This window comes from Pithys albifrons, chromosome 4, assembly GCF_047495875.1.
Source record: "Pithys albifrons albifrons isolate INPA30051 chromosome 4, PitAlb_v1, whole genome shotgun sequence".
Taxonomy (NCBI): Eukaryota; Metazoa; Chordata; class Aves; order Passeriformes; family Thamnophilidae; genus Pithys; species Pithys albifrons.
This window is the reverse complement of record NC_092461.1, coordinates 42,914,569-43,058,747: the sequence shown is the minus strand read 5'-3', so window position 1 is coordinate 43,058,747 and position 144,179 is coordinate 42,914,569. Positions and strand designations below refer to the sequence as shown.

Here is a 144,179-nt window from a genome sequence, read left to right as displayed (position 1 = left end):
CAAAATGGGAATTATATAACAGTTCATGGGGAATAGGACACTTGTTCTGTCCCATAACTTCATTCTCATGGAAATTTCTCTGTAGGTATTTCTCCCTAGCCCTGTCACCCCTGCTGACAATGTCCTTACCATTATTCAGCCTTACTGTGGTGCCCCTTACTAGGAGTCTGAAGAGATGTTCTTCTCTCCAAAGCCTTTAGGATTCATTGCTCCCCTCTTTGAAAGCCACTCCAGGGAAGGCTGGGACAGATTGTGTGGCAGGCATGTAATTTTTTTTCCCTTAGTTTCCCATTCTGGCCTTTCCAGAGACAGCTGAAAAACCATAAATAGACCAAACTCTTGGAAGGAAGGAAAAAATAAAGAAGAAAGGCAGGCAAGTAAGATGATGATGTGAAGTTATGCAGCAAGACCAGGAAGATGACAAAGAGGTGAATTATCTGGCCTTTTGCAGGGATGGCTAATGGTGGTATGTATACAGTGCATTTGGTTTTGAAATGACTAACAAGCAGGAGACCTGTCGTCTGCAACTAGCTGGGCTGAGCGTCCTGGATGCCAGGGAACACTGGCACCACCTTGCCCACTAACAGGCCAACCTGGAGTTTCCTCTTCTTGTGGCCACAGGTATGCTTCACCACCGTCTGGCTGGCTGCTGCTATTTATTCTGTGATTTTCTAAAAATGTGCTTGACCTAGATGCCCAGACTGTTGCCAACCTCTTTCTTTAATAAAAGTAACAACAGCAAGGTTTTGAAAATCATGAGGCATTTAGAAATATACAGACTCCTTTATGGGTGAAATAATCTAATAGACAAGCTGTTGTTAATTTACAGCCTCAATTTTCAGACACACTTCTTGAGTCAAAAGTACTTCCTGCTCCATAATTCCTGCAGGGACACAGGTGGCCCAAATTGCAGTATACATCTACTGTACATTAAAATGTATTTCGGACTTAGCTTAAACATTCTTGAAATCTCAAGTTTATGTCTAGACTATTTTAATCAGCTAAATGTCATAATAAGCCATATGTTGAGCTTGATAGGTTACATATACCAGCCCCACTCATAAAGTATCAAAAGGTGTTTTTAAAAAGGAGTCTGTGTTTGTTTTACCAGGAAAATGGTGCTTTTAGTCAGTCATATCAAACCTACTGGCAAAGTGCACAGGCTCTGACGTAACTACTGGGAAAGAGGGAGGCCGGGAAAGAGGGAGGCCGGGGTGGCCAGGGTGCGGGGAAACAGAGATGGCTCAGTCCACCCCACCAACCCACACCAGCTCAGCTGGCAGGGAGCCGTTTCCCTCCTGCTGCCTGCTTGGGGCAGACGGCTTCACTCTTGCTGTGAATAGCTGCTGGTACAGCCACCCCTGCACTCCACAACCTGTTTCTAATTGTGGAGCATACCTGGCCTGAAGCAGATGGATGTTTTCTGCCAGACCCCTCCATGCAACCGTTGAGAGACACTGGCCAGATCCTGAGCACCCCTTTGCATCAGGTCTTACCTGGGTAGGAGACGGCTTGCTAGAGAAGAGCAGGGCAGCAGGTTCTTTGGGTTACACCAGAGAAAGCGCACTTTCACCAATAAAGCTCTGCCATTACCAAAGTAAATTCATTAAGCATAGCAGCACAAAATCAACCATTCTTTCTCCAGAGTTTGTGCTTGTATAAACCAGCAAAAATCAAAGTCTTTTTCTGAGCATTGTTAAGCCAAAACACCTAGCTTCGGAAATGACCCATGACCCAGGGATACCTCATGCCAGGAGAATGGTTCCCCACCACATAGACTGAAAGGGATCCTCTGTTTGCTCTGAGCCACAGAGGGCCTATGGCATACAGACACGTAGCTTGGACTGCCTCCAGCAGCAGAGGATATACATGCACACAAATTCATCACACTGTCATATGAGATTATTTCCTTACGCAAAGCTGGCCCCCTTCTGCATGCAGAAATTCCCCTTCCACTTCCAGCCACTGCCACAGGGAGCTCTTGCAGCCCCAGCTCAGGCACCCTGACCACCAGAAAGACTTGGTGGCTATGGTCCATCCCATGTCCAGTGTCCCTGCAGGGCAGTATGTCCATCTCCCTCATCCCATTCTCCTGACAGCCTTGGCTCAGATGACTTTTACTGGAAAAACCTCATATGGCCCTGGGAGAAATACTTGTGAGTGTCCCAGTGGAGGAAATCCGTGGAGTTCTGTCTGGGCACTTGCCTCTGAAGGCTCCTCAGGGATTGAAGGTACATACAGGAGACCTTAAAGCGTATTTTAATTATAGTCTTTCCTTGGGAACACCAGTCCATTCAGTGCACAGGGATCCCTAGGGGCAACAACTGAATTGTAACTAAAAGTAGAGTAACCCTCTGGTTACCCCATGAAAACTCAATGGGATGAGCAATTTGAGACAATAGCTAGAGTAACCCACAAACTGTACTTCAATCCCCCTGACACTCTCCCAGCACTTTGGCTCCTGGGTAATTTAGCTAGTCACTTTCCAGATTCACTTATTCTTCCTCCTTTTAACAAGCCTCCAGGGTAAAGGATGAGAGAGAAGTTGTCACGCTCTCATTTTGCAAAGAAAAATGGCACACTTTGCCTCTGCAGAGTGTGAAACACAGTCCAGTGGGGTGAGACCACAAGTAAGGAGAGCCTGCCCATGGTATCAGGTAAGAATACTGTCTTTTTTAAAAATATATTTTACTGTCAGTGTCTCCACCACAAAGCATAAATCCTTACGTGATCCCTTTTTTCTGGGTCCTCCTGTTTGCCAGTAGTAAACATCTGAGAGCTGTTTTTATTCCCACAACAGTTTATTGCTGTGCAAATACCATAATTTTCAGTCTCTACAAACAGAGAGAGATCCTCATCCACCCAGTTTGTTACTATACTTGCTGGGCAGAAGGATGTAGTAAAAGTCATGATTCCCCTTGATGTCCAAACTGGAATTCCAGTTTTTAACTCTTTCCCTGCCTATAGAGGCTTAGGGTTATTCCTTCTAATGCCAACCAGTCAATTTGAACTCTGGTGTGAAATTCCACCCCACCTTTTCCCTCTTGTGTTGGCCATGCAGAGAGGAAGAAATAGCCACACAGTTACTAAGCTCCAGTAGGAATTAACCAGTCCATGGAAATTGGTATGACTGCATTGAACGTGCCACGCTGAAGATAGGCAATATCAGGGCTTATGGCCTTAGTTCCAAAAGAAGAATTTGTCCGTGGCCATGAACCACAGTTGGTCATTTCCCTTTCTTATCTCCCAAGTTTGGTTGCATAAATCCAATACTCTGTATTGCTGCTGTGAAGGTCAGCCCAGAATCTTCCAGTCTGTCTGTCTATGCCTGGAAGAGTGAGCTTGGTTGCCCCAACAAGCATCTTTGTCATGTACCACTGCAGGAAGGGGCAAGCCCAGGTGATTTTAGTTGGCCTCTCAGGTTGTTGTTAGTGTATATAGATAAGCTCCTTTAACAGAGGACACACAGGCAAATGTAATTCTGCAACTCTAGCTGACTGACTCCTAACCTGGTGAATAGGAATCAAGAAAAGAAAGCAGCAGGAAGCAACAAGGAATGAAATGGAAAGAGTAGACAGATTCAAATGGGTCATTTTTCTGAGACACATGGTTCAGCTGCGCTGGGGTCATCTAGTTTTCCATAGAAGCAAATGGTGATATAAGAACAGGGATAAGGAATGGGGTAGGTATTCATCAATAAATAGAGGGTAAATTGTCTTGTTAAATCAGCATATACACTGAGTTGCACCATCACAGTCACTAGGATTATGCATGAGTTTTCAGTCCCTGCTACCTGATAAAGCTCTTATTTTCTTTAACAGTTCAGTATCACTGAGGCAATGATTGGTCCAGCTAGGATCAAATACACCTGATTAAGACTCCTCTAATGCTTAATGCAATGGTTCTCTTAATTCCTTATATATTCATCACGGAAATGAAGCCCCCTCAGAGACTTCCAGAATGTCAGTCCTGGCTGTATCCATAACAGGGGCCTGGGAAGATCTTCCAGATCCTAGGTCCAGACATGTAACTAGCCACAGCCTTTTCTTTCTGTAGGAAGGAAATACAGGTGTGTAGGTTAGAAGGGGGCTAGTAGTGTCCTCTCTCATCTAGCTGAAGGAAAAACTGGGGCTGTGAGGCACCTGCTCTTTCTGTCTAAATTCAGCTCTGTGGGGAAATCAGACACTTATGTAAGGAGGCCCAGATCCCATTAGCAAATACATCCGTCTTTCCTGTCAATTTGATGTACCACTTTGTTCCCAGATGAAGGAAGCTGAACACAGATGTTACCTTGAAGGTCAAACTCTGAGTTCAGTCTTGCACCTGAACAGGCAAAGGACACTTCTCGATGCAATCCTGAAATTATACTGAGGTATCTTCATCTCAACATTTCAATGCACTTTCTTGACATAAAAACATAAAACATTTTTGTAAGCACGTACATTCCTTTTATCATTGAAATGCTCTACATGAGTTGTTTGGGGTGGGTTTTTTAATCAAATCCTTGTATAAGGTGTTGCTGTTTCTAGTCTCTTTCTCATTAAAAGTTGAGGGTTTCCCCTAAAAGTAGCTTTGCTTTCATTTTTTGAGGGTCTGTTGAGATTTCCTTTTTTTAAACTTCCAATGTGGATTATATTTTTAACAAGCAGTAATTATAAAACACAATACCTGATAGCTTTCCAGACAGACAGATCACAAGAGAGTGTAACTGGAGGTGGGTAGGAAATTACACCCTTGCTATTCACAGATGCCTCTATTCCTTAGACAGAGACACTTCTTCTGATCCTTGAGAGCTCTTTAATCTAACAAGGCACAGAGAAGAAAATATCCTTTTATTTCTGCATTGAATGTTGTTGACTACATCTCTGTCAATCAGCACAACACATTTCAACTAGGTTTTAGACAGTGGATTGTGACAAATCACTGCCTGTAAGACCAAAGTTGCTATTGGAACAAATTGCTAAATGGTGTGATACATTTTCCGTTATTTATCCAGTCCTGACTCAAAGCCTCTAAAATATGCACTGCAGTTTCACCATAAATTGTTATGCTGGGGACAGCTTTCATAGTACAAAATCTATGGCTTGTGCAGTACTAGTCAAAACAGAAGTAAATTCAAAAGCAACTTGGGACCACAAACAGCAACCATTTTTTGATGAGTTTAATGTTCTTAATTATCGAAGGACACTAGGCTGCTAAGTCACTTAGGTATTTCTGAACATGCCTAGGACTGGGGTAATCTCTAGTGTTTCTGATCAATTTTTGATTCCAGAAATGACCTGTTCAGTTCTATGTTGGGGCTAACCCTCACCCACACAGAAGAGAGCTGTCTCAGAACAGCATCAGTCGCAGGGGTTGGGGATGACCCAGCATTATGAGTCCACCAGGGCAGCTCTCAGGTACTGCACAAATTGGATGCCCCCACCCTAAGGGACTGAGCTTATTATGGAGATGCAAGGCAAGAACGTGATGGAAATGTGTAAGATTTTTTAAGATGTTCAGGAGATGAACCAAAGGCTGGGAAAGGGATGGACTGATGGAGAGGAACAGATGTGGGAAAATAGAGAGAAATGGGCATCAAAGGAGCCAGCTGCACATAAAAACATGTCTGGTCAGTATGTTTGCCTGCCAATGCAGCAGTCTGACCTATCTTCTTAAACAACTCTATTCCTAACTCTTTTATGGATATGAGGGACTCTCTTCTACATGCATATGTGCACCAAGGGGGCTGAGTGCAGCAGCTGGAGAGGGGATGTGGCCTTGGGACCTCACCTGTCCAGCTGCCAGCAACTGAGGAGACTGGGATCCAGTCTCAGCCCAGCTGCCAGAAGGATTCACCTTATATATATGTACATCTATGTAGTCCTACTAATGGACCTCAATCCTGCTGAGCCACACAAGAGGATGGGATTAGTTCATTTGTGCTGGGTTTGTGTATTTCTGTCTGCTTTACAGGTGTTACTTTCAAGCTGTGCACATAAAAAGGTGTGTGCACTCATGCGCCTACTGGGAACACATGCTTAGTGTCACTGCTGGCTGGGCTGGAGGCTGTGGAGCTGCAGCAGCCTCCCCTGCATGGGGCTACTGCTTTTGGCAACTACAAACATAAGTCTTGTAGATATTTTCAGGCAAAGTTTGAAATGAAGCATCCATAATTCTTAAGTGAATTGTCAAATGTCACACTGAAATAAAACAGGAACTGCAATGGCCATTAATAGAAGAACCACAGGAAAGTAAATAACAATACCAGATCCTGTTAATAAAGCCACAGTATCTTCATTGCCAGCTCTGTCTTGAGCTCTTCTAGCAGTGAAAAAGATAAACATGGTATGCAAAATGATGGAGTGGAAGCCATAAGGCAGGGAAGGGGACATCCTGGGAGGTCTGCAGGCTGTCAGCTCTGTCAGGGCCCAGGACAATTAGATCTACATAAGGCACATTTGTAAAAGTGTCCTGACCAAGCAGATCAGCCTTACAAGGACCTGATGCCCTCCCAAGCTGCTGAACCCGCTGACCCAGAACAGAGGCAATCAGGGAGGCACGCGGCACAGACAGCAAGCTAAAAACATGCATACAAAAACACAGCCAAGCCCAGAGAAGATCAGATGATGGCATTTCTCCTGGCCTCTCCATACACCAACACCAAATACATCCAAGGAAAAGCAGTTGTAAAAATATTCACAAAATTAGAAGACAAGAGGGAGGAGGAGGGACAAAGGGAGTTGTTGACATCAGTACAGTGCACACCACTGTCAGCCCCCTTCAGAAAATGGGCCAGATGATCTTTATTTGTTGGGTTGGTTAGGTGGCTGGTTTGTTTGTTTGTCTTGATAATAATACCCTGTGGGTTTCTTCTTGTTCACCTTTTGGGTTTTGAGCCTTGAAGTTTTTCTCTCAAGCTTTTCTTCAACAAACTTCAAGCATTACTTATAAAATTACCTTCTTCTAACATAAAATGAAACCATAGATTCTTCTACACTCTCAGGAAATAACATTTGAAGAAAATAATCAGCATCAAGAGCCACAAAAGAAAATTGCTGCATCATCATTTTTCCAATTGACTACAGGAGAGTACACATTCCTACAGGGCAAGTGAGGTTCCCCCTCCCATTTGCTCCTTTGGCCAAAAATATCCCAATTGCTCAGCTATGAGGGAAGATTTAGTTTTTCTTAGCTACAGGATAGGCAGGGTATGAGAAGAGCACAGAGGTCCAATGCTACTGCCACTAACTCTGCTGCAAATCGTGTACTTGGCAGGGCAGAAAAGTTTGCTCTTTGTGTAGATTTGCCGTTGTTGTAACCAGGAATGGGCCACAAAGTGCCTGAGGCAAAACAGCAGGATCCCTCTATTTTAAGGAATGTGTGTGTACACTGAGTGTATAAACCAGATCTGACATCCAAAGCGGCAGACAAAATTAAAAGAAAATGAAAAGAATGCTATTTATGACTGAAAAAAATCACTTTAAGATTAGGAACAAGCAAAAGAGAGCCGGGGAACTATATAATCCTGTTGCCTTGTCTCTTCAAGTGTTTTGAAATTGCAACAAAAACAACTGTGACATCAATGTTTAAAATGCAGCACATGCCCCAAATGTTTTCACAGTGGCTGTTCACTAGCGGGGTTAAGCTCTACTGTAACAAAGCCAGGTTTATCACTCAGCCAGTTACCCACCCAATGAGATGTATGTACTGCAGAGATCAAGTACTGCAGCCTGTCAGCCACTCCTGAGAAAACTGGCCTGAGCAAACAGATCCAAAGCCCAGCTGCTAACCAGTAACCTGCTCACTAGTTACCCTTTTCACACTTAATGATTGGTTAACTTTTCATTACCATTATCAGATCATTACCCACCTTTCATGGGTGGGTACCTTCCTCTCTATTGCCCCAAGAACTGCCTCGTGTAGGTGGGAACCTGTCACTGGTGCAGGACCACCAGTCCTTCAGGCACCACCTGAAGTCATGAGCTGTGCATTAAATATTGGCACACAACGCCTTTTTGAGGAAAGAGCAGCTTCTTCTTAGCATTTACCCAAGGCCTTGGTCATAGGAATTAATAGAGGTTAATGAAGGGATGTCAGTGAGTCACTTCTGTGCTTTGCCCCAGCCAGGCATCTGTCAGTGTGTCTGCCAGCAGCTCCTCAGGGCAAGCTGGGATTTTCAGTTTAAGCTGGTGACTACCAAGTAACTACTGACCTCAGTGTCCATGGGCTGTAATTGACTTGATGCAACAGAAACAAACATCCCTAGAAGGACCCCACTAATGGGGTGCAGGGCAGCAGCAGCACTCAGCTCTCTACAGGGCAAAGTCGTGCTGACCAGTCTCCTGACAGTTCCATCAATCCCCAGGAAGGAGCTCGAGTTCCCTGTGAAATAGCAAGCTCAGCAAACCAAGACCACACTGAGTTGGCCTTGAAGTCCTGTGAAACTTTATGTTCAGATGGGTTAAAAAGAGAGGATCCAACTTCCATTTTCCTGTCTGCAGCCACTTTGAAGCTGGCCCATACTATTAAAGTTATTTTTTTAATGTTAAATTAAAAAATTCTTACATTTAATGCAGAAAAATTATTACAGATGCTGAAAAGTTTCTAATGTTTCACCTGAAATGCACACTTTGGATTAAACCCTTAGATGAAATGTCTGAATGAATGTAGGTTGTTGCAAAGAAATGATTGCTAAATTTAAGTCTATATGAGAAAACACGTGAATGTGGATAATTGCAAAACAAGGCATGTAGGACTAGATAAAAACACAAATTCTACCTCAGCCACTTATCAATATCAAAGTGTTTGAGACAGAGGTGATTATCAGGGAGTATGTGTAACAGCACATAAATCCTTCATCTATAATGCCTCTGGTGCAGCCAAGTTCTTAATAGTCATCCATCTCAGCATTGCTGTGGGGCCCATGGGTAATCCACAATCCATAGGGCACCAGAAGGTGGTCCGTGAAATGATTGCAGAAAAATAATTAAGAAACTAAACCAAAACACACACACACACACCATCCCACGCAGTTGGCAGGCGCTTATGTCAGTGTCTGCCCACAGGCACCGCTTGCTTCCTGGCTGTTGCTGCTCAGATCAAAAAAGCTCATAGGTCCTTTGATTTTAAAAGATTGAGAAATGCTCATTTAGCTTTTGTGAAATAGGGCAGAGCTCTGACTTGAGCTCTCAAAGCCTGTTCCTTCTCTCACTGAATCAGGAACATGCCACCTCCTCCCCGCTGTTCCTTCATCACAGACAAACTATCAGAATTTTCTCTGGCTGGTAACAGGAGTAAGTCCGAACTACAAAATCTGCATCTTGTGTCAAATTTACTCCAAACTCTTTCCTACCTTGCTCCCAAACTCCTGGTCAGTGGCACTAGCAGGGGCAGGAGTGGACCCCACTGTGCCAAGATACTCAACGGGCAGTGTTACCATTCCAGCAGCGATGCTGTTCATCTGCCCTCTGCGGAATCAACCCACCCACAATCCCCTGCCAGGGAGCATGACAAGAAATGCCTGATTTTGAAGGGTCTACAGGGCAACAGAGCTAAACCATAGCTACAACTAGAGGGATGTAACTCATACAGTATTAAATAAAAGGTTAATGGACCTCATTATTTATAAATTTGGCATCCTGACATCACCAAATGAAAACAAAGATTGAAAAATAATAACATATAGAAAGATTTTTCAGGTACAACAGACCCCACAGTTTTCTAGTGAGCAGTTCACATGACCCTTTAGGAGTTACTGGGTGTGCATATTTAGGTGTCTGATAGATTTTATTAGTAAAGCAAGTTTCCCTGTTTCAAAATCTGTTCCAGTCTCCAGCTAGGGGTACAAGAACATTGATTGTCCCCAGTAAAGAGACCAGCATCTTGTAATTATTCAGATAGAAGAATGTAGTTCAGAGATTTTTAATTACTCTATATTTAAAGAAAATATGTGGGGTTTTTCCCCAACATTTGTGTGCAGAAGCAGGATCAGCAAGCACCTTGTTTCTCCTTGTTTGGAGCTAACATCAAAAAATGGCCTGACAATTTTTCTAAGAGCCAAGAAAGTCAGGTAGTAATCATGTGGAGTTGTGTGGCCAAAGGTACATAAACTGGCTTCACATGGGACCAGCAGTAGATCAGATTGCATTGGGTGGAATGAAATAAAAAGTCCCAAAAGTCTAGTTTCTTTGGAAACGTACCAAAACTGTCTCACCATACCAACCTGGCACATCATATGTAAAAAAGTGACTATTTCCTAGTACAGTATATGGGGTGTTTTATAGAAGTCAAAAAATCAGAATGGCCTTAGTTTGATATCATAAACACAATATACTGTAATGTCATTGAGAGACTACTTGTTACCTACTTGTCCCAAAATTATTGCTGAAATTGAGCACACAGATCTACCTACAGTTCCCTCTGAGCACAGACATGCCTGAAAAATCTCTTTGACATACAATTTGGAAATAGGTACAGTAACTATGTAACAGTAGAAATCACTTCTGTTTAATTCACTGATATTATTTACATGAGCCCAGAGAGTCTATGGCTCTGGGAAGCGACACTAAGGGAATGATACCGTCTTGTGCAGCAAATCTTCTGCCTATCTGCAACTACAGCTACCCTCCTATTTGCTCACAGAGCAAGGTTATATTTGGAGCTACAGGTTTTTCTTTCGCCCAGGTCATTCCCCATATAGGGCAGTGCAGAGCGGATAGAACCTCTCAGCCACTGGAGTAGGGTAAACAGGTCTGCAGTGAGGCACCTCTTCAGCTTGAGCTGGCATACCTGGTGCCATCCAAGATGTTATTTTCCACCCCAAATTCAAGACTAGGCCTGCAAGGGCAAGTTGCTATGTAAATGAGTTCCAGATTATTAACAGGTGTCTATGCAGCTGATAAGGTTTACCTTTTGGTGATAATAAACAGATTCAATCTGCTGTGCTTTGGGTGCAGATGTAGGTTTGACAACAGGGAGAGAGCTGTTATTGAAGGCCATGAGCCCAGAGACACAAACTGCAATTGTTAAAGTTACTACATCCTTAATCTATTCATATATTTAGCAAGATTAGATTATCTCTTTTAACAGGCTGCACTGTGTACTAGAGTCAGTGCATCATTCTTGCTGAATTACATATATTGTCTCCAATGTAACTTACAGATCATCTACAGCCTGGAGGCAGGGATCATTTAGCTTTCAAGAATAAGAAACAATGATAATTAAAAGATGTTACAGAAAAAATCTAATATAATTTTATGCAAAACAAGGTTTCTTTAAATGCAAATCTGTATTTGTTTAGATTATTTTCTCATAGATTAGTTTATGAATTTAAAAAGAAAAACACTATGGCTTCACCTCTCATGTGAGATGCCAAGCCTGGTAGAGCTATAAAATATAAAATGAAACAACAGCAGTTAGATCTGATGACACTTGCTGTAACTGCAGACACTAATCCCCAGGTGTCCATAGGAATGCAAAAACGTAACAAAAAGAAGTGATAAAGCACTAGAAAATGAATATGACCCACTGACTTCCTAAACAGCACCGGACATAAACCTAGCAGCTCCTGCATACCTAGCTTTCAAAATAACTTTCATAACTGGCATCCAAGCGAGGGCAAATCAGTCGTGCTTGTAGCAGAGCTGCTCCCACAGTTAATGGTTAATAGATGTGTGTAATGAAGGTGGCCTTCTTCACAAAAGTGATCCATGCAACGAAGAGTCTAAAGTGTACTTTTGACACATGCTCCTAAAGTCCAAAGGTATTTCCGAAAATGGGAGTCAAACACAAAGATTTACATGCTCTTCTTTTTGCCATGTATGGTTATTAACTTGTAGAAATTAACTTGGCCACACTCTCGTTGGTGCCAACTCTCCCCAGCAAGCATTGGTGGGTCTCACAGTGCTCTCCTCACTGCATTCCTCAGCTGTACCAGATGTCAGTCCCTTCCTTTCAGAAAGGCTGAAAACTCATAGTGAGAAAGTCCACAGCCTCTCCATGTCTGTCTTGGGTTTTTTTTCTCCTCTTGCCATGAAAGTACAGAGCACTGAGGAGCATAACCTAGTACAAGGTAATTCAAGTTATCCACTTGCCATTAGGTATCACTGTACAGCACTGAATTATTTATTCCAGCTTCCTAGGCAGGTGTGTGGCAAATTTCCATACAGCTTTAATGGAAATCAGATTGCAACTTCAAACTCAAATTCTTCATCTGCACCACAGCATGACTGTGAAGTGTTGCTGAGCAAGGGCGGAGTGAACAGCTATGTAGGAACAGACCGCAGCCACAGCTGGGAGAAGTATGTGGGTCTCACTTAATAAAACTTGATAGAAAATATTTGTAGCTATTAAAAAATATCGACAAAGGCACAATACGCTTCATGTAACCAATATGATTGTCTCACTAGGACAGGCACGTACTGTATTTCGAAGTTTGATTATCGGGGGGATGCCAATTGTAGAGCGCAGAGGAGCACACACGCACACACCTGCTGGCAGCAGAGTGGCACAGCACAGCAAGGACACTCCTTGTACGCACGCTTGCTTTATTCCCATTTCCAGGAGCAAATTCACAGTTTTCAGAATAGCACATACCTCGGATGAAGAGGTGGATCTCACCTACATACAAAGGGCAAACAAAAGAGACTGGATGAGCTGGGAAAAAGGAAGTGGGACCCTCAACCCTACTGTGATCTCATTGGAGGTACCAGAGGCTATGTTCATTTGATTGATGGTCTGCATGCACCTGAGCAGGTAACCCTGTGTCTCCTCTGCAGTCAGCAGAGGTCAGGACACAAACATCTCATCCAAGAGCAGATGCATTCATCTGGTCCCCTGACCACCACACATTTCACAGAGAGGCACTCAGAAGACCAGATCCAACACAGGCAGCAGAAGAAGTTGAGATGAACCACTCTGGGGGCAAGTGATACTCAAGAGCCCTTCGCAAGTGGTAGCCTCTAGATGAAAGTCAGCTTGTGTGGCCTCATCAAAGGGCTTGCCCAGGCCAGCAACCAGCAACCCGGGTGGCATGGCAGCCAGGATCTTGGTGGTAGCAGTATTGCTGGATCTGCTCTGGGAGTAGGTGGTGGGGTGCTCCTTGGGTGGTGGCTTCCAGCAGCACTTCCTCTGCCAAGTTGATTGCTAAACATTTATCCTACCTGGCCTACAATTAGGAGAGTTTCGTGAGGAACTCTGCACTCTCTGTGGAGCACAGTACACACCTAAATGACACCCCACCCCCCACCCCCACTCCCCATTTCACAGGGAAACAACAGAATCAGAATGCCTTTATTTATTCCCTGCCAATGTCAAACACAACTCACAGTCAGATGTTAAAATAAAAAGGCCTGATTTTTGCTGTCACTCCTATGTTGTGCTGATCTGGTGTAAAATAAAAACCCTTTAGAAATTTACAAAAAACTGCATAGCTCTTGAGCAACAAACCAGATCAGCATGGAAGAACAAAAAGTTGGTACAAACCGACAGTGTCTGCATTTGCTTCTTTTAATAGATAAATGTCTGTGATTATCACAAAAGGGGTGGAAGCCAGCAGTTTCACTGAAGAGTCCTTGACTGACTGAAGGGTCCTCACACTCTCCCTAGGCTTGCATAAATTGAATGACTTCATGGCTGGCATAGCTGCTTGCCTTGCCAGCAGGGCATCAAGGGGATGGCTGAGAAATTACGGTCTCAGTTATGGATGGGAAGAGGGAGAGAGCTGTGCCTGGACACTAGCCATGTTTGCAATGCTGTAGCTTGAAAGCGTGCTAATGGCAGGCATGCTGTTATCACACTGAAGCAGACAGAAGCATTGAGTACACCTGAAATTTCAGATTTTTATTTTAAAACACCTCTAAGGTGGCTTCCCTGGGTCCAGTTGCCCAAGGTACCATGCAACCTCAGGTGAAGTATGGACTTGGGAACAACCTGTGGCTTAATTATTCACTTGAATGAGTAAGAAAATGAAATGGAAAGAATAATGTAAAGGAGTTCCATTTTGGTTTTTGTTTTGTGACACAATACGAAGTTCAATACTGCTGCTGTTTCATCTGGATTCATCTCCAAATGAGGTGTTTCAAACCATAATAACTACCCTTGTGAATTAACTCAGTGAGTTGCAAATTGAAAAATGCATGCAGAAGTGAAGTGGAGTTCTGCAATGCTTTTAAAGCTTATTCTGGAAGAGACACACACACAAACAGAAATGGCAGTCACTGGACAACAACAAGGTGGTGCTGGGGGATGTGATGAGTATGGGAGCCTCGGTGAAGGGTTTGGGGTCTAGTTTTGAAAATCTAACTGGTGAGGACACACTCCAGTTCTCCAGAAGACAGGGTCATCTGTAAACTAACACCCTAGAAATGTTTCCTATTCCCCCATTTCGCATTGCCTCTACTCACATCTCTACTCTCTCTTCCCAGCTCACCAACAAAGTACAACAGCTTGCTGAAGACTGGTTATCACCAGCTTCAGTCTGCTCACATTCATATTTAGATACCTATTTTGAGCTTCCTCCATGCAGCACTCTTTCCACTTTCACCTCTGCCTTCAATATCTCCTTCACATGTGGGTATTTCTACAAGTTGGCTGTTTTTTAAGGTAAATGTCTCTGTGTCTTCCTAATTCCTCCTTTCCTCTCCCCACAAAGGCATTCCAAAACGATCCCCCTTTTGCTTATCCTCTTAATGATTACTCTCCTGCTCATGTTTTTGAAACACAGCACTTTGACATAACAGGCTGGACAAAGTATGGGCACTCACTTTCCCCAGTCCTCCCTGTAACCTCAGTGTCCTCCCGCCAAAAGCACAACACTCACAAAAATCCAAATCAAGAAACATGGACCTAAAGCAGGGGGTTTTTTCCATGGAGAAAAGACCAATATTCTGAAATAACCATTAACCTTGTTATACTCCCTTTAGAGAGCTCAGACTTCACTTAATGTCTTCCACAAATCAGTCTTGTCAAAGCAACCTGTGACGGGCACTCAGCTGATGAACAGCTGTAGAAAGTCTTGGCCTGGAGATGGCAAAGCTTTTCATGACCAATGTGAACAAAATCACTCTTGCTAAAAATACTAGAAGTTCAAAGTAAAGGACATTAGAATATAATTTTTTCCCCCATTCATGATTTTGATGAATCAGAAAATATTCCTGTTTATATTACCCTTCAAAGATAAGCAGGATTCAGAGCTGAAAAGACCACAAGAAAGCAGAAGACCAAGGTGTCCAGATGAGGTACCTACTTGCCAAAAGTGTCACCTCCTGCAGGACTGGAGCAAACATCTCCTTTGCCCTCAAAGGCTGTGTGCCATCAGCACAGGCCCTCTGTTCACAAAAAAACCTTTTTCTTGTAAATGGCTGCACCTGAGCCTGCTTTTATCACTTGGGGAAACCCATCCTTTTATCCTACCAGTTGTTCATCACAAAAGTGAGCTCTCTTTGGTTCTGCAAGCCCCAGTTCCCTCCTGGCTTTCCCACCTTCTCTTTTTCTCATGCCTTTATCCCAGACCCCATGTGACACAGCATCTCATTCCTCAATGTGCACACACACCTTTTCCAGCACAAACCTAGCTGCTGCTGCCCTAACTTCCACTGTGCCCTGCCCTCACCACCTGCAGGGAAGTGCTGCATGGACCTGGATTTTCAAAGGCCATGGGAAATGGTGCTGAGGAACAGCATAACCTAGGACCACCTTCCAGCATTCATAATTAAAAACAATGCAGGAATTGGTGAGGCCTAAAAGATATATATCTATATAGATAGATATAATATTTCTTCTACCAGGATCTCTCTGAAGGTGGGTCTGGGATTTTTTTTGCCCTGTGAAGCAACAGAGATGGCAAAAAGTATGAGTGGTCATCTCAGGGTACAGCACAGAAGAGGCAGTTATGATCTTGAGGTGAGAAGGCTTCATTCAAAGGGACAAATAAAGCAATGAATTAAGGTATCCTGGTGGCAAAAGGGCTATTACATGCGAAATAAACAACTTTAATGAGGTTGTAACCTTGGATTTATTGTCTCATCTCCATGTGCAGGACTTTAGGTGCATAACTCCATTAGCACTCACAGGACGTGTACAGTTAAAGCCCCACACATCAAGATGAGACTGCTGCCACTAGAATCGGCCACAAACAAGCTTCAGAGAGGTTCTCTTATTTAGCTCAGCAGAGCAATCCAAAAGAGAAGCTCATTTGTAGCTGAGCTGATCACTTTGCAAGGTGGTCAAGTATGAGCACTTGCTGTGAATTCTCTGTATGGTGGATATGAGTGGGTGGATAGTCTGTAATTTTAGAGTCAGATGTTACTCCTGCCTCTGGACATTTTATGGGACATCAGATCCCCTCTGCTGGAAAGGGGCTTCTGCTCTCCAGGAAGGGTCAGTAAAACTATTGGCTTAAGTCACCAACACCTCTTGCTTTCAAACTGGGGAGGTGTTGGCACAGAATTCCCAACATGTATGTACCAAAACTTCTCACCTCCCACTCGACTCCTGGGCGTGTGGAGTGGAATGAAGCACAGGCTGAGCGGAGTGGCTCAGCTCACAGACACAGCATGTTCCTTGAGAGCTCCCAGCCTGAAGGCTGTTGTACTATGTAGGGCACAGCAGAGCCAAAGTATTCCAGCTAGGTGGGTATCACTGCTGTCAGTTATCTCAGGCAACGATTCATCCCACTGAACTCCGTGCTCCCAAAGCCAGCTCTGGGGTGGCCCATGCACTGGGACAGCAGGTAGTTAGCTCTGGGGACCGGAGTGGGGAGGTAGGGGGGGAAGTCTCTAGGAAGTCAGAATGAACACAAAACAGCACCACAGATACTCTAGACCTTCATGGGGACAAAAAAATTTCCTAGCACATACAAAATAAAGGACAAAATACTCAATATTTTAAATTTCACCTGTTCTCAGGAACAGAACACATATTACCACACCCAAGTGACAATATGCCAGATGGGACCCCAGGATGCTGCTTGTTTACCTGCTATTTAATAGTGCCACCAGGCAGCAATCGCCAGTTGAAAAGGGCAGCAGCTTATATTATCAGGTTTTTTTAGAAAGCAATGTAGACAATACATTTGAAATTGGTTTCTTGCCAGAGTGGTAAAAGCTATTTAAATCTGAATAATGCCACGGCATATCTGAGGGTAATGGAATAAGGCAGAGGCTGCAAGCAGAACTACAATGATAAAACATTAAATACCAATATGACTTTAGATATTATATTATGCTCTCCTGAGAGTTGTAATTCTTCTGATATATGAAGCATTCAGAAAAATGGAATTGAACCCTTTATCACACAAATTTTTTTCTACAATATTAAAAATGTAATTTTACCAGAAGCTATGGGGACTCTTATGTTCTTAATACACTTACAGATTTTTACAAGCTAACATTAAACCTGACTGAAATTGCCATACACATTCTTGTTCACACTTAACTCTGGCCTGAAAGCTATTCACTTTAGTTTTGCCCTGTAATGTCTATATTCTTGTATTCTTAAAACAGATTTCAACAGTATGAAATTTTGACATCACTCCTGAAAAGTTCATGTTCACACAGAATCCAAAAGTTTTACCATGAGCTTTAGTGGCAGCAGGCTGAAGCCTAGAAGTCTTAAATCTGATAGACATTAAAGAATGAGAAAATTTCCTGCCTAATCTAATTGAGTTAGCACAAGAACATTCTCTACAAGGCCAAGGATATTAATGGCAGCACAAGTAGCCGCATTTATGCAGAGGCTACTTAACATTTTCCATTGTAACACTCTGCTTCAGGATAACTTTGAACAATTCAGGCTAAATACTCCTGACGTTAGCTGTCTGACTAATAGGATCTTTTTTGGGAAGCTTTTACTCAAGGGATTCAGCTATTTCCAAGACTGAGGTTACAAAAAAAAAAAAAAAAGTAGGAAAACCAGAGTTTCATATGAAAAACTCTGGCGCTTCCATAAGGGAAACAAGAGTTTTGATCATTACCCTGCTGAAAATTCAAAGAATGATCAAGGATAAAGGCTGACAAAGAACACAGAATATAGCTAGAAATAAGTAATATGATAAGTTAATTACAGAGTTAAGAGACATAAGATATCAAAAGCATGTGCTAAGAAGAGATGAGGCAGAACAACTTTGTCTGGCTGGTAGCATTACAAGACTAGAAGGGTTCATCACATCTATGCATTTTGGCCACAATACTTCTTTGCTGTTCAGCAAGTAGCAAAGCAGCCCATTAACACCTCTCTGCTGTCAGGTACATACAGCATGTAATTGCATTGTTCTGCTGCTTTCCACTCTCTTGGCTCTCAGAGAGGGGAACTGTTTCCAATACAGCCTCAAAATACAGTTGGCATGGCAGTCTATCTACACAAATTCATACAGTAAATTCTGCTTTACTAAACTATGGAAATCTGAACCCTCAAGAGACAGGAAAAACTTGAAATTGTCAGTGCAATCTTCATCCTGTTACTCAGCACAGAACCTTTTAATGGCCTAATCATGTACTGTTATCTCCATAAGACGTAATAATCAGGCAATTATACTTACATTCTCCAAATGATATCAAGGACCCACTGAGCAAGGGCTGGATTGAGCACATGAAACACTTTAAATGCATGTGACAGACCACAGCATCTCTCTTAAGGAGCTTACACTCAGAAAATAAGAAAGAGAATTGCTGCTTATTGCAGTGGAGAAGTGAAGTGCTGGGATTCAAGAATCTGCTCGGGGCAGTTATCTGGATCTATCATGTCCATGTTTCGATAGGATTCCTGCTAAGGTCACATGTGCATTGCCCAGCAGTTGTGAGTGAAGGAGCAGCTCATATGTTTCCAATCAAAAAGAGCTGCTCTTTTCATAAAGAAATTATTCACTTGTGTCTGTCAACAGCACTGCTTGCACTCCAGTAACAGGAGTAGCAAGTTCACACCTTTTGCCTGGGTGGCAGGCAGAGGTGGGAGGTGGCAAGGAGAGCTTGTGGCTAGTGGGCAACAATACAGGGATGAACTTCTCTTCAGGCACAGCTCTCTCCTTCGAGACTGCTCAGCTCATGGCTCAGGTTCCCTTTCGACTCCTTTAGTAAAGAAAGCCCTCTTGTATTTTGCAGGAGAAAAGCAAAGCTTTGGTTGTCTCAAGAGAGGAAGCTGAAGCTGCCTATGAAAGAGATGAGAAATTTCAGATAGATGCCTGATTTGTACCACTTATTTAAGACAGCTGAAAATTACCATAAATATACAAAGGGAGTCTCTTCTAATAATGCTGTGACCTAATGACAATTCTTATGACTTAAGAAACATTATTACCAGCAAGTAGTATAGGATTTGACTTTTCTGCCAGCATGTGTAATTTGTAGACAAACAAGCCAGTCACTTTATGACAGAACTGATTTGGTGCTTCATTCAGAAGCATCTCTTCTCATAAATTACCTGATTTCCGTTTGATAGATATATAAAATTAAAATGTCTTGGGGATTAAAATCCCCAAGTAGAAATTTTTCCTTGGAGAGTGGGAATTAATTTATTTATTAATACACTTGTAGAGTGCATATTAAAAAAATGAATAGTAAATAAATAATAATAATTAATTAAATAAATTCACTGATGTCTTAGAAAAAATCCATCATTTCCAAGTAGCTTGTTTTGACTCTATGTCAGCCCATCCAGGATGGATGCAGGTGGTGCACATGAACTCAGATCTGCAGAGCTTCCTCTTCACACACCCCAGCCCTGGACTATGCACAGCTGGTGGTATCAGCATAAATGAAGGGTAATGTTGAGCTTTTCTAAAGAGGCAGAGCTTATATAGTTATGCAGTCTCTTAACTCCTGTCTGGTAACTTGTAAACTCCTTGGCCAAGTGCAGTGAGAAGACATCAGTGGGCTGAGCCACTGAGGTGCCAGAGCAGAGCTGCACATCATGGAGCACGGCAGGGCTGGGAGCAGGCAGTGACTGGAGCCAGGACTGGGCCATTGAGGAGCAGCCTGGACCAGCACCCACTTCAAAGAGGGAGAGGGAGAACCTCCTGGAGGGAGAACTGAAGATCTAATGTGGCAGTTGGGTGTAGGCGTCATTGTGGTTGAACTAAAAAGTCCAAAAAGCCACAAGAAACCAAGCCCATGAACGCTTGTGCTCACTCAAACATATAACTGTAGAAAGTGCTCTTCTATGAATTGAAAGGGTGTTTTTTCCCCCCTAATTGTACTAGAAACCCAGATATCTTAGAACATGACTTCAGGAGTCACATTAAAAATTATTAAATCAAATATGACCTTGTAGTCCATATAAACAAGTTGTTAACATTGCTGAAGTTTGTAATTGCTCATCATGTTGGAAACTATTTTTTCCATAGCTAGTAACAACAGATCTGCTTGACTTCTGTATTAAGTTAAATATTACAGCAATTAATATGATTTGGCTGGTTTGGTTTTTGTGGGTTTTGTTTGGTTGGGGTTTTTTTTGTTTTTCTCTAGAAAATAAATAAATATCTTGGAAGTCACACATTGGTCCAAAGCAGAAACTGCTCAAGCATTACAATCTGCTGCAAGACAGACTAGCCTTGATCTGCTTACTTCTTCTTCTAAAATATGTAAGTTGGTCATTATTAGCTAGACTTCCCTCTCAAGCATATTTATTACCACATCTTGAAAAAGGCAAGTCTAGTCAAGTCTATTGCAACTGGTGAATTCCAGTTATATATCTTTTCCTGCCCTAGATTCAATCTGCAGGCTAGTAATTAAATTTGCTAATGTTAAAGAAGCGAAGTGACAGATTTGGGAACAAAAAAATTAATCAGTTCTGTGACAAAGAAAACCTACTTTAATTCCTTTGATTTGTTTTCAAACATTACGATACTCAAGCAAGCAAACACTGCACATGGGATGAGACCCCTGAATAGTTTCACCATCTTTGCACTTTCTAACCAATGGGATGTGGCACTCCATTGCTGAGATATAAGAGGAGAAATCACAAACTGAACAATGAAAACAGGACACATTTTTTTCATATAAAACTACTTTGTATTGGTCAAATCCAGTGGAAGGAAAAAAAAATAAATTGAAAGACTGGCGTACTGTAGGATATTTAAGGAACACCCTCAGTAACAGGGAGAGATTTAATAATTTGATCATTCAAACCAGAATAAAATCCTTGTTGCACACATTCTTTTCATCTTACAAAGTTTGGAAGTCTTCAGCTGTGTTTCTGATGGCTAAATACATTACTACGCTTCCTTGTTTATTTTACTGACACCCTAATGCCTTTTAATATCATTGTAAAATGGATCTGGCCATTTTTCCTAACATATAAATGTTTGCTTTAATTGAAATAAGGCATTAACTTTTCTCTCATTAAGAAGCCTTTTGCCAAAACTGTTGTTTTTAAAGACATCCTCCCCAGCTCTGCGAAGTTCACTACCACTTGGCATATGATGACTTGTGTCAACAGCAATCTGTTCTCTCAATTAAAAGATCAAAAATAAAATATCAGCCCAACTTTGTATAAACCTCCTTCCAGTTGTAAAGTTGACATGAAAAGCTTCTGAATGAGTCTGACTGGACTAGTCCCAAGGAGCAGCAACACCATCTCCTGAGCAGTGCTGAGGCATTCAGGCCTCTGCAGCTGAAGGTGAGGGACATGAGAATGTTGAATTTGGGACCATACCTGATATCTGAGCACCTGAAATTTCACCATGAATGCATTGTTCAGATCACAAAATTTCAAGCATCCTTCCAACTGCAGACAAAGCTTTCCAGAAGAATTCAGGGAAAAGTGAAGAACATAACAACAGAAGGCACTGGATTTAGAGCAGCATGCTCATTTTGCTTAAAAATCAACAAGCTGTGGGCAAAACCTGAAGAAAATTAAAAGGAAGCATAAAATCCAGGGGAAGAAAGTGCACAGGCAGGGAAAATCATGAGGGACATATCTCCCACCTCAGGGCTGTCAAACCAGATGAGAAGCAGTTCTATGGAGAGCAATCCAATTCCTCTTACTGCACATATTTTGGCTGATGATATTATTTGCATCACCAGCTCCTAACGACATCTTAACAGAGCACTCAGAGTCCTTTGACTGTCAAGTGAGAACTATTAAATAGTGCTTGCTTCTTAAAGATGCCTCAGATTGTCACCAGTGATTTGTCATATCAGAGATAGGTCAGAAGACAAAAAAATGGTTAATATAGATCAACAAGATAAATGAATGTGCTCAGAAATTTACAAAGTATACAGGGCACAAACACAAAGATGTCAGATGTTCTTTGCAGGTGTTACCGGTTGCCAATGCCAATCCCACTCAATGTCCTTATTAGCACAAAAAACATCTGCAACCTCACCCAGACCTTCCCTACTCAGCTCTCCGTGCATGTTTACATCTGCACAAACACTATCCATCTTTACCTGGCAGTACCTTACACCTACACTGGTCAGGTCTGCACACATGTCCAGACTTTGACAGGATGCACAGGAGTGGAAATTAAGTCTCAAAAATGTTTTAAGCATTTTGGGGGACATCGTGTGGAGCTGAGAAGGACATGGTAAGCTTTGTAGAAGAGGGGAGAGCACCCCAGGTTTCCTCCATGTGGGCAGTCAGTAGCAGACTACTTTGTAGTGTAGGTGGAGTTTAGCCCAACTTTGAGAACACCAAAAGGAGAATGAAAACAGTGCATCATATTGTGATGTCAAGACAAGGTCACACCAAGTATATTTGAATTATAACCAGGGCTGCCAGTCCAACCAGACATTTCAGGCTGTTAAGAAAGGCTGAAATTAACCTATTCCACTTTGCATTGTGACTGAGTACTGAGGGGTGTTGGCAACCATTAAACATCCAATAAGAACAAAGTCCTGGAAAGAGAAAGGAAATCTGAGGGGAGGGCTTTGGAACTTGGACGCAATAGGGTGAGGGGAGGGGCAGAATGGACAACTGACAAACCGAATAGCCAATGGGCTATTCTCCTGTCAAGTGACAGGAGAACTGACCAATAGGGACACAGGGATCAGCACAGGGTGGGCAGAAGGGGCAGGTGTATTTCCAGAGGACTGCCAGCAGCGGTGCAGGGATGATTCCCTTGGCATGGGCTGCCCCAGTTCGGACCCCCCGGCGGGTCCCAGAGCTGCTGCATGGCAGCAACACTCACAGCAGTAGCTGCGTTGGCAGCACTGGGCAGGGACTGTGCCTGGGCAGGGCTGGCCCAGGAGATTCATTAGGGAAAGAAAGGGAGGAACCGGGGGGCAGGGGGGTAGGAGGAATACAGGACTTTTCTGAACCCAAAACCATAGAGAGAAAATGCATTAACTTTAAACTTCAACAAGTCTCTCATGCATGCAGCTTGTAGAATTCAGGGTGCCTTTCAACACTTTCTCTGGGGTCCATTTCACAGCATATTCACACAACACAGCTTGTTTTTAACCTATCCCAGGTATTTATTTTGCTAACACCTCCTTTGCAGACCTCCTACCATACATAATGTTGCTGCTGCTTCCTTCCATATACACTCATCACTAGAGGTAGTCAGTCCTGTATTCCCAGTTATCCAGAAGATCACTTTTTCTCTCTCAAATATCTCATCTTGGCCTAATTATTTGCTCCTACTTCTGTTTCCTGGTGCTTATTTTGGTGCTACAGAAAACTAGAAAAATTAACACCATTTGCGTATTTTTTTATAGCAAATGAAACTCACTCATGTAGCACTATAGCAGGATACTTAAGTAATCTTTGATTTCAGAGAAGTTCACTGTATGAAAGCGAACACAAAAAAGGTGCCCAAAATTTCCGGAGTAAAAGATCAGCCTGGTAATTTGCCGGATATTTAAGGACTGAGCAAAATTTGCATCCATATCTATGTAAATACTGCAAACACTATAGTTTAGATTGGAAAAGAGTAAGTTCTTAGTCTAAACTCGTTCTCACACACTTCTGACTTTCCAAAACATTCACTTTAGAGGCTGAAATATTCCATGCTAGGTCCATATTTAGAGGATGTTATTTTAAAAGACCAAACCACACTCCTTCAGCCATTTTAGGCTCTCAGAACTCAACACACAAAGACAGACATAGAAGAAAGAACTCAAGAAGGAATCAATGACAGTAACATGTGTGAGTTGCCACATACTCAACCTTTAAATTAACTTTCTCAATAAAAACATAAGTAGCTCGAGTTCAGGAATAAAGGCTCATCCAGATGGCAAAGCTACTGCAGGTGCTGCCCATTGACACCACACTGCTGCTCTAGGTTGGCTGCTTCTGCCCCTTCTGTCATGAACACTTGAGTAGCCCCAATGAATTGCACAGAATCATTTGGAATGGAAAAGACCTTCAAGATCATAGAATCACAGAATCATAGAATTAACCAGGTTGGAAAAGACCACCGAGATCATCAAGTCCAACATTTGACCCAACCACCGTGCTTACTAGACCATGGCACAAGGTGCCACATCCAGTCTAGCCTTAAAAACCACCAGGGACAATGAATCCACCACCTCCCTGGGCAGCCTATTCCAATTCCTGATTACTCTCTTCATAAAAAATTCCCTCCTAATCTCGCCTACACCTCCCCTGGCAGAGCCTAAGCCCATGCCATCTTATTGCTTGTCACCTGGGAGCAGAGACCAACCCCCACCTGGCTACAACCTCCTTTCAGGTAGTTGCACAGAGCAATAAGGTCTCCTCTGAGCCTGTTCTTCTCCAGGCTGAACAACTCCAGCTCCCTCAGCCTCAGATCATGAAGTCCAACTATTATCTGGTTTTCATTCCAGTTTTTGACTTCAAGATTCTGATTTCAACCCACTTGGTGGCAGCAAGAGAAAATGGGAACACAGCTGAGCACAATATGGTGGGGATCAGTCACCACATCCCACTGGTTTTGTATGGTCTAATTGTCTATGAAACATTTGTTATATGGAAGGACCATTGCACCAGAGTGTCCAAAGAGATGAAAATAAAAATGAACAACTGCCCCAAATGTCTAGCATGTTACAGTTGTAACTTCTCAACCAAAACTGGGAAATCTTAAATTTCTTCTGTAAGTCACCTATACTGAACATTTGCAAAATTTGTTTTTATTTCCAAGTTAAATAAAACCTGAGTGACCACAGAAAATTCCAGTTCAATAGGGCCAACAAGTACAGAAATACTAAAATATTGCTAAAATTTGCCTTTATTTTTCTTACAAGAATTCTACACAAACCAAGGTGACTGTTTTACAAGACTCTCTTCCCAATATAATAAATTTTCAAGATGATCATGAACAGTGTAAAGCTGTAAATAACTTCTCTTGTTGAGGGCTACAGCAAAGTTTCTTCAATTGTTGTAATCCTGAAGAGCCTGAGCCATGAAAAGCTTGCCCAGGTTCTGTGCGTTGAACTCCTTAATATTCTGACAGTAGGTATTAATTTGACCTGTCAAAAGAAAAGAAGAGCAAACCCTTGTCAGTTTTGAGATTCAGAAAGACACCCTAGAACATAATTTTAAAAAAGCCAATGTGTGTGAATCATTGAGGATTTGTAGAGTGAAGCAACCAAAACTGTTCAACTACTCTACACATAGGAATTTTACCTTTTCAGGATTCCCAAACAGGTTTGAGAAAAAGAAAAAGCTAACTTAGGGGATGAGGCAAACTGACATGCTCAAAAATCTCCTCAATTTTCCAACAATATTACATACAATTTCTGAAAATACATATGACGATAAAAACAATAAACAATTCTTGCTGCTGCGTAGAAAGATCAACCACATTAATTCTTCAATTTAGTTGGTCTAAAAATACTTTAAGACTGAATTTCAATTCTGTTCTTATGCATTTGCTGTCCCTATTAAAATATTGGTAATAAATATTTTTCAGCAGCAGATTGAAAATTGTTGTACTCTTGTCTGACATTCTGCTAGCTTTTTTTTCCACCTAACATTCATTCACTACTTTATTCACTAACTTTATTCACTACTTCAAAAATCAGAGTATGAAGATTTGTCAGTGCTTTACAAATCAAACATGCCCATCAAAACATTTTTATACTTCCCTTGTTAGCCAGGAATAGCAAAACATGACGTCAGTTTAATCAAAATTAAGGCTGTTTAGAAGGCCAATAAACTCTCAGTGTAATGCTCTATTTGAAAAGTTTTTAAATGCTTCAGAGACAAAAGAGCTAACTTTAATTCTTTATCCACAAACTTTACTTCATCTAACTGGATGCTTTCAATTCTTCCCCTGACTATAGTAAAAGAAAAAAGAAAGTGTTCTAGCTGAAAACTGTTTTTTCCTTCAAGTATAATATTTTTCAATATCTCCTCTTGTGAGAGATGATTCATCCTAAGCTATCACTTTCATAAAACACACGTGTACGCACATTCACACTTCCATTGCATTTATAAGCTATGCTAGAGCTGAATGTTTAAATACTTTAATGCTGTAGGATTCTGTAACTGGTAAAAACTATCAAAACAATAGCTTTTTTTTTAAAGACTCTGCAAGGAATAATAAATCAAGAACATTATTTCTTCTAAAAGCAGCCTTTATTAACAGTGTGAAAGTATTAAATATTAAAATAATAATCTTTTTGTCACTTCAGAATTTAAGACAGGTAACTCAAATTCACTTTTTTTTTTAACATCAAAGTACTCTTTCCTGTACAGTGGATTAGTAGGATTTTGGTTTAATTTTCTCTCAGTACAAAACAAGGTGAGAGCTATCTGATCCAAAAAGCCAGCTTACTTAAACAATTTGCTTTCTCATTACATTTTTCAAATATATTTTATTTAGTTGAGCATCTAGGTTGTCTGCTGTCTGTTGACACTGTGAAGTCCCAGGTATTTTCACCCTTCCAGGAGGCACAGGACAGGCACTGACGCTGTGCCCCACAGGACGACAGCAAACAGGAAATTGGGGAGTGGTACCTACACCTATCTATGCTTTGTTCCCATTTATATTTTCGTTCCCTTGAGGTGCAAAGAAGATGGGGATAGTTTCCTTAAATCTCTGCCTCATAAATCAACAAAGTCATCCCCACTCTATTTGAAATTAAAAACAAAGCCTTCTCAGCTGCTGCAACAGCCAGTTCAAACCTAGAAATATTATCAATAACTTAGGGCTGCAGTCAGCTGCTCTAAATCAGAAGTTCCAGCCCCAACAGCTTATTGCTGCCTCTTGTCTGTAAAGCTCCTGAACTTCTGGAGCTGAGGGAGGGGCTGGGGCATGAATGCAGGTAACAGCTACACCCACTCATCCCTGTCCTGTGCGTATTTCTTCATCTGTCCTTTAATATCACAAATTTAACCTATCAAGGACAGTATTTGGAATGCTACCAATGCCAAAATATCACACCATAGTGGCAAAGGTAAGATGCTTTCAAAGGATACAACTGCACTTTTTCTCAAGCTCACATTCATATAGGAAAAGATGACTTGAAAATGCTGCTAAACATTACCTGCAATAAGGAGTGACTCCATTCTTGGAGGGGGCTGTGGTGGTTTAAAAAGTTTATTGATGTCCTCCTCGGGAAGAGGGGGTTCTCCTCGACTTTGACGCTGTATATTTTCTTGCTGACGTCTCTGCTGGTACTGAAAATAAAGCAACAGATTCAGAATGCAGCAGGACTTCCAAAGCTGCAAAAAGTTCTTTTCAGCTGCTTTTTACTAATCAGCAAGTATGTTTTCAAAATTATTCAATGCAATTCAAGTTATTTCAAACAATCCCAGTGCAATTCACAGTTTACTTCAATTCACTGGCAACAAGCTGTCCCCACCCCACCAACTGGCACCTTAATTAAGTGAGACACTGCATCATGTGGTACTGAGGTGGTGGGGTTAGTTTTTAAACATTTTTCAGAGAGAAATGCTTAATCTGAACGAAAGAATACAGAAGGGTAGATAAAGGCCTTCACTGTCCCATAGAGAAAAGCAAGGTTGGGATATGTAGGTATGAGAAGCCATTACCTCAGGTAGTTATATAAACTAAGATTTCTTCATTTTAAGCAAGTTAAAGGTCATAACAATATTAATGTGAAAGGGGAAACGACCTTGATTAAATAAGGTATTTTAAGCCAAATATTAACTCTAAACTAAGAACAATGTGGTGGTGGCTGAAACTAAGCACAATAGTTCATTTCTCCATTCCAGTTTAGCTATTCTGCCACTTTGATGCCATTTCTGTGTGGGTTACCAGAGGATATACTAGAGTAGCAGCTGGTAGAAATTATTCTGCTATATATATATAAAAGAAAATAAATATTTGTTTTCAGTGCTTCTCTTTCCCACACAGATTACTCCAACATTATAAAAACTGAAGCATACTGTTTCTGCAGCTATCAGGTAAACATTTGTTCTTGCAGAAGTACATGAATTTGAAAACATGTATGTGAGATTTCATACTGTATGTCACAGCCAGGAACTAGTTATACAGTCTGTCTTCAAAGCCCTCCTATTCAACACACACACACACACACACACACACACACACACACACACACACATCTTGAAAATAAAGAGGCGAAGAGTACAGGGTGTTTTCTCTCACTTACTTAAATATATCTGTAATTCTGTCAGTATGAAAACAGTTCTTACTTGGTGGCATAATCAAATGAAGTAATTTTTTTCCAGTAGTAGTGACAAATACATGTTTTCGGACAACGTTAAAAATAAAATCTTAAATGCCCATATTTGTATGTGAATTGCATGTAGATTCTTCTTTCTTTGCATTACCCCATTCACTTCTCAGCAGTCTGCCTATTATTCTTTATTGAAACGGCTTGCTCTTAATCACAATTGCTCCATTTTAAAAATGAAGTTACGACCACTAACTATGCCACAATGAGCCACTACTAAAGCAGCTATAGTTAGTAAAGAAATTAAATGAGACACCATGGAACCTACTTTGCTCTGCTTTTCAAAATAAATAGATCCCCTTGTTGTTAACAAAAACCTTTGAAGTAGATGCCATCTTTCTATTCAAATTAGGCAGCAAAGGAAAACAAATTTTCTGAAGATAACATGCATGAAGTTTCTATGTCCTCAGCAATTACAAAGCCAGGAAGGACGACTGATCATGTGCTGCTTCCCTAAGGCATTCCCTGTCCATGCTACACTTCACCTAAGTGAAAAAAGGCAATTTTGATTTTAAAATAGGAAGTGATGAAGCATTTCACGTCAACCACAGGTGCTCTGCTTAATAATCACTTACTTTGTGTGGCAATACCTGCAATATTTTATCTTAGAAGTGGTCTGGCCAATTTTCAGTTGGCCAGTATTGAATCTTGTCATATCTCTGTCTGTTAGATTAAAGAGTTCAAATTTATTCTTCATGCAGGTATTTCTTGAGTAAGCAAGTAATTTTTTAACTTATCACCTGATGTGAATTGTATTCACCAAGATCTGCTCTCAGGGCTTTTAAATCATTCTCATAGTGCTATTTTCCAATTTACCACCCTTCTTCTATAGTTAGACAGAGCATTGCTTTATCAAAGGCACAAAGAGCAAAGAAAGTAATAATGCCTTCAAATCACAGAATAGCTGAGGTTGGAAATGAACTCGAGAGGTCACCTTGTCCAACCCTTCTACTCAAGATTCTCTAATCAGAATGCTTTAGATTTTAAAGAGACCCTTTAGCACCAGGAATTAAAAATCACCATCACCCAATCAGTATTACTATCTACTGATGCAAAACATAATTAAAATGTTCTTTCCAATCAGAGAACAGTCCGCTGCCTTCATAGTCTGCTGGACTATGTTTCCTCATTTCTAGATGCATGACTGCATGTGGTGGTACTAGAACAGTTTGTTTTGGAGAAGCTTGTACTTTCATGTCTTTCATTTACTGAATGTCTGATCCCTATGGCCATGGTGTATTTATAATTTATTTTGGTTTATCATAAATTACTAATACACATGTAAAATAGCAAAGAAAGCCAAATCCATACTACATGTCACTAGAAGTGAATTCATTTCCCTGACTACCACATTTTATAAATCTACTTGTATTGGGTTTGTGTGGCAAGGTTTGGTAGCAGGAGGCAGGGGCTACAGGGATGAATTCTGTGAAAGGCTGCCAGAAACTTCCACTCACTCTGAGATGGACCCGCCACAGGCCAAGGCTGAGACCAACAGCGACAGTGACAGCACCTCTGGCATAAAACATTTAAGAAGTCCAGGGGGAAAGTCCTGCATAATGGCAGCTGAGAGAGGAATGAGAGTATGACAGAGAATAGCCCTACAGACACCAAGGTCAGCGAGGAGGGAGGGGCAGGAGGTGCTACAGGCACCAGAGCAGATTCCCCTGCAGCCCGTGGTGAAGATCAAGAGGAAGCAGCTGTGCCCCTGCAGCCCATGGAGGAGAAGAGTGTGAAGAGTCCTACCCCTGAGGAGGAAGGAGTGGCAGAGACAATGTGTGATGAACTGACTGCAGCCCCCACTCCCAACCCCTGCACTGCTGAGGGAAAAAAGGAAAGAAAATCAGGAGTGAAGTTGAGCCCAGGAAAAAAGGCAGGGGCAGAGAGAAGGTGTTTTAATATTTATTTCTCATCATCCTACTCTGATTTGACTGGTAATAAATTAAAGTAATTTCCCCAAGTTGAGCCTGTTTTGCCTATGGCAGTAACTGGTAGATGATCATTCCCTGCCCTTACATTGATTCATGAGAGTTTCACTGTATTTTTCCTTCCCTGCCCAGCTGAGGAGAGGAGCAGTAAAGTGGCCTTCTGGGGCATTTGACATCCAGCCACAGTCAACCCACCACATGACTTAACAGGTATGTTTTTGTAAGAGTTTTATCTTGGCTAGATCCCAATTCATCTGTCTTGGATAACACTATTTTGTGGAACTGTATTTTGTGGAAAACAAATGCACTCATATAGCTTTTTCCATGTTACCAACCTGGTGTTTCTGCTGCTGCTGTTTGCTTACATTCCTCAGGTAAGTATTGTATTTAACAATGTCTTGGCTCATCTCATCCACTCTGTCCATCAGTAGCTGCAGACTCTTCCCAAGGTGATTACTGAAATACAGAAACATTCATGAAAGATTAAATTTACTATTAAAAATCAGATTCAAAATTTAAAATTAATTCTATTACTTGACAATCATTTTTGCACTAATGGCACTGTTTGCAAATTTTCAAGTTCCTTATGATCTTTGTTCATATATTCATCTTATGATACTTTACATGGCATTTTCTCCTCTTGCATCTTTGCCCCATTGCAGATCCCATATTTTTGGTCTTTTCAGGAACCTCAGGGTAATGAAAAAACAATGTCTTGCATGAATTTGGAGTTATTACAGATACAAGTCACACATTTAAAAGAAAAAGTCTGATGCTTTTGTGACATGCAAACCAAGCAATATTCCAGGAGATGTGTTCAAAGAGTTTGGTTTTCAGTTATATTTACTAGGTTTTTCACAGATTTTTAACTATCCCTCTGCAGGGGTAGTTAAATATTCTTGAGAACTCCATCCCGTAACTTGTCTATCAAACTATGCCTGGAAGTTCAGCAGACATTGCTTGATCTTAGCTGTGGAGAGAGATTGTTGCATCCAGTGCAGCCAGCTCCACATTCCATACCAACATGGAAGCAGCAGGGCTGGGCGCGTCCCGTTCCACTTACGCGATCTACCGCCTTGGCCAGACAAATGCAGTCTGTTAAACAACTTTTATTGTTACCATTTTTAGCAATGGATTCAGTATTTTGCAGGAATGTTCAATTTAAGGTATAGCTTCCAAGCCAAAGTTTTGGAAGTTTTTAGGTTGGTGCCCATGGAGACAGTATTCATCCTAAATTGTGTTTACAGGGTAGAGCAGCAAAGAACGACACTTTCTGCTCTCTACTGATCTCTTTGATCAAAAGCTAAGTTTGTTGGCTCTGATCTAAGCCTTATTCAGTCCTACTTAGCTGACTACCAACAACTCAAAAAGCTAAACTACATCCTTCTCTTCCTCACTATAATTCATGAGAGCTTCCTTCCAATAAAGAACTTTGGTGCACTTCAATTCCAGAATCGTATCCTTCAGTCACTGCTGAGATTCTTTCTGCCTTTCACAATGCATTCCTGCCATCCTACAGCCTATGGACTGGAGAAACTCTAACTGAAAAACAAAGGCATGAAGTAAAAAGAGAACCGCACATATGATACTACAGACATCACTTGTTAAATTAAGTTAAATTATTCCCCAAATCCACAGAACTCCTAGCTGGAGACAGAAGCTGGTAATGTACTGAGGCAGCAGAGGATACCTGCTGAGAACCGAGCTGGAGACACCCTGATCTCTGAGTGCTGGGACAGCTGTTTCACTCACTGAACAAAGGTCTGCATCAGTTAACTTCAGACCACAATTTATTTACAAGCTAGAGTTAAATCTCAGTTGCATACAGGGGCAGATGGTGAGGAGGATTTCAGCTACACAGCAGCAAGAAAGGCGCCACTATAATAATTATTTTTAAACTTCTTAGGGTTTTTTTTCTGGTTGAACATTTCAAGAACATGGTATTTAAAACTGGAATAGTGCCATGGCTAGGGGCGTGCATGTTTCCATTTTTTTATAGCATTTATATTATACAGAGTTTGTGTTAGAACTGGATATTATCAGAAATGCCTGTGTAGGTACACACTAATGGCCTTGTAGGGTATGTGCATATCAGAAATACATAATTATTTTACAGATAGTGTCCATGTGAAATATAGCTGGTTACAAAGAATGATTTTATGTGATCTCTTTGGGATCAGCTTAGTACAGCAGAATAGAGAAACAGAGAGTTATTGTTAGAAGTTGCAGTAATACAGTGTTTGCTCTCATTGCCAGGGAAACAAAAAGCTAAAAACAGATAACTTAAACAGATGTGAACTGAGACATGAAGTGATAAGTATGCTGCAAATACAGGGCCAGCTTTTTCCTCAGCTCTCATGTAGTTGATACTCTTTTTTTGCTCCATTTCTTTAAAAAAATAAGCCTATAGGAAGTAATTTGTAAAAATGTATTACAATGTTTTACCTAGTTTTATTCAGCTGAAGTTTATTCTGGTGATATTTAAAATGTAGATCACATTGCTCCAACCCGTAACACTCATCACACACTTAATTAGCCCAAAGGGTCCTTTAGTACCTCAAAGATCACACTGCTAGGTACCTGCATGTCCTCTATGCACCACTGCAACTAAAAGAATCTATGTATTTTTAAAAAGGGTGCCAGTAAATGCTGCTGACATCCTCATCAAGACTCACTTCCCTACAGGGCTCTGTGACAGTCAAATGTAGACAATGTGGAGCTCAGCATTTGGCTTTGTTGTTGTTCTGGGGACATCAGTAATAAAGAAACTGCAATTTCAATGGATGCATTTCAGTCAGCAGACTCAGCAAAGGAGTCGATTAAACTGAGTTTACATTTAAATTAGTGAGTAGTATAGACAACAAGAGCAAATCTATAAAGCAAAACAGCTGGTGCTGAGAAACCAATGGACATGCTACATGTGTCTCAGGGGGGGCTCATCACTACTTCTGACACGGTCCAGTGATCTGAAAGTGGCTGAAGCACAGTAATTATCCTCCTAATGCCTCTTTTCAGTTTAGTTTCATCTGAAACAAGTCAGGTCTGAGAGCACCCAGTGGTGATGATCTGAGAACACTCTTGAACTGAACTAGAAGACAGCTCCACCTTAAGATAGCACCAGGAGACCACCACACTGCTATCGGTGAATCTTCATAGTATAAAACTACCAGCTACAGAACTGCTTTCATACTAAGCATCACAAAGTTCACACATGAAAACTGTGTTCTTTTCTGGGAATATAGATAATAAGAGGGAAAAACAGCATCAAAATTACAAAAAAAAATCTGTCATGGATTCTACACATCTAATGAAGAAACAACCTAATGAAGAGCACTCTTCACCAGAACTGTTAACAGCATCATGCACCTGTAGGGAGTGACCTGTAACACTTCCAGAAATTCATCATTTGATATTACCTATGTAGCTTAGATGGCATAATCAAAAATGCCCAAAAGGAGCTGTCACAGGGAAACTGTTGAAGCCTGTTTAGAACATAGACTAGAAAGTGTAGCCTGGAAAACAATTTCTTGTGTTGTGCATTTTTGCTCTAACAGCCTTATACCTGGTGGGGTATAATCCTTCACCCAAAAGGGCAGATATGAAATCAGGTCCTTGACATATGGATTACTTCTGAGTCCTTGTTTAACAATTATCAAATACAAAGGTCAATTAATTCTGAGAGTGAGAAGCAGAAACCTGTGAACAGAGTAGCCTAATCTGCACATAACACTCATGGGATCTTTTCTTTCTTCCTGCTGGTGAGTCTTGCATTTGGCAGTGCTGCAGTCCTCCAGCAACAGAAGGAGAAAGCAACAACTGTACAGTAACTGAACTCACAGATCACTCACTACACAAGGGCATCGAGTTAGGATACAGCTCTGGCTAAGAGACCTGAATGTAAGCCTTCCTCTTTCTTAGGGACTGCTCATACCACCACAGCCTCCCTTTGCAGATTCTTTTTAAGGAGAGCAAAGGTGGAGTTTACTGTTGGCAGCAAAGTCAGTTTAAGAGGTTGCAGCATCTGCATCTTCCTGCCTCTCCCTCTCTGCCCAAAGATTACAGCACTCTCAGCTGTATGGATTCAGCTGTTTGCGTGGGCACACTTCAAACTCTTTTAGTGAAATAGTCTACTGTAAATGCAAAGAAACCTGTTGGGTTTTTTTTTCTTAGGGAGGCTGAGGGAAGGGCTGGAAGGGAAGAGTGGGTGTCTGCCCTTTTCCATCAGACTATTCTACAAAGCTATTTTCACAGCCATATTCTGGAACAGATGAAGGAATAAAAATTTTTGAGGCTGGGAGGGGTGTAGAGATGAAATGGGGTAGTGGGGAGGAATGAGGCAAACAGCTGGGACAGGAACCTCAAACTGGCTCCGCTTCTGTAGGATTCATAATGGGGAACTACACATGAAGCCCACATTTACTTCAGCATCTTTAATCAGAAAAGGACTCCAGACACACTTGCTAAAGGTCTGAAACACCCAAAATGAAACCTCAAGTCAGATACCCAAACTTCAAAGAGCAGGACTATTCACATCATTCTCAGCTGTCTGTGTCCTGCTCATTAGTTTTAGCTGTTTCTACACACAGCTCACGGGTCTCAGCTCACACTTTTGGGGAAGCCCAAGTGCCCACACTGGACCAGAAGCCTGGGTGCCTCTACTCCCTCTGAGATACGAGTCATGGTGCTGCACCCAGGCACCAAAATTTGGCGTCTAACAATTCTGAAGCTGGAGATGTCCAAAACAGATGCCCCCATAAACTTGCCTACAGTTGCTGTATTTGGATCCCCTCACTTAGTTTGCTTGCACCATGGCTAATGAAGATGAGAACAAGGAGCAGTAAGGGGAAGCATAAGAAAATGCTGGATATCTGCTGCTCATTTTTAACACTTTCCATCAGCTCTACTGAGGCCTCTCTCAGAGTCACTGCTTTTTGGGAAAGGTGCCACCCTGCACAGCGTTTTTCCTCCCAGTGGGAACAGCTTTGGGTGGATTAGAGAGGTATTGCTGGGCAAAGAACATCTTTCTGATTAAAAATTTCTAAGGACCATTCCCACTTCTTAGGAGAATTTATTTACAATCTCAGCGTTTCAGCCAGAATTCAACCTATGCTGTTTAAGAGGATTTTGTTTAAATGAGATATGTAAGTCAGGAGTCTTGAGCTCCATTCCATTTTCTACTCAGACTTTGATGTGTGCCTTTGGGCAATGCATTTACCCTTTCTGTGTCAGGTTTCCCCATCTGCAAATTAGAGCTTTTCATAATTATCTTAATAATCTGTTAAGCACATTGAGATTTTTGAATAAGCAGTACAATGTATAAAGGTTAATATTGTTTTCAAAAGCCAAAGGAACCCTCCTTATGTCACTTTTGCAAAAATACCACATCCAATGTTTGAAAAATGTATCTGCCAAGTAGATGTTAGTGCAGTAAATGTTCAGCACATGTTTGCTTCTACTGACGCACACTATTAGAAAAATTGCTTGAGACAAATTGAGATATTATAGAACAACCCTATTATGAAGCTAGACCACAAAAAAGCTTTTTTTAATTTAAACTAGATCATCAATAGAATAAGGAAGAGACGGATGAGAATAAGAAAGTTGGTTGCAATTATTTCTCTGAAGATCTGGAACATTATCTGACAGGATTTTAATTCTTGAGTCTCTATCAAAAGACTGGCAGTGCTCCAAGGTCTTCAAGACATTTTGGTCTTTAAGGGTAGCAGGAGGGGAACAGTGTGAGAAAAAGGCCTGTACTTGCTATTGCTACCCTTGTGCTACTCTGACTTCAACTTCTTTGTCTAGAATATTACAATTAATTCAGATTTCACAAGAGAAACACATATTTCTGCCCCCCAAAAAGAAAACTATGATATACAATCATCATAAATGTACTTCAAAAGGAGAAAGACATTAAGGTGCAGGCAAAGTACCTCAGACAGATAGAGCTTCAACCTCAGACAAGGTGGGTGGCTGAACATGTGAGAATCTTGATGAGGCAAACTCTCCAGAGGAAAGGAACTATGGGTGAACAATTTTATGTCCAAAACTGTTGCTTCAGAAGATTAAAAGTTTCAGGGATGCTCCCAAACAAACGAAAAAATCCCACCAAAAACCTGAAAAAGCCCAACCAATCCCAAACCACAAAGAAAAAAAAAACAACACCACCACCAAAAAACCCTAAACAAAACAAAGAAAAAACCTGCAAAACAAAACAAAAACAAAGCCAAGACCAAAAAGTAGCCTTGAAGTTACTGTCAACAACAGCAACAATAGCAAAGTTAAGTGAAAAAGACAGGCACAAAAATTAGAAGTTGCTATCTGAAATGGTTTAGCCACAGCTGCTGAATGACAAAAATAAGGACATGTGAAAATAAATACAGAAAAGTGAAAATAAAACTCCAAAATAGTGGGGTTTGAACTCCTCTACTTCAGGCAATATATGTTCTTTGACTGAGTAACTTTCATAGCTGAATTCAAGTAAAAACTAGTTAAATATTTCATCAGGCAGTACCAGTCACTCTACCTTGAATAAACAAACATTACAATGTTTTAATTTGCCAGCTGCTGAGTTATACCAATGTAAGATATCACTGAATGTAACCTGCATGGTAACTAAAAGCAGGTATCAAATATTAAAAACGGACACATAAAAAACCCTCCAAACAACCCACTGGGGTAATTTCCAAAACTTTCCCTCCTTCAAACCAAACTAAGCACCTTAAATTCCTTAAATAGATCAGGTGAGCCAGAAAAATCTTCCAGGAAAGTCTGTGTAAATTTTGGGCTCATGTTTTTCTTGTTCACTTCTCATTCCCTTTGCTGATATGAGGACCAACACGAAAGCCTGTCTTGCACCAGACTTTTAACACCATCATTTCAGAAGAGAAAACAATTTGTAAAGTTCTTATCTCTTATCTTGAGTCAGGGCAATGATATAGAACAGCTACCATTTAAGATGTAAAGGTAATGAAAAGCTTCACCTGTCTTTTGTGATCTGTTCAAATTACTTTCCATTTCCAGAAATGCATTGTGTGACCAGCTGCAGCCCTTGCTAGGATCCAGGGTGCTGGGTAATCCCAGCCCTTCCTACAGAAGCAAACCCACAGAAACAACTAAGGGCTGTCAGATCACCTGGAAACCTGCTGTATCCTCAGCACGGTTCTCCTTTTCACACTAAAGTGATGGAGCTCACAAGAAGTCAAATCATTGTCACCTCCTACATCCAGTGCCCACCCTCAGATCCTCAGATGGGATAAGCTTTGTGATCTTTGACCATGGAAACAAAGAGCCTGACAAAAAGCCTTCGAAGTCAGACAGGCCAAAGTTCTTCACTTCATTAATTACAAAGTCACACCTTTACTGGACAGAATTATTGACTAAGTATTACTTGTGACATCTGTAAATTCCGCAGCAGAGTTCAACCTGATACCTGTTCTCTCTAGACCACTTCCTCCAAAAGCTATCAGATCCCTCAATACACATCCACATAAGCTCAAGTAGAGAGGGTGGAAAATTTCCACTAGAAATATGGATCCATTAACTTCAGTCTTACATGGGGGAAGGGTGGGGGCAGCAGGCAGCAGAAAAAATGAAAAAGGAAAGAGGCCAGTAGGATCAGAACCTTGGCAGACAACACCTTAATGTAAAAGGAAAGTGTTGTACCACAAAAACCTATTAAAGAACACAACCCAGTTTTCACATACAACAAGATACTACATCATTCTGTGTATCTGGTTACTTTGGTCAGCCCAATCCAGTTAACTGTATTGTGTTGCATAAGATTTAACCACCACCAAATTTTTTATAATACTGCTAGAAGTCATGCTCATTCTGCTATCAAGAGTGTATTTTCAGAGCAAATCACTATGAGAACAAAAAGTTATTCTTAGAGTTATGAGAAAATCATTTGGGAAACTTAAACAATTTCTGACTTAGTGAATGCTGGCTGTCATGACAATCAGTTTGAGCATTTCTGTCAGTTTTTCAGAGCCTTTATTATGTTATTTTCAAATTCACCCTGCTTCCAAAGTAAAACAACTGCCTTTTCTTTTTTATTAAAATAACTCGTTTAATTTCTTGAAGAATATTTAACAGAACCGATTTTTATATACAGATCTACTTGCCTGAATTTTCTGAGTGCCCATGTTTTCTTGAAGAAATACACACTGCCAGCAGTGCAGGTATATGCACATTGCAGGCTGAATTTAGTCCCTGAATCTAATGCTACAGTTTTACCATGCAATTTTCCTTCAGCAAAAGAACATGAATGGTAATGTGTTAACCCCATTAAAAGTCAAGGCAAAGCTTCCATCGACTGTAATGAGACTGGGATTTCACCCAAGGTGTTCAACTGTGGTTTGGCAAAGTGAATAAAAGTACATCCATTACTGTAACAAGTACTTACCTGCTAGCCAGACTGAGCAATTCATGTCTATCGGCTACTGCAGATTTCTTTTCCAGTTCCCACAACATCACATTGATCAGGTATGAATTCTTAATTACAATGGGCACTTCTTCAAACATGTTTTCGTATGCAATATTTGCTTTTTTCAAGCTGTGAAAAAAAAGTTAAAGAATATTTACTAATACAACCAATACCTCTCATCTTCATTGAATTGCTGCTCCAATAATTGGCAATTTTGTAAAAGCACTTAATTGTCATAGTTTCACAATCTAACAAGAGGAAGTTTTGCTAAGAGCGCATTGCATGGCAAAACCTCACATTTACAAAAACTACGAAAAGCTGCTCTAGGAAAAACTCTGAAGTCAAACAGCTGCCTTGCTTGCTAATACATTACCTACACAAAAAAGCCTCCAGCAAGAGACTACTGACAGGATTAACTCTGCCGCTTCCAAAATACTTTACTGATGTCCCGGTCATCAGGTTTTCTTGAATAAAAGTGAACACTTAGTTACCACATGACACTAAAATACCTTTAAAATCATAACTAATACAATGAAAAATCGACCCAATAGCTGAATAATTACAATTTTTACTGACCAAAAAATCAGATTCACAAAATAGCGTATGTTTTGAAGTAACTAAATTCTATGGTGAATATTAAAATATAAACTTCCAGGGTGTATTTTTTTACAACATACACATAAAAAGGTATTGCTATTGCTTTATAAGAGACAGTAATACCTTTCATAAAATCTGGAAATAAAAGCATGATCTACAAGTTTCTAAGGAAATATAGCCTTAACTTCTTTGTATCCATATTGGATTTTGGAATTAAAATTTTTGCTTTTTGCCTTCCCCCCATCCCTTCTTCTTTTAAGTATTTTTTTTGGACTAATCACAGATTTGTTTGTTCATCGTGGAAATGTTTAGACACCAAGCAATGAAATGATTACGTTTTTCCTCAACTACGCAATTTTTACAAGTGCTTGTGCTTTTGCTATTGAACACCAAGCTGTTGGAGGAAAAGGATGCCAGCTAAAGCCTACATCTGTAACACACAGCTAATCTTTTCAAACAGTAATTATCCTGCTCCACTCCAGAAGATTGTGTCCACATGGGGGAGTTAATTTGGAACAAATACACAGCAACAGCTATTTCAGAATACCTGCTCTACTTTCCTTCTGGAAAAAAAAAAGAGCTTAAAGACAGACCAGCTATTTCCCTTCCTCCACTTCTTTTAGTCTATTTTTGGCTCTGTTCCCAGATACAACTGTCTTCTCCATGGTCCTTACAGTACGTCCACTGACTAGCCCCAAAATCAGTTACAGTTCCACCACCGACACAGATGCCTAAAGACAAGTCACTTCCATGCCTGCTCAGCTCCTGGTATCAGTCCACGTCTATCACTACCCACACAGATTACATGATCACTACCTATATAGATTACACTATTACATGAGATTTTAAAATACAGTGTTTCATTATTCCATGTACCATCCTGCATCCCAAATTCAGCAAACTCTTGAGAAAACATTCTTTGAAGTTACTTACGCTTCCGGAGAGAAGTCTTTTTCTTTGCAAACTTCCATCAGTTTGGGAGTCAGCCTATATGCCTTCAGTGACAAAGACCCTTGGGCAGTCTTAATGGGATCTATTAATTAAAAACGGAGGAAGAATATTATTAACAAACCCAAACTGCCTTCTTCTTTTTAAATATCTGAGTGAAAAACAGGAGGAAAATAACTAAGTCATCCTATTAAATAAAAAGAGGAGATCAAACACAAAAAAGACACTATAGCAGAGGCAATCCTACTGTAGTCCAATGTAAAATACATCCAACCATACATAGTGAGGCCAATTAGTAAACTTAACTTGGAGAACATGTGGAATCTAGACCTATTCTACTCACATTATTTCCTTATTAAAGGTCCAATTCACATTTTCTTCTCTTTCATATGAATTACCCACAGAACTTATGTAAGAGCAACCTCATTTAAGTAAAGATTTTTCCCTCCAGTCATTATGCAGTAAATTAAAATATTCATCAAACTACATTTTATATTTTAAAAAATGTAACTTTAGAGTAGCAATAAGCTAATTCAGATCAGGCTGCCATGCTACTTCATGCATGAGAACGTAACTGGTATATAAAAAGACTCGTTTTGCATTGACATACTCTGCTGAATTTAGGGGGAAGTTTTCTAAACAAACTGTTACATTCCTTGGACAAAGAAGCTTAACACTTGCAGCATGATAACGGCTGAAGCATGCCAACATGAGAATAAAAGCTGTGTTAACATTCATGTTGTCTGAAACTTAACACAGTAAAACTTTTAGCAATCGGTGATAAAATGAAAACCAAAATAGACTGAAACAAGTGGAAAATTCATCAAGGTCTGATGATGCAATGTTTCCAGCCAATATAAGTATACTTTAACAACTTGTTCTTTACTGTAATCCAATTGTTAACATACTGAAACAATTTTGGGGCAGCTCATAAGATTGATCGTATTCATTAGTATTTTTTCTGACAGATACTCAGGACGTTACATTTACTTCTCAGCTGGAAACTATATGCAAGTCTGCCAGATATGGCAAACTGTGAGTGTTTGGGGAGGGGGAGGCTATAAAGCTGTTAAATTGCCTACGGTTCTGATACAGCACAGAACATCTGGTCTGGAGAGCTTGAGGAAACACCATTAAATAGGCAGAAAAGAAAAAAATCTTTGTGCTAAGAAACAGTCCAGGTTTTGTATGCTTCTGTCAGAGGTATAAAAAAAAAACTTGGCAATTCGTGTGATGATTGGTCAGTCACGTACAGAGCCAGACACGCTAGCAAGCAGGGTTTGTTAGACATCTGGTCGGGTTCCACCAGCCCCTTCCACGAGGGAGGGGAGATGAAGGAATAAAAATGAAGCAGCTACTCCAGCATTCCAAAACGTACACATCAGGGCTCTGATAGCAAGAAAAATAAACAGAAAGAAGGAAACCCTGTCTAGACTTAGCTGCTGCTGAGGCTGCCGTAGACACAGGGTTGGTATTTACTTGAAAAGGCCTGCCAGGCTACTCTTACAGGCAAAAGACAGAATACAAAAATAGTAGTAATAATATTAAGAGGGGAAAAGAATAATAAAGGAAACCTCATACTAACCGTAAATGAGAACTACAGACTCCTCAATTGCGTGCTGGTAGCTGAACTGGGAGTCCAGGAGGGCACGAGTGACAAAAGAGCCATAGTACGTGGACTGGTACCAGCCAACGTGAAGATGATCAATGTTTACGTGGCGGAGGCTTCGCATCATTTCCATCTGGTATTGAACTAGATTAAATAAAAAGTATGTTTAAAAAGTAAACTTACACAACCTGTACTATTTAGAGAGAAAGCTTGATATGAAATGAGTAAATCGTATTTTCTTATTTTCAATTTTTGCAACTTCCTATAAATTTGTTTCCTCGCTGCTGGACTGTCTTTATTAAAATCCAGAGCTTTCTCAGAGAATGAGAGTAAGACCAGCCCGAGTAAGTAAACTTTTTTCAGCTGCATTTAATTGCACAAGTGATCAACAAACTGTTACACGTCATTTACAGTGTGCATTACCTTGCTGATTCATAAAAAATGATACTGGGTTTCATTAAGCAGTAACATTTGACCATTTAGTAACACAGACATACTATGACATGTTGCAATACTGTCTGGAATTAGGTAACTTTTGGAATAAAAAGGAGAATGATTTAATGAGTATAAGAAAGAGATTATAAACTACCTGTGTCTTTTTCACAACAAAAAAAGACATTTATGTTAAGAGTTTGGGGGACCAGCTATAGCTGTCAGATAGTTTTGATTGCATTTATCTTCCAATTTTCAACCCTGTTTTTTCTTTTTAGATGTATATAAAGGCAAAGTATGCATATATGTACATATTATTGTATATAATACACACACATCTATATACAGTAAGTTACTTTAAACGGTAGAGAACAATTATTTTGTCAGATGTTTTACTCCAACAGCTGTAACGTTTCATTGTACCAACACAAATTCTATTTCTACTAAAATGCTTCATTGAAACAGATCACCTTGATGGAACAGAATTCTATTCAGGAATATTTAACATAATCCCATCAAGCAGAAAAACACTACTTATCAGTTATCAGACCTTTTAAACAGACAGACACGATGCCTGCTGGTTAAATTTAAGGAAACAGATTTCAATGTGATTATCAGATGAACCAACACTCAGAGGCAAGCAACAGGAAATCAAAAGCAACAACACTACACAATCCTAAGTTTTGTCTGCAGCTGCAAAATTTACAAAGATAAAACACAACACCCTTTATCCATTCATTTTTGTTAATTTTTTTCAAGACTTCACCTTGTGCAGATGAAAATAAGATATTCATTATAAAAGAAAGAAAATTCATTAGAGGCAGAATGTGCTACATGTTGAGACCCTACTTCATATTCTTTCAAAAGGAAAAAAAAATCCAAACATATTAAAGATACAAGGAGGCATTTTTCAAGATTGGACAAATATTTTTTCAACTTATCACCCACTCTTACAGCACAAACGACATTCTGCAGTCTCTAGCCCTTTCCATTAAATTGCCATATCTGACTGACTGTATTTTTAAAGTAACACTTATAAGCACTTATATAAACCCTTGCAGACTTGTATCAGCATATGTTGGTGATTGCATTCTATTTCATAGTATCCTAATCTCAATAGAAATGACTTGAAATCAGTGTTTCATCCAGAGCACCATGATGATACAGCATCCCAAAACTAATCCAGCGCAGCCATCCAGGCCTCAGTCTGAAACGCCCTGACAGCCCGCCCGCAAAGGAAAGGCTCGTACCATGTGCCTGTCCCTAAACCAAGGCCTATCTACATCCTTCTGGCCTGCAGAACTGATCAAACAGCTGTTTCAAAGTCAGAATGAAAACCTTTCCCTTTGCCATATCAAAGTAAGTTCATAGTCCAACTCGCAGAAACAGTGGTCAGTCTGAAGCTCCTTACCCAGCAGTCCAGATGCTTTAGCAGCTCAACATTTCTCTCAAAAGCAAAGTTAAGACTCAGCTTGTCTAAGAATCTCAGTCCTTAAAATTAAAAGGTTTTGGTGGAAGTTTTTGGGGGTAAGATGGTAAGTTTCTAGATTTTACAATTAAAACAATGAACACAGACCTCCCTCAGAACAAACTAAAATATTCCAGGTGTGACCACAATTTTGAATTGAAAAAGCATATGATCCAGTTATTAAATGTAGCTAGAATTAAATATTTTGGTTAAAACAAGCTTTTCAAAGGTGTATCTGTGTGGAAAGCAAGTAAAGCTTGCTTGTCACATGACTTGCTACAACATGATAAAAAATTAAATTATAGTTAGATCCTTTCTAGCCAAACAAAGCCATGAAGAGGAAAAATGAGAAAAGATTTTCAAAAGCAGCTGAATAAGATAAAAGATTTTGTGAGAATAAAACTAAATGTGGACTTTTAGATAGCTAAACTAGACTGTTGTTTGCAGTGGCAATTCTTTGTAATTGTAATTGTGTCAAAGTAGAGGTGGTCATGTAATGATGGGGAAAAAATACTCAGACATAGATTCCTATGAAATCACGTGGTTGACACATCCAAATAATTTCTCCCTTGGAAGTATAATATTCAAGAGCAGGAATACTCTAAGAAAACCTCCAAATCTTTTACATACTTGAATAAGGTATATCATACTCCTAAAAGTGTTCATCTGAGAGGTAACCAAGTTCCAGGATAACTTCTTTCCTCAAACACACCACAACCAGTAACATTTAACTGAGAACGAGGTAAGTAATATTGTCCAGAAGAAAAAGGACTCACTGAAAACTATCCAGATTTCAAGTCAGCAATTCCTCCTCTCATGACTGTTAGCAGTTAGATGATAATGAAGGCAATAATGGAAAAAATGTCAAAGAACCAATAAAGCATCAATAGCTAACATCTCTGCCTTAGGAAAACAACTGCAGAAATTAAAACATGATGCAGTCCCCACCAGGGAGAAATGGAAACTCTTTTAACCAAACATATATATTTTATAACATGTATTAGTAGCTAGATAGCTCCAACAAGCTGCCAACTTGCACAAATGGATAACAGCTCCCAAGTTCCTTTTGCTGATACCGTTACCACTGTTTCTTTACATCACTTGCCTAATCCACAGAACATCACCTTTCTACCTAGAAGTTTAGCACAGACTGGGCAAGAGCTTTCTCCTCCTTCTACCCAGTCTTCAATCTGCTAGGATTTGGGACTGTCCGTGCACTTTATCGAATGAATTCTCTGTTTCATGTCACAGTCCTTCCAAAGCCACATTGCAAAGGTGCCACTAAAAAGTGCCACTAAGTCTGAGAGTGCTCAGAACTGAGGTGAGCAAAGAAAAGCGCAGGGGAATGACCAGACCAGGATGCTTCCCCCCTTTCCCCAACATTTAAATGTAGTGTACCTACATTTTAAAGCAAATTATTTGTTCAAAAGTGTCCTCATGAGGAGGAAAGCCAAGAGTTGTGTTTGTCCTTCTCAGTGGTGCTGTTTGCACTGAGAATGCACAATCTTTGTCTCCTGAGCCATCATCCATCTCTTGGGCACATTTCTGGTGTGGATTTTTAATTTAACAGAAGTCTCTCTTTTTTGCTGTTATTAAAAAAACCCTCCTTCCTCTAAAGGGTGATTTTTATTTAGTTTGCAAACAAATGGGGGAATTAATGAAGCTAGAAAGTGTCACTATAGTTTGTCTAAAGCAGAAAAAGGGCAAAACTATACAATGTGGGTGTTTTGCTTGAATATGACTGACTTGTGTGAACTTGTATTGATAATATCAAAATGCCTCAAACAAAAAACCTTGACAGTAAACCCTATTACAGTAGTTTGGTGGATATTTTTCCCCTGAACTCAATTTGTTTTAATAAAGGTAAAATATTAAAGAAAATACTAAAATAACATAAAGACATTTTTCTTTCCTAAAAAGTATTTGCAACATTAAAAACTTTATCTGGGTTTTCACATGTAGGAGATATATACCCTACCTTACCAACAAAAAAACATAAAAATTATACACTATATCAGATATAAGGCCAAGAATTGAACTCTGATGTGATGACCTGTTCAACACTGGGACAACTCATGTTTTCTATACCTTAAAATATTCTTGGTCAAAAACTTCCCCGTTTCAAAACCTAAATTAAGACTAGGTCAAATCAGCTGAAGCACTGAAAAAACCTACCTATGATTACTTCAAAGTCCAAACAAATCTAAGACCTTGGAGTTTACAACAACTGGCAAATTTACATCTTTCTGGAAGTAACAGATTATTCCTAAAACACTTCCAAAACAAATGTTCTTGCAGCACCCTGATCCATGATGCAAGTTTACTTATCACTAAATTGTTTCTTTACAAACAATTCCTTAGAATTTGCCTCTCATGGGGTCACACACGCATGTGCATGTTGCTGAAATTTAGTCCTTACATAGTTATCGTTACCATCAGAGGAGATGCATTTCAGTCTGGCCACATTCCGACTGCCAGTAAACATTGTGACATGTGAGACCCTGATCAAAGGTAGTCTGGAGGCAATACATTTGATGACACCTCAGATGCTCAAGGCCTTAATTTCCAAACATCGTTGAAGCTGATATGCCTTATGAAACCCTCTGGTTTTAAGAGTAGCAACCAACATGTCTCCTAAAAAGCCAAGCCCTACCAAAGTGACAGAACTTTGTACCCCCCTATTACATCCCATAACCTGACTGATCCCCCAGTTTGCTGCAGTGGGCCCTGGACAAAGGAGGCAACAACCAACTCTTTCCTACAAACCACGAACATCTGTGCAGCCTTCTGTCTGCATTTCACAGTTAAATGTTTGTCTTGACTCCCGTTTGTTATGGGTTTAGCCAGGTGGGCCTAAACTTAGGTTCTAAAGTCCAGCTAGGCCTAGGATTGTCAGCTGATTTACGCTGGGCTGAGCTAGCTAACAGCTGACTTCTTCCAGCCAATAATCTTGTATTCCATACCATACTACATCATCTCAAAGGGGGTAAAATCCAGTGTATGGGAGTGGCTTAGTTAGTTCCATCATGGCTGCACTAAGAGGAAGACATCTAGCAGCTCCTCTACTATGCTAGGCCCTGCTTCTGTTGCCTCTGCTTGCATTTTGTTTGCATTCAGGGAAGTAGAAATATTTTGTTGTTATACTTTCTTGCTGAGTGTCTTTTGAAGTGCTTATGAATTTAGAGTAATGGGCTTTGTATTAATTGGGGTGTGGGAAGTTATTCCTTGTTATATATATGTAACTTGTGTGAGTGTGTGTTATATTGTAGTTTCCTTTTAATTTTCTCTTTTCTGTATAAATACATGTAGTTAGTTTCAGCATAAACCTGGTTTTGAGGTTTTTTTATTCCCTCTCCCTCTTCTCTTCCTTAGCTGGCTGGGGGCAGGAGGGACCCTTTTCACTCTGTCCTGGACAGCTGGCGTTTTGCCAGCTCAACCCAGGACACCGTTGTACAAATTTGTCCTTTAACCATGTTCTCAAACAGCAAAAGTTGCACATGCCTTCATGAGGGCAAGTCACTGGTTCAAGGAAAAACGTGGGCCTTTCCTGTTTCCTGACCCTCCTCAAACCTGAAGATGAATATTGTTTCCTTGCAGAATGTTGAGCACCCAGAAGACAGATGAACTACAACTACCAAAACTTTATTTAGGACTAGGCATACTTTCCAAGGGACACGACAGTCCACCAGAAGAGACAGCATCCAGCCTCTCCACTAACACTTCTCTGAATTTAACTGGCAACATGAACATGCAAATTTTGATCAATCTGGCCAAACTTAATTGAAGAAGAGCTAAAATATCCCTTATAGCACTGCTACTAATGTGGATGGTATTTTAAGGCAGTAACTTGTCTCTTTTGAAGTGCTACCATGTGGTGGCATGCATACTGAACAAGTGCTATACACTTCACAGCACAAAAAATTTGGGTTTTTCTATACATATTCACTTTGCCAAACCACATGTATGCTTCAGACAGTATCTTCAATGACTAACCAAGTTAGCAGATGCTAGTTCAAGGAGCCAGCATATGCATTTGAAAAGAAGGAAAACTGATTTATTTAATTTAATTTAGCACAGAGAATTATGAAGACAACAGATTAATTCAATTCCCTACACACACACAATCTCAATTAATTGTCTAAAAAACTATGAATCACAATAACTGCATCTATTGATAATTCCAATTGTGAAGATACAAATACAAGTAATACCACAACCAACTTGTCCTGGTTAAAAAATACAAATAAAAAGGATGGGCAGAGAGAAACAAGAATCCACAATTAATCCCAGCAAAGACAACATTTTTATCTGAAAAAGCCTTTAGATACTGCTGAAATACATTTCTTAAGCAAAAGTACATGCCACATACGTGCACAAATACTTGCAGATTTTTATCTATATCCAACCACCTCACACAGACTTCGCCTGACAAATGCACAAGCTCAGTAACTCAACAATTCTCCTATTCAGGGAGAAAAAAAAATTAAAAGTAAATATTGCCTTCCTCAATAATATTAATTTCCTCCTCTGAAATATCAAGTCAGGGTTACAAAACAGTACTGTATTTTATGCACTTTCGCTATACTGGGCTGAAAGCACCTGATCTCCTCTAAACTTGGAAGCTAAGCAGACCAGGGCCTGTGAGTAGCTGGATGGGGAAAAAATCACCTGAAAATAGGCAAAAGTCCAAGAGTCATAGTCAGTCATAAGACCACAAAACCAAAAGCAAGTCCAAAGACTTAATTCAACTCCATTTTAATTGCTAAATTCAAGAATGAAAAAAAGGGCAGAAAATATGTGGCCGAAAATTAAATTTGTTTTTAAGGAACTGTTGTGTTCTAATGAGTTTGTAACTGTGGTGAAAAAACTGTATGTTCACAAATCTGCATTTTTGTACAGGCATGAGATACACTGAATGCAGATGTGTAACAAGCAGCCCTATCTATGCCACCAATACTCCTGCTCTAGTGAGAGCAAGCCCAAACATCTTCTGAGTGAATGCTCATTACAGCAACTGAGGCTTTGCTTGTGCCTTAATGCTTTTTTAAAACAAAAAGGTTCTTCATGTTATGAGAAAGAAGGGGAGAAACAGAAGAGGAAAAACTCTTAAATAACAACTCATTATGTATGCTCAGTAAACTCACTCATTTTTAACCTTGATCACAATTCAATGTTAGTTTTACGACAGCACTGTGTGATATTAATTGTGCTCTACAGAAAAAAGTATAGGACGCCCAGAGGAGATATCACTATCAGTAGGTGAAAAATGAAATGTAACAGAACATAATAAAGTAAAAAACAACATTTGGAGTGCTTCTGTCTGGAGATACTTACCCCAGTGTAAGCACGTATCTCCAGACCATTACTGATTACCAGGTTAGTCGGCAGCTGCCCAAGGACAGTCCCCACAAGAGCTGATGACCAAAGCCTTGGCAGCGGGGCAGGGATAACTGACTGGAGTCTGGGACACCCCACCAAGGCAAGCAGTGACTGCCCATCACCACCTTGTGCTTTGCAGAGGTGGCTCCAAGACAGAGGCCAGCACAAGGACACAGCTCCTGCCAAAGCGGGGCAAGGTAGGCAAGGGCAGCTCTGTCACTGCTGGGTATAAAAGAGGGCAAGTTTTCACAGCAAGTGAGTAAAAGAAGAGAATGGGGAAAGCACAGGGATGTGCGTGACAGGACAACGGGAAAGTAGCAAAAGGAAGCACACCACTTCCTGCACATGTGCTGGCACTCACCCAGAGTTTTCTGACAGCGAGCTTGGGGCTCTGGTCTAAGCACATAACACTAAATTAGGAGGCAATCAAACCCATCAAGCTTTTATATCATTTTATTAACTCATGAGCAAATATTCAGATAAGCCTTTGGACAAGCTAAATAAATCTCACTGACCACACAATTCTCTACACAATTCAAGATAACAGAAATCTGTTTCTGTTTTTAAATAAACACACCCAAGCCTCAAGAATATTCTAAATATGAGGGGCAGGACTGCCCAGGTGACTTGCAAAACTGTCTTCTAAGGTATGCAACATTATTCCAAAGGATAAAAGCATTAAAATACTATCTTTAACAAATATTAAAACACTGGAGTTTACAAAAAGCATGTTTTAGTTCAGGAATCCATTTTAAACAAGCATCTTGACATTCAACTTTGAAATCAAGCAATATATTTCAACTATTTTGTTGTCAATTATTTTTAAGAAGCAATGGCCAGAAGAAAAGGCAAGATCTTTTGCAGACTTTCTGCCATGTAATTGGAGTATCTTTCTTGGCATTTATCTAGAAAGCTCCATCTTCACAATATCTTATAAACACTCGCCATTTAATCCTCCATCTTTTCCTACAGGGCAGGTAGACATTATTCTTCTCTGAGCATCCATTTGGCTTAGACTATTTTTACATTGATGGAAGACAAATTTTATATGGGATTGAAATCTTTATCAAGAAAAAGAGTTTCAGTCAGGCTGTACTGCCATGACAGCAGTAAATCGTACTACTAAAAATGCCATCTGGGCAACCTAATTCTGGCTTTCCTTGTAAAAGAACAGGAAGATGCTATCTCATTTCCAAATAAACATCACATGCCTAATGAAAGCATCAACTGCTTTCTATTAGGAGTGTATTCCCATGAACTTCGGCACCTTGAAACCTTTACTTACACCAATTTTGTCCAATAAGTATCATTCTAGCTGCTAGAATGGAAAGTAGGATTAAAGGCATGAAAAGGAATCGGCATGGTCAAAACACAACTTTGTGTTATAGTAACTTTATATCTAAGTAAGTATCTCCTTTAAAAAATGTGGGGTTTTAAAGTTTTGTTAAGATTCCTGCAGTTTCTTTACTGACCATTGATTTTTGCTTCTTTACTTTATGGAGGCTACAGTAATATATAAAAGTTCTTTTTTTACAAAACATCAACATATCTATCTTCGTGCTCCAAATTACAAAGCAATTAAGCACACAATAACAGAGAACTGTGGTGAAACTTTAACTCCTTTTCTATATAAATGTCAATCAGTTTAATGTACTTCTATGAAATTTTATATTACATAAACACTCAGAGAGGTTATTCAATTATCTGGGAAAATTTGGAAATGTTTAAAGATTAATGAATTACACAGTCACTTTTACTTTTTAATGTAACGCAGATTTTCATATTCAACAATTTGAAAGCAGAACACACAATGAAATGGAAACAACTCACAAATCCCTCCATTTTCAAAATCAGTAAAGTCATACAGCACACAACACTCTCATTTTGTTAATAACTTTTCAATAAGTGAAGAAAAATGACAACTTCACAAAAGGGGTTTCGGGGTTTTTAAATTTCTCACCTTCCCTTGAAATGCAGAAAAAGACTTTTCATCTTTGTAAAACTTCGAAGTTTGGGTATTTTGTACCATTCATTGCTTGCACTGCAGAAATTCAAAGGGTAATGGGAAAAAGAGGAATATCCTCTTCTTGTGAGCTTAATAAAGTCAAAACACCCATCTTCTGTTACCAGATACAACAAATCAAGCAGTTTTCTGATGGCTTGGTATTGAATAGCACACGTCTGTTTTCAAGACTTTCTCATATGTTCTTAAATTTCACGCTTACAAAATGTGGTCTGAACACTGGAGCAGACACAGCTCCATATAACAACTTTCCTGAATAGCAAATCAGGATTCATCAAAAGAAAAATCATTGCTACAGCCTCTTTCTTCAGTTGAAAGTTACAGAAACTATTTGTTTTCTGTGACCTCCATCAGACCATGATGTAGTGGTAACACTGCTAAACATCTTGTAGAGAGAATCAGTGAAGAAAGCACAACATGGTCGCTACCCCTATAAACCCACCACTTAAATCAAAATTACACAGTATCTGGCTTTCCAACACACTAAGTACACTTGTTAAAAAAAGAAAAACAAAGAAGAAAAACGAGTGTGTCTTCAGCATTGGCCTTCCAGCTTCTTCCACTGGAGGCCAACTGTGCAAAGTAAGACCTCCTCAAGCACCAGGATGGCTCAAAGCAGTCAACATCTGCTCTTTTCAGGAAGAAAAGAGGACCCCACACAACTCCCAAAATTCACATCAATTTTACAAAGTCTACCAGTTCTATCCAGCCCAGGGGCTGTTACTGAGCAAACAGCTGTAAATTGCCTCATTAATTTCTTTATTTTCAGTAAGAATAGCACTTAACTCTCACCCCTACCAGTAACTAAGAGTCTTGTCTAATACCTACATGAACACAGTGTCACAAGGACATTTCACCTCTTACCACACTCTCAAAACTCCACCTGACAACTCCAACACATCCCATTGATCAGGCAGCCATTTCACAGTCCATGATATCAACAAGAAGTGAGACATCCCATCTGACCAGCTTAGAGAGCAACGATTAAACTGTATGAAAGCTTCAACCAAGGGCAGCTTCACTTGGATCTCTGCTCTACGATCTCTACATGCACTCCTTGGCAAAGTCTCCAAGCCATGAGCAACGTAACTTTAATTCACACAAGCTACAAGTAAGTCAGAATCCAGGCAAAGTCCTACCCAGTAGACAAATGACAAAACATCTCTCCACTACGAGATTCAGGGTCAGATATTTGCTTTGTAATGCACTGACTTTCAGAAAAAAATAAGTCAAAACCTCTTGCTTGCAATTCCTGCCACAACAGAAATCTTTGCCCTTCTTTAGCTTGCAGACAGATCTGAGTGACGAGTTCCCTGCTGGTTCAGTTCTTGAGCTACAGATCCAGCCACTGTCTGCTGACAGACACATTCAACACCACTTATCACTGGGCAACTCTTTAAAAGAGAGGGGAAAAAAAATCAACTTTTACTATCTAACTCTAACACAAAAGATTCTTAACATGCAGGCTTACAAAAGGGTAACCAATCCCTACACCCAAAGATTTCTGTAGATGAAGCGAAAGGTTTGCATTACACATGTGGAGGCCATGGATCCATAGTGAGCTGATACCTAATGAGAGCCATAACTAAGTACATCAAACAACTGTCTTTTTTTAAATTATATTAAAATATTCATAAGAGGTACATTAGTGTTTTATGGTAGCATACTGGCTACCAAGAGCTGTTCTCAATTCTCTTCAGGATACAGTTTTGAGTCTGTGAAACAATATGAAGGAAACTGATTTTAGGTGGGCTCAAGAGTAGAAGACAATGATTACATTTTCTAAGGAGCCTGAAGAAAAAAACTTCAGTTTTGGAGGAAGAGTAAAACCAACAGTTCAAACCTTGTGAAAGAATTTGCCTAAAAGACTCCTAAATTACTGCAATTAGATGACAAGACATTTTCAGATCTCATGAAAACCTATGCTTTTTTATTAAGTCCTCCCTGCCAACAGTCATGACACAATCATTTTGGAAGCTGTTGGCTGCACCAAGAAACAGCAGTTCAAATCAAATTCTGATAGAGGTTGTCTCTTCCTCCATGTGAAAACTAGCCTACTTCACTCTCTACATGTTACATATATTATTATTTATTAATATAATAATATTTAATTATTATTATTATTATTAATATAATAAATGTCAACATGACAGGTGATGGCATCAGTAGGGTACTGGAGATTGAAGAATTTATTCAGTGGCCATGGATGCAGCAAGAGGCATGTGATGGGAGACATGAAATTCTGACCAGAAATTCATCATGCAGAACTGATGACATCCAAATTTTCCACGTGTCTCATCCATACAGTGAGGCACTGATGTCAGAAGAAAAACAAGGTATTAAGAATTTTAGAGCTAATCAACTGAGGAAGTATGTTATGCTTCATTAGGTGAAACCTTGTTTTTATGCCAATTCCAACTGAGAAATGTTCAAGAACATCACTAATACATCACTGTATGGGGTTCCCTTACATGACTGCTGACATAGCAGCTATCGATTAATTAGCATGTGCAACATTTAACTAGTGAAAGAATATTAAGGTAGTTAAGGCTTTAAAAGTGTACAGCCTCAGGCATAACAGCACAGACTTCCAAATAACTCCAATAGGATTCTTTAACACAGGGTTAGCAACTTATAGCACAGGTGCCATGGAAAGCCAGCAGGTAAAATTTTGAAATGCTCACTGGCATTTTGACACGAGAATCCTGCAAGGGAGACTGCACACCAGACCTTTTATAACACACAAGAATCTACCGCAGTGCATGGTTCAGTCTTCAGAGGCTTTCCACAAAGATGTAAACAAGGTAAAACCTGGTACATCTAAATGACATTTCATCTTGTCAGGACAGATCCAGCCTGTGCTGATTCATTAATAGTCTCCAAATACTCAAACTATTTCTGTATCAGATTTGGACAACCTGTGTAACAGAGATACTACAGGTCCCGTTTCCTTCTCAAAGAAATCAGATTCATCATCATCACTTACAGCTTCCTTGTTTTCACTTATGTGTACATGTATGTACATATACAGACATACAGATGTGAGGGGGATGGAAGAAGAGGGAGAGGGAAAATATACACATACACTCCTGTATTTCAATATGGATTAACCATTGAATTAAGATGAATTTACCAAGGTAAATGTTAACATGCATGACCATACTTTTATATACACAGAAAAAGTAATGTAAAGGCAAATTCTCAGTGATAAACAAAACACAGAAGCCTGACAGAGGGTTTGTTTGCAGTATTAGAAGGTTCATCTCTATGCCTGTCCCCCCTGCCACTCCCCCACTAAAAATTTCAAGCTTACGATTTTTGACCACTGCCCAGATAATAATGTGACCATTAGGGAGATCAGGCTAAGGTAACTCAAAACAGAAATCCTCATGTGTTAGTTAGAAGCTACAGCACTGCTCAGTATCTATTGAACGGTAACACCATTGGTATTATTCGGTCATGTTCCTACAGCCCAGGGCACCACTAGCAATGCCTGCACTGTTACAACTTCTTCAATGTGTCCTCAATGAGACAGTGAATTCGGGCAGATTCAGGAAGGCTGTTCCATAGCCCAGCAAGAGGATCAATAAAAACAGGAGTGGTTAGATATCTGAGGTGAAAGACAGTAATGCCTTTGCACAAGCAGTCTTTGGCACCTAACAAGTTAGGATCATGCATCAAGTTGAAATGCAAAAGATACCAAATAATTTAAACAAAATTAAACCCCACAAGATGTTAAGAATATTAAATTTAGGAAATAAAGCTCATGGCTTTTAGGTCAATCTACACGAGAGAGTCAGGATGAATTTCTCCTCTTTCTAGGGCTTGTAACATCATATGGCAGGATTTTGCAAGCCAAAGCTAATGTTTCAGCAACACAGCACTTGCAACTTTTATATCCAAGTGTGGCTTATTCTTTTAAAGTAGCCAAGAACTAAACTCACACCCTGTTTAAATAGGCAGAAAAAGTGCTGTGCCAAGAAGGAAGTTATAAACTTAAAGAAGGTTTTTTTACATGGGAAACAAGTTGGGAAGCAGAGGGACACATCCACTGCAATCAATTTTCTAATGAGTAAGAGAAAAAGTGCAAGACATTGGAGCTGGAGGCAGGAGACTGCGGTTCCACTGCTTGCTCAGCTGAAGGACCCCCTGATGGAGGCTGAACAAGTCAATTCTTTCCATTCCTGCTGCTTCTCTGAAGACTATAAACCCTCAGGACAGCATTCACCACTTATTCTGCACACAGTTTCACAGCAAAACAGCTTCATTTGAGGAAGAGATGAATCACTGAATCACTTGCTGGTACCTATATTTCACTGACTGTCAAAATGCCTTTGTAACTACATTATATTTACAAACTCAAACTATAGTTGGAGAGAAAAGAAAAATAATTCAACAAGATTACTACTATCCAAACAGACACAGAGTTCAGATAAAACACATAATGATGACTGAGGCGTGTGGAGCTGTGATCAGCAGCAAAGTCCATCCAGAGGCCAGCCACCAGTGGTGTGCCCCAGGGGTCAGTACTGGGTCCAGTACTCTGCTGTCACCTTCATCAATGACGGGACAGAGTGCACCTTCTGCTAGTGTGCCATAGTACAAAACTGGGAGGGGAGGAGGTTTGTGCTGACATCCAGAGCACCTCAACAGACTGGGAGAAAGTTCAGCAACAGGAAATGCAAAGTCCTGCCCCTTGGGGAGGAAGAATCCCAGGCAGCAGCACATGCTGGGGCTGACTGGCTGGAAAGAAACTCTGCAGAAAAGGCCCTGGGCGTTCTGGTGGACATCCAGTTGAGCCATCAAAGAACTTTTGCTGCAAAGGCAGTTCGTGGACATTAAGGAAAAGCACTGCCAGCAGGCTGAGGGAGGTGATCCTTCTCCTCTGCTCAGACCTGGCAGAACACATCTGGAGTCCTGTGTCCAATGCTGGGCTCCCCAGCACAAGAGAGACACGGATTCACTGCAGAGAGTTCAGGGACAGGCCACGAAGATGACTGGGGCTTGTCACTCAAGAAGATGCTGAGAAAGCTGGAGAAGAGAAGGCTGAGGGGGATCTTACCAATGCACATAAATACTTTGGTAATTCAACTTAAACATATGACAAAATAGCTTATTTATTTGTTTGCTTTCGAACTGTGAGAAAGGGCAAACTCCACAACAAGCTGCTCAGAGAAGCTGTAGAATCACCACCCTTTGGAGACCATCAAAACTCATGTGGACAGCCTTGTTCAAGTTGATGCTGCTTTGAGCAGGGAGATTGGACCAGAGACCTCTAGACATCCCTTCCAACCCCAGCTATTCAATAATTCTATGACTAGAAAAAATGGTTTAGTAAGTTAGAACATGGTAAAGAAAAATACCAAAAAGACCCCCAAACATTAATTTCAGTCACATAAAACATCATTAGTCAATTTTTATTTTTTAAGGGGCCGAGATTACATAGTTCTGTTAATTGCTGTAGAAAAAATATCACTATGAAAGTAAACCAAGATTGGTATAGGCTTCTAGAAACAACAAACCACAGTATGAAATTTCATCAAAGGAGATTTTTTACGTTTCAAAAGCAGCTACTTTCATTCTGCATTCATCTTTTTGTTCGTTATTGAAAACCTTAAAAGCAATTATGCAGAGCACTATATAGTTCTCAAAGGATTCAGTCTAAATACCTTTTCAAATGCAAACAAGATACGAGTCACAATAGGTACAAAATCTTTGGTTAACAGCCATGGACTATATTTATTCTAGCCACTCTCACTGAATGTCAAAAATGTAACACAAATAGTTTCAAAAAAATTAACATGGGTGAGCCAATCTGAAAATATTTTGTTACACAAACTGTGCTTAGATTTGCGACTGCAGTTCAATATGGTGAGCAAACATGAAAATACAGAACTGTCAAAGGACAAAATGGAAACAGAGCCAAGGACCGAATAACACTGAACTGCAATGTCAAGAGGACTTGAAAAGAGAGGCCTAGAGAATTCATTTTGTTCAGCATGCAGGGAAATGTGGCAGAAAGAAATATAAATTAAAAAGCATCTTAGTACACTGACCACTATGTTCTCTCTTTAAAGTTATATTTAAATTTTTAAAAAAAGAGAAATATTGTTGCAGCCATCAACAACAAACTCAGTAAATTCACTTTAATAATGGTATAATCAGAATTAAAAACTACATGAACAGCTGAAGACTTACTCTGCAAGGTATCACAAAGAATGCTATTTTCTAAAGTATTCCACTGAAAAGCAAAACATTTCATTTGCCAGAGTTACACATTCATACTAGAAAACAGTTCAGAATAATAAAAGTTTAATGCACGGAATAGTGGAAACGTTATTTGTTAAGGTGACAATTCAGTAAGAATAAGCTCAATTTCTGCTTACTTAAAATAATTACTTCAAATTTCCCAATTTATTATGTTTTTATGTATAACAATCACAGGATCAGGTGCCAGCAGGAAATCTCTAAACGTTGTCAGGAGTTTGCACTATCTTAGAACAAAAGTTTTTATACCATTTTCAGAGTCTCTAAATAACTATTTTAAACCTACAATTTGTGTTTTAAACACCTCTTCCATATTTTATCTTAAGAATATACTCAAAGACATTGGAAAAAAAAAATTCCTTCTTTCTGTAGGAGGACTGTGAGTCACAGTGATGCTTATTAAAGAGCATTAATGTATCCACACAGACAGAGTTTGCAGTGTGTGTGCACAGAGCCCTTAGCCATAAAACACCAATCAGATTATGCTGATTGATCGCAAACTACAATAGATTTTTTTCAGCACAGTAAATAATTTCAGTTACTGTTTGGCTTAAGAGTTTAATACACTTTTTCTACAAATAATCTTTCTTGGATTTTTACACTTAGGGTGTTGAGGGGTCTTGAAATCATGCCCCCTTTCTTCATCAGGTGAAAGAGAAGATTCCACATGAGAAAATGTCCTTGCTAAAGTCCTGAGAGTGAGAAACACTTGGCAAACTGACAACTGCACTACCAACACTTCACTGTGGGAGAGCTGAATTCACAAAGGTTTCACAAATCCAGACTTCCACTTGGGTCTTGGCATAACCCAGTCCACAGTGAACTGTTCCATTTCTGCAATGGACAACCAACCCTCCAGTGAGATTTTCAGGCAACTGGCTAAATGAGCTATATGATCACTAAAACACAATTGGAACTTTGCCCATTCCACTGTTGTCATTTAATGGAGAGGGGGAACCCAGGGTCTTTTCCTATCTCCACAAGGCCATGTGGCAATCAAAGTCTATCCTCACAGCTTCCTTTCTTAGGCATTACTTTGAAAGCATGAGAAGGAGTAGAAATACTGTCCCAGGCTTACAGAGATACACCAATTAGCTTTTAAAACAGACTTCCAGTTTTTGTTGGAGAGCAATGGCTGATCACAACACAGTAGCCCTGGTAGCCAGCTGTTGCCTTAAAAGATAGCTATAAATACACAAAATACACTCCTGATGCTACTTTTCTATGTAAGCAATTGTAGCTGTTAGAAGAAGGCTATGGAATTAAGTCCCAAAGGGAAAAGCTTTTGCACAGTCACAAAGGAGGGATCCACAGACAGAGTGTGTACACAGAATAGTCTTTGTTAAGACCTGCTCCATATTACACAAGAGTTCACAAACTCTTAAACCAAAGTGGTTTTAAAATTACTCTCTTTCACATCTCAGGACAAGAGCAGTAACGAACATGCTTTCCAATGCTACATTTCAAGTGCAAGAATTGCTCTTGATCTTTGCTTAATTTCACAATGTTTGATACTTTTAGTCCAGGACTTCACTGTAATATTCAGATCTACCAAAAAGTCAGATTTAAGAGTTTACTTTGCTCCTACTTACCGTCCAGTTGAAGTTGACTTAAAATCACTCTGTTTTTTGTTGTTGGTTAATGGGTTATTTCTTTTTCATCAAACTGATACAGTGATGAAAGAAAGAAGGTGGAGACAGTCCATGATGTGTTCCCACACTACTGAAGGTGCTTGATGAACAAAAGTCACTAAACACACTTCATAAACATTTCACTTGCTGTCCCCTACAATTTTCACTGGTAAAACTTCCTAAAACATGGTTTTGTTATACTCTGAACCTCAAGTCACAAGTACTAAAATTTTTGTTCACAGACACCAGACACACATCAGTTTCAGGACAATGCTGTAACTCAAACATGGCAAGGGCAGCACATGGTTTGAGCACTGAGCAGGTGCAAATGCACAGAACCGGAATTTCTGTCCCACCATCCTGCACAGAGGCAAAGTCCAGTGAGTGACACGAGCATCCCAAAGATCCATTTCCTTCAAAAACTACCAACCACATCACCCTAAGGGATCTCTTCTTGAGATTCACAATTATTATTGCAATTGCTGAGGCTTCTTCAACCAAAAAATTATTTTAAACTGTTAACCATTTCTAGCAGTAATTACGCAAGTTACCGAATCACATGAACTACTAATAAATATGAAAGTAGATAATGAGCTTACATAAACACACAAAACTCACTCAGTTTAAGGTGACATTATCTTTACAAGTAAGCTTAGTCTAGATCAGATTGGATCCACACATGAAATTATAAAGCATCTTGTTGAAATACAGTCTAAAGAAAAATATATTTCATATGAGATACTACAATGCTTCTTCAGGTTATGAAAGGGTTCCTTTATCTCCAAATATTCATAACATGTTTAAAATATATTCTGAATTTTATTTCTCACAGTGTTTGATATAAAAAACAAACCAGAAGGTTGCCCTAAAGATAAATGAAACATCTGGTGAAACTTGTAATAAGCTTCAGGCTCACATCTGCTACTGAAGTCAGTATTCCCGCACCAAGCTATAAGCTCCATGCAAAGCTCTACAAGAATAACTGAGAACAGCGAGGATTATGGAGAACACATTCCTCAATCTAAATTGATATTTCCTTTTCCATCTGAATCAACATTATGCTTCCATATGTATGCATTAATGTCCAGTGCTAACCCTCAGTGGAAAGTAATTTCTAAAAGTAACGTTATCTCATTTAAAACCAATCTTATTACTTTGTATCATAGAGGGGTTTAGGCAGTTTTACACATATGCTACCATTTATCTAGGCATATTTATATACATACATATAGAAAGGTAGATAAAACTAGATATGCATACATATAGAGAGAGTTTTTATTAGTTTTAGACTACAAGCAAACTTACAACAATTAATTCATCCATATTGCATTACATTTGACAAAACCTATTTGCAAAATAACAAAGAGTAGACAGTAGAAGGTATAGTTATTGCAATTACATGGAAGTGAAGCCCCAAGTATTTTCAAGTAGTAACTGATAAAACTGAATGTAAGATATTTCCTCAGGAATAAACTATGTGTAAGACCCATTCCTATTTCTTTAAGGCGGTTGCTCAATATTTATCCTTTTTTACCCATTCACTCCTAAACTTTCAATTTCTTCCATAAACAATGACACCAAAATGTTTACATTTAATGCCAACATAAATTGCTTTGTATTTGTGACATTTTAAAAAGACTCTTTTGTGCCAGGGAGAGTTTAGAAAAAGGCAGATATCTGCACAGCAGGGAAAAAACCCACTTACATTTTGCAACAGCTGTGAAAGATCAGTCCCTCTAGAGAAACTGAAATCAACGGCAAACTGAGAAGTGTTTAGGAAATAAAATGTTTCCATCACCTCATACTATCATTCACTTCCATTAGTACTGACGAAAGAGAGTCTGGATTTTACACAGTGTTATAAATGGTAGGAACATTACAGACAGTGGAAACAGAACTGGTCACTAAATAACATTTGGTGACCAAAACAATTGGTCACTACACAATTCTAGAATCAAACCTGAGACAAAAATCAGAAGCATAAATACCCCAAGTGAGTATCTGGTTCATCAGAAGATGAAGCGATATCCACACCCAAACTGCTTTTGCTTGGACAAACATTTCATAGAAGAACTGAAAGTTATTAAGATGTTTAATGCCATCACAGAACACTGAAACTTCTTCAATGAATAGACCACACGTTAACACAAACTGTGCTGCAGAGAACTCTCTTGGTACAGGGCCCTTTTCTCCCACCTAGTTTTGCAAAAATGCCTTTATTATAATAACCAAAGAGGTTTTACATGTACTTACTGCAAGACATGAGACAAAACCAGAGAATAGATGAATGTAACGCAATCAACTAGGGAAAACAGAGATTAAGAACTAGTCATGGAAAACATGACTAGGCCAGTAGTGTCATGATATAAATCATGCACAATACCAAGAATTTATTATGCAGAAATAGAATTGCAATACCAAGCATAGCAAATTATTAGGTGTTGCTGGTGTCCTGCTTTTTTGACACTCAGCAGAAAAGTGATGAAAAGTTCCAAGAGAAGAATGGAAAAAGAAGGGCCACCTCTGACACAATGAGAACCGAGGCACCGAGGGGGCACTTGCATTTGTTCAGATTTAAGAAAGAGCAAGTAAGTTTCAACTTCTGTTCCAAGTAACTGTTGCAAATAATCCACCTTGCAATGTAAATTTGCAATACTTTAAACACAAGTGTGATGCAAAAGCTTTTCGCAACTCAAAGCAGCTGTGGGAAAAAGAAAAAAACACCTCATACCCCTAAAAACCCAAACCAACACAAATGACCAAATGTTATTCTGATGCAGACAGCCCTACGAAGTTTGCACGCTGAGGTCTAGAAATCATCCATCACCTGCTTACACTGCCTTGTCCGTAGCATAGCAGCTTGGATGAATCTCAAGCCAAGTATTATTCAAATACTCAGCTAACCTGTCCTACTTTCTAAGCTCAAATTCAGTTCTTCCCTTAATAAGAGTCACAGCAGTTTCTCCGCTTTTCTACAGAATTTGACAAGTAAGTCTAGAGCTGTAATGCAGAAAACATTTTGCTCAGGTTTATTTCAGAATTACTATATCTGACATGTTATTTGCATATTTAGCTAAAACAAGTCACCCCAATAATGTTTGCAGCTCTTGGTAATTTTATGATAAAATAAACTCTCTGCTGTGTTAATAGACAACAAAGTAAGCAGAGAACAAAAATTACAGTTTTCATGTTACAGTCAATCTTGGAGCCCCAACAGCTGCTAAAATGAGTGGTCCATACCCAGCTCCTCTTCCTCCAGCTATGTGAGCTTCATCAGCTTGTTGGATTCACTCTCCAGTGGATCAGCAAGCTAATATGACTCACTTTGTGGCCATGAAAGCACAATATCCTCTGCAAAGGAGGAGGAAGGAACACACAGCCAAGCACACAGAGGGACCGTCGGGACCGTTCCCATCCCTCGGCTGTGAGATTAAATAACGTGCTGTGAAGGGCACCTGCAGACAAGCCACTCCTTCTAGAACGAACAGCATCATAACTAGAAATACCCAATCAATATTTTTGTTGTTATACATCGTTCAAAAAACCTGTCCTATTAAAATAACAAAGAAGGGTTAAATTACAGGTTATGGTTAATTTACCATTCTTGAAACCATCCAACTTAAATCAATATGCTGCTGCTGCTGCAAATGCCTGTGTTATGTAAGATCTGCTTTGCCAGGGATGCTTGAATTATAAAATTTAACAGCTGAGAGAGTAGTGGAAGAATATTTTCAAATTAAACACTTACAAAGGTCTTCCTGAAACAGCGATCATTTTCCTCAGAAATGGCAGAGCATTGAAATGGTCTGCTCTGAGCAATGCATGCCCTAGCAGGAGCTATAACCAATTAGGAGAAACACAAGAAATACACTTAAATAGCATTAAAATAATTTGAAGTCACTCAGAAGTTACAGAATTTATCAAATAATACTTATGTACAGCCCTGCTTTGTTTTACACATTTGAGAAACTGAAAAATATATTGTAAAACTAAAAAAAGGGCCCTGTGTCATTAACTGGAAACTTTAATTCACTAAAGTTTAGAACGTAAAGGACAAATCCATAGTCAGAGTGTGTTACATACAGACACAGGATTTATACAGCAAATGATTAAAACAGAGTGTTAGAATTCCAAAATAAATATTTTCTTTAAAAACAAACAAACAAAAAACCGAAAACCTTTTGTGTAAAAGGCTGACTAAAGAGTAAGAATTTGCTTTGTCAGCTAAAACAGGCATTATGGGGCACTATGCATCAATACAAAAAGTATTCTAATGATTTAAGTTCCAAACCAGTTTGAAAGAGAAAACAAGCAAGAGAAGACTGCATTAATAGTCAAGGTCTTCAGGTTGATTGGGGTTAGCATTACTAATTGGAGTATTTTTATATAAAATTAAGTTATTAGGAAACAGTTTCTAAAAAGTTCTATCTCTAAGCAGAGTTACATGACTTGGAAATTTTGATACATCCTGCTTTATGTCATTCTGCATTCTTCTCCCCGTCCTGTAGTGCATGTAAGTCACTCTCCCCATACACTTAGCTCTGTGGAGCTGTTGGCAGGTTGAGCAGGATCAAATTATGCAGAGAAAATAATGGTACATATTGTATTTCACTCTATGGCCAATTAACAACTACATTAAGTCAGTCAAGACAGGAACCGTCAAAGAAAATGTCTTCCTCTCTGCAGACCATTATAGAGACAACATGAATCACACAAAAGATTTATCAAATTCCAATTGTGTATTGCATTTCTTGAGAGAAAGAGAGAGAACAGATATTTCTATTCTTGAGAGACTAGCAAAATAGTAGAGCAATTAAAAGACTTGAAGCATATGTTTAATTTTGCAGCAAAAGCAGCATCAGGTCCCCAAACTGAGTTTGATTCCTCAAACTGCATCACAACAACATCAGTTTTCCGAAAGCACCAGCTAAAACCTCCATGCCCTTTCTAGAGAGAGAAGTGACATGTTTGAGCATCTTCCTATTGAAGAGTACGACTCCACCAGCTCAGGCTTTCTGTGTGGGGGTCTGTGTGTGTGTGGGGGGGAGATGTGTGGGGGGTGTGTGTGTGTGTGGGTGTGGGTGTGTGGCTCGGCTTCGGGAACGAAGATTTGGGAAGGGCTGTCCCCACGTGTGGGTGTGCCCTTCCAGCCTGCGCAGTGGATTTTAGGTGAGGCTCAGCGTGCGCAGAACTGGCCTCACCGTTTAAGTCCTGTGGTTCATCTGCCGCGGCCGAGCGAGCTTGGACAGTGACAGTGAAGTCCTCAGGGCTAGAACCTACAGCACCCGGCATTTCCCAGGAGGTCTCCCATCCAAGTACTAATCCGGGGCTGACCCTGCTTAGCTTCCGAGATCTGAGGGGATCGGATGTCAGGGAGGCATTTAACTGCCTCTATACATACATCAGGCTTTCTACCAACCAACCAAAGCACCTTTTACCCATTTCTCAGAACCTCTCAACTTCCTCTCTTAGTAAGACAACCGATAAAAATTAGGCAGCATATTTTCTTCTTCTTCCCAGCAGGCTTTCTTCCTTAGTTTGACATTCCCTATGGCTCATTTTCTTGTCAATCCAAGCAAGCTTTACTTTGCATGGAAAATCTCACCTTGGAATACATCTGCTCTTTCCAATACGCAAAGCTTATGAAATATACTGTTTACAGTCCACACATGGGGATCCTCTCAAGTTCTATCCCAGATTCGTTCTTAGAAGTTGACCACAACTTAGAACACACCCATTCCTGTGTACAGGTACAACACAGGGGCAAATCCAGTCTCTTAGTATTTTCTTATTTATAAATCTGTCATTCCCTTTCCTTTCACTTTGAGCACTATACTGATAATTTCTTCATATCAATTCACAAATGTGATACAGACAGTTCTCCTATACAGCTGCTTTAATACATCCTAATACAGTATAAAAAAGGTTGGAGGGGAAGTGACGAGCTGTTGTAGCAAAAAGTGTAAGTTTATCTCTCTACTTCAAAGCTTTTGTCTCCCTCTCCATTTTCTGCATGAAAATTCTCATTAGCTACTGAAAGAAAGGCTTGTTTCCCTTCTGCTATTCACACACCCCATTCCCATCACCTTTTGCATTATTTCAGCTAAACTTTATAAGAAAAGCACAAACACTGCCATTTTCTCTTATGAAGAGTCATCCAAAACCAGCTGCAAATTCTTCTCATTTTTCTTTGAGGAACCACTCCTCTGTCAGGATGCTCAAGTAAACTTGATAAAAGCCTATTAATTTACCAGGTCTATTTTAATCCCAACACTCCAATTGCTAACACTTCCAACCAAGAAAACACAGCAATTGGTGCACCACACAAATGCAACATGACCGCATTCTGGTTTGACAGTATCTTGACACAAGTGAATATGCAGCAACCCCTCGGGGCCTGCTATTCTAGTGCTGATTTTACCTGCTGTGCCATCAAACAGATGCTGCAGTGAGGAGGACTTTTTCCTTAGGAACTGAAGGACCATTTACAACTTCTGAGTCATTTTAATGTAAATTAAGGGAAAAGACTGAGTTCCATGAAAAATTAGTGAGTAGCTTACAAATTACTCTAAAAATCCTCTGAGACACCCAACTTTTAGGCACATACAAAACAGCAGAAAAAACATGCTTGTGTTTGAACAGAGACAGTTCATTAAACTGGGTACTAGGAAGGCTGAGGTACCGTAAGGACCCAAACAGTAGAATGATTTTTAAAAACTCTTTCAGCATATAATTAAAAAAACCCCCAAACATTCATAGATAGAATACCCTCCATCTCACCAGAACATTAAGTGCAATTACAGTTTACAATGTGCCTAAACAAAGAACTCATGAGAGGTTTCACAAAAAATCAGACTGTATAAGCTAAAGTACAGGAAAAACTTGATTAAAAGTTAGCATCATATTGCAGAAAAAATGTGTTACACTTAAAGTTTGTTCATTGAAAATAAGTTTTTGTGTCAAGTGAAATACAGGATACCTCACATTATCCTCTCTTTACTTGCATATTCCTATAAGGATGTAACCTAGTACTGCCTTATAAACCGGGAATGAAAAATTATTATCTCCTTCAGTAAATACTTTCAACATTAAACCGGTTACTCATGCAGTGCTTTAAATATTTATTTTTTTATCATTTATTGCTTAATTCTGTTCAGTGATGGGCCTTTTTTATGGCCAGATTTTAGGTACCTTCTCATTCTGGGGTGAAATGTCAATTGAGATCTTCCCTGCCACCAAATTAGCGAGACTCTGAGAGAGAGCAGATTTATAGTTTCATAAATGTAAAGTGATCCTGGGGAGATCTGTCTCAACAGAATAAATTTGGCCTCTGATATATTGCTAGGGGACGTTATAAAGCTACTACCGCATCCTTCCTCCACTTTTGTAAACTGCTCCCCTTGTCTGCAGCTGCCCCCCACTTCCACAGCAGCTGCCAGACACAAAAAAACGAAAACCAGAAAAATCTGCATGTTACCTTCACGTAATTCAAGAAAGCAAAAAAAAAGGCAGCAGAGGAAGAGTAGAACTCCTTCTGCTTGCAGAGTTAGGTGTTGAGTGTGACTAGATGATGGTCAACTCTACTTGTCAGTGTCCTTTCCCTCAATTATCTGAGACTGGAGGAATTTCCAGAACTGGTTAGACAGCTGCCTTATTCTAAAGAAATTCTTAAAAATCCTGCTTCAATCTGCCCACTGCACGGAACAGTGAAGTTACCAGACTTCATTCATCATCTTTTGCACAACATTATAAAAAAATAACTGAAAATCTGTTGGGCTTGTTTGGATTTTTTTCCCATTGGTAATAACTGACTTATACAAATTACATAGGAAAAAAATTAGGAATCATTAATTAATTACACTTAGAAAAAAAAAACACGTTAAAATATTTCTAAAGATTTTACTTTTCCCTCTCTTCAGTATCACAGTAAGAATCACAAGCTTTATTTATTTTGGAATGACTTACGATCCATTTTCCTCTAGCTGGTTATAATATTGTCCAGTTTTTTAATAGCTGTGAAGTATCCTTTTTTCAATAACAAATTACACAATCTATTAGCAAGTCAGCTGTTTTTCTTTTTCAACTCCCATGAAGGCCATCCAGCTATAGTAATTTACTGAAATTTATTTTCTCCTTACTTCTAAAGAAAAAAATATACCCATGATAAACAGCAGACAGAGCAGACTTTAAATACTGCAACTCTCTTAACTGCTCAGGTCTTGTTCTCCAGTTGGTTTTAGAACATGGTTAAAACATCTTGAACAAAATATTTAAAATACACGTTTCTGTTGGGGAGGAGAGAAGAGCACCGTTTACATGCCCAATTTTCAGATAAATTATGTTTATAATAAAATCTGCCTTGAAAGACCAGAATACCAGTAAGTATGGAGTGCCAAAAACACATACCACCATCTGATGGCACCTCAGATTCCTCTGGTCATTAACTTCATATGTGTTCTGAAGTGACAATATTTTGTACAAACACCTCTCTTGCTTAAGAAAATAATGTGGTTTTGTTAAGGAGAAGCAAACATCTTTCTGATATGTAGACAGATCACCTTTTCAAACACGTTTACAGTGCCGTAAGTTTTTGTAATCTGTACCTTATATGTGGTTTTCATGAAATACTGTCTACAATGATGGAACATACAGTGAAAAAGCAGTTTAAGTAATTTTCATAAAGCATACAAAGCATGTTCCTCTGAAAAAAAGGGAGCAGGCTGAAATGCTTTGCCTCCTCACACGAAGAAATACCTAATGTTCAAGTAATTAGACATTTCATTGTCAGTTCCTTCATTTTTAGAAAACGAAAGCCATGGTTTAATATGAAGAGGATTAGTCCATGAAAGCCTGAGGGAAAAAAAATTAAAAACATTTTTAATAGAAGACACAAACTGAAAATTTGTATGTATGTGTATATATATATATATATATATATATATATGTATCACACTAAATATTCTAGAACCAGAGCCCACATTTGATTTTGCAGTGTTTACATACCTGAAGAACTGAAAATGAGATCAGGTGACACGTGGCAAAAGGTTGCTACCCTCTCCTCACACAAAGCACAGATTACTGACAATTTATGGTCAAATACATTCTCTGTTAGTCAGATGTTCTGCAATTGTGTTTCTGGGAGCCACAGAAAAGCCTACATGAAAAACCATATCTGCATTTCTGGCATGACTAAGGGAACACATATATTAGGTTTCCATATGAAAGTTCTCTCTTTACTTAGCTTAGCAGCAGGAGTTATTTTAAAGAATTACACATTTCCCTCAGTGTCAAAAACTTGCAGGCCTCAAGGTTTCTCATGGAGGTAATATGATCACTTAGCACACAGTTCATCGAATTTCTCAAATACTGGTTTTTATGCATTGAATCAAATCCTTTTAATTTTTACAATGTAGAAAATACATTTACTCATTTTAGCCTTATCTTTACAAAAAGAGAGACAATGCTAAAAAAACAAATAACCTGCCTTATAACTTCTACTTGCCATCACCATCATTTCACTCCCAGTAACACCAAATTACAACTCCCACTACAGTAAATACATCTTTTCTTCATGTATAAATTCTCTTCTCTCTCTCCACTCAGCCAATTTAAGGCCCACATTTCTTTCCACTGTACCTGCTGCTTAAGCTTTGCCTGTTTACTTATAAAATTCTGAGTAAATACAAAACTAATACATTATCATCCTGCAAACATAAAAGTTGTATGTTATCATTTCTGCATTTCTCACTGATATGTTTTTGGCCAATTCCTCTTTGCCTTTTTATTTACCACTAGGGACTAGAGTTAATTCATCTAAAATTATCTCCAAAAGCCTATTAAAGACATTCTTTTCCCAATACAAATTGTAGGTAAACATTACCTAGCAGTCCATTTACTACTTAAAATTAATAACCCACTTGGCTTGTTCAAGTCCCAGTATGTACCTGTTTGGCACATCTCTACTCCTCAGCAGAATGGACCTGTAACACTATTTGACTGCTATGACATCAATTAATTACCACATAGTATTCACTATATAGAATCATATGATTTTGATTACATTTATAAAAATATTATCAATAAATATAATAACATCTACTTTTACACAGCAGGGTTTCTTAAATAACAAAAATGTATTTATTTTTAAAGTAAAAAATGCAATCTTCAAATCCATATTGAGCTGCAGTGAGATTACAAGTGTCTTGTTTTCTTGGGAGTAAAGTCTTATGTACTTGCACTAAAAGCAGTCAGTTCAGTTTTTTAAAAATAAATAAATTATAAAATCTCCTCCAGGGCTGAACCATTAAATACTAAACACTTCATTTCTAGCCCACTGTGAAAGGAAATAGTAAATAAGTGTTTCAAATAGGTCAGCTGGATTATTTTCTGTAAAGACAATAACACTATTTGTAACAGCCACGTTTTCTTGGGCCATATTATTTTGCAAACTCTTTTGTAGAAGGGGCAAAGCAAATAAATGTACCTTTCAAATGAGATAAGGTTTTAAAAGAAGTCTCTTCGCATTTCTGGGGTTTTCTGCATATTTTAAACATAATTGTGTAAAGCAATTGGGAGTCCCTACTCCTTAGCGGGATGCCAATTTAAAAGAAGGAAACCTGTTCTTTTGCCAGATTCCAAATCAACCTGATGTCCAGACCAGGAACAAAGAACTACCATACTCTCAGATAACAATTTAATAAAATTTGTGGCATCTGAAGTAGCAATCTTTACCTCAGCATGATACTCACAGTCAACAAATTTAATAAAATGACCCCAATAAAAGTTAATCAGAAATGTTTAAATGTATTGGCAATAAAACAAATTTTATGGCCAGCAGAGTCAGTTCTCTTCTGTGTGACAAATGAACTGAGTACTGAAAATGGGCTATGCATCAGTACCATTTCAACAATGAAAAACGCATGCAAGTCAGGCAGGAGGGAAACTCTGCACAGGAACACACAAATGAATAAAACACCCACAGCACCACAGATTTTGCACTGCACGGAAGAGAAGAACAACCTGAGATGTTTACTTCTCTTCAGGAGGACCATAACTTTACCGAGGTGACAGCAACAGGTACTCCAGTAACATCTGCTCTTTAATTACATCCCAAATGCAGAGCAAGTACCAAACGCTAGAAGAAAACGGCCATGGCCAGAAGGTTTGCAGGTACACTCACAAGACAAGGGACTAATTCTGCTCCGCCCTCTACCATGCAAGTTTGAACACCTATCAGTATGAACCTCTGAAATTTGTAACATACCTAACGAGACTAAATGTAACTAACTTTCTTGGGGTTGAATGAGGAACTAGATTGTGCTGGTTAACATTACATGTATTTAATACATTACAGAAATATCACAGAATCATTTTCCACAGGAGAGGGGCTGGAACTAGATCTTTAAGGCCCCTTCCAACACAGCCCATTCTGTCATTCTATAATTTTTTAAAACAGCATCAGCAGCTGCATCTAGTTCAACTTGTCATTTGAACTTAAAATGGGCAAGTCCTTCTCCCAAGCTGCGCCACAGGAGGTTCAAGTTCAACATTAGGAAGAATTTCTTCACGGAAAGGGTGGTCAAGCATTGGAATAGGCTTCCCAGGGAAGTGGTGGATTCACCCTATCTGGAAGTGTTCAAGAAATGACCAGATGTGGCACTTACTGCTATGGTTTACTTGACAAGGTGGTGTTCGGTCAAAGGTTGCACTTGGTGATCTTGTCAACCTTAATGATTCGATAGTTCTAAGTTTTGTCCCTGGAAACAATCCATTACTTTTCCCATCACAGCATTCATTCTTGTGCCATCTAAAAAGTTTCTAAAATTGTCTCCTGTAAAAAAGACAAGCTTTGTACATCTGTTCCATTATATTTCTCTTTAAGAAACTACTTATGTTCAGTTCCAGTTGCTCTTATTTTAAGGAAGAAATACTGTGCAGCTTTGCTAAATGAGATGCCAGTCAGAAAAAAAAGACAAACAGCAAGTTTAGGGTAAAAAATCCTATGCTAGTAACAAAAATTTTCTCTGTCTTAAATACTTGACCTTATGATTTTGCTTTGCAGCATGAAATGTGTTATGGCCTACTAAAAAGCAAAAGAGAAAATATTTCATCTTGTGAGGCAAAGAAGCTGAAATGAAAGATTAAAACCAACGACCAGTCTTGTCAAGTCTGCAGTATCTTCAGAAAAAATTGTTTACTTTTTTCTTTTTCTTCTACAAAGCTGAGGTCAAAAAATGTGTTCTGCTTACTGAGCACAAGGCTAACAGCAGCTTTTTCCACCACCTTTCACTGTCTAATGTCTTAAAATCAGAAGGCAGTCACTACTAATAAGAACTGGTACATGCAACAGGGAAATCATGTTTCATAATGTTGGGGGGTATGTATGCAGTGTCCATGTTTATCCTTGTGTATTTCAAACCAGAATACAAAACTGTCATCATTCCAAAATATTTTGAAGTACTTTTCTACTGTAAGAATTACTGTTTTGAGTCACCTTCCTCAAAATAGCTTTTCATATATACTACTACAAAGGATGCAGCCCATAGCACTGCTTCCCTAAAACATAAATTTAATTTTCATAGATCTCTTCAACAAAATACCTGATGCATCCTTTCCCAGGACATATTAACTTCTACTTTCTCCTGTCTTCCTAACCAGTATGGACAAATAGGAATTTTACATAGACATGGTTAAAACAATAAAAGGATAGCTCTGAGTATTTTATTGACAATATGAGAAAGAGTCAGTAGGAAAAAACTAAACGCAAGTTTTCTTTGGGCAACAGAGAGGTGTGCTCATACACTAAAACAGAAAAACAATTTTACTTATGCTTGTAAGTTCTAGCAGAGACAAGTCGTGCCTTTATGGGAGCATTGTTAGTTTCCACTTCACAAAGAATTGCCAGACCATCACCAGCAACACACACATTTAGCCTCAAGCATAGGAACTCGGGTACTACAGGATTACTGGTTTATGATTTCTCCAAGTGACAAAACCGAAAGGGAACACAGGAAGGAGCTTTATGACAGCTGCATATTGAGGAGAGCGGGAAGAAAGTCAAGACTTCAATTCTTTTCATGGTAAAACTCTGCTCTTCAGCATCTAACAGAGATGGGCAATTTGCAGAGTTAACTTACAACTCAGTTAAAAGAGCACTTCATTTCCGTTCCCAACAATTCCCTACAGCTGTCACCTGTAAGACCACAGTTCAAAGTACCACAGGGAACAAAACCACAGGAAAGGAATCCACACGACAGAGGAGCTGGAGGAGCAAAAAGAGGGAGAATCAATTACCTTTCGTAGAGGGAAATTAAGTGCTGAGATGTTAGACATTCCAAAATTAGCATGAGACAATCTTCAAACATTTCTCCCACAACTACCCAGGCATCCTAAAGAAGTTACTTCAATTCTTCTATGCATCAGTTTCTTTAACTGTAAACGAGTGATAGTTTACCTCACAGAGAGGTTACGAGGCAATTAACTGATCATAAAGCATGCCAAGATCGTCAAATGAAAGGTGCTATGCAAGCGCAGGGTATTAATCTCACACTCCAGGTACTCCCACCTTTTACCTAGTGTTGGCAGCTTTACAACCATTAAAACTCTCCACTACATAGGTTGGCTCAGTTCCCCACAGCAGACATCTTAGATACAGTCACTTTTGTGGTTCAGCTACCTACACTTTCCTGCATAAAACAGGGCATTTGGTTCAAGACATCTGCACCTTCAGACTACCCAAACACACAACCTGTGAGCCACATCCAGACTTCACAGTTTTGGCGGCAGTACTATGAGATCCATGAAACTTCTGTCAGCTGCATGTAGCATATGTTACCAGATACCATCTAACCAGAATAAAAGCTGTAGCGTAGAAGAAGCAAAAGAACCACCGGTCACCTTTGCAGGTTTTTCTTTTAATTGCATATTTTTCAAAACATGTATTGGTTCTATAACCAGTTAGAATGCTTACACTTCATCCATCATAACATTATTTAAATAGTGTATTAGATGAAGACTTCCTTCTAAATTAAAAGTTTGGAACAGGCAGTAACATAAACACCGGAAAATTCACACTCATGATCACTGGTGATATGGATCCAGCAGAGGCTGCAAAAAGGATAGCACAGCAAAGAGACAGTGCTTTTATCAGGCTGGTCTGCAGGTCAGAAGATCAAGTAGAGAAAAGGTTTCCAAGCAGGAAATGCAGGGGGAAGAGAGCAGCAATGCGAGCCAGGGCAGATCTGCTCTATGTTAACAGGACAAGCTGGGGGAAGGAAAGAGAAAGATCAAGGCGAGAGACGAAGAGAGTTGTAAATCAACTGTTCCCCTAATGCTGAAATCTGGATGGGGGGGTGTGAGAGACTTTAAAAAAAGAGGTGACAGTAAAACCTGATTTACCATAGAGTGATATTCCATACAAAGAGATGGAATAAGGCATAAAACACTTTCGAAAGCTAAAGAAAATACAGCATTTGCAAAGTTCCAGATAAGACAGAGGAACAGCAGTGTCGGAGTCTGCACGTATGGATGACATGATAACAACAAAGCCAATTCAAAGACAGCCTGGTGGGACACCATGAAGGAAATACAAAACAAACCATAATGATGATCAAAGTTACACAGCACTGGCTAAACCCACTTCAGTCCTGCATTTGCTATAGCTTCGAGTTACGATTTACTAGTATATGCAAAGTCTTTTTTTTCCCTTTCCCTTCTAGCAGCTCAGAAGTGCTCTGCAGACCCCCAAGCCTGAAACCAAGCCAGTTGCTCACACACCACATGGTGTGTTTATTCTGCTGTGTGCTCGATATTTTGTCCAGAGGGATCCTGGGAGAGACAGTATTGAAAACTTTACTGAAATCCAAAAAGATTACCCTGATCAACTAGGTGGGTTACCTTGTCATAAAAGGAAATCAGGTTTGACAAGCAGGACTTTCCCCTCACAAAGCCATGCCAGCTGTGGCTGAAGACTGCGTTGTCTTTCAGGTGTTTTTCAATACTTCCCAGAATAATCTTCTCCGTAACTTCACCAGGCACTGAAGTGGGACCGACAGGCTTGTAGTTTTCAGGGTCGTGCCTCTTGCCCTTCTTGAAAATCGGGACAAAATTCACCAGCTTCCAGTCAGCTGAAATCTCTCCAGATTCCCAAGACCACTAAAATATAACTCACAAGACAGCCACCAACCCTCAATTCGCTCATGGGATCAGCTTTGTTGACAAGCAGAAGATCAAGGAGGGAATCTTTCTGAGTCTACTGCCTTATGACCTGTTCCATTAAGTTGTCATCTGAGAATTATAAGAATCTTCTGGCCCAGACTGTAACAGCTGTGTGATGCTCCCAGTTAATTTATGCAAGTCGAAGTTACCCATACCGGACAAGGACAACTGAGTTGGAAGTGTCCCTTAGATCCTCAAATTAAAATCATCAGTGTCATTGTCAGGACTAGGAGGTTTATAGCAGACTCCCACAATGACATTCATATTATTTGTTTGCCCTTTGATTCTTACCAGAGGCTCCCAACTGTGTCACTGCCAACTGTGAGGTCCATACATTCTAACACTTCTACTACACACAGTGCCACTGCTCTGCCTTTCTGCCCTGCCTATCTCTCCTGAAGAGCCTGTAACTGTCCAACAGGGAACTCCAGCCACAGGACTCAACCCATCAGGTTTCACTTATGGCAATGATGTCAAACCTCTGGGACCAGGCCAAAGCTTCCAGCTGCTCTTGTTTATTCCTCATGCAGCCTGCACTGGTGTAGAAACATTTCAGGTGTGGCACATTGTAGCCAACACCTCGTGAGGCAGACTGAGGGATTCTATTACTGGTCATTACCTCAAGTTTTGGCACACCATCCCATTGTTCATTACTGGCGAGCCTGGTTTTGTCCCCCTCCAAGCCAGTTCAAAGCACTGTCAGGGAGCCCTCCTAGCTTCTGTGCTAGAACTTTTTCCCCTCTGAAATAGGTGCATCCTATCAGATGTCAGTACACCAGATGTTAGTAGATCATTCCACAGTAAAAAAAACTAAAATTTTTCCAATGACACTAAGCTCAGAGCCACACATTGACCTGATGGATCTGCCTGTTCCTGTAAGCATTATTCCTCGTTACTGGAAGGATCGATCGAGGGATGTACTATCTGTGCTCCTGATCTTTCTACACATTGTCCCAGGGCCCTGAAGTCTCCTTTGATTGTACTCAGACTTCTCTTTGTTATTTTATTGCTGCCAGTGTGAGCAACCAACTGTGGATAGTAATCAGAGGGCCTTACTAGAGCTAGGGAGCTTTCCACTAATGTCCCTTATTTGAGGCCCCAAGGAGACAGACTTCCCTGTGGATTGGGTCAAGTGTGCATACCAGGCCCTCAGTTCCCCTTAGAAGGGAGTCTCCTATCACAGCTACCCTTCTTCTCAACAGAGGAGGTCATGTTGTGGGATACAGCCCCTCTACCCCATAAAGACCTTTGCCCACCTCATAACTTGTCTGGCCATCTAGTTCCAGAGCCTCATACCTGTTGTAGAAGGTGCCAGTCCTACTTGTCAGATCCTGAGGAGGAATGCTGCTCCTGGCATGTGCAGCAACCTGCTTCCAGCCTTTAACAGACCCTTGACTAACAGTCCTTTTACTAGTTACCCTGCAGGGTTCTGAGTCTACCTGCTTCTCCACTACAACAGAGGTTCGAGACTCCTGAGAGCCTTGAGACTGTAGTGTCTCTGAAAATGATCATTTTCTCCCTTGTTCATTCGCTCGAATACTATGCAGCCTGTTCACTTCCTCCCGTAGCTCCTCCACCTGGTGACCTAGCTCTTCAACCATGGTATCTTCTGCAAAATAACTGTTCATTGGCCCCAGCTCCACAGAGCAGCCTCGGCACTCCCGGCAAGGTGTGATCTGAGAGCTGCAGTAACAGTAACCGTTGCCTCTAATTTAAAAAAAAAAAAGGGATGGGCCTTTACCTTAGCCATGGATCTGTAACACCTTAACAGAAACTGAAAATAAACACGTCTACTTGAGCTGAAGTCCCAGACCATCAGCAGCACCTTTCCTAGAAATGGCCTATACAAAAGTGTGCTCTTTGAAGTAACAACCACTTATCAAAGTTTGTAATAAACCAATCATTTTATCAACTATTTTCCATACTTAAAACACGCATATTTGCCAGAAATACTTAACAGTTTGGTGGAAGTTCTGTCACTATTTTAGCCAACTTAAACACTTAATGGCGATCAGGAGTGTACATTGACACTTGAGTACAAAAATTGACTGCAACCATTTGCTTCTTCTGGCCAATACCTATTTAACATTAAGCAAAGTGCCACATTTAAGAACTGATCCATATAGAAATAGATCCACTGATGACAGATAGCTGAGAGTCTCCTAAATACACAGGGTAGGTCCAGGTAACCCCACGCAGTCACTGATCTATCCCTGTTTATACGGCACTTTCCAGTTCACACCTGCACAAGTGAGGGCTCAGCTACAGATCTGGCTGGAACACCTGGGGGAGCAAAGTGGGTGAGCAGGACACCTGCCCACCCTCGAGCACGGTGGCACCCACTGCACAGCAGCCACAGACCTGGCTAATCACAGGAGCACAACCAGGAGGAGTTACAGGACTTCATTCCACACCAGTCAGTGCAGCATCTGCTGTGGACCCAAGTTTAAAGAAGCTCACTTAAGCTTTGAAGTGAGTTAAACCATAGTGACACAATGATGAGAACTCCTGAAGAAATGGAAAGTGAAAGAAGCAAGAAGGTTATATACACACTGCATGCATGTGCCCTGAAAATACAGACCTACTCTATTTTAAGTAAGATAGCACTTCCTTCAATGTAAAAAAGTCAATGGTAAATTAAAAATTTAGATTAATAATTAAACTTTAGTGCTCTGAAAGAGAAAATGTGGACTAATGAAACAGTTGCTTGCACGTATTTAATGAACACTGAATTGTAAACCAAAATTGCTAAAAAATATCAAGGAAAAAATAAGATTTTATAGTAAAATTTATATAAGGAAGTTTTAATTTCTCTATGCAATCTGGAAACACAAAAAACACCTAAACCAAAATCAAACATTTAAAAGTGGGGATGATTTGCCCAATCTTCCCAAAATTAGCTGTTTTCATTTTATAAAGTAGTGGATTTTAAAGACATTTGGGCAATACACTGTATTTGCCATGTATACATCAATTATCTTCCTCTTTGTTAAAAGGGGAAAAGCTGCAACACATACAATTGAATAAAATGCCAAATAATGAAAAGTAAAATATTATTTCTCCATTTTCCTACTCTGAGATACCTGAACTACAATGATTGAGATGTTTTGATGAAAATGTTGGTTTTACTTTCGTAACTGTACATATTTTCAATTCATTCAAACCACCTTCACATCACCCTGCACAAATGAAGACTTCCACATACAGGGGAGTTGTACTGAAAATACTGCTCAACACATTGATCAAATTACAATAGCTGAAATGTGTAAATTTCAATAATTTAAATGTCTCTTTCAAATTCAGGATAAATAAGATATCAAAATCACAGGGACAGAGCTAAAAGTCATCTGACAGCCGTTTCCTCCCATTAAACAGTTTCCAGCAGGCATCTGGCTAACGTTTCATCCGCGAGCTCCCCAGACTTCTGCTCAACCTGCCTTACTGCACCACTACTCTTACAGTGTCCCTCGCCTTGACTCACCCTTGATACAAGTTAAACCCATAGCTTCTTCTTGCAGCCATCCTGGACACAGGAAAAAACATTTTGCAGTAACCTTGTACTTAATGGAGGCTTAATCAAATGTCCCTTCACCCTGTCTACACTGAAGCAACCAAAAACATGCAAGAGAAACAAAGATAATGCCAATTAAGAACTACTGTAACCATTATATTAAACACTAACTGTTACTTAGTTATAAACTGAAAAATAGGAGAAGGAGAGGTGACAGATAACTAGGCAGGAAAAGGAGTATTGTTAGATGCTGAAATATGCTTAAGTATCCACGACCAAACCAAATACCCAGATGCCACCAAACAAGCAGCTCTACTACCTCTGCCTCAGCAAAGCCTCAGAAAGTTACAATCTACACCAATTACAACTTGTATATAGTGACTGCTTCATTTCATGTCTGCAAAACTGCATGAAAATTTTATCAAGAGAAAAAATAAAGACAGATCTCTCCCCTACTCAAGTTATTAAGATAGATCAGATTTTATTAATTTATTAGCAAGAATGAGGGGCGGTCCCGTGGTGTAATGGAGAGCACTCCAGACTCTGAAACCCAAGGTCCTGAGTTTGAGTCTCAGTGGGGACCGTCCCCTGGCAGTCCAATGCCTCTCTGCCATCCCATCCTGTCAGATCTTGGATGCTCAGCAGGGTCAGCCCTGGTTAGTACTGGGTGTTGTGACACCCCCGAGGACTTCACTGTCACTGTCCCAGCTCGCTTGGCTGTGGCAAATGGACCTTAGGACTTAAACGGTGGGGCCAGTTCTGTGCACGCTGTGCCTCACCTAAAACATCCACTGCACAGGCTGGAAGGGCACACCCACGTGGGGAGAGCCCTTCCCAAATCTTCCTTTGCCAAGTCTGGCCATACATACATACATAAGCAAGAATGAGCAGGAACAGAGGCTGGACCCAACCATTCACTCCTCCATGTTGAAGTGCCACTTAAATGCAAGAAAGGAAAGGAAAGGGAAATCTTAAGGAGCATGTCTGCATCGCACACAGGACTGTGTTGGGAACCGAAGGCTGGACACAAACCCATCTGATTCACGGTGCAGAGCTGTGCACATGGCCCACAGCCACACTTCCTGGTGACACAGCTCCTCAGGACACGGCTGCACCACAGCAACATACACTCGTCCTTACCGACGTCTACCCTGATCGCTCCATCCGAGACGGCAGTGCCCCATTCCAGATGAACTCCTCTGTCTGCTCCCAGCAAGCCTCAGTTATTATCACTCTCTCCATGGCATGATGTGTCCCAGATCTGCTGAAAGTCACTTACTGCTCTTTCAGGTCTTGTTTAACAGGTGCTTTTGTTCCCAGGCTGACACAATGAACTAGCATCTCTCCCATACCAGTTTCCAGTTGAGTACTGCCTTGATTTTTGCAATTCTTCTTTGTATGGTGTCAGATTAAAATCTAAATCACAGCGATGACAAGGAGCATTGATGCTGTACACAGACACCACTTTAAATAAAGTTGTGATCAAAGCATGAAGTAGCCCAATAACACCCAGGTGGCTCCAGCTTATCATAGGCCGTACTCACTATTTCAAGTGGCCCATTTAATACATTTTCAGGTGTCAACAAAAGAAGGTTTGTACCAGTTCTTCATTTCTGGCTGTTTATGAATCTGGTACTTTTTGATAAGAAGGTCTAATATTAAAAAAAAGTTAAAAAACACTTATTTTAAACTCAGGCTTTTTTCCACAGTTGGCAAAACCACAGAAACTAGTGTGGCTTTGTATTATTCACCATCTACATAAAGCTAGCTAATTACAGAGAAATACCAAATGACTCATGTTTGCCATAGTTTTCTGTAAGCCAATGTGTTTGTCCTGGAAAGTCAAAAAATTCAATGGCAACTTTAAGAGACTTAACCTGCAAATTTCATTTAAAAACACAGTCAAAAATTTTAACCATTTATGAAAATCTTTACCTTTAAAATTACTATAAGCTCTGACAGCAAACAGGCAAAGGTGGGGGGGAAGTTGATTTGACATTTATTCTTCATTTTAAATTTAAGCTTTACGCATCCAAATACATCAATTAATTTTTCACTTGAAACATCATAAGAAAAATGTCTTGGAAGATTCAGTCAAGCATCATACAATAGAGCACTGTGAGTAACAGGAACCATTTTTCAAATGTCATTTTAAAAAGTAAAACCAAGAGGTTAATGTCTACATTTGAGGATAGAGGGACTTTTTACTTTCAATTCTGCACTACTGCATCAGAGTAGGCTTTAACAAGGAGCTTCCTCATCCCTGACCCTGTCACTCATTATTTCAAGTAGTGTCTTGCTTCCCCTCCAAGAATATTTTAATTTCTGACCCACTATTTCAATTTCTTTCAAACAGAAGATAAAATTTTTGCATGTAAATCAAGTTTGGAGGTCTAACATTTTCAAAACACTGTGGCATTTTGCCTCCCAAACCCCATTTGCCTTTCAGTTATAACTGAAATTTCAGTTTCCAAATTAGCCAGGTAGAGATGCCAACAATATTCCACTGAAAGTCATTAAGAACTGGACACCTAAACTCCAGTGCTGTTTCGAAAATGTTTAAGCAAGTATGTGTTTGTATAATGTTCAGGACACCCAGAGCCAGCTGACGCCTCTGGGCATGAGCACAGTAAAGCATAAATCAGGTCGCGCTTCCCACTTTGAGAGCTCCACAGCTTTCAGGGTGGGAGCACTAACCTTGTTCCAATTCAGATCTAAACATTTCTTATTCCCACTCCTTATTCCATCTCCTCAGCATTCCTCATATCTTCAGCACTTGGTGCCTATTGGAAACCATCACTATATGCCTTCAATTCTAGTTTCTGGAAATTGATCAATCCCAAACCGATCCTTAACTGTCCTTTAGTTTTCCATCAGTAACACACCACTCAATGATTTGGACACTGAACTAATCTAACAAGCAAGCACATGACAGAGTATATACATATGTATTATATAGGTTTGCAGGGAAGTAATTTATTCTCATTCTTTTGTTTTGAAATTATTCTTTCTATTCCTGAGAAATGTCATGCACAGTCTAGTTCCTGAATAGCTGGTGCTGCAATCATGTCTTTCTTGTACATGATGGAAGCTGTGGAACTAGACAGCAACACACTAAGTCTAGAAAATCATCCTCAGTAGAACTGAAATAACAAAAAAATAAAAAATGTCCTGCCTTTATAGGTTTAGTTACTCCTTGCAGGACTGAGGAAAATGTTTTTCAACTGCAAGAACTGCCAGACTCAGGGGATGAAGACCTTCAGAATTTCCTGAGTAACAAAGACCTCCATTTTTACGAGTGCTTGTTGTTCCACAGCACGAGAAAGGCTGTTGAGCCTCAGAGTGTACCAGGAGTGGCACCCAGTGTCCAAACTGCATCCTTACAACAGCGTCTTCAATTCCCTTCTCAGTCTTCCCTTGCTGCTTTCTCCCTGGATGCAGCCTCAGAAAAATCAGCAGCTCTACACATAAACTGTACACATACTCTAAGTAAAGCAGCTCACAAAGTTTTGGCCAAACTGCTTTAATCAAAGGTGCATAGACGAATAAAATTTTCAGTTATTCAATGTGGGCAACAACTACACGTCCGGTAAAATAATTCAATTCAGCCGTGCAGCTACAGATTGAAACTCTGAATTAAATCAATATTTCTGTAGACTATTGTCTTTCAACTGTACTCAACAACTGACTTCACAGCCACAGGCTGATTTATTCGCAATCACTGGTACAGCTTTAATAGCCCAAACCAATCTTCCTAAATACGTTGTGTTAGGGCTGAAGTAAAAATCACTAAAAGAATTGGAAAAATTAAAAACAAAACGACCAACAACAAACAATTTCCATGTTCTGCAGCTATGCAGGATTTTAAAGATCATCTGTTGTGCTTGGCTAACACAACCGAGTAAAAGCGACAGTAACAAATCTAGCAAATAAGGTTCTTTCATCCCTTCCAAAATGGATCTGAGGGATAACACATACTTTTAAACAAGATTCAACACCTGGAATAAGCCATAAAGCAAGTAAGCTTCCTCCAACCTGCTGCATCTAAAAATCTACCATTTCTACCTCTTTTTAATTTTACTATGACAAGCAGTTCAGAGTTGCACAAAATGGATGAAGTTGAAACATTTAATGATTAGAACAATTATCCTAAACCATTAAACAGCTATTATTCTAGCAGTAGGTAAGAACACAGTATGGAGCAATACAAACTGGTAAAAGAAAAAAAAATTTTTAAAAAATCAAAACCAAAAAAGAACACGTTAAAGGGAAAGAAAAAAAAAACACATGTATTTCCACCTACATGTGGAAGTCAAATTACAAATATCTCTTTCAGTAATTTTGCCAAAATTCATCTGGTCAGTATTCCTGTTTCACTCACATCAAAACCTAAACCCCACCATAACCTCTCTCCCTTCAAGCCATGAAGCCCAGCATTGTCTGTCTCAGCACTGTCTGTGCAAGATGCAGAAACATCACATTTACCTCTTCAGGAGTGAAACACCTTGCAGCGAAGTGAAATCCTGAGTTCATTAAAACATAAAGATTAGATCTCAGTTGTACTGCAAATATCTCTGAACAAGCTTTTATTTCTGAACCAAAGGCACAAAACTGGCACAATTTAACAGTTTGTCAAGAACTCCAAAATGCCGATGTTCAGCGTTGGTAGTTCCTCCCTACCTTACCCCTACAATTACTCTGCTATATAAAAGCACACTATAAAAGCTGCAAGACACTCCACATGGACCAGGGGTTTATATATAAATATATACACACACACACACACATATATATAAATACAAATATTCACACACACACAGAGACACTGAATAGCATGTTCAAATCCTGTTAAATTACTTCCCTGGCAAGATTTATTTCGTTTCAACAAGACTTCCACTTGCAAAAACATGCACATATTGCACAGCAAATACATCTCTTGTTAGGTGCCTAATATGACAGGGAAACCATTTTGATTACTCTGTGCCTACTTATGCATTGTCCTACAAAACAATAAGATAGAACAGCAAGAAACGAGCAATTACGAGAGTCTGAATGCACATCGGGAATCACTAAAATCCACACCAGCCAAGTCAGGAACAATATGAGTGATGAATAGGCCATATTATATTAGGATTGTTAGCAAGCATTAAAAAATCATCCTTAGCAGATGTCCTTTATGACCTAAATATATCGCACGAAGAACATGTCTGTCTTGTTTTCTAAAGTTTAAAGAAATCTTTCCATTTCTGTTATTGACTAGAACTTCACACTGCTGTGTGTTGGTTATAAATATGTACAGAGGATTTATCACACTAAACCTACAAATATGAGTATTTTACTGAAGAGTAAACAACCTATTTTAATGTGCATTTTCCTACTGCATGAATTTAGGTTGTACTGAAGCATGTAATCCAATAAAAGAAATCAAACTGTGTATTCAGCAAACAGTGAAACAAAAGACAAGCTGCAAACTACAGCAACTTATCGACCAATCCACCACAAACCAAAACACAGTAAACGTCTTACAGTTAGATGGGTGAGAACCTTATCTGCAAAAAAACCATTTTGTGGATACAGTCAATTAGGAATTATAAAAAATTTAAGCTACTATACATTATTACATGTGCAACTATGCACAACCTGCTCATCTTCAGCAGAGCTTTAAAGAAGTTTTTATTTTCTTAAATTTTGCTGATACTAAGATTCTATATCATGGCTTACCAAACTACAGAGATAAGCAAGATTTGCTCAGCTTGAGCTTTCTCAGTTTCTCCATATATTTTTGACTGCACCACTGGATTTAACAACATAGACTAAACATAAACAAATAATGCTAAAATACAGATATAAACTTTAACTCTACTAAGGATTTTTCACTCTTCTATCAAAGACTAGTATTTATCTAGAAAACCTTTAAAGTTACATAATTATTGTGAAACCACTTCTTATCTGTTTAATTCCACTGCTGCAGTAGGTTTCCTGTCAGCAAAACGGATTTCAAGTCTGTTCCTGAAGTATTCCATTCAATATTCAGTCCTGAACCTTGGGCCAGTTTTGTGTCTCTGCCTTTCCATTAATAAAATAAATGTAAACACTATGAACAAAAGAGGTGCAACTTGGGTTAAATGTGCACTATATTTTGAGTATGTATCATTTTCTCTGCATAAAATGCTATCTATTTTTTCCAGGTTATGCAGTTGAGAAATTCATAAAACATCATGGAGCAAGTAATAAGAAGCAAAATGATTTTTCATAATTTATTGCTACTACTTATTTCAATCACTTTCTAACACTTTTCTCCCATATGTATTGATTTGAATTACTTTTCAATAGAACTATAAGCATTTCCTTCATTTTGGCTCTCAGGAAAAAAAAAAAGGGATTTGCTCATTTTGCTGTGCTTTCCTTGAGCTCCCCCAAGTTTATTACAGCATTCTTTGGGAAAGGAAATGGCTAAATACCTGCATTAGCAAAAAAGGAAAGGAGAAGGAATGGAAAGAGGTAATAAGAAGGTGTTAAAAGAACTCTCTCTTCCTCTTGGGTCAGTCCCATTGGGAAAAGTGTTTGCTACCAAAAGAACAGATGAGTGAAGAGTCCAAAGGTATGTCCAGAGCTCAGGGCGACCACGAGGACCACAGTGGAACAGTCTCTGGGGGAAGGACACGCCACAGACCAAAGCAAGACATGCACAAAGCACCAAGAGTGTGATCCAGGCAGTCCAATGGCAATGTGAGCTCCTGTACCACACTGCCCAAGACTGAGGAAGAATAATCAAGGATCAAGAAGTGGAAAGATTTCAGCAGAACTGACCATGCTGTCTTTCCATGGTTTGGGATTTGTTCTGGTTGCAGCTTTAGTTCCTCCAAACACAGAGGCAGCCCAGAGCCACCACTGCTAACCCAAGGCAGCACCCACCTCAGCTCAGAAACATCAAGACAGGATCCAACCAGCATGTCTACTATGAAATTGACTGGAAAAACTGCTTCCTCACAATACAAATGGTTATATCCAGACTTTTTTCCTGAACTTTAGTACATGAAAATTTGAGTGCTTAGCAAAAGAGAGAGTACATCTAGAAAAAAAACCCAGCAAGCTTCACCTTTGCCGTTTTTTCAGAGCAACACCGTTTCATAAACTAATCTGTAGTAGAGTGGCAAAAATTAATTGGCAGTCTCTGCTTTTAACAGGAACTAGCACATTAGATACTGTTTTTCATAATATTCCCACAAGTTAATGATAAAATACAAACACAAGGTCATTTGCATCTGTGCAATTGAAAGTGTGTGGGAATATAAAATATTTTTGTATTTCAGAGTTCTTGCATTTTCCTCAAACTGAATAAATAAATTAAAAGTATTTCTAAAAATTAAAAAACCTTCATATTCTTTGTAACTCATCAAAAATTATGTTTGAGTTCTCAGGGTAAATAACCTGTATGTGTTCTCTCCCCTAGTAAACAGCAAGAATGAGGCTTAACGTTTTCAAGTCATTATCACAAACTACAATATAGACATAAAATTCAGATCAATGTCTGAAATAAAAAAACATATATTAAATATCTGAATATACTTTTATTATATAATTGGTTATCCTCTTCTATGCAGTTTTATGTCTTTAGTCAAAGTTGAGCTGATTATATTAGCACAGAAAAATCAAATTCCGAAGAGCTCATTTGTAATATTTTACCTAACTTGCAGGTAAAAGAAATTGGGATTTCATACTGCTGACCACATAAAAATTAATGAGTTTCTGCAAGTCTTACGAAATTATACAAGACATCTATATAACAAACTAAATTATTGTATATCATGATTTTAAATAAAGAATACAGTTACGATAGAACGCAAGCTATAGAGTAAAACACTCATGGCTTCAAGCTGAAAACTTGGATATAGTGAAATGTTTCAACACATAAGTGAGCCAGATACAGACTTCCAGCTTATTCTAATGCTGCTAAAAGATGGTTACAAACAAGTAACTATATATCTCTTAAGAGATATGCTTTTCTAAATTAATCTTTAGGGTTAGTAAGTGAATATTCTCAAGCACCATTTTCAGTAAAGTTTAGTGTAGAAGTTTGTGTAGAAGTTTATTAAATATGTTAATAATATTCCCTGCAATCATGAAGTATGAGGGGAAAAAAATCAAACAATCTATGACATAAGGTTTTTCTGTTTAAAATTACCCAAGGAAAAATGCCATGAAATATGTTTCCTTAAAAAGAAAATAAAAGGGGAAAAAAAGAGTCTAAGAACTAGTAGAACATTTTGCATTTAAAATCAAATTACATTAAGTTCTTTTGTAGCAAAATGTCAATGGAACCTGATTTAAATAAAACTTTAATATGCCTTGTACTTTAAAGAGCAAAATGATCTCTTTTTGGATACAAAATTAGATGTTGAACGAAAGGATTAACCTACCACTTTAAAGCATCACCCCTACAGTAGAAATCAACTTGAAAGTACAGAAGTGCAGCAAACAAAGCATCTCAGGCAGTTTGTGTGATACCATCGGAAGAGGAATAGCTGATATGCACTTTTTAAGCCTGCACAGTCCAATTGTATAAATTCGCTCAGATAAACAAAGAAGTTCCATCACAGATGCCACCACCTCCCCTTTCTTAGTTATGCGTGGTAGAACTGGGAAGCAAAGAAGCAAACCCGCAGAACAAGCAAGCTCCTGTCCTGCTTTCAGGTTACACATGCATGGAAGTTTCTCAAGCAAATTCTCTCAGTCTACACTGAGCCTTGGAGCACACAGCACATCTAGGCTGAACCCCAAAACCACTGAGCCAGGGTAGCCAATGTACTTTGTAACCTATCTCTGAATTCATTTGTATAAAAGATGACACGCACGTTATCAGACGACAACACTGTGCCTGTGCTGTCCGCCACGGCCCGGGATTCCCGTCGGGAATGAGGCCGGGCGGGATCGTGCGCTGGGCACGGGCGGCCCCTGCCGGCGGCTTGGGCTGTGCCGGCCCCGGCGCTGCGAGGGGACAGAGGGAAGGGAGAGGGGACAGAGGGACGGGAGAGGGGACAGAGGGACCGGAGAGGGGACAGAGGGACGGGAGAGGGGACAGAGGGACGGGAGAGGGGACAGAGGGACGGGAGAGGGGACACGCGTGTACCCTCCGCCCCCGCACTGTTCCAGAGAATTACAAGGGCTTTTCCTGAGCGCTTTGCACCGCAAGAACATACTTTGGCATAGGCTGCCGTACAGGTAAGTCCACCAACGCGCACAGCGAGAGCACTTCAGTGTGCACCCTGAAAAGCAGCCTTTTATCGGGATTTCTTCTTCCTTGCCCAAAAAAGATAAAAACCTCCTGTCAGCAGAGGCAGGTCTGCACAGTATGAAAACTTAAGCAAAACGTTTAACACGCTGCATGCCTGCTACTCCACTAAATCATTACCAGTACACAAGCCATGTCAATATTGGTTTCCTTTTAGGAAACAAATCAAAAGTGACAGGAAAAGTACAAAATAATTCATATGTTATTAGCAGTCTTATTAAAGAACCTTGATTATGTGTTACATCTCATTTGACAACAGTTAAGCACATCTAATAACTAACCTCTTTGTCCATCAGTATCAGGATCCCAATACCAGTTCTGGCAATCCACAAAAAAATATGGAAGACCAGATGATATTATTTTGAGTGTTTGACAACTCACCATCCTTCCTCTGTCATAATCATCTGAATTCCTTATATAAATTAATCCTTAGCAAGATTATTTCACAAATTCATTACCCCCAAAGAATAACAACAAAAAAGCCCAACTTAAAATTCAATAGCCTTTTTACATAGAGAACAAAACAAAACTTCATAAATGCACACACAGACCTGACAGGCTTTTGCCAGCACTTAGTAACTGGAAGGTCAACATTTACATAGTATGGCTTTCTTCCTAAATTACTACAGGCCTTATAAAAAACATGGAGGAGGAATTCACATAAATGGACTACAACTGGAGCCAGAACCAAGGGTGTGATTTAGGAGCTTTTGGGTCATTTGTTTCTGACTTTAGTGAAATAAAACTCAAATTTCATATAACTTGATTTCTGTATTTCATAAACATTCTATTTTCTTAGAAGAGAAAATAAGAGACATGAGCCACAACTGTTATACCTAATGATAATAAACCTAAACAAACAAACAAAAAACCTACAACAAAAAAACAATGGAAAAAAGTCAGCTAAAACTGCATCTACCTATTCAGGACATAGTTACAGTTATTGCATGCTCAAGGTCTGTCCTGCAGCTATACAAGAGAAATACAAGATAAAAAAAAAAATTTGTTTAAAATGGGAAAAACTAGAAGTTCTTTTCACAAGAAAAACTGACAAAATTTAGCCTTGACAGAAGCCTTCATGGGAAGGAGATAAATCAACACTGCTAGGGGCCTGTGGTTTAATGACATTAGGACCTCTACTGCAACACTAGCAAAAGAAGGCAACCCTCAGAGTCCATTTGTTCCCTGGGTTTCATGTACTCTGTCAGAGATGCTGGTTTGACTATATAGTGGTTTCAAGGACCTTAGGGTGTTCAAACTGCTCCTCCAGTTGTACTCACACAGTTGTTTGTGGAGTTATTAATTATTATTAATATTATTAATATAATATAATGGGGAAAAGAACCCAAACAACTCTGTACAAGACAATAGCCTTTTTTAAGATGCTTTTTTACAAAAGATGGAACAGTTCACCCACACACTAACACACAGTATGGTGGGAAGAGTAAGTTCTGTGACTTTGGCCTTGAAGCCCTTATAATGTCAAACTGGTATAGCAGACCCCAGGTTTCAAGGAATGCAGCCTCAAGAACAAGGCCTCCAGTAGAACAGGAGGGGGCCCTCAACAGAGGCAGCACTTGCTGCATTTTCATTGCCGTAAGCAACCATTCATGTTCAGTTCATTGCTTAATCTTAATTTTTCTAAGCATGTTCCTTTCAGCCCTCTCATTTTAACAAGGGGCCCCTCACTTTAAAAGGGACATGGAGATACTGGAGTGTGTCCAGCAAAGGGCAAAAAGGCTCTTGAAAGGTCTACAGAACATGTCTTATGGGTCTGTTTAGTTTCCAGAAGAGGAGGATCAAGGGGGACCTCATCACTCTCTACAACCGCCTGAAAGGAGGTTGTAGTGAGGTGGGGGCTGGTCTCTCCTGCTGTGCCTGCAGTGAGAGGACCAGAAGAAATGGCCTTAAGCTGAGACAGGAGACATTCAGATTAGATACTAGAACACACCTTTTTCACTGTTAGGCATTGGAATAGGTTGCCCAGGAAAACGGCGGACTCACCATCACTGGAGGTGTTTAAGAGGTGCCCGGATCTGGCACTTGGTGACACGTTTCAGTGATTTAGGGGTTAGAGTGGCAGGGCTGGGTCGACAGTTGGACTGGATGATCTCGTAGGTCTCTGCCAGCCTTGAAAGTTCTGTGGTTCTACCTGAACCCTCTGCCTCAGCAAGGGCCCCACCTCGCAGCTGATCCGCATGAGGCTCAGCAGCACAAACTGCTGCTGCCCCAGGCTGAGGAAAACACTGAAGAAGTGCCATTTATGAGCTGCAACGTGTGCAGCTGCAACCATGTGAGGCTAAAGAAAATAGTCGTTTTGTGGAACTGCTGCACTCTGTTATTCCTAGTTTTACTGGCTGATTATACAACTAAAGTCAACTCACAATACAGAAAATACAGATAAAAGAATCCTTAATCATCTAGGTATTTCTAACCTGTAAACTGAAAAACAAAACGAACCTTCTCAGGTAATAAAGTAAAAATCATGTTGAGGGGAGAGAGGGAAGGCAGCATCAGCTTTTCATCTGTAGCATTTCAGAGGAAATCTACTGAAAACTCTGCATAGTCATAAAAGAAGAAAAGGTTACATCCATATAGAACTTATTTTGGAGTATACCATAACTGCATCAAAGTTTCTACTGGTATAATTACCACAGCACTTAATTTACTAGCTTTGTAACTAAGTTACTAAAATACATCAGACTGAAATAAATCTGCTTCAAAATAATGTCTCACAAGACGGATAATGAATTACAAGTTGTATGCTTCATTCTTAACTGTTGGATTTCCATGAAAGGAATATAAATTTCCTTTAAACAGGGGGGAAAACTACTCAATGAAAAGCACTGAAGATAAAAACTATAAAGTGCAAAGGATTGAACTTAATGTATTGCTTAGAGACAAAATTTATATTCAGGAAAAGTACATTTATTTCTCAGGCAGAATATACAGAAAATAAGGTGTTTTGTAAATCTTAACTGAAAGAAAGCAAAACTGTCCTCAGACAAAGGCTTGGAAAGTGCCCTAAAGTGAAAGTACTTCTCAGAATATTACCTTTCCCAAGACAAGCTGGAACACTGCATCATTTCACAGAAGTGCCCAAGACAAAAATCCTTACAACAGAAATCTGACTTTCCATTACCAAGAGTTGAACCCATTAGGTGAAGAAAAGGCAGAGAAGGAGAGAAGGAGGGAGCACAGGAATAGGGGTTCTACACAAAGATCACCGAAAATCTTTCATAAAATTAAAGATCTGTGTTTTGAAAAATAAATTCAATGCCTAAAAGGATTTAAGCGCCCCAGCAAAAATGAAACACAATTATCTGAAAAGTAAATGCCCAGAAGTCCAGAGTGCAGGCCCAAAATACCAAACATTCACATTGAAGCATCTTTTGCTAAAGACTCAGCCTACCCCATTCTGCAATTTTTCTCCACTAGCTCACACATCATCAACTAAATTTCACCTACAGATTTCTAACAGAGAGCTGGGTTGAACCATCCCACTCCTTCTAAAAATCCTGTGCTGCACCAGGCCAACCTAAGTGTTTAAGATTTCCCTGACAGGAAAATCTTAGCAAAAAGAAAATCACACTTTGTAAAAAGAATCGTAAGAAGACAACACTGCAGGAGAAACTTCTAAGATGAAAAACACCTGTGGATTCATAAATGGTGGACAGCTCTCCAAGATTTGCAATAAGAATTACCTGAAGCTAAAAAAAACTCTTGTGTTTCCTCTAGTTTCTATAAACAGTCCAGTTCGACTTGCACTAAAAAAAGATTGTTGTTGCAGCAAAAGAGCAAGTTTGGGTATTTTTTTTAAATAAGAAATTTAATTTATGAAGGAATTCTGTAACAGCAACTCGTCAAAATTTGGTATCATCTCAGGTATTACCAGCAAGAGAGAAAATGACATCATAACAAAAGTGTAACTAAGCATAGCTGAAGAAATGCTTATTGATAGCAAGATAGAACGTCTTTAAAAGAGAAGTATTTCATGTTCAATTTAAGGATATTTTCTTACCACACTCAAAAATGTGTTTTATATTAGATTTGTAAAGTTTAAAAGAGGAAAACATACACTTAAATGTGTCTTGCCAATTACCCAACAGTTTGTTTGCTCAGGTATCACCCTCCTGAGCAAAAGCTCAATTCTCTTAACAATGATCACCCTGAGATCACAAGGCAAATCAGTATTTTTCAGGTGACCTGTTCCTATAGCTCTTGCAAAATTATAGAGAAGAAATTACTTTTGGGTGTATTCATTACAATGGAAGTGTACCAACAGACAATCACTCCCTGTTTCCTCCCCTCAAAAGGGCAGCTGGGGTAGTGTGGCCCCTCAGTCAAGTGCAACAATCCCTGTTTCAGAGTAAGATCAAGTACGACAAAACTCTGCTAAGAAATGCTCCCTGCAGGGCCAGGAATTTGGAATTTACATAGGATTGTTCCTATGTCAGAATGTTAGACACATGTGAAAAAAACCAAATAAAAATATACACTAAGGAAGAAGAAAAGACAACACAACATTATATTAATAAAAGAGCGCATCGGGTATTAATGTGGTAGCAGCACTGAAGTGCCAAGGCCCTGATCTTTACCCTCCATATCTCTGGGCCTGAATTTGTGCAAACATATAAAGCCAGTTATGATACTGATGTAACATATAAGGCTTGGGGAAAAGGATGTGTCCTGTTTGGTTCAGTTTTTAGCATCCTGAATTTTAAGGTTCTGGCACATAAAAAGAGATTTCTCTGAATTATCTGCATCTAGAATAATCTTTTGAAAATCTGGCAGGATGCTTGCAAAGGGAAACACAGCTCCAGGGAAAATAAACAGGGAGTATTTATAAAACATTATTGTTTTTCACGTTGGCAAGACAGAAGACAACTCTGAGGAGCCTAAACAGACACTGAACGCTCAAGCTGGCAACCTCAAGAACCATTTTGTTCAGGTTTTTATCTTCCCTAGGCTCCACCACATAGGTTAGAGGCCTGAACAGGCCTCAGGTAAAGAGAATACAGAATGAACATGAGCATTGTGCATTTCTTGAATGGTTCAGTCTATTTACTGTATTTCACTGAGAAGAACAGAGAGAGGACATCTCTGTGACCTGTACAGCAGAGACCAGGGAAGCAGGAAACCAACAGAAAATGTCTCCTGCAGTTGGCTTGCAAGGTTCAGCACAACCAAGCTCCCCTGACCTGGCTCCAGACTCCCCACCACTGCTGGAGGCAGCATCAGCCTCAGTGCCACGGGCTCCCTTTCCACTCCGGCTGCTCTGCTTTCTGTGCCCAGCACAGGAAAAAAGACTGACAAACAAAGGCATGCAGGTGAGGGAAGCTCCACCAGCACAACCTTTGGATCTTACTTCATGCCAGGATTATTACCTACTTGGGGCGGTCCCGTGGTGTAAAGGAGAGCACTCTGGACTCTGAATCCCAAGGTCCTGAGTTCGAGTCTCAGTGGGGACCATCCCCTGGCGGTTCGATGCCTCCCTGCCATCCCATCCTGTCAGATCTCAGATGCTCAGCAGGGTCAATCCCAGTCAGTACCAGGGGCTGTGACAGACCCGAGGATTTCACTGTCACTGTCCAAGCTCGCTCGGCCGTGGCAGAAGGACCTTAGGACTTAAATGGTGGGGCCAGTTCTGTGCACCCTGTGCCTCACCTAAAAAATCCACTGTGCAGGCTGGAAGGGCACACCCATGTGGGGAGAGCCCTTCCCAAATCTTCCTTCACCAAGTCTGGCCATACATACATACATTACCTACTTGCTGAAAAAGGGGAAAGAAAGATTGGTACCAATAGTAACTGTCTTGGAACAAATCTTCTCCCAGGCAGGAACAGCAGAACTCTGCACACCAGCTCACAGGTTACAGGTCAGCATGGTAACCATCACAGTGAGGAACCAAAACTAAGAACTTCATTTCACTCTTTGCTCACCTATCAGCCACATGGAAATCATTCAGCCATTTTCTACAGAAAAAAAATGAAGCATGGGCTCCAATTAAGAATTTAGATTACTTCAATCCTTTGAAGAGCTCTAGAAGAGAAGGAAACTTTAAAACATCCTTTAAGCTTTAATAAAATAGTTCTGACTCAATCACCATGCTAATGGAGGACAACTAAGATTCTCTTTTGTTTTGCACATTTTTTCTTATAGAAAACTGTATAATTCCACAAAAGAAGCAATAAAACACTAAGAAACCTAACCAAGTTGCAAAGAATTCTTAAAGTTATTTCTTCTTGAAAGGCAGGGTCCAAGATTCTTTTGTTATAAGATAAAATATTAATTTAGTAATTTCTTATCTCATTCTAAGCAAGAAAAAGCAGTTTATACTTACAGGTTAAGCAATCTTACTGAAATTTAAAACTCAAACTGAATTATCAAAATTAGAGAGAATCAAGCTTCCAACTGCAACTACACTGACTATGCTGCCTCCTTGGTTACTCCTGAAGTTAAACTGACACTCTAAGCCCTAATAAAGAAGTTTTTCTACCAGTATCATTAAATACACACACACATACATATTTTACCAAGATTAGAATTGTAAGCCTTTCAAGTTCACTTTAGAAATTTTATGTCCCTCTGTGTCAAGCCAATTATATTGACCTACAGGGTCAACACCATCAGTAGGACGAGGAAGGAAACAAAGACAGACAGAAAACACTGATGCTACTTTCTTTTGGGGAAGCAAAAAGGCCACTCAGATTTCAAGTTAGCCAAAGTCTCTTAAACTTACAAAGCTGTGCTCAATGAATACTTAACACATGCAAATAAACCTACAGAGAGGCAATCTGTGTGCCGAGCTACAACCGTGTGTGTGTATGAACACGTGTACACACAGCCATTTTCATAAAATGCTTCAAAGTCTGTGTGAATCACAGACAGAAAATGAATGTAACTTCCTGTGTGCACAGTCCTACCCTTAAGTGTGTCCATATAATAATACAGCATTTATCCCTTATATTTCCTTATACGGACAGCTTTAAGTTGGACATTCAGGATGGCATTGTGCTTAACTCATTGATACTTCAAGTCATATTAAACAATCTCTCTGAGTACCTACAAACTTCTGCTCACTGTAGGGAAAAAAATTCCGGTTTAGCCCATGCAGATTTTCTTTTTTACCTAAAGTTTTGCAAAACTGTAACCATTACCTTCATCAAAGTCTGCATCATCTTCTGTATGCTGAGGGAAAGGGAAGCAATTTGTGATTTCAAGTCTGTCATCCACCACGAGACCCAGCAGCACTCCTTGGACAACTTCATTCCCCTGTCCTTCTTCTTGGTAATGCTTAATGATCTTTAACACGACCTAGAACACAAGACAAGAAAATCATAATATGCAAGGCATTTTTCCCTTCAAACTACTTATCTGGAATTCTACATTTGTTGAAGTGTTGCACAAATTAGAGTTGAAAATCAAGTGAGCTCCTGGCTTAAACACCAGCAATTTTAATACAGGTTGAGGAATAGGCAGCCATCCCAATGTTATAGGGGAATAAAAAAGACCATTAAATGAACCATCAAAATGCAGTTCTAAACTAATTTTCTGAAACACCATTCTAAAATGAAATATTGATCTTTTTTACTTTACCTTGCTGCTGGAACTGTTAGCTTTTAACAGTATCTTGTAAGGCCAAAAAGCTCCCTCTTGCACAAGAAACTAACAAAACCACCTTGAATAACTATGCAAAAACTGGCAGGAGTTTTGTAAAAGGTGCAGACCACACTGAATTTCAGTTGCATTAATCTTCAGAATTTACACCTCATTGCAGTTTTACTTCAGATGATAGTTCAATTTACATGTTGTAACCTGTGTCATAGGGTATTTAAGAAAAATCAGTGAAAAAGAAAGATTCACAAATTACTTATATTTTTAACAAGGTAATTCACACTTGCTTCCTTAATTCTGAACTCTACAATGAAAAATTCTCTTGAGATGACATTGTAAATTGGGACTGCATGAAGAAAACCACTCAAAAATAGTCAACCGCTTGCTAGCAACACTTGGGACTCAAATAACACTTAATGCTCAACAACAAGAACTAGAATAAGGTAAGACACCAACCGCAAACACAGACTAGAAAGAACTTCCACTTTGTCCAGCATAAGTGGGGTTTAGTGCAATAAACCCTAATCCAGCCATCCAAAAAGCAACAGAAAATGTCTGATGATTGTTTTCATGAAAGCAATACTTAAATGTCACTTGGATGTAGAAGATGAATGTGCCACAGAGCCAGCACATAAATAATATTCAACTTGCACTTAGTGTAAAGTTCAGGTTTTCAGACATTTGCCCTAAGCTCTGTCTTCCACAGTCAAGAAATCCATAACTGACCTGCCGGATTACAGCACAATGAGCTCTCTGCCTACTATAAAACTATTCTCAACATCTTCACAATCTTATAAGTTTCAGCTTTTCCAGCATTTTTCTCATTTGCTGTTGAGTTCTCTATGCACACTGACTGTCCTTATTACTGGGAATACTATTTGCCTGTTTGATTTCACTCCAGAAGCATTTGTGATATGATGCCAATTTTACTGCAGCATTTTCTGATGATAATTGCTCACAGAAAGCAGACAGAAATGAAAGAAGCAGGGACTGTTACAGAGTATCAATGATTTTTTTAGTGAGAGAAAATGAGGAGCTCAAAACCCGTAATACCAAACACCCCAATACAAACCCAGGTCACTCTATAAATCTGCAGGTTTTGACCTTCAGCCTCAAGACCACGGCAGACACTGCCCAGGGAGACACAGATCCCAGGGATTCAGGCCTACCTGCACCCTTGTTTTCTAACAAGTCTGGGAAAGAGAGCAGAGGTCATCAACTCACTACTCTAAATTTTGTGTTTTGACTGCACTGGAGAACACATTAGCTACAGAAATAATTTATAAAAAGATGCATCCAATGACACAGGACTCTTGTAATTTTGTTCTTTTTTCTGGAGTTTTACTTGGCACATGAGACACTAGTCTTTAGTACAGCAGGCTCTTGAATTTGGATTGAAAAACCTGCCATCACAATACTACCCTAAGACCAAGTGGGAAATGTGCACTGAAACTGGTGTTTCAGTACTAAAAACAGACCTTCAGGTGTAAAGTAGAACTATTTCTCTAGTGATAACAAGACCAATTTCAAACAGTAAAAATGTTGTGTCCATTTGTTTTCTAGTCTAGATACAGCAGGAAGAGCTGACCACTATTCAAACAATGCCATGACATCTGACTGAATGCACAAACCAATACTTAATACTGAGTAAACCACGTGTATACCACAAAAAAGACCACTAACTTGTATCTAAACATTTCCAAAAAAAAATATGTTGCATGTATGAAGCACTGGAACAGAATCAGACTAGTTTTATTGGTCTGAAAATGTTAAGAAGTATTAATATAAATAATGCAATGAACACAACACACTGAAAAATACCCATTTTTCCAAATGACACCACATATACCAGTATAACCCTCTTTCATTCAGGGCTGATTCACCTTCCAAACACTATTCACAATCCCCATCTATCTATTCCTCTAATAAAATATATTGCCCCTTTGTACAAAATACATGTTTTTAAATACTCTCAGACTCTTCACTGCTCTGCCATTGCTACACAAAATCAACAGTAACCAAGCACCATTTCAGCTGCTACTTTTATTTTAGTAATGCAGCAGGACAGGAAAGGCTTTATCCTCAGGACAAAATGCATCAAGTAACGCGAAAAACCAGTTTTCTAAATTTTAATACCCTGAACACAAGTCAATAATTGTATGCAGCATGATTTAGTAAAGTAACACGTATGAAATACTCCTGGTACTAACAACTCTTTAGAAAAGGACATACAAGTAACTCCTAAATAAAACTTAAAGAGTCCCTCAGCCTTGTGAATTTATTGGTCAAACTAACAAAGCATTTTAATCACTTCGAGTAGCCACTTGTCAGATTTTGCCATTAAACTTCCAAAAACCAAACCAAAAACCCCGCTGCAGTTCAGCAGTACTCCTAATCTCCAGATCTTCAAAGGACTGCTCAAATATTTAAAATGAAGTCATACTACCAAGAAAAAAAAAAGGCAGTCCACCATTCTGAAACTATTAAGAACATCAAAGATACATATTTTAACTATATAATGCCAACATCATGGCTGTAATTTCAGAAGTTTGAACCTCATTACAGAAATACGTGTAACATGAACCCTCAGCTGAAGCCTTTGGGGGGTCCCGGGAAGATCCCACTGTAGGGACATCAAGATGCCAAGATGAACATTTCTGCATTTCTCTCCAGAGACAACAGAAAGTCAAAGCACTGAGGATTCATTTACGTGTTCCAAAGAGCCGAAAGTCACCACACTGAAACCAGATTTCCAGTACCGGTGTTGTGCCTTAGCCATGTGAAATCAAACAAGAGGGAGCTGCAGTGAGTCCAGAGGACGCACGACATGGCACGCTAATCTACAATCTGAAATCAAGTGTTTAAATCTGTTTAAATGCTTAACATTTTTTGCCACCCAAAAAAGCTTTGTGGTCATAATCACCAGCACCAATTGTCAGTATCTGGGGAGAGGATGGGAGAGTCTCTAAACAACACTGACAACAGTGTTATGTAGCTGTTTCCAAACCAAACACAACTGACATGGGTATCCAAGTGGAAGGTGCCACAGCTCTCACATCCTCAGTATTTAACACCAGAGAAACTGTGATCAATATTTAGCTTGGCAAAAGGGTCTTAAAAGCTCTTCCTGCTAATAATGTCAGATACATTTTGAATACATCTGTATCACACAAGGAGCCTTCTCCATAGGAATTCTTAAAACTCAAACCACGAACTTTTATATTTAAGTGTTACAGCATGAGCAATTTTATTTATACTCCCAGCATAAACTGAGCTCAAGAGAGAACTGATAATGCAGTTTTGTAAATAAATCCATCTTAACTATCATTACTAACATTAACTTATGCAACTGAGTTTGACTTGAGCTAACCTCAAAGATGCCTAGAATCAACATCTGCCTGATACATATAAAATGCATATATTCCACCTCTGGAAAAAGAGTCGAACTGTTCAGCAAATAATATCCACACAAAGACATTCCAAATTTTACAGATTTTTCACTAACTCAGTGGCCTGTCTTCTTCCCCAGGTCACACTACACCAAAAGCAAATCTACAACTAGTGTTGTGGTGAAAATTAACCAATTAGCTATGCAAATAGGAAATTTAATGAAATAGTTCTAAAATTCTCAAGTAAGCATGGAATGGCTTTGGATTATAAACAAAAGACCTGGAAAAATTACAAAAAAATAGATATAGTGAAACATGGACCATGTTAACATTTTTAGTAGTTCCAGATGAGGTTTTTACACACCACAGACAGTGCTTATCCTATGCTTACAAAAGACAAGTTCTGGAAGCTGACCAAGCAAAAACTTGCCTTGAGCTGATTGGTCTCCTGGCTATAGCACCACTTGATAAGACAGTAACAGAGACTCTCAACTTTCCTGCCAGGAGAAAAGGAACTCCGAAGTAAATTAAAGATACCATTGCAATGATTAAGAGTAAAATACCATATGTCTCATACACATAACGCTCTCCTCCAGATGATTAAGGCGACAGATGTTTATGGACACTCCACAGAAACGGGTTCTCGAAAGCACCGTGACAGATAACACGTCAAAAGCACAAAATCAACAGGTTGATACCCTGTCTTGTAGGTGCTGGATATGCATCTTCATGGCACAAGAATAAAGTCATAGCATGAGGTCAACACCAAGCTGAGTGGTGTGGCTGACACTGCTGTAGGACAGGATGCCATCCAGAGGGGCCTGCACAAACTTGAGAAGTGGAACCACAGGAATCTCATGAGCTTTAACAAGACCAAGTGCAAGGTGCTGCACCTGTGTCAGGGCAATCCCTGGGATAAAATGAGGCTGGGGATGAACAAACCTAGAGCAGCTGTGCTGAGAAGGACTTGGGGGTGCTGGTGGATGAGAGGCTGGACATGACCTGGGCTGCATCCAAAGCAGCATGGGCAGCAGGGCAGGGGAGGTGATTCTGTCCCTCTACTCCACTCTCGACCCCACCTGGGAATGCTGCATCCAGCTCTGGAGCCCCCAGCGCAGGAGGGACATGGACCTGCTGGAGCAAATCCAAAGGAGCACCACCAAGCAGATTAGAGGGATGGAGAACCTCTCCTATGAGGAAAGGCTGAGAGAACCGGGTTTGTTCAGCCAGGAGAAAGAGAAGTTTCCAGGGTGACCTATTTGCAGCCTTACAGTACCTGAAGGAAGCCCAAAAGAAAGAGGGAAAGGGACATTTTACACGGGCATGTAGTGACAGGACAAAGGGGAATGGCTTCAAACTGACACACAGTAGGTCTGTATTAGATATCAGGAAAAATTCTTCAGTGTGAGAGTGTTGAGGCTCTGGAATAGGTTGCCCAGAGAAGCTGCTACTGCCTCATCCCTGGATGTGTTCAAGGCCAGGTTGGATGGGACTCTGAGCAACCTGATCTAGTGAAGGGTGTCCCTGCCCATGGCAAGGGGGTTGGAACTTGATGATCCCTTAAGGTCCCTTCCAACCCAAACCATTCCATGATTTTATAAACTAAAGAACAGAGATGAAACTTAATTTTACATGTTACACTAATCTTGAGAAATTTGACAATCTACTGACAAACACTGAATTCATTTTAACGCATATTCTAGTTCATCTGTAGTGATCTTTGAATTTTTCTAGATTCTCTTATTCAACAGTGCTGCATTTTTGACCATTGCTGAAATGATAGATGTCTAAACATTAACTCTTTTGTTCTTCATGCTTAACTTTAGAATTGAAGCCCTTAAAACCATTTGACCAATTATTTGAGATCTTTAAAAAACAACAACAACAACAACAAAAAACCAAAACCACCAAAACTGTTCTCCATTAAGACCTTCAACATCTTAAAGTAATTGTTTTGACAGATATCTTCAGTCCTAATTATGCTTGGTGGCCAAAAGAAAGATATTTTAATTCCTTGAGAATAATCAGAAAGATATTTAATCTGAACATACTGTCCAAAAATCTAAGGCCAAGAGGACAAGCCTGAGTAGACTTGAAAAGCAAGGTAACTTCGGAAAAATGTTGTTTTGAATAACAACTTCAGAAATAACAAGCTTTAGCCCTCACTGTTCTGTCTAGCAAGTGTAACAGTCATCCTTTGGACAGAAGGCCTCCAACGCCCCACAATATTTTACCTTTATCTTGACTTGCTAGAACCTAAACACTAACATTTATAAAGCCTTTGAAAATACAGTTCTTGGAATAGTAAGCTTACATTTTATGTCATTTAACAGCTAATTCAACACCAGACATTACAATCTTATTTCTGAACTTGACAGAAATTTGGGGCTTAAAGACAGTAATTATATAGGAGGCATAACAGAATGACACATGCCATTTCCTACCATCTCAACTGGGTGCAAATATCAAACTCTCCTTTTAACACAAGTGGAAGTTTCTTGGAGCTGAGCCTGAAGTCACCAACTGTGAACAATGCAGATTGATCTGAGGTGGCCCTTAAGCAAACAATGCTACATACACCTTCACAGTGAAATTATGAATTACAGCAGTCTGTTGATTTTGTCTCATGTAGGTCCCCAGTACCAAATGACTTTGGAAATCCATGTTAAACTGAATAGAAAATAATCCATCTTGAACTATGGGGGGGATGATGTTACATGTTTCTACACTATTTGAATATTTTTGAGCATTAGGAAGTGTGTGAGAAGCATTTCTGTTCCTGGGGTGACTTACCACATCACTTGGTACCATAACACCAGCTTAGTTTGCAAACCTCACCATTTCAGAAGACTTAACTACAAAAGAGAACATCAGTAACGTTGTTACTCCACAATATGTAGATGAGGCTGAAGAAAACTACTGAAATCATAACAGATTACTGACTTAACAAATATTTTCTGTCTACTACTTCCTGGTTTAGGAACCATTTCACTCTGTAATTACAGGAATCTAGATGGTTTTCTGTATTATCTCCTGCGTATAGCCATTCAACCCACACTAATTAGCCATCGAACACTTTCCTACCATGTTTGGTTGGGTTTTTTTCCAATAGGACAAAGAAGGTGACATATCCATACATCACACCAAGCCAGATATAACGAACCTCGTCACTTTATCTCAGTAAGCAGCTGACTCAAAGCACAATTCTGTGTCAGTGACAGGCCGAGAAGGATTTCACCGCTCCTTCCTGAGCATTACCTGCTTATGTGCTCTGTTTGGGGCACATCTGGAAAGCTGTATCTTGCTTACCCCAAAGCCTAGTCTAGAAAAAGCAGACATGGAGTTCATTTTTCACTTTCTGTAGTTCTTTTGCACAGATTATGCACAGCTCAGCAGCACATTCAACGCAAACTGAACACAAAGCTCGAACACCACCAGGAAATGCCCCATAGAAAATACCTGTTTTATTTGTCTTTTTAAGAACTACTTCCAAACTGCTGTGATTCAAGAGCTCCCGAATTTCCCTTAAAGCCAGAAGGAACCCTCCTATGAAGATGTAGAGGGCCTTCCTCTACAACCACACAGCCTGCCTGCACCTTCCAGCAGTCTCAGGCTTCAGCAAAGGGGGTTGTTCACAAATCCAGATTCGCTGCAGACACTGCCAAGTGATCGATACAAACACCAGTTACTGGAAACACGCTCAGCTGCTGCACTCATGGGTTAGCTGCTCACTCATTCTCTTAGTGTGACACTTTAAAAGTCACAGAGATTAAAAAAACAAAACCAAAAATAAAGCCTATTAAAAAAAAAGCTACTCCAAATCATCAAAATCACTGATTTAATATAAAACCAGACACAGAACATGAAACGAACCATTTCTTAATCCCTAGAACTAAAACTGGTAAATACTTTATCTGAAATATAAAATGGAAAAGACTGAGACAAACAGGTTAGGTGGAATTAAGCCTGAAGAACTGAAACAGAACAGACATTGACCCTGTTTCAGTACAACATCAGAAGGGAAGATTACTGGGTTTGGTTGGAGGTATGTTGGGTTTTCACAGGCTGTGTTTTTCGTTGACTCTGCCAGGAACTTGCATTCATCAGCTAATGTCTTATGGGTATCATGTAATACCTGTTTAAGTAATGTATTTACTCATGTCCAAGTAAGCTGCTTGTTCTTGCAAAGGGAGGAAGTTAAACACAAATGGCAGTACATCAAAGAAAAAATTAATTAAACTGAGGAGAAGAGCAAAGTTTATTAAAACATAGGAAAATACTAAAAGTTAATAGAGGTTTGTTTTACCAACTAGACTAATCTCTTCCTGATTTCTGTCCCACTACATTTTGGGGATTTTTTTATACTGCACAGCAGTTCAGCTTAACAATCATCTCCATGGTTAATCACAAGCCATTAGTACACTTTAAATATTGCCTCGATTAAGTAAAAATTCACCATTACACTGGTGTATTTAAGTTCTCCATTGCTGGGTTCACATACTGATATAACGTATTTCTCTGCAATACAAAGTTTCATAACACATTCCGTAGTTCGTGCATTCAAGCACATTCCCATGGAAACCGTCAGGGCCACGGGCACTGCAGAATCACTTCCTTGTAGAGACACCTCTGCCAGGCAGCCCCAGGACCTCAATTGTGAGAGTGGCAGGCACTGGGTGTTCTTAGCACACCGTCAGGAGGCAGTGATAGGGCTGTAATACGATTAACATCCAAAATTCCGCTGGTTACAAGTGGGATGGAGGATTTCTCCAGGACTACTTAGTATATCATTTCTCTTATTTCCCAAATCTCACCGAACTCAAACCTTTTGCAAACATTCAGTACTTCAGACATTTTTTTGTAAATTGCCAATACAATTTATTATTTTTAATGAATTCAATACCCAATCATCATTTCAAGAATGAAAGCTGATGAATATACTCTTTCAGAGCACAACATATGGAAATTATACAGAAATGGTGGAACCAGGCAGAGTTTCAAGATTTTCTGCTCAGAACACCAGAGCCGTACGCTTACCCCTCAACATGCAGCCCATACATATGTTCTATTACTGAATCACCATCCTGCAAACATTCAGTTTCACTGAGCTACAAGTGCATTTGCACGTATAAGGTTTTCTCTTCACCATCAAATTCCAGCAGCTTCCTATAAAAAGATTTAAAGACAGCAGCCAAAAGCACAAGTAGCAACTTCATTTAGCAGCCTATTCTTTAATCAGATTGTACCAGACTGTTACCATTTTGAAGCTAAAAGCTCCAAGAGAGTTACTCTTATCTGTTTGGCCATCAAAGTTTAATAAAATAGGGCAGACCTAGATGGGGAGGAGGGAGAGTGGGTTCATCTGAGACTATTGGTCTTTTTCAAAAACCATACTCTGCACAACAAAACTAGAATATAGATAATATATTATTTAAGGGTGTGTCTTTAAAACATGACTTCCATATGTATTCAACAGATGCTTCCAAGAAACCAGCAAAATCCCTACCGGACATGACTTCTATGTCATTTTAATAATTTATAACCTTTTAAACAACAATTTTTCTACATGGAAGCACCCAGCCTTTTGGCAAACACTTGGTTATGTGCTAAAGGGCTGCAACAGAGACAGGTCCTCCTAAAAACAGCCAGTGCAATCCAGAGAACCAAGCCTGGATGGAGTCTCAGCTTTCCTGCTGACTTAAAAGTGTAAAATTGAGGGGGAAAAAAACCCCATCAGTTTCAGCTTCCCCGTCTTTCAAACAGAGATTTGCCACATAAAAATCACTTCCAGAAGAGTTCCATTTCTAATAACAGCTACTGTGACAGTGAGATTAAAAACAATCATTCTAATTTTATCACTAAGAAAACTAATGGAGAAGGCAGTATGGCTTTTACATTGTTCCCAAGGAGTGATGACTGACACAGTATATACCTCATGTTTCATCTAAAGTTTATAAAGCTCTAAAACAGTTATTGCACTATCAGTTTTTGCACTGATAGTAATGTAATAGTAAAAAATCTTGAGTCCCAAGTGCTCAAAACTCGGCCCTATATTGATGAAGAATTTTGTCAGAAATATTTATAAAGAGAACTAGCCTGCTATTGCATACATACAGCAAAATTCAGGTGCATCTTCAAACTCCAGTGAGTAAATAAGCCTCTGTATTAACTTTAAAATTTCATTAAGCCAAAAGAAATTAAGGAAATGTTTATCGGAAATAAGCATTCACATACAAGTCAAAACTATTCCCACTTATGCGTAAGTAACCTTGTGTATACATGTCACAAAAGACATTATCAAAGTTATATTCTATTGTCTTGGGTTTAGATTATTGAATAATTTTACAAAATTCTAACAAGAGTGTTTATTATACAAGTCTGATTTTTTTCCATTTAGTACACGAATAATTTATTTGCTTTCCATTAGACTGATACTCTTCTGTTATGTGGGAACACACTCAAACTGCCGAGCGCTGCTGTAAAGCCACTGTCACATCTCTGCAATCCTAATGCTGCCGAAAGACTGAAAATATGAAAGCACAGCACGCTCAAAACTGAACCATCAATGAGAACACATTTTGTGCTTGTGTTTAACATGGAAAAACAACACACAAGGCAACCATAGCCAAAAATATCTCTGGTAAAAAAAGATTAATGATAAAAGAGTATCGCAACAATAAGTTGAAGATACATTTTCTTTTTTCAAAGACTAGGGGCGGGGAAAAAAACAACAAAATGCTCCCTCCTCTTCCTACGAGGCCTTTCATAAGGTCTGTAAGATTTATTGAAAAGGTGGAAGAAAAAGTCCTATGACAGAATAGTGTATAGAAGTTGTTCACTTCATACACACCACCAAGGGCCTTTCAGTATCTGAATTTTCTTCCCGTGGCCCCCTGTACCCTGCACACTTCCCTCACTACATCAAGCTGCTCGTCAGCTGCAAAGATCTAATTCTCTCACAATAAACTGAAGAGCAAAGGAGAACATTTGACAAGGTTTCAGTGTACAAGCAGAATAATGCACTGCCTCAGCAACAAAGCCAGTATTTGTCACCCCCACTCATAAAGGCAAAGTTAACGCCTAAATAGGACACATGGCAATGCATATTATCTGCTGTGCTTCAGACACATTTTCCTCATTAAAATGTGGGAAGGTATTTCAAAGATACTTGGTGGAAATATTCTTCTCCTGGGTATTAACACAACAAAATAGAAATCACAAGAGTACAATTTACTGTTTTCACAGGAGCTACACATGCACAATTACCACACAAGAGACCAGCTTGATGTGCACATGAGAGGGACAAAATATAATGAGAAGTTTAACTGTTAATGACAGCAGTGTAGAGGACAACACATTATTTCTCCTTGCACGGAGCAAGAACAGAAAAGCCTGTTTTGAAATAAAATTTTCCCCTTAAAGTCCTGAAATGTAACACCGCTCAACACATTTAAGCCACCTCCACGTTTAGATTAACTCCTTTTGTCAGCACACTGGTTATGTGGTATGAAGTGATACCAGATGTTCTGGTTTTAAATGCCTCACTCGAGTACACTTACCGTGACTCTTATGAGATGCTGAGTGCACCAAGGCACTCTTACAAATCATATAAACTTTGTGCTCTGTTAGCAAGTATACCTGCTCTCCCCTGACAACATTTGCATCCTCAGACTATCACAATGTGGGCATTTTATCCACTGCTGCTCAAGAAATCTTCACTAAGCCTGAAAAGAGTTATATTCCAAGGAGCTTCGTGCCCTTTAAACTTACCAGCGCACAATAATGCTCTCTCTTCTGAATTTAAGCACAGATTGTATGTCAGAAGTTCCCCTCTGGGTTAGAATCATGCAACTCATTGTACATGAAGATTAATAGCATATAAAACAAAGCTGCCTCTGTCTTCTCTATGGTTCAAAGTATCCATGAAGACATCAACCAGTATTCAGTTCACACACTAACTCTCAGAGCCAGCATAATCTGATCTAATTTTTTAGGGAAACAGGTCAAGGAAAAGTCAGCTAGATTAAACTTCAACTTAAAATTCCATTTTAATTCCTTTGGAGGACACACAAAACACAATAGAGCCTGAAGGACACTATATCCCAAAATCTGTCCTACAGCTCTGCAATGTCAAGAAACTGTACAGAGAACAGCAGGCAGAACACATAATCAGTGTGTTATTCAAAAAGGGTAAAGGAGAGGGGTGAAAAAGCACAAGAGGTACCAGGAGAAGCACAATATTCACAACTTAAGCAACCGTAGACATTTTTAGCCCCTTCACTGGTACTACAAACTACTCAAATATTGTGGAAATTGATAGCTTTCTTTCAAAGAGTGTCAAAAGTTGTAATTTTTAAAAGTGCTTAAGCAAAAATTTGCAAGATGAGCCTCAAAAACTGATTTTCAGCAACCATGGTATCTTATTTTATTTACTATGATCAAACACATCACCCCAAAGGGCTCCTTGCTCAAGAAGCCAACCAGGCTTTCCCTACCCATAGCTGGGCATACAGTCCAATCTCTCCTACATGTTTACAGCAAACATGGCTGGTCATCAGAAAATAAGGCACAAGCAAACTAAATATCACCATTATTGGCAGAGTAACTATTGAGAAAGAATTCAATTATTATGCTAAAGTGTTTTTAAAAAGGCAGACTCCCATATTCTTACCTATATTTTTGTAAATAAATGAATACATAAACCCTCTAAATACCACTGGTAAAAATGCTACACCATCACTAAATCAGGGATGATGCAATGAAGCTCAAAGTAACAGTCTTTGATTACATCAGTCGTCTCTGACACAAGGGAAATGCCTGCACTATGGCCACACTGGTGCTGGAAATGCACAAACACAGACAAGGCCAAAAACTTCTAACCATCTTCTTGACCTATTTATGTTTTACCCAATCTATGTTTGCATTTAATATAAACAAACTGACAAAGATATCTTAAGGTTTAACTTAAGTTCTATAAAAATTTTAAGAAGCACACCTAAACATATACTCAAAGAATCACAGAATTAAGCAGCTGGAGGAAATACCACCTAGCATTAGAAGATCATCTTCAGTATTAACATAAAGTCCAAGAATAGTTGGGGTTGGAAGGGATCTTAAAGACTATCTGGTTCCAGCCCCTCTGCCATGGACAGGGACATCTTCCACTAGACCAGGTTGCTCAGAGCTCTATCCAGCCTGGCCTTGAGCACTTCCAGGGATGGTGTAGCCACAACTTCTCTGGCCTCCAACCTTCATCTGAGGGTTTGATGGCCTGAAGATTCAGATATTCCTCCCCCACTGTTACTCATGAAGGGTTCTGCTGGAAGCTGTAGCAATATTCATTAACTACAGAATGGCAATTTGTTACTAGTATTAAGACTTTCCACATTACCAATTATGAAGATAAAGGTATAGAAATCTAGTCATTTTGAAAAGCCTTGTATGTAACTTTTTCTACTTTCTACAGTATGTTAAAATTTTGTGCAATGCACATAAGTGTAAAAAGAAATCTTATGTAGTGGTAAAAAATGAACCATCATTCCCATCAATGAAAAGACAAAAGCACTGTACATATTAATGCTTTAGCATGAACAGCATGAAGTTAAGCGTCCAGTTATATCACTATGCAAGTCAGCCAACTCTGTGTTCCCCAACAGCATTACTGGATGTAATTTGCTGAATGCAAACATAAATGCAAGGTTAGGGGTTTAAAAAAATTCATATTGGTGCATCAGTATTTAGTCGGATGAGGAATTATTTTCATTTACTTTTACCCTCCTTCCTAGAATAACCTCATGCAGAAGATTTGCAGAGAATGAAACACTTCTCTAGTAACAACATAATGTCTTGGGACTACTCTGAAGGCAAAAGTGATTAAAAAAACCCCATTTATTTGGCCTAGCAGCCAACATACCTTGCTAAAACATCCCCATTTCCCATCTCACATCTGTTACTTTCTCAGAAGAAAGTTTTCAAGTTCCATATACCCATTATCTACATACCAGTGGTCAGACACAACCCACAATTCACAGATGGACTACTGGTGGGTTTGAGTATTAGTTAAATTTCTGAATTACACAGCTTTCCATGCTCATCTAGTAAAAATGTTATTTACCCTGCCTGATCTTACACCCCTGAGTGATACATCAGTTCATTTCTGCCTTCACAGTTTTCTATCTTGCCTGATATCACTACTAAAACTGTGAGAACTGCAGAAATATGCCAAGGAGGCCCTTGGTAAGAGCAATATTAGACAGTGCAGTAGGGTTAGAAGCTTCACTAAAAAAAGCATTCTAGAAAAGTCTCCAAGCTCTGACAGAAATTCAGAATCTTCAATTAACCTGAAAATATCTTTCAATTCAGAGCAATAATTATTTCTTATGCTCTAAAATCCATCAACTTACAGTTTGAAATTTATTGCACTTTACTGAAAGAAGAGACTTTAAGGTCAGTGAACCAAATCTGATTAATTTCAGAAGCTCAATTTCAAAAAATACAGTTCCCACTGTAGAAGTTCTGGAAATATAACAAACCAGAGTCCATCAACACCTCTTGCAAATAAAAAGGGTAAGCACATTATGGCACTGTGTCACGTTTATTTCAGACAGCACATGATAATCACAGTCACAGGATTGTAAAGGTTGGAAACGACCCTTAAGATCACCAAGTCCACCTGTCAGCACAGCATCACCACCATGTTCACCATTAAACCATGACCTGAAATGCCACAACTACACGTTTTTCTGAATGCTCTGAGAGATGGTGATTCCGCCACTTCCCTGGGCAGCTCATTCCAATGTTTATTAACCACCCTTTCAGACAAGAAATTTTTTCTCATGTCCAACATGAACTCCCCCTGGTGCAACTTGAGGCCATTTCCTCTTGTCCTAACATTTGTTACCTGGGAGAAGAGACCGACCCTACTTGGCTACAATCTCCTTTCAGGTACCTGAAGAGAGACACAAGGTCTCTCCTCAGACTCCTTTTGTCCACGATAAACAACCTCAGCTCCCTCAGCTGCTCCTCATCAGACTTGGCCTCCAAACCCCTCACCAGCTCCACTCCCCTTCTCTGGACACGCTCCAGCCCCTCCATGCCCTTTGTGTAGTGAGAGACCCAGAACTGGACAAAGCACTGGTGGTGTGGCCTCACCAGTGTGAGGACAGGACAGTCACTGCCCCGGACCTGCTGCACACCCTGTTTTAAATAGAGGATGTCACAGGTCCTCTTGGCCACCTGGGCACTCTGCTGGATCATGTTCACTGGCTGACAATCAGCACCCCCAGGTCCTTTTCCAAAGGGCAGCTTTCCAGACAATCCTTCCCAAGTCTGTTCACTACTGTCAACACAAACTTTCTTTGGGACACCTGAGTGGAGAAAACATGACTGACTCTCTATTCAAATTTGTGTAAGGGAAGCAAAGGCAACACGATGTAATGTACTGCTCTCATCAACTGATCTTTTTGTCACAATGGCCAGAAACAAATACATGAAATCTGATATCTCATTTAAAAGAAAGAGTGCACTACAAATGTGAGCTTCTGGAGGATTATTTTTCACCTTGCATTTTCTAATTTTTTAGAAAGACAAGACCACCTACACTGGAACCTGCTTTCACTGTAAGTTTATTCATTAAGCAGACAACTCTTCAGATACAGCATTGCTATAGCAACCAAAGCTCCATGTCAAAAATTAAGCACATGGGATACTTTGTTTGCTGAACAAACACAATCTGGATCAGCCCAACTGCTTCATGACATACTAGTGACATATTAGGAGTTTCCATAGTACGTAACTAAATACACATTATCCCTCAGAGCTGCACAAACCTTTATTACACTGCACTTCCCTGCTCACCAGGGACGAGTTAACACAATGATCTCTAGAACAAGCACAGGCTGCCACTACTAATTTTTATTAGTAAATACACCCAAAGCAGATCACAATGTGGCCATAGGAGGAATAACAGATATTTCATCTTTGTTTATTGTGTGGCTTAAACTGCAATACACATTCATTCAGTAACTCAGAAGACAACAAAGACAACCAGCTCCAAAAAGAGAGCACATCAAACATGGTTTATTTAACAACATCAGCAGCTCTGGACCCACATGCAACCAGTGCCTTCTTAATGTGTTGTAAAAGCAGCTGGGTAGAGTCAATTTCCTTTGATGTTGTGGTCATTCCTGTACTCCTACACTGGATAAAGAACATCCCCTTTTGTTTATTGTGCCTTACAAAAGGCATTCCTAATTCAAAACTGCCAATATATATAACTGTGTGCATAGATAATTTCTCTGCTATAAATCTCTCAAAAATTAACCAGAAAACAATACCATGTTCTAGCTATCAAAACCAGAATGAATTACTTTAATAGCACTAATATTTTAAGAAGTTACATGAAATTTGGCCATCTTACTAGTTAGGATTTCATAGTTAGCTTTAAGTCTTGACATGGCAGTACTTCTAAATTTATTATTGTGTTACCTGAAAAGCTGCACTTGATCTAAATAGAAATTATACTATATATAATGAAAAAAAGGAATAATCACATCAGAATAATAAAAAAGTTAACTATAGGATGTTGTACTGTACCAAATTTAAAAAGGAGGCTCAAAAGTAGATATTGCTCTATCATTACGTGTTGTGGTTTAAGGTAACATCCCTCATTACAATATGAGACTTTTTTTACTTCCCTGTTTCTCTGAAATAACAAGCTTTCCAACCACACCTTCACATTCTCACAGAGAAGACTGACACACCTGCTATTTTGCATTCACAGACTCAAAAGCAACCTCCCTAGCAGGGCTTTGCTTTCTAAGGAACCCATTTGAAAGATCAATTGTGCCACTGCCAAAGATGAGGTGCCAGTAAATAGGACATCCCTGACTTCCCTGAATACACTGGAATTCATTCCCAGTAATCACCCTAACAAAGTGACTGACGAACTCTTGTTACTTTGTTATAGCACACATGACACATTTACATCAGTCAGATATTAGAAATATTTTAGAATTTCTGTAACACATTTGAAGGACTTGCAACAGAAGCCCCTTTGTCTACAAAGCCAGCAAACTTAGGCAACATTTCTCTTCATCAGATGCCATGAAGTTTATGAACCACTGCAATGTCCTGAGAACACTTTGTGTAGGACTCATCTTCAGCAGGTGAAAAGGTGAAAGGTTTCACCTTTCCTTGCACTGACTCCATGGGAGAGGCACGACAGAGCTGTACCAGATACACAAAGGAGAAAAAAGCATAAAACAAAAAGTGCTCAGGCACTTGGACTGTCAGGAGACCATCAGGGCCACTCACAGTAGATCTGAATCAACAGCAGCTCACAAAGCAAATCACACATCTGATAGAGAACAGTTTTTAAACATCTGTTCTCTTTATTTCATTACAGCAGGAACAAAATAAATCAAATTTAATAGTTGTTATCAAAGTCCAAAACTGATAAAACAGCTTTTATACCCAGACAAATAGAATTAGGGCTACAACCTGTATCCTGCTCTTACTGTTCCCTTTTTCATTGTTCTCTTGAACTTCCTAATGAACAGCCACACACTCAGACTGTCTCTCAGACACCAGCCTGCAGCAGGAGCAGCCTGATATCCACTGCTGGATTTCTGGGGCATTTCGGTCAGTCAGTTTTCCTCACTCCCTGGAAATGCTCTGTGCACCAAAGCCACGGACTCACAGACAGCTGGACAGAACAGTGCAGAAAACTGCAATTCAGATTTTCTCTTTCACAAGACCTGCTATACACAAATAAGGTATTCTTCCTCCTCTCAAATATTTACTCTACTGTATAATAACTACAGGACAATGACTGAAGACTACCAAGAATAAATGCCAAGCAGGGTTCAAAGCTGGCCTCAAAACTATGATATTCCATCCCCCGACCAGGATAGCAATTGTCTCCTTCATGCTTCAGCTGTACAGTGTTCTGCTGACTCTTGACAAAGACAATGAACTAATAAACAATTCTATCCTTAAGGAGTAACTTTTTCTTTCTATGTCATTAACATTTGACATTTTAGGAAGTAACTTTTTCTTTCTATGTCATGTCCGACTGTGTAGGACATGACCAACACAAAAAGAGCCAGCAGCAAAGCCAAGAATAAGCTATAGCAGATGCTTTTCCACTCGAGGCCTGCATAGATTGTCTGTACTGGGATGGCTCGGCTCTCTCCTACCTTCCTTCACCTCGCCAGGTTATTTTATTTCTCGCTGGGCAAAAGCAGTTGGTGCTGCAGCCCTGGCAGAGCCGGCAAAGAGCACAATGGGAAAGGAAAACCCGCCGTGCTTGTCATCTCTTACACCCGCGCAGCTTTCTGAGTACGAGTCTGAGGTATGAAAGGCGGAACCGGCAGACCCGGGCACAGGGGCGGCGGCGCTGAGGGATGAAATGAGACACTGAGAGGCAATTTACTCTGTCCTGGCCCGGCCCTCGCTCCCACCGGGCGGGAGCCGCTGGGACGGGCACGGGGGAGCCCGGCACGGGAAGCTCGGCAGGAGGACGAGGCCTCCCGTGCCCCTCAGGTCGGTCCCGACCCCGGCCCCGCCCCACGACGGGCCCCGCCGGCGGCTCCACGCGGCCGTCCCGCCCGCCCCCCGCCCGCGGCGGCCCCGAGCCCTCCGCTCACCAGCCCGTCGATCTGCACTTGCTTGACAGCCGAGTCACCCGCGGCGGCCGCTTTGCCTTTGCCCTTGGCGGCGCCGAAGCTGCCGCCGGCAGCGCCCGGGCCCTCCTTGCGCGACGCCATCGCTCCCCGCACGGCCGGAAAGGGAAACACGACACACAGGAAGCGGCCAAGGGCGCGCGGGGGAACGGCCCCGGGCGGGAACGGTGCCCTGGCTCGGTGTGCCGGGGCAGAGCCGTGCCCTGTGCCTTCCTCTCCAGAGTCGCGGGATCGCTAGGGTTGGAAAACACCTCTGGGATCACCTGACCGCTCACCACCTTGTCAACTAGACCATGGCCCGAGTGCCACGTCCAGTCTTTCATTAAACACCTCCGGGGATGGTGACTCCACAGCCTCCCTGGGCAGCTCATCCCAGTGTTCAACAACCATTTCTGTAAATTCTTCCTGATGTCCTAAATGAACATCCCCTGGTGCAGCTTGAGGCCATTTCCTCCCATCCTGTCATTTGTTGCCTGTGAGAAGAGACCCGACCCCCCGGCGAAACCCCCTCTCGGGAGGCCATGGAGCGACCCTGTCCCCACAGACTACCCCAGGCCTCACACCCCCAGCTCCGCACGGTCTGTCCAAGCTCCAGGCCCGACCCAGCTCCGCACGGTCTGTCCAAGCTCCAGGCCCGACCCAGCTCCGCTGCCCTTCCCAGAATTCACTCAGCCCCTCCATGTCCCTCCCGCAGAGCGGGGCCCACACTTGAGCCCAGGCTTTGAGGCCTCACAGTGCCCAGGGCAGGGGCACAGCCTGAGCATCAGCCCAAAATCCCCAAACTGCTCGTTCAGTTCTCAGGAACGAGCTTGTGTTGTAGTCAAAGTTCACTGTTGGTTTTGCTTTGCAGCTCTGTTTTGTTCGAGGTTTGTTGTTGTTGTTTCTTTTGAGCATTTCAAACCCTACCCACTCTGGGCTGTGAGAGGCAGCTCTGCCAGACCCCAGAGCTGTCCAGGCACCACCAAACATGTGACCTCATCAACATTTACATTTTCAACAATGTAGTTGACACAAATTTTTAACTATGAGAGAGGAACTATTTGTCACCACCAATATTACGATGTATCTGCATTTTCCAGCAGACACAGACCCAGCATTTACCTGTTCCTATAAAATGGTTCTAACATCACTCAAAATATTCCCTATCAGCTGCCCGCATTGGTGCTGGAACTAATTCAAGCAAAGACTCCATCCCAACAAGAGAAATCATGTCCTAAATGCCACTGATACCACTGACTAGACCTGCCTCTGCTCTGACAACAAACCTGGACTGTCAGCTCTGCTAAGGGCACCTTGTAATAGATGTCTAAAAGTAGGGGGAGATCAATCCCACTTTACATCGGGAAAAAAAATTTTTTCCATTGGGAAAATACTCTTAAATGGAGGTTGAAGGGGAAGTCTAGAATGCAGCATCAGTGAAGTCAAACATGCTTTGTTGCCCAAGGAGACTGAAGTGCATGTGCAGCAGGTGTTGTCCTACAAGCAGTTTGCAGAGAGGCAACAACAGCCCCAAGTTTTGGGGCACTTTGCCGTGGCCAGTGAGCTCAGCCATCATGGTGATGTTGCAAATTTGAGTCCCACACTCAGCAGGTTTCCATGACTGAAGGTTCAGTCCTCTTGGCATTGCCTTTTGAATTTTTTCTAGAGAACAAAGTTGTTTATTCAATATTATTATTTCACTTTCCTGTTATACTCACATGCATATCCAGTTTCAATTTACAAATAAGATCAAATAGTTTTAATTAAAGAAAACTAAGATTAGGAAATAGTATTATGATAATATAGTAGTTTTCAACTGCAGTCCGTGGAGTGCTGGAGATCTGTGGGCTACTTCTAAGATGTTGTTGAAAAGTATTTAAATAGAAAAACATACCTTCTGTCAGTAAATGCACAGTGCTTTACCACTGGCAAATTCGTATGGATCTGAAAAGGAATTAAAGCTCCTGGGATAAGACAAATGTGATACATTTTTCCTGCCTATCAAGTTTTTAAAAAGAAAGTCAATGTAATTTAAAAAAAATAAAAAAATCCCCAACAACCAAAAAAGCCCAACAAGTAGCTACAGCACAGAACATCAGCGTGTTCAAAGACGTTGCTGTGGGCACCCAAAATAGCCCTCTTCAAGGGACTGGCATAAGGCTTACACTGCTTAATGCATGCTAGAATAATTCAGTCAATTTGGTTAATTATGATTAACATGAAAAATGAAACACAAATATCAACTTTCTACTTTACAGAACTCACCAGATCACTGGAGGCAAGAGATCATAAAAAATCTCACCATTGAAAATACTGAATTCTTGAAAGGGAGGCCATGCAAAGGATGTCAGAGTGAAGAATTTTAGTAACATTGCCCAAGCTACCCAGAAAAACCACTAAACAGAAGACTTCTGTCCCAAAATACATTGGAAAATTCATAGTGTGCACAATCTCCATTAATCATTTTTAAATTATACTCTAAGTCATAAGACAGCTTGAACCAGTCAAAACCCTTTTATTCCCCAGTTCTGCTTAAGTAAAAACCTCAGTGAAACTGAGATGTGTCATCTCCCCCCACAGCACCTCTGCACCATATCAGGGCTATGAGCAGAACTAGAGTTGCTAAATGGAAATTATCTGATTAGGGTTCAAAGATATAATCCATTCCAAATCGTCAGAGTGATTTTACCTCAAGGGCTAAACCAACTAGAATTTCATTTGTGTGTGCTGCAGGCTAAGACCATGCACCAGAGAAGGGCTAACCTGCAATGACTTGTTACCACTTGGTAAATGGGTCATGTCTGAATTCTGTGTTTTTCTTCCCTACCCTCTCAGCTAAGCATAATGAATACTTTAATTTCATTATCACAAAGTGTAAAGGAATAGGGAATAATCACTTAGGATATACATATAGCAGTCTGTACTTGCACTGAGACACAACAACACCCCAAACACAAACTTGCAGTAATAACTACAGTTGCCTAAACCAACAGTATTATGTAAAGAAAAAAAAATGTTTCCAGCAAAATAATCTCCAAATCTCAGTGGCAAAAGATTCCCCTAACAATCTTTAAATTGCCTTGGAATATCTTGCAGTCTTACAGAAGTTTCAAGTTGTTTTCTGAAAGACGTGAGATATTCAGGTTTCAGCTTTCAAACACCATGGAACACAGGCATGTGGTACATCTTCATGTGACCCTTTTCATTGCCAACATAGGAAAGTTCCTGCAGCCAGTTGCTGCTTAAAAATGAAGTAAGAATCTAACACCACTTCTGTGTAAAGTCAGGCTTGTATTTGGGAGGACTGTAGTGAATTTAAGGCTGTTCTTAATCCTACGTTCAAGTAAAAAGACAATTATACATAATTCTATGCATGTCATGGCATCTGCTCCTTTTGAAATCCCTTTCTTATTCACAAGACACGTTTAACAATAGCCTGTCATTTACATACAACCCTCATAGTCCCATAGGGAGAGTGAAAACTCTGATGACAAGAGGTCCCTCTATGTATCTGTGGTGGGTTGATCCAGGTCAACAGCCACACACCCACTCAGCCTCTCAAAGACCTGTGAATCCCATTTCCCAAGCCACAGGACAGACAAGATCTTTAAAATGCTCAATCTTTTCTTTCCTTTGTTTCCACACACAATCCCCAAAAAAGGGGTTCAGAGGAAGATACAACAGGCACCTCAGGCCTCTGCAGCAGATGCAGTTTTGCCATGTGTGTGCTTGTGTAACTTTGTTGAACCAACAGCTGCAGTTGCACTGAGCAGCACTGTGTGCCACGTGCAGGCAATTCCAGATTCCGACTCCAGCCTCAGGAAGCAGCGTTGTGTATAAGCCCTGTGTAATTCAGGGGCTCCAGTTATTTGTATTCTGCTGACCACAGCAGTTTAAGACTCAAGGAAATGAAATATCCCCAGGCATATCAACCCTTGCTAAGGAAGGTTCTCCCTGATGAATGAGGCCGTGCTCCTCACCCACTGTGTTCAGATACCAGGGATCACCAACTCACTCACTAAGGTCAGGCCCTTTGCATGCTTTTTTCTACAGTATCTACAACATTCTGTTTCACTGCTAAATAGTCATCTTCTGATGTGTCAGATATTCAATGCTTACGACTTTCCACAGAGTAGCTCAACAGGCAAATTTAAGATCAGGTTACATAAATTCATGGGCACTTTGTGCCAAGGAATTTTTAAGTACTGTAATTTCGCATGAGGCTAATTGTGATTTCAGAAGTTATAGGTACCAATACTGAAGTCTATGCCACATTTTTTCTAATATTCTTTAGGAGAATCAATGTGAAGAAATTGGTTTTATTGGCTTTTTTTATTTGAAATAGGAAATGGAAAGTAATAAGGTGCAGAAGTGATAGAAAAATGGTAAAAGTGGGAGCTGCAACAGCATAGAAACCCCCAGGGAAAAACATCAAATGCAATAAAGGAACTACGGGACCAGAATCTAAACTTTGAAAATTCAACTTATCTTCTGTAAGAACGAAGGTTTCAGAAGCCATGCATGGTTTCAGCCATGCTCTTACACAGGCAACCTTTTAGCATTTGCTGGGCTAAATGTAAAAGCACCATATTAAAAATGGACAGTAGCATAATAAGGTATTTCTGCAAATGAAGGAGATATTAAAAAATATAAGCTCTTCCCTTGGGAAAGTTTGGCGGTTTTTTCACTGCTCAACATTTTTTCTCTACTTTTTTCCATAACTGTTTTCCAATAAGTGTTTTTAGTTACCTTCAATTCACTCTTTTTATGTTCCAGCTGTTTATAGCTATTTTTTATTATTAGTGGCTCATTTACTATAGCCTCAAACCAATTAGCATACTATTAACTGAAACAAAAAATGACAAAGGAATTAACGATAAAATTGCCTAATTGAAAATGCATTTGATAAAAAAAACTCAGACACTTTAAGTGCTAATTGTGGTCTGTAAAACAAAGAGAAGTTACTTCACAAAGTAGTTATATGTTTCTAAGCAGAGCCAGACTCTTCCTACAGTATCAAGTTTGAAAATTATGTAAGTGTTGAGAGCATATATGATTTATCACCACAATGTAAAGATTCTACTTCTCTGTTCCCAGTTATCTGATTTCTCCCTGAAATCAATGAAAGGGGGGAAAGGCACACATAGTGTCTCAGGCACCTGAAGTGAATGCTCTTGCACAGATCAGAATTTTGGCCATAAGGTTAATTTCTTGTTGGAGGTAGGCTTCCCACAGAATTTCTCTTTTGATGTCCCTTTGTTCAGCCTTCTCTTCATAACCAATTAATGCACCTTCTGATTCTTCATGACATGCAAGCCATCACATGCCAAATATAACAGCCTTCTCTGAGGAGAACAAGAAATGAGGAAACAATGAAAGCAAGCATACCAAAATCCAAAATGTTTTATGTCTTTCAAGCTTCTTGTCATCTCCAAGGGAAAACAACGTAGTTGTGTCTCGGTTTGAGGGGAAAAAACAAAAATGTTTTACCCACAAGCAGGGGAGGGGCCTCCTCCACGATAATCACACCACTCTATCAAATTTAAGAAAAGGAATTTTAATACAAGAAGGATAACTGCTATATATATATATATATGTAAACAGACTAGTGCAACCCACTTCCCCAACACCACAAGAGAGGAAAAAAAAAAAAACAAAACCAAAAGAAACAAAACAACAACAAAACCCAGCAGGTTTTTTTCTCCGGGAGAAAAGGTTATACTTAAGTGTCCTTGTCACAGCCCGGCTGGCTGCAGAGTGAGTTTCAGTCCCTCTCCAGCGAAACAGACGAGCAGTGGGCTTTCAGATGGACTCAGTCTCTTCCCCCTGTGTTCCCCGTCCAAGAAGCAGAAAGGTACGAGCAACCAGCAGCAAATCCAAGGCAGGTAGCAGCAACAGCACGGCACGAAAAGTAGTCCGAGGTGGGCAGCGGCAAGACAGCCAGGAAAAACCCCAGCAGTAACCAGCAGGGCAGCCTGCCTCCTTCGAGCCCCCACTCCCCCATTCCGCCGAGCCAAGACTCCGGAGAATATCCAAAAAAAAAACCAAAAGAGACAAACCTGCCCCCACCCCAGCGATCAACAGTTAATTGCTTCTTTTGTTAACCGCTGGCCTGGGCAGTTAAGTGGCAGGGGAGAGAATTTACATAATAATCCCAAACTACAACAAGTTGTTTAAGAGAAATAAAATGGTCTTCTATTTACTTTATATCAGAAGTACTAAAGGGGGGAGAGGGATGTTCTGCTCAATATAAAGCAGCAAGCACAACAGGAGATGAGGTGGTGCAAAGCATTCTTTCCCTCTATCCACCTAGCACATCAGGTATAACATGATCAGGGGTTGGTAAAATATCTTCCTCTCTCATGTGTTCTTCACAAACTGAAGTTACAATTCCAATCCCGAGTATTCCAGAAAGACATCTCATTTTTCTACATTATGGCACTTTTACATCCCTCAAGTGCTTCTCCAAGCCCTGTGAGTACAGAGGGAGCAGTACAGCAGCTTGTCACATGTGGTGTGGAATGGTAACTAATGGTGCAGATCCTGAGGAACAGGGCAGGGAGGAAAGGCTGCTCTGAAAGGATGGCCTTGTGTGTCCCTACAGCAGCATGAGTCCAGTTGTTTAACAAGAAAATCTTAAAGAGTTGCATCAACCAAAAATGCTGCATAAACTATATGACATGTGTCAGTAATGTGTATCTATTCAGACAGACTAAAGATGTAGTTAAATTGGGTAATTTTTTATTCTGTTCATCTTTCATGTGAATATAGCTCAAAGTCAGAAGAGAGAAAAGCTGGTATAGCATTGGAGAAGCTGTCAAGAATCCCACCAATTATTTTCAGCCCTATAATTTCTTTCAGCTCCAGTAAGAAAGGTAAAGTTGCCTGCAAAACCTTAGTTCTTCAGAGCATTGTCAAAGTATGTGCTGCTATAAACAGTCACTTAAAACCTGCATTGGTATTCTCTGTATTTTATTTCTTACCCTTGCTAGCCACCAGTATGTAGTGAAACTCAACATGCCAACCTCTACATTGAGTGTGTGCTTCTCATGATACACAATTTAAAAGACAGTTAATGTGGGACACACAGTGATGGGCAGTTATGATACATGAACCAGAAGTAATTTTCTCACTAAAGAGCATAGTAACAGTAGAGCCAGAAAAGTGCAGAAAACTTTGTCATACACAAAATTCTCATCTGCTGAGATCATACCAATCCATAAAGGAAAAACAGAGCTTGTCGCAGCCATAGTTATTATAAATCCAGATGCTGCATTCCCATGAGGTAACAGAAAAATAGACACTGTAAAAGATGGATGTACATGATGAAGGTTAAAATTCAAAAGCTCAAGACCAGTCCCAGGGCAATGAAAGGAGGAGCCAGTAACAAATAATATATATTCTGATAAAAATAATTTAGCACTAAATGTTTCTCAATCTTCTTCTATGGCCTACACATACCTCAGAAAAAAAAATACACCTAGGAAAGTATTTTCAGATACACTCCAACAATGTTTTACTAGCCTGTGTTTATTATAGTTTTGTTTCCAAATGTAATTGAAATCCCTACCCTTTTATTTTTTGTAAATCAGTTCCTTTCTCACATTTAAGCATGGGGCTAAGACTTATTACAGATAACCAGAGTACATTTGCCCAAAAGAAATACATTCAGATTTAAAAGCTCTGACACAGGACAAGTTTGGGAGAATCAGAAGCTGTTTTCTCCCCAGGTTACAAGCATTTGCCAAGTGCCAGCTATTAAGGGAAATCCTTGTTACTAGGTGTACATCAAAGCTCTCTTGATAAAGAACAGCTTTCTCTTCAAGTAAACCATGTCACAGCACTTTTGTTACTTAATTTTACTACTATATTACCTAGCATCTCAAAAACAGAGTTGAACTCATATATGCCAAGAGATAGTCTGCTCTGCAAAGACCTAATTTTCTGCTGGTGCACATTTTGTGTGCAGTGCAATTGGTGAAGCCTGGTGTCCTGGGATGCCTGGCTCACCTTTGTGCAGGCTTGGAAGTTCAGCATGAAGCTCTCCTCCCACTTTGGATATAGAGAAAGAAAGTATTCTTCTTCAGTGACACCTTCTTTTCACAAATACTGTGTATTTACCGACAAGGTATTAACAGTAGAATATAAGTATAGTGTAGTGTAGTGTAGTACAGTATAGTATAGCATAGTACAGTACAGTATAGTAACTGCTTTGTTAGATCAGAACTGTACCCTAGACCTGTATCTGTCCAGCAGCAATCAAAGACATCTATTCCTGTACCGCACTTCTCTGCACTGCTATAGTACTTTTATAGACATTACTTTTAACATTTAAAATTTATTAAAAAGAAACTTTAAAAGAATCGCATAAAAGTAAAATTTACAGAATGGTACTGCAAGGAGTTTATCATCCAATTAATCCTATCTTGCACAACGAAGGAGAAATCTATGCTGTTTTGCCTTCTAGACAGCCTTCTGAACATATTTGACCATACCCATCACATTACAACTTGCCTGTGATGATAATATTTACCAACTGAATGTGGAAAGAGTATCTCATCACAATGGTATTTAACACTCTACTCTGGACTACATCTTATTTTGCACTTAGTTCAAAACTTAGTTCAAGCTCTCAGTTACTTGTTTTTCCTTTTTATCTCCATTCTGCAATAGCAGCTGTTATCATTGCAGATTCATCATTCTAGCTGTAAGATGTGGAAAATGTTTTTAATATGGAATAACTGCCTCTCTTTGGGCAGTTACTTAGTTGTCATCACACACACACCCTCAAAAAACATAAACAAAAAACCAAAACCTCACTTGAGAGAAAAATAATTAATCTAATAAGATTTTACTTTAGAGTCTTGCTGAGTGCTTTTGTCTAATATTTTAAATAATGAAACTCTGCAGTTAGATGGAAGAATTGGGTCATCATAGCACTATGGGAACACGTCAGCCACAGGACTGAAGTTTAACAAAGACCTTTATATTTAGGACTAATGAATTCAACATATCACTTAGCTCATAATAAGGCACATATCCTTGTATGTCCATAATACTGATAAGCATGAGCAACTGTCCTCTGAAGACAGCTGGAAAGAAGGATTTAATGGCAGAAAAATACTGTCAACAGGAAAATTGGATCCCATGGAAAATATTCTCAATCACCTGTTGGTTTGAATTTCTAGAATAGTAATCAAATCCTTTATTTTTCAGTTTCTCTTAACACTAACTAACCTGCTTAGCAGCACATATTTTCCATGTCTATTTGCTGACCTTAGATGACCTTAGAGCAGCCTGACTGATCACAGCTAACTGGCAGGCATTTGCCTTGTTTTTGCTCACAGTACAGTTGTCCCTGGCAGAAATATGTCTCCTGCAGAACCTGCATAGCAAGACAGATGTCTCCAATTATCTTTTGATGGTGTTAAGGTATCACATCCCTTTGCTTGCCTGAAACAGGGGCATAAAGTTCAGGTTTTTAATGCCAGATGTCCGGTGTGCTCGTGTTTTCTGTTGGACAGGGAGGAGTTTGTGCAATAGCTTTTTGAGTGACAGCTGTTTCCCCAGATTGCAGTGAAATTAAACTGTTTGTCATGGAGAAAAAGAAAGAAAATAAAATTAAAGAAAAAAAGTAATATTAAAATGCAGAATATGTGCTTTTCATCTCCCATTTTGTGCACATTGAGCTTAGGCTGATGTAGCCGATATAAGCAAAAGCATTGAATAAGCTTTCCTAAGTATTCCTAAACCATCCTAAGCCTTTCAGGCAACTAGTGAAAGGATGTAGTCTTTAGCTGCGTCAGGGGAGGTTTAGGTCGGACTTCAGGAGCGATTTCTTCACAGAAAGGGTGATTAAGCATTGGAACGGGCTGCCTAGGGAGGTTGTGAGTCCCTGTCCATGGAGGTGCTCAGGGAAAGCCTGGACGTGGCATTGAGAGCCTTGGTCTGGTTGACAGGGTGGTGTTCGGTCATAGGTTGGACTCGGTACCTCCAGGGTATTTTTCAACCAAATTGATCCTGTGATTCTGTAGGCTGATGTGTTATTAAAGTCTCTGGGACAGCAATTGTAATTTTATCATTACAGTAGACTAGGAACAAACAAGCAAACAAATCAAAACCAAAAAACCACAAACAAACAAAAACAACCGGTGTGTTTCTGCTCGTAGCAAAGGGCAGGAGCCAGCACAGCACGGCAGAGCGCGGGGCAGTGACCCAGTCCTCGGGTAACCCCTCTCGGCGGCGGCCCCTGTCACAGTACCGCGGGGTGGGGGAGAGCCCCCAGGGCGGCCCGGCCCGGCTCTCGGGAACGGGGGGAGAGCCTCCAGGGCTGGCCCGGCTCTCGGGAACGGGGGGAGAGCCCCCAGGGCTGGCCCGGCTCTCGGGAACGGGGGGAGAGCCCCCAGGGCTGGCCCGGCTCTCGGGAACGGGGGGAGAGCCCCCAGGGCTGGCCTGGCCCGGCCCGGCCCGGCTCTCGGGAACGGGGGGAGAGCCCCCAGGGCTGGCCCGGCCCAGCCCGGCTCTCGGGAACGCGGGGAGAGCCCCCAGGGCTGCCCCGACTCGGCTCGGCTCGGCTCGGCTCGGCTCTCGGGGATGGGGGGAGAGCCCCCGGGGCGGGGCGGCCCGGCTCTCGGGGGCGGGGGGAGAGGACCCAGGACTGCCCGACCCCGCTCTCGGGGGCGGGGGGAGCGCCCTTAGGGCTGCCCGGCCCGGCTTCGGGGGCGGGAGGAGCGCCCTTAGGGCTGCCCAGCCCGGCCCAGCTCTCGGGGGCGGGGGAGCCCCCAGGGCGGCCGCGGGAAGGCCCCGCCCGGGCCCGGCGCAGCTTCCGGGGCCGCCGCGGCCGTTCCGGGCGGGCGCGATGGGGGTGACGCGGCAGAAACACGCCAAGAAGATCATGGGCTTCTACAAGCACAACTTCCAGTTCCGCGAGCCCTTCCAGGTGCTACTGGACGGCACCTTCTGCCAGGCTGCGCTCCGCAACAAGATCCAGATCCGGGAACAGCTGCCCGGGTACCTGGGCGGGGCCGCGCAGCTCTGCACCACGCGGTACGGGCCGGGCCGGGGCCGCGGGGAACCCGCAGGGAACGCGCAGGGCGGGGGAGCCGCTCCAGTCCCGCTGCCTTCCCGGAGGCGGCGGGAACTATGCGGGGGAGGGAGCACCGCGGGGGGTCTCCCCTCACCACCAGCGCCTGCTCGGAGAAGTGGGAACAGCAGAGGCGAGCTGAGATCGCTGGGCAGAGAGGGAATTACGCCTGGCTGGAGCTGCAGCCTGCCAGTGCGGGATTGTTTGCAGTGTAGCTGTTCTCAAGGGAGGACAAGAATGTGCTGGGGAAGGACGTGGAAGTAAAGTATGCACGCTGCATATCGAAGTTGCCTTTGTTTTTACTTGATTATTGTATGTAATAAATTTTCCTTCACTTCTATTTTTGCAATGACAGAATAGCCATCTCCCCATCACAAAGACAAGTAATGAAAATACAAAGAGAATGTATAGGCTAGGCTCAAAAAACACACTGAGCAATCTTGCACAGCGTGCAGAACTGGCCTATACTTTGAAACAGTTTAAAGTATTGACTCATGTCCTTAGCTGTGAAAGGTTTGGGAGTCACTTTGATCCAAACTGTATTCCTGTCATGTCTAAATGCCACTTCTTGCTTCTTTCAGCAATATCTGTTGGTCTTTTTGACCAGCTTTCACTTAGGTCAGCTGAATTGGACTCCTTTTCTCTGCTGTCACAACTTTGAGTTGCTGAGACAGCACCTCAATGGCATGACAAGGTCCTCCCTGAGGAAATGAGCTGGCTCACTGTGAGTCTTTGCAAAAGGAACTGGCTCCAGTATCTGCAGAGATTGTCCTCAAAGACTAATCTATCTTCACTGGAAAGAATAATTACTACCATGTTCTTGAAGCTGTTCTTTCAGGCCTACTGCTGTCCGCATTTCATAGAGGACTCAGTGGCTGGAGTAAGTTCAGTTTCACCTTACGTTCAGTTCTGAGTATCTGAACAAGCACCCTCATAGTCTGCTGTACTGTCCTGCATGAACATCTGCTCTGAGTGCTGCTAAGAGGAGGATATTAGATTTGCATTTTATTGTCTAGTTGGAATGTTCATGGAGCCATAAACTTACAGATTTTTAGTCTCATGGATAGTCTTCTCCTTGAGTTGTTTGGATTCTGATAGCAAGTTTGAAGCAAGGTCATTAATGCTAATACAGAGTTTAATTTGCATACAGTGATTAATCATTTTGTGCTTATTCATTGAATTATGGAATGGTTTGGGTTGAAAGAGACCTTAAAGATCATCTGGTTCCAGCTCCCCTAGCATGGACAGGGACACCTTCCACTAGACCAGGTTGCTCAAAGCCTCATCCAGGTTGGCCTTGAACACTTCCAGAAAATGGGACTTCTACATCTTCTCTGGATTACCTGTTCCAGTGTGTCACTGCCCTCACAGTAAAGAATTTCTTCCTTATCTCTAATCTAAACTGATCCTCTTTCAGTTTAAAACCATGTCTCCTTGTTCTATCACTACATGCCCTTGTCAAAAGTCCCTCTCTGACTTTCTTGTAGGCTACCTTTAGGCACTGAAAGGCTGCTATAAGGTCTCCCCAGAGCCTTCTCTTCTCCTCTGAACTCAATCCAACAGGTCCATGTGCTCCCTATGGTGGGGTTGCCAGAGATGGACATGGTATTCCAGGTGGGGTCTCACCAGAGGGGCAGAATCACCTCACTTGACCTACTACCCACACTGCTTTTGATGCAGCCCAATATGTGGTTGATTTTCTAGACTGCAAATGCACATTGCCAGCTCACATTGAGCTTCTTGTGCACTGACATCTCCAAGTCCCTCCCCTCAGGGCTGCTCTCAGTCCATTCTCTTCCCAGCCTATATTTGTGCTTGGGATTGCCCTAACCCACTTGCAGGACCTTGTACTTGGCCTTGTTGAACTTCATGAGGTTCCTAGAGGCCCATTTCTCCAGCCTGTCCAGGTCCCTCTGCATGGCATTCCTTTCATCCATCAACTGCACCATACAGCTTGGTGTTGGCAAACTTGCTGAGGGTGCATTGAATCCCACTGTCCCTGACACTGACAAAAGATGTTGAACACCATCTGTTCAATGTCTGGACAGTGCCTGTCCCAGCACCAACCCCTGAGGAATTGCCACTCGTCACTGCTCTGCACTTGGACATCAAGCTGTTGACTGCAACACTTTGAGTGCAACCCTCCAGTCAATTCTTTCTCCACCAAACGATCCATCTGTCAAGTCTATGTCTCCAGTTGAAAGACAAGAATGTCATGGGGGACAGTGTGAAAAGCTTTGCACAAGTCCAATTAGATGACATCTGTGCCCTTCCCTTATCCATCAGCTCCATAACCCTGTGATAAAAGGCCACCATATTTTTCGCAGTTTGTCCTTAGTGAAACCACATTGGCTGTCACAAGTCAACTCCTTGTTTTCCATGTGGCTTAGTATGTTTTCCAGCAACATCCACTCCATGATCTTGCCAGGCACAGGGATGACACTGACTGGCCTGCTGTTCTTCAGATCTTCTTTATTTCCCTTTTAAAAAAGAAATTAAATTTTGAAATTTACTATTATTAATTTTAAAATAAATTTTAAATATAATTTTATTTGTTAAGTAGTAGTTCATATTCTAGGTGGTATCTAAACATAAACTTAAGGACTCAGCATTGTCCCTGATGTGAAATATTTTTAGATCATTTAATATAACTTAATGTTATTACTGGTTAATCATGTTTACAACCCAGGAAACCTTGCTGATGTCTTCAGATGGGCTACTGCTTTCCAATTTCTGTGTGCCTTTTACAATCATAGAGCCTGAACAACTGGGTATTGCTCATTTGTAAATAACTTACGTCAGCATTTGCTGTTGAAAAAATGTGAGCTTATTTTTTAATTTAGAAATTATTGTACCATTTGGTTTTCAGATGTGTCATAAAAGAACTGGAATCATTGGGGAAAGAACTGTATGGAGCAAAATTAATTGCCCAGAGATGTCAAGTTCGAAACTGTTCTCACCACAAGGATCCTGCGAGTGGTTCTACCTGTTTACTTTCCATGATTGAAGATGGCAACCCTCATCACTTCTTTATTGCTACACAGGTAAAAGCTCATGGGAAACGTTAATCCATTTAATTTCAAGTGATGCTTTGATACCTGAAGACTACACTAGCCTCGATTATGAGAATTTTACATAGTTTGTGGGAATTAATCATATAAAGTCTTTCTTGCTCTTAAATGTATTTGCTAATTGTGAAGCAGGGAATCTTGTTTCTTACTTGAACTGCTAGATTTTTTATCTTAAAAGGATATTTCTTAGTTTAGCAGAAAGTGTAGAAATGATACTAACTACCTACTGACATAGGAAAATAACTCCTGAATGTTAATTTGCATATTGCTTGTGTGTGCATCCCCTTCCCTGAACTGTTTTGCACAGTATCTGAAAAGTGAAATTAAGTGTCAAACATGCATATAACTTCAATTTTAAGACATTTTGCACTAAAGAATAAATAACTCTACAAATAAGAAAAGTGGGTTTTTTTCCTGGATTTGTTTTTGGGACTATATGTATGAATTATACCCTATGTATAAAATGGTTTATAGTAGAATTCTGTATAGTTCTGTAAGATACAAGAAGTTAAGATGATTTGTTACAGAAGAAGTTATGTTACTTTTTTTGGAGTGATTGTCTGCATGCCAGTGAACTGGGACTTTTCTATCAAAAAATGCATGTATGCATATACATGCAGGAGAAAAGGAAATGTTCATAAATTTTCTATCAGAAGTACAGCTAATTAGGAGAGAAATTGAAATTTAAATTGCTCTGAGAGGCACTGCCATGTATATCTGCTAGATTAAATTTCTTATCTTTTTCATAATGTAATTTATCTTCATATTTTTGTATTAAAAATAAGTTCATTTGAATTACAAATATAATTTAATCCCAAAATATTGACTAAAGTGTTTAATTTTGCAGGACCAGGACTTATCAAACAAAGTGAAAAAGAAACCTGGCGTTCCTCTCCTCTTTATTATTCAGAACACGATGGTGCTAGACAAACCTTCTCCTAAATCTTTGGCATTTGTTCAAAAGTTGCAGACAAATCAGCTTGTTCCAGAGTACCAAAAACAAAGTATTGTGGAGCTTAAAGAAAAAGAAGGACTAGCAAAACAAGAAGGTGAAAAGAGAAGAAAACGTAAAAGGGCAGGTGGCCCCAATCCACTCAGCTGTCTGAAGAAGAAAAAGAAGAAAACACCAGAGGGTCAGGAGCCTTCTGCTGCAAAGAAGAAAAGAAGAAAAAGAAAGCGAAATAGAGTTAAAGCAGAAGCCATACAGTCAGTGCAGAAGAATGAAGGAGAATAAGCCCATCTTTGTAAACAACACAGGGCTTGAACATTGTTTGAACTTTGCAAAAAGAACAATTTAATATGCAGTCACATGAAGTTGAGTTAATATTAAAACTTACTTTTATTAGGTGGTATTGCTTTTTATTATATCTCAACTTTTGCGTGTTATTGTCCTAATAATTTATTCTGTTGTTTATTAATTGGGCTTGTGACAAAATATTTAGGAACCCTCATGTTTCATTATTCTGTCCAGGATCTTTGTTCCTCTCAGAATTGACATGATATGTAGCAATTTTTTAGATATGCTCCTTGGCTTCCATATGTATTTTGGTGGGATATTAGACTTCATTCTAAATCAAGGTTGCTATTTTTATTAAAACTACTTTATGACAACTGGTCTGTTACAAAATATGAAATTGACCGAAAATAACACAATAGCTTATTTATCTCTATCGTTTGAATACAAAAGTCAGCTCTTCCGCAAAGTGAAAAAAAAGTCCCAGATTGTATTAATTTGTATATGCCATGTGGACTGATATGTCTGTTGTGCTTGATCTTTATTTATTAAGAAGATCCTAGAGATGCAATTGTGTTGATATTTCTGATATTATGGCATCCCTAGTCTGTCTATTTCATCTGTAGTTTATTCTTAATTTTTAAATAGGAAGAATACAATTTGAAAATGCTGAATCAAAGCACTGGCTGACACCTAATGCCATCACAGCATAGCACAGCTATGCAGGTGTCCTGAAACACGAGGCAGCTGATGGTGATGGAACTGAGGCCCTGCTGCCTGTTTTGCTGCTCTGTGAGGTTAGGAACAGAACAGAACTGGGTTGGAGCGGAGCTGTGGTTTAACCCCAGCCAGCAGCTCAGCCCCACACATCCATTCACTCAATTGCCCCCGTGCTGAGGTGGAGGGAATCAGAAGGGTTGAGATAAAGACAGTTTAATAGCTAAAGCAAAAGCCACACACAAAAGCAAGGCAAAACAAATAATTGATTCCCAACTTCCCGTGGGCAGGCAAGTGTTCAGCCATCCCCAGGAAAATAGTGCTCCATCATGTGTTAACGGTGACTTGGGAAGGCAAACACTGTCACTCTGAATGTTTTCCTCTTCCACCTTCTTCCTCAGATTTATATGCTTAGCATGACACCACCTGGTGTGGAATCCCTTGGGTCCGCTGGGATCAGCTGTCCTGGCTTTGCCCCCTCCCAACTCCTTGTGCACCCCCAGCCTCCTTGGTTGGGTGAGAGAGAGAAGAGGCCTTGACCCTGTGTAAGCACTTCTCAACAATAACAGACATCTTGACACTGTTTTCAGCACAAATCCAAAAGCACAGCTACTGTAAAGGAAACTATCCCAACCTAAAACAGCACAAGGAGGGAGTTTCCAAAATTTTCAAGTACCTAATTTTCTTTAGTACCTATTGCTTCCTATCCTCCTTAGATATTGGGTGGCAGTGTCAGAAGTGAGTGACAGATGACAAAACAGAGGGGATATGCACTATAGAACATGCTGTGGCATAGGTGTGCTCTCACAGTGTTCCCAGCCATCACTCGCCAGATTTTAACTTTTCTCAGAGCATTTCTTCTTAACTGAGATGTAGTTTTTAAAAGGAAAGCTTTCCATTTCTTTACTTGCATGAGTTTAATTAAGCCATGTGCCCTAAACAATTCTTTAGGTTGTGTCTCGTGGGTTTGCAAGGTAGTTTTTGTGTGCATTGTCTGCACAGGTTCTTGAGTGTCTGGAGTACACAGCTATAATGTATGATGCTTTCTGTTAGCTGTTCAGATTGTATGGACAGTTGTTTCACAGACTTTGAGAAACCAGCTTGAGTGATGGGAGTTAGCCAGTCTTAGCAGATACTGCGGGGTCATTCCCTAGAATCTGCAGGGTGTCCCTCTGGCCAGTGCAAGGAGGTGCATGGGACACTCACTGATGCTGTAGCCCCAGTCCAAGCTGCTCCTCACAACATAGCTATTAGGAGCAGACTGTGCCTGTATTGTTCCCCATTAGAGACTGACTATAGGTATCTTGGGAATGGACTGTGAGAGACAAGCAGTGAGGAAGGGTGCTGTAGTCATGATGAAAGCTTTAATTGAAATCTAAAACAGTCAGACTCATCATATTATTGTTCCTACATTGATTACTAAAGTGAGTCCAGAGGAGAAATTTGTTAACTCCTGGAAATATCCTAATGCAGCATATTTGTTTAATGTATATTGCCTTTCTCAAGCTGTCATAGTCTCTTCTCCACTCATTTGAGCACAGTCCCATTTTAATGTAGTTTGCTTCCTGTTCTCACAAAAATATTGCTTCTATTTCTTCCCCACCCCCAGACATCACTGCTGTAAGTAAAGCTTGGAGCAGACAGCAGTGATGGTTCATCATCAGTCTCATTCTGAGTCAAAAGTATATTAAAACTCACTAGCCTTACTAAAATATTGGGTTTTTAAATAGAGCAGAAAACACCCTAATTATTTCCAGTAGTCTCTTTCAGTGCTGTTACAACACAAAGCTTAAATACACATTTTTTGGAGTCTTACAGACAAAAACATAATTCCTAAAATGAGAGAATATTTTAACAGTTCTCTCATGACTCCCACCTTAAGGAATTTAAAACAATATTTTTCTATGTTTCCTTAGCATTTTGTTAACACAAACTGAAGACATGGTGTTGCCAGTGGGAAGAACTGGAATGTAAAGGGAGTAAGCTCTTAAGAGAAAAGCTGTAAAATTTGTCTGCATAGCTGCAGCTCTCCTCCAGCATGGTAAATAACTCGTCTGTCAGCTTTGGGAGGGAGCTCCTGCCCAAGCAATGAGCAGAGGCAATCAGACCGTGTTTTGCTACCATTTTGAAATCTGAAAAAAAACCCCTATCCTCGTTTCCAAGTGAAGCAAGTCCTCTAGGCCAAAGCTGGCTGGCTGTGTTAGTACCATTCAATCGGTAGCTCCCGAACCGCCCGCCTGCATCCCCGGGCCCCTTGCATCTCCGAGCCCCCTGCATCCCCGAGACTCCTGCATCCCCGAGCCCCTTGCATCCCCGAGCCGCCTGCATCCCCGAGCCCCCAGCATCCCAGAGCCCCCTGCATCCCTGAGCCCCCTCAAGCCCGAGCCCCCAGCATCCCCGAGACTCCTGCATCCCCGAGCCACCTGCATCCCCGAGCCCCCTGCATCCCCGAAACTCCTGCATCCCCGAGACTCCTGCATCCCCGAGCCCCCTGCATCCCCGAGCCCCCAGCATCCCAGAGCCCCCTGCATCCCAGAGCCCCCTGCATCCCTGAGCCCCGCAACCCCGAGCCCCCAGCATACTAGAGCCCCCTGCATCCCCGAGCCGCCTGCATCCCCGAGCCCCCTGCATCCCCGAGACTCCTGCATCCCCGAGACTCCTGTATCCCCGAGCCCCCTGCATCCCCGAGCCCCCGCAACCCCGAGCCTCCTGCATTCCCGAGCCCGGCTGGACGGGCGCGCTCGGCCTGGGCTGGGCTCTTGGAGCACGCACCGGGTGGCTGCCGGCGAACGGCCCCATGCGGTGCGCTCAGCCTGTGCTGCCTCTGCCTGTCAGGGTTTAGGGAGGTTTAGCTGGCCCAGGCTATAAACCATGATGAGTGCCTCTAGTAATTCAGCAATGTGAGTCACTGGGAGCATCCGTGGATGTGGAAGTACCATAGAGCTAACTTTGCTGTTGTAGATGTTCTTCCCCCAAAGCCACTCTCTTATTTATCAATGAGTGGTCTGGAGTTGTGGCCTCAGCTGTAATATAGAGAGGGTTCCCAATGTAACTTTTCTGGTGAAGTTTAGGATCATTTTGCTGTAGGGTGGCAGAGGGGCTGCTTTCAGTTTTAAAACTACAGAAAGACAGAGGTAAATTAAAAGAAGCTTGAGCAAAACCATTCTGGGGTTATTGACTTCCTCTTTTCTCAGCATAAATATATACCCTAAATCCTAGCCAGTACCTCACTAAATTTCTTTTCAAAGAGAGGGAAATAACCAGTGTTGTACAGTACAATGTATGCTACGCGCACAGAGTAATAGAAGAAGAAAACAATAATACATCAGCTACAGTCTGCAGGACATTAACCTGAATTTAGGACAGAGTCTCATCTACCAGCAGCAGAAGATATTTACTTAGACTGCCTGCCAATTCAGTTGGCTGGATTTATATGTTGGTGTGATCCAGTATTGTACAATAAATCAGTCCCTGAGCATCTGTTAATGACACTAAATAGATGAGTTAATTAGAAGCTTCTGGAACCTGTGGTGTTTATGAATCATTAAAGTAAATATGAATATAGTATGACTTGAAGAATAAATACATTCTGGTGGTGAAAAGAAAATAGGATGTCCAGAGCAGTCCTGCTCATTTATTTTCAGCTACACTGATACAATGTGAATGACTTCTCCATCAGCTTTAGAGTGTTCCTGGCATTTCTTGAACATGTTCTGTCAGATGCAAGATGAAGAACATTGGAACAACACCATTATTTATACTTATTGCATCTTTCAGATAGAAGTTTCACAAGCAGCTACTGTATATTTCATACCTCTGTGTGGGCGTAATATCTCACACAGGGAGCAGCCTGAGATACGGAATGAACAAATAAGAGCCCCAGCAGGTGTTACCATTTACAATTTAAGGGAGAAAGATTGCATTGTTCAGAGAGAGAATGACAGAAAGCAAAAGTTTTTGTATCCAGAGTCGGGAGTGAGAGAGAGACTGCACCTTGTGATTTAGGAATGGCCTAACTAATGCCGGGAGAGGGGCTTGTGATGTATTTCTGGTAATTATTATGTCTGTGCACTCTGAGCCTCAGATTTCTCTCAGAGAGCTCAGCTGTCTGCCCACGGAGGCAGTCATTTTGTAAAAGTTGCTACAGCGTGTTACAGAAGAGAGAGGCTGGGCTCTCTCAGGGGGACTTTATTTTCTGATTTCTTTTCCTGCGGTTGAGAAGGAGAGCATGCAGCTGTGTTCTGTGTATGGATACAGGGAAACAATGAAGCTGTTAACAAGGGTCCAATTAAAAACAACCCGCAGCCAAGACCTGGAAGGAAGAAAAGAGATAGTAGTCACTGGGATTTAAAGTAACCATGGAAGAAATAAATATATATATGAGGGTTTTGCAGTGTTAACTGGAGAACAGAATTGGTCAGCAGCAAAAGGTGAACCAGAAATGGCTGGGAAGTCAAGGAGAGTAAGGAACAAAAGAATAAGCCATAAACAAATTTAAAACAAAAATAAAATATTGTTCTAATTCCCTGAAGAAAACCTCATTGCTCTTTATGACTCAGTTTCTACCTTTCCATAACAGGGAGCTGGACTGACTAAACTGCTCCCAGATCTGATCCTGTGTTGGTAGCCCAAGAGTTCCTGCAGAATGTGGGTCTCATGATGACAAACACTCTGTGTCTTTATGGTTTTTCAATATCACACACTTTGCAGCACTGGCAGGTTTGCAGCCAAATCATTCTGCTGTAAAGCTTGCCTGACATTGCATGTGGCTCACTGCCCAGCTCACAGATATTACATCCAGGAGCAACCATACTCATGCCATTATTGATAGGGTGAATCCATGCAGTTAATTGCTCCTGAGTGTACTCACAGCAATAATCTGGGATAGCCAGCAATTCTGGCTGTGGAGATCATGACCCAGAGCATGGTATGTTTTTTTTTTAAAGTCTAATCTCCTTCCAGGAACTCAGTATGGAACCTCAAACGTTTCTTGTTGCAGTCTTGACTTCTAGTTGATCCAGAATAATCTTTTTGCCATGTTAATTCCTCTGGGGCCAAAGATGCTACTAGTTTGACTCTTCAGGGTGGTTACTTATTCAGACTGTCTTGGAGAAACACTGAGGAAATTTTTCACTTTGTGAATTGGCACCCATTTAGACAAGCAGGTTTTCAGAAAAATTGAAGAGAGCACTTTTCGAGAATTCCTGGCGCCCTCTTTCCACCCTGATTTCTCTTTCAGCTCCCAAGAATACAATCAGGGCTCTTCTGAGATAGTCCAAAAATCTGTCTCACCCAGCATCACATCTCCAATAGTGGCTGAAATAGTTCCTTGGGAGTAGCATGAAAATTAACAAAACCTCTTTTTGGTGCTTCCCGAAATGACTTTCCAGCTTTCTGACAATTTGTTACGGAGTTCCTGACCCCGGAAAAAATATTTTGTTTTTCACAGCACACAATGAATTTCTGTTTCACTAATTCATCCAGTTTCTCTTTGAAATCATGTAAACTTTAAGCCTCTAATTTTCTGTGGTAAGGAGTTGCACAACTTAAACACATGAAAAATACTTTCTTGTATCGGTTTTGAATGTGCTACCTACATACAAGATGGTCCTTGTAATGGGTGAAAGTTTAAACCGTCATTCCTTAGTCATCCTTCCCAAGCCACTAATGACTGCATAAACATCTGTAATACTTACCCTCATTCACCTCTTTTCCAAGCTGAAGTGTCTTCTGCATCACAAAGAGCAGCACTTAACAGGAAAACAGATTTCAGCTTAGTCAGGCTCACTTGAAAAGACCAGAGTCCCTGTGTTCTGCTGGATGTTCTTCATGGAGGAGTGTGAACAAGAAGAGTCTCGTGAGAAAACATGCAGAACAGGAACTCTTCATTCAGGTTTTTGTTTGCCACAGACTCCTTAGATGCCTGAGCTGAATGCTATTGCTCTTGAACTTGTCTTGGCTTCTTGCCCGTGGAATGATGGTTTCCCTGAGCTCCCAAGCTCTCCACAGATTGGCATCACTAGGATTTCCAAGACAACTGGCTACTGTGCTGATATTGTTGGAAGAGCCCAGTCTGCTCAACACACGATAAATCCTAAATAACAGTCAGCTGCACACTAGGCTTATGATTGTATCTCCATACCCTAAAATTAAGATGTAAATGATAACTTGAATATGATAGAATCATAAAAGAGCCCAGGTTGGAAGGGACTTTGAAAGAACATTTGGTCCAACCTTTCATGAGACAGAGAGTCTAAATGAGATTATTTAGACCCTCTTCAATCTCATCTTGAAAACCTCCAGTGATGGGGACTCCCCCACATCCCTGAGAAAATTGTTACACTGAATGATTGTTCTTACTTTAAAAAAAGTCGGATTTTAATCTTGATATGAAACCTCTACCAGTCCCACTTGCCCCTTGTCTTCTCTGTGTGACTCTGAAGAGACAGTCTCTGTTCTCTTTGTACCCACCCTTTAAATACTGGAATACAGTGTTGAGCTCTCCCTGAGCCCTCTCTTCTCCAGGGAGAAAAGACTTAAGTCCTTCAGTGTTTCCTCACTCGGCAGGTTCTACAGCCCTTTGATACATGTCTCGGTTTGAGGGGAAAAACCAAAATGTTTTACCCACAAGCAGGGGAGGGGCCTCCTCCACAATAATCACCCCACTCTTTATCAAATTTAAGAAAAGGAATTTTAATACAAGAAGGATAACTGCTATATATATATATATATATATGTAAACAGACTAGTGCAACCCACTTCCCCAACACCATAAGAGAAAAGAAGAAAAAAAAAAACAACAACAACAAAACCCAGCAGGTTTTCCTCCGGGAGGAAAGGTTATACTTAAGTGTCCTTGTCACAGCCCGCTGGCTGCAGGGTGAGTTTCAGTCCCTCTCCAGCGAAACAGACGAGCAGTGGGCTTTCAGATGGACTCAGTCTCTTCCCCCTGTGTTCCCCGTACAAGAAGCAGAAAAGGTACGAGCAACCAGCAGCAAATCCAAGGCAGGTAGCAGCACGGCAGGAAAAAGTAATCCGAAGTAGGCAGCGGCAAGACAGCCAGGGAAAACCCCAGCAGTAACCAGCAGGGCAGCCTGCCTCCTTGGAGCCCCCACTCCCCCGTTCCGCCGAGCCAAGACTGAGGAGAATATCCAAAAAAAAAAACCCAAAAGAGACAAACCTGCCCCCACCCCAGCGATCACAGTTAACTGCCTCTTTTGTTAACCGCTGGCCTGGGCAGTTAAGTGGCAGGGGAGAGAATTTACATAATAATCCCAAACTACAACATTATCCACCCCTAAATTCTCTTCCATGCCGATACTCTACATTAAACTTAAATTTTCTTTCAAATAATTAAGTGTTTACAAATACAGTAATATGAGTCGTTTACCCAGAGATAAGTTCTCTTTGAGGTACACATCGTGTCTCTCCATCTTCCTGCATCACCCACCAGGTGGAACCAGATCCTTGAGCAAAGACAACCCCACGAATGGGTTTGCCTTTGCCTGAGGCAGGGTTGATCCAGACTGTTTTCCCTAGCATACCTCTCAGGTGTATTACAGGGACTTTGTCTCCATCTACAGTGTGAAGGGGTTTTGATTGGGCAGGACCGGCTCGATTGACAGAGCCTCTAGTGTTGACTAGCCATGTAGCTTTTGCTAAGTGTTGATCCCAGTGTTTGAAAGTCCCTCCACCCAACGCCTTCAAAGTGGTTTTCAACAGTCCATTACACCGCTCAACTTTCCCGGCAGCTGGTGCATGGTAGGGGATATGATACACCCACTCAATGCCATGTTCTCTCGCCCAGGTAGCAACTAAGCTGTTTTTGAAATGAGTTCCATTATCTGACTCAATTCGTTCTGGGGTGCCATGTCGCCACAGCACTTGTTTTTCCAGGCCTAGGATGGTGTTCCGAGCAGTGGCGTGAGGCACTGGGTGTGTCTCCAGCCACCCTGTGGTTGCTTCCACCATGGTGAGCACATAGCGCTTGCCTTGGCGGGTCTGTGGCAGTGTGATGTAGTCAACCTGCCAGGCCTCCCCGTACTTATACTTATCCCAGCGCCCACCATACCACAGGGGCTTCACTCTCTTAGCCTGCTTAATGGCAGCACATGTCTCGCAGTCGTGGATAACCTGAGAGATAATGTCCATGGTTAAATCCACCCCTCGGTCTCGTGCCCATTTATAAGTGGCATCTCTGCCCTGATGGCCCGAGGCATCATGGGCCCATCGAGCCAAGAACAGCTCTCTCTTGTGCTGCCAGTCCAGATCTGTCTGTGATACTTTCACTTGCGCAGCTCGGTCTGCCTGTTGGTTGTTGAGATGTTCCTCATTGGCCCGATTTTTGGGCACGTGTGCGTCTACGTGGCGGACTCTCACAATCAGCTTCTCTACTCGGGTGGCAATATCTTGCCATATATCGGCAGCCCAGATGGGTTTCCCTCTGCGTTTCCAATTGGTTTTCTTCCATCGGTCTAACCATCCCCAGAGAGCATTGGCCACCATCCATGAGTCGGTGTAGAGGTAAAGCTTTGGCCATTTCTCTCGTTCAGCAATGTCCAGGGCCAACTGCACGGCTTTAAGCTCTGCAAACTGACTCGACCCACCTTCTCCTTCAGTAGCTTCTGCAACTTGTCGTGTGGGACTCCATACAGCTGCTTTCCATTTGCGATTAGTCCCTACAATGCGACAGGAGCCATCGGTGAAGAGGGCGTAGCGTATTTCCTCTTTTGGCAATTGATTGTATGGTGGAGCTTCTTCCGCACGTGTCACCTGCTCTTCCTCTTCATCTGCTAGACCAAAATTTTCACCTTCAGGCCAGTTTGTGATGATTTCCAGGATCCCAGGGCGATTTGATTTTCCTATACGGGCGCGCTGCATAATCAGGGCAATCCACTTGCTCCAGGTAGCATCAGTGGCGTGATGTGTAGAGGCAGCCTGTCCTGACAACATCCACTTCAGCACTGGTAGTCGAGGTGCCAGAAACAGCTGTGCTTCTGTGCCAATCACCTCTGAGGCGGCTTGGACTCCTTCATAGGCGGCTAGGATCTCTTTCTCTGTGGGGGTATAGTTGGCTTCAGATCCTCTGTAGCCTCGGCTCCAGAATCCAAGTGGTCGGCCTCGAGTCTCACCAGGCACCTTCTGCCAAAGGCTCTAAGACAGGCCATTATTCCCGGCGGCGGAGTAGAGCATGTTCTGTATGTCTGGTCCTGTCCTGACTGGTCCAAGGGCTACAGCCTGAGCAATCTCATGCTTGATCTGGTCAAAGGCTTGTTGCTGCTCAGGGCCCCAGTGGAAATCATTCTTCTTACGGGTTACTAAGTAGAGAGGGCTTACGATCTGACTGTATGCTGGGATATGCATCCTCCAGAACCCTATGGCACCCAGGAAGGCTTGTGTTTCCTTTTTGCTGGTAGGTGGAGACATTGCTGTGATCTTATTGATGACTTCTGTTGGAATCTGACGGCGTCCATCCTGCCACTTCACTCCCAGGAACTGGATCTCTTGGGCTGGTCCCTTAACCTTACTCCGTTTGATGGCAAAGCCAGCTCCCAAAAGGATCTGGATGATTTTCTCTCCTTTCTGAAAAACCTCTTCTGCTGTGTCCCCCCACACAATGATGTCATCAATGTATTGCAGGTGTTCTGGAGCCTCACCCTTCTCCAGTGCAGTCTGGATCAGTCCATGACAGATGGTGGGACTGTGTTTCCACCCCTGGGGTAGTCGGTTCCAGGTGTACTGCACGCCCCTCCAGGTAAAAGCAAACTGTGGCCTGCACTCTGGTGCCAGAGGAATGGAGAAGAACGCATTAGCAATGTCAATAGTGGCATACCACTTTGCTGCGCTGGACTCCAGTTCATACTGGAGCTCCAGCATGTCCGGCACAGCGGCACTCAGCGGTGGGGTAACTTCATTCAAGCCACGATAGTCCACAGTCAATCTCCATTCTCCATCAGACTTATGCACAGGCCAGATGGGGCTGTTGAAGGGTGAGTGGGTTTTGCTGACCACCCCTTGGCTCTCCAGTTCACGGATCATCTTATGGATGGGGATCACAGCATCACGGTTCGTTCGGTATTGCCGACGGTGCACTGTCGTGGTGGCAATTGGCACTTGCTGTTCCTCAACTTTCAACAGTCCAACAGCAGAAGGACTTTCTGAGAGACCTGGCAATGAGTTCAATTGTTCAATCCCTTCTGTCTGTACAGTGGCTATTCCAAAAGCCCATCTATGCCCCTTTGGGTCCTTAAAATATCCATTCCTGAGGTAGTCAATGCCCAGGATACATGGGGCGGCTGGACCAGTCACAATGGGGTGTTTCTGCCAATCTCTCCCTGTCAAGCTCACTTCAGCTTCTAGCACAGTCAACTCTTGAGATCCCCCTGTCACCCCAGAAATAGAAATAGTTTCTGAGCCCACATGTCCTGATGGCATTAATGTGCATTGAGCGCCAGTATCAACCAAAGCCTTATACTTTTGTGGGTCTGATGTACCAGGCCATCGAATCCACACAGTCCAATAGACACGGTTGTCCCGTGCCTCTACCTGGCTAGAGGCAGGGCCCCTCTAACACTGATCCTGGTCATAGCGGTCAGAACCTTTTCTCGATGAGTACACCTGGGAGGTGCCCTCCTGTGGGTCAGATTCTTGCCCGTGGGAAACTGGGACTGCACTTACTCTCACTGACCTTCTTCCATTCTCCTTCAGTTCTTGTACTCGGGCTGCAAGGGCACGGGTGGGTTTCCCATCCCACCGTCCCATGTCTTCTCCATGTTTGGCCAGGAAGTACCACATCTCAGTTCGTGAGGTCTGTCCACTTCCTCTGGCTGGGGGGCGTCTGGCTCTGACTTCAGAGGTTCTCATTCGCACTGGTGCCACTTGGAGACTTTCCCTAATTTCCTCTCTGATTGCTTTTACCTCTGCAGGCAGCGTCTTGAGACTCTCAACCAATGTCTCTACAGCAGAAATACGGGCCTGCATTGGGCTGTGGGTCATGCTTTCATATATCCGGAGCTTATTTGCTACAGCGCCCACTGTTTCATGGTTCTCTTCCCTATACATGGATGCCAGGAAATCGGTGTATTCAGCTGGCCCCGAGCGTGAAAGGTCCCACCACATATGTGGTGTGCATCTGACCTTGTCAGGGTCATTATTGGCTTGCCCACCTCTTCCAAAAAGCACGTCCATCATTGCCATCTCCCTCAGACGTAAAATTCCTTCTTCCATCGTCTTCCAAGTCTTCCTAATATGATGTTCCTGCAGGATTTCTCTATAAACAAACTTCTCTCTTACACTCGTTAGAAGTCGTGCCCAGAGTGAAAGGGGCTTTGATTCCCTCACGAACACCTGTTCAATAGCCACATCCTGGGCCAGAGCCCCCAAAAACCTGGCTTCAGCACCATCCAGTTGTAAGGTTTCACCCATAAGGTCCCAAACTCGGATCAACCAAGTCAGGATGGGCTCACCCGGGTGTCGAGCAATGTCTTTCCGCAAACTACGGAGATTATCAAATGACAATGACTCAGTGATGATCTCAGGCTCTGGGTCTGCTTGCTGTGGAGGTGCAGCAGCCCCCTCATCGTCTGCTGGATGGTCTAATTTGGTCTTATATTTCCTTTTCTGAATAGGGGCAACTTCCATAGGCTTGGCCTGTCCTCCTGGTTTAGCCTCATCCTTTTCTCCCTTCACTGTGGCATCAGGGGTTTTATTCTCTCGCTTTTCCCCCTTCACTGGGCTAGGTTTCTGAATGCATTCTGGAAAAACCCTGGCCCTACCTTCAAACATTCTGTAAGCCGCAGGGATACAACCTTGCAGAAAAACCATAAAGAGCAAGATATCTCTGGCATCCAGGGAGAATTTAAACATCTCAAAAGCTGTTGTAGCAGACTTGAATGGGGAATGGACAAAGGGTTGGGAGAAGAGATTCTCCTTTGTTCCTTCCCAAGGGTCCGTACTATTATCACTGAATCCCCAGAGGTAGCAGCTTAGGTTGCGGCAGGAAAACAGCCTGGAGAACACCACCCACATGACATCCAAAGGCATCGAATTCATGGCACCATAAATCCAGAGTAAGAACTCAATAATAATTGCGGCTATTTGAGTTTTGCTCATTGATTTGTTGATAAGACTTAAACCTGCCGCTCCTTTTGGCATGAATTTGTACCAACAAAAAGCCAATATATTATACAGGATGGTCCTGATGAACCTTAAGCTCAAGACCCACATGGTGCCACAAAATAGCAGTTATCCTTCTTTGTTTACAAGCCCCACGTTGGGCGCCAAGAAATGTCTCGGTTTGAGGGGAAAAACCAAAATGTTTTACCCACAAGCAGGGGAGGGGCCTCCTCCACAATAATCACCCCACTCTTTATCAAATTTAAGAAAAGGAATTTTAATACAAGAAGGATAACTGCTATATATATATATATATATGTAAACAGACTAGTGCAACCCACTTCCCCAACACCATAAGAGAAAAGAAGAAAAAAAAAAACAACAACAACAAAACCCAGCAGGTTTTCCTCCGGGAGGAAAGGTTATACTTAAGTGTCCTTGTCACAGCCCGCTGGCTGCAGAGTGAGTTTCAGTCCCTCTCCAGCGAAACAGACGAGCAGTGGGCTTTCAGATGGACTCAGTCTCTTCCCCCTGTGTTCCCCGTCCAAGAAGCAGAAAAGGTACGAGCAACCAGCAGCAAATCCAAGGCAGGTAGCAGCACGGCAGGAAAAAGTAATCCGAAGTAGGCAGCGGCAAGACAGCCAGGGAAAACCCCAGCAGTAACCAGCAGGGCAGCCTGCCTCCTTGGAGCCCCCACTCCCCCGTTCCGCCGAGCCAAGACTGAGGAGAATATCCAAAAAAAAAACCCAAAAGAGACAAACCTGCCCACACCCCAGCGATCACAGTTAACTGCCTCTTTTGTTAACCGCTGGCCTGGGCAGTTAAGTGGCAGGGGAGAGAATTTACATAATAATCCCAAACTACAACATTATATCTTTGTGTCCTTCTTTGGACACTCCCCAGCCTCTTCACATCTGTCTTGAATTCTGGGGACCAGAACTAGACACATGTTAGAGTTTCAAAATCTTTCATGGAATTTTTTTTGTTTATTTGTTTTGTTTGTCCCTTGCCAACACAGCAGTTTGGGGGTTGGGAGCCAGAATGAAATGGCTTGTTGAAGCCCAGCTCTCTCACTACCTGCTCCCGGAGCCAGATAACTGTCTAAAGCCTAAACAGAGGGACAGCTAATAATTAGCTTTGCATTCCAACGTGATGGAGGGGGAGAGGTTCAGGGGAGGTGTTTTCTTTTTTGAGGGAGAAGACTTCACTCTTTCCCTGGCTTGGAGTTGGTGAGAGAGTTTCATGGTGCTCATTTTTAGCCAGTGTGCTACACCTTTGTTCTCCATCTGCTTGGGTGCCCAGCCGCCGCTTCCTGGGCTGGTGGCAGCACCAGGAGGGGCATCCTGGCTCGCCCCCCACGACTCCGGCACATCCCGTGCTGTTCTCCTGAGAGGGCAACCACCCTGCCTGGATTCGCCAGGGACTCATTGAGAGGCCAGCACCATCGGCAGAGGAATTGCTAACACCGCCCCCTCCAATCAAAGGACGGTGAGAGGGACCTTGCATTGCCCACGAGGGAGGTTCCAGCCCGTCCCTGTGACTGCCATTCCCACTGGAGCTTCAGGATCGGCACCTCCCTGCTGTTTGTAAATACAACTGCAGCGAAGGGGCAGAGACGAGACTTGATTTGTTTGAAAGTTTTAGTTGCAGTGTTTCTGTTTGTTCTGGTCTGGTTTTGGTTACACATATATATATTTGTAGTAAAGGACTGTTATCTTCTTCTCTACGTTTTCTGATTAAAGTCTCTTAATTTCAAAGGTTGTGGTGGCTTGAGGAGAGGGAGGCCCCCTTCCTAGTCCAGAAGGATTCCTCACTTTCCTTGATAGACATTTTGGTTTCTTTTTAAACTGAGACAACACATTACTCCAGGTACAGTCTGACAAGCTCTGAGTAGAGTGAGATGGTGATGTCTCTACCACTGCTAGTAAAGCCTCAGCACAAGGAATGCCAGGTTCCTTGCAGTGATACTGCTCTGCAGCCACAGATCCTGGCTTGTTCTGGACTCTTTCTTATCTTGTCCTAGGTGCAGGACCTTGCACTTGTTAAATTTCATACAGTTCTTGCTCACCTGCTCTTCCAGCCTGTCCAGGTCCCTCTGTAAGAGGCCAGTTTTGTTCAACATCTTTATCAACGATTTAGATGAGGAGATTGAGTCCATCATCAGCAAATTTGCTGATGACACCAAGTTGGGAGGGAGTGTCGACCTGCTGGAAGGCAGGAGGGCTCTGCAGAGGGACCTGGATAGGCTGGATAGATGGGCTGATTCCAATGGGATGAAGTTCAATAAGGTCAAGTGCCAGGTCCCACACTTTGGCCACAACAACTCCATGCAGCACTACAGGCTGGGCACAGAGTGGCTGGAGAGCAGCCAGGCAGAAAGGAACCTGGGGGTACTAATTGACAGGAAGCTCAACATGAGCCAACAGTGTGCCTAGGTGGCCAAGAAGGCCAATGGGATCCTGGCCTGTGTCAAGAATAGCATGGCCAGCAGGACCAGGGAAGTGATCCTTCCCCTGTACTCTGCATTGGTGAGGCCACACCTTGAGTATTGTGTTCAGTTCTGGGACCCTCAGTTCAGAAAGGATATTGAGGTGCTGGAGCAGGTCCAGAGAAGAGCGATGAGGCTCGTGAAGGGACTTGAGCACAAGTCCTGGGAGGAGAGGCTGAGGGAGGTGGGTTGTTTGGCCTGGAGAAGAGGAGGCTCAGGGGAGACCTTATCACTCTCTACAACTACCTGAAGGGATGTTGTAGCCAGGTGGGGATTGGTCTCTTCTCTCAGGCAACCAGCAGTAGAACAACAGAGCACAGGCTTAAGCTCTGCCAGGGGATAGGTTGAATATCAGAAATTTTTTCCAGAGAGAGTAATCAGACATTGGAAGGCCCTGCCCAGAGAGGTGGTGGACTCACCATTCCTAGAGGCTTTTAAGATGAGACTGGATGTGGCACTTAGTGCCATGATCTAGTAATCAAAGTGGGATTGGATCAAGGGTTGGACTCATG

At 40.8% G+C, this 144,179-nt stretch overlaps 2 protein-coding genes across 2 annotated transcripts; one reads left to right on the top strand and one right to left on the bottom strand.

Annotated features, from left to right (window-relative positions):
* Positions 1–25,105: 25,105 nt before the first annotated feature.
* Positions 25,106–113,090, bottom strand: EIF3H (eukaryotic translation initiation factor 3 subunit H). The gene is made up of 8 exons (XM_071553951.1): positions 112,946–113,090; positions 94,452–94,608; positions 42,049–42,216; positions 40,449–40,548; positions 38,898–39,047; positions 30,826–30,946; positions 27,387–27,519; positions 25,106–25,364 (listed from the first exon to the last, which is right to left on the bottom strand). The coding sequence occupies exons 1-8, from the start codon at positions 113,063–113,065 to the stop codon at positions 25,267–25,269; spliced, it is 1,047 nt and encodes a 348-aa protein (XP_071410052.1). The 5' UTR covers positions 113,066–113,090; the 3' UTR covers positions 25,106–25,266.
* Positions 113,091–123,773: 10,683 nt separating this feature from the next.
* UTP23 (UTP23 small subunit processome component) lies at positions 123,774–128,463 on the top strand. Its single transcript, XM_071553043.1, has 3 exons — positions 123,774–124,006; positions 126,913–127,087; positions 127,962–128,463. Exons 1-3 carry the CDS (start codon positions 123,819–123,821, stop codon positions 128,346–128,348), a joined length of 750 nt encoding a protein of 249 aa, XP_071409144.1. The 5' UTR covers positions 123,774–123,818; the 3' UTR covers positions 128,349–128,463.
* Positions 128,464–144,179: the final 15,716 nt, after the last annotated feature.

Excerpts from the sequence above, each read along its gene's own strand:
- EIF3H (XM_071553951.1), bottom strand. The coding sequence starts at position 113,065 with ATGGCGTCGCGCAAGGAGGGCCCGGGCGCTGCCGGCGGCAGCTTCGGC. Across the intron at positions 27,520-30,825 it reads AGCAGCAGCAGAAACACCAG|TACCAGCAGAGACGTCAGCA; the intron begins GTTGGTAACATG and ends CTTTATTTTCAG. Across the intron at positions 25,365-27,386 it reads GGAGTCACTCCTTATTGCAG|GTCAAATTAATACCTACTGT; the intron begins GTAATGTTTAGC and ends TTCTTTTGACAG.
- UTP23 (XM_071553043.1), top strand. The coding sequence starts at position 123,819 with ATGGGGGTGACGCGGCAGAAACACGCCAAGAAGATCATGGGCTTCTAC. Across the intron at positions 124,007-126,912 it reads GCGCAGCTCTGCACCACGCG|ATGTGTCATAAAAGAACTGG; the intron begins GTACGGGCCGGG and ends TTTGGTTTTCAG. Across the intron at positions 127,088-127,961 it reads ACTTCTTTATTGCTACACAG|GACCAGGACTTATCAAACAA; the intron begins GTAAAAGCTCAT and ends TTAATTTTGCAG.